At 42.0% G+C, this 109,278-nt stretch overlaps 2 protein-coding genes and 1 non-coding gene across 5 annotated transcripts; 2 read left to right on the forward strand and 1 right to left on the reverse strand.

Moving 5' to 3' along the window:
- Nucleotides 1–5,703: 5,703 nt before the first annotated feature.
- Nucleotides 5,704–41,526, forward strand: MXI1 (MAX interactor 1, dimerization protein). Its single transcript, XM_023753340.1, has 4 exons — nt 5,704–5,759; nt 35,026–35,140; nt 35,768–35,939; nt 39,750–41,526. Exons 1-4 carry the CDS (start codon nt 5,704–5,706, stop codon nt 39,911–39,913), a joined length of 507 nt encoding a protein of 168 aa, XP_023609108.1. The 3' UTR covers nt 39,914–41,526.
- Nucleotides 41,527–46,097: 4,571 nt separating this feature from the next.
- Nucleotides 46,098–58,242, reverse strand: SMNDC1 (survival motor neuron domain containing 1). Of its 3 annotated transcripts, none has more exons than XM_006088116.3 (6): nt 58,065–58,242; nt 56,531–56,650; nt 51,428–51,570; nt 50,658–50,819; nt 49,118–49,271; nt 46,098–48,670 (listed from the first exon to the last, which is right to left on the reverse strand). In XM_006088116.3, the coding sequence occupies exons 2-6, from the start codon at nt 56,648–56,650 to the stop codon at nt 48,533–48,535; spliced, it is 717 nt and encodes a 238-aa protein (XP_006088178.1). In that variant the 5' UTR covers nt 58,065–58,242; the 3' UTR covers nt 46,098–48,532. The 3 variants fall into 3 exon arrangements, with proteins under 3 accessions (XP_006088178.1, XP_014310742.1, XP_023609119.1); XM_014455256.2 differs by lacking the exon at nt 58,065–58,242 and adding an exon at nt 57,024–57,925; XM_023753351.1 differs by lacking the exon at nt 58,065–58,242 and adding an exon at nt 53,455–53,644 and having other exon boundaries at nt 56,531–56,670.
- Nucleotides 58,243–107,564: 49,322 nt separating this feature from the next.
- On the forward strand, nt 107,565–107,720 carry LOC111825880. The gene has a single exon (XR_002829106.1). It is a non-coding gene; the product is annotated as a U1 spliceosomal RNA (small nuclear RNA).
- Nucleotides 107,721–109,278: the final 1,558 nt, after the last annotated feature.

Below are 109,278 nucleotides of genomic sequence, written 5' to 3' on the forward strand. Positions count from 1 at the left end.
TGAATTTATTGGCATTAAAGTTGTTCATACTATTCTCTTATCCTTCTAATGTATATAGGCCCTCTTTCACTCTTATTTGTACATATTAGTAATTTTTTTCTTTTTTCTTCATCAGTCTTAGAAGAAGTTTATCAGTTTTGCTGATTTTTTAAAGTCAGCTTTCAGGTTTATTAATATTTGTTTCCTGTTTTGTTCACTCCTGTTCTTGGTATTATTTCTTTCCTCTACTTCAGAGTTTTTTATTCTCAGCACTATTTTGGGCCAGATAATTCTGTTTTGAGCATCATAGGTTGTTTAAAGCATCCCTGGCCTCTCCGTAGAAAATGCCAGTAGCGTGTCTCTAGTTGGGATGATCAAAAATGTCTCTAGATACAATAGAATGTCTTCTGGTGAACAAAACAGCTCACAATTGAGAACCATTGCTTGACTTCTTTTGGTTCATTTTTTTTCTTTTTCTAGCTTCTAAAGATGGAATCTTAGGTCATTGATTTTGGGCTCCTCCAGCAGCAACATAAGGATTTAAAGCTAAACATATTTCTCTAACTACTGTTTTAGCTGCATCCAACATATTTGTTAGGTTGTGCTTTCATTATTTTTCAGTTCAGGATATTTTCTAATTTCTCTGCAGTTCATTCTTTGATTTGTGACACATCTTCCAAGTAATGATTTTTTTCTACCAGTAGTTATGTTACTATTATTGATTTCTAATTTAATTCCATTGTGCTTAGAAAACTTACTCTGTATGATTTTCGTACTTATAAATTTATTTTAAAAATTGTGCTTTACAAAGTGCATAACTTAGGAATATTTATGCAGTATGCCAAAGGATTTGTCAAAGACTTAAATTAGGGTGTTTGCTATAATTGAAAATGAATTGATTTTTACAGAATTCAGTTTATATGTAATTTTTCCCCTGTTTATTGAAAATGTACATATAGAAAAATGTACAGATCTTAAGAGTACAGCTTGATGAGTTTTCACAAAGGTGAAGAAATAAAATATTACAGACTCTTCTTAGAAGCCATTCTCTTAACTCTTTCCAGTCATTGTCACCCCTCCCTGATTTTTGATACCACAATTAATTTTGCCAGTTTAGAACTTTATATGAATGGAGTTACACAGTATGTATTTTTGTAGGTTTGCCTTCTTTCATCCAACATTATGTTGAAATTATGAAGATTCTCCCATGTTATTGCATAGTAGTTGTTCATTCTCACCTTTCTATACAGTCTTACATTATGTGAATATCTCACAACTTACTCATTCATTCTACTATTGATGGATATTTGAGTTGTTTCAGTTTGGGGCCAGTGAAAGGAATGAGCATTCTTTTGTGTATCCTTTGGTGAACATATATTCGTTTGGTGTATTCCTATAAGTGGAAATGTTTAGTCATAAGGTGTGTATATATTCAGCTTTGATATACAGTAGGTCCTTGGGTCACATCAGAGATCCGTTCCTACGGCACGACATAACGCGCCTACATAAGCACCTACGTCACTCACATGGAGCACATACACAGCAGTAATGAAGTGAAACAGTAAAAAAAATTTAAAAGAAAGATAACAATTCCTGACCTTTACTTGTGGTGAATAAATAATTAAAAACATAAAGCACATATGTACATACGTCGAAATGACAGAACTTTTTTTTTTTAATAAATAAATGGGAGATGGCGACATAGCCACGAAACGACGTACGTCGAGTCCGATGTAACCCGAGGACTGCCTGTATAAGGTTTAAGCAAAATTTTATTGTTTTTGTTATGCATCCTTTTAGGCACTTGCTTTTTTGTGGTCTTAGTTATTGTGGTGATGTGGTTTTGTCATTGTTAAAGATAGCAGTAAATTTCTTATGGTGCATTTTTTTCTAAAAGTCTGCAATATTAAAAAAATATTCTTGTATTATTGTACTAATGTTTTATAAATACAAGATAAAGTTTAAGAAGAATAAATATAAATAGCAGTTTTACTATTCCACTAATTCGTTTTTACCTCCTTCAGGTATATACTTTGCAGACCCTTTCTCTCAAGTTTTCTGTTTTTCTCGCCCTTTGAGTGTGTGTGTGAGCATGTGTGTGTATGTATGTATGTATGTGTACACACACACACACACACATATGTATATATATATGAAGTATAAGCTTTAGGATACAGTTAGGAGATACTCATTTACTAGTAGCTTCATAGGATATGTTCTTTTCATTGTGTGGGGGGCAACTTCATAGGATATGTTCTTTTCATTGTGTGGGGGGCAACATCCATTAGGCACTTCAGGATTAGAAAGTAAGTGAAAGAGGTCTTTTCTTTTACAAGAAGTGAATATTAATTCTGAGAATGGGGCCTTTTATTTTCCTTCCATGGTGGCACTACTCTTACTATATTGTGCAGTTTCAGTTCTATGCTTCATTTTATTGACTGCCACCAAACTGCCCCCTAAAGAATTACAAGTTTATATATTGGAGCTGTGTAGTAGACAATGAAAAGTCACAGATCTGGTTGAGTTAATGACTCCCAGTTAAATAGGGAATGTATTAACATGTCTGTCTTATAGGGATGTTATTTGTGAAAAAGATTGCCTGTGATTCAGTGGTAAAATGATAGAAATGCCATTCTCTCTGTCCTTGGAAGTTAAGCATTCAGAGTAAGGATGTCTGAAAGAAAGACAGTTAATTAGTGTTTGCGCTCAGAGGGGCATTTTATTTGGAGAAGAAGAGTGGGTTAACCAGATAGATTATTCAGTACATCTCAACCTTATAGGGAATTTATCATAATTGAATATTTCAGTGGCACATTATTGGAAGGGCTTGGTTGGACACACAGGCTCAGAAGAGCAAAGAGATTGTTTCTGAGTGTGGCAGTATGTGATAAGTTCAATTACTCATTTGTTGCTAGCATTATTTAGATTATTATTTTCTCTGTGTACATATAGTTAGGCGTCTTTCTCTCTGTCATACCCTAAATCTTGTACTGTCCTCACAGCTGACTAAATAATGAAAATATCAATCTTTTCTCTCAGTTTCTTTTTTCATCATTATGGTGGTTTGTTTATTTTCAAGCTAATTCCGGGTGTTACTGGGAACCTGTCAGTTTGTCCCATGTAGTATACATAATACTTAATAATACCAGTACTTATTAAAATAATAAGAATATTTGCAGTAGCTAACGTTTCAGTTTTACATATGAGGAAACTGTTCATCAGCGAGGTTAGAATTTGTCCTCACAGAATAAGACAGCTTTGAACATTTAAGATACTCAGTATTTGTTGACTTGAGATTACAGGCAAAGAACAACCATCAAAATAGGAGTAAACACTACTGATGGAGTTTTTTTTTTAATTTGAAGAACATGGCAGTATGATAAAGATTTGTACATATGTGATCATTTTTGCTTCTTAGTATTTGGAAATCTTGTTTAATTTTGCTAGTGGTATAACTAGATATGGCATGTATTTCCTGGTTTGGTGAAAAAGTTCATATTCTTAGCTATCATTTTATATTTTTTAGATAGAGGATAAATGATAAATAAAAATCTGAGAGAGGTGAGAACTTGCTGTTAAAATTTTGTTCACAGCAGGGGGACAAATTATGTTCTTTTGGTGCTCCTTTGATAATAGGCTCAATATAATATTGGAATTCAACAGTTGGTTATCTTTGGGTATATTTTGTTTTTATAGCCATATATGGGATTGCCGAACTGTTTAGAATACATTTATGGTACACAGTCTACTTCTTTCTAAATAGATTGTTACCATTTATTACTTACTCTAGTATTACATTGTTTTCATTTTACTTTTTCTGAGTTTTCTTCTCAGATAATGGTAATTAAACCAAAACTTACTAAGAGGGAGTGGGAAATTTTATTATTGATTACCCATTCAAATTTTGAATAATATTTCTTTGTTTTAAATCTCCTTAAAATGCCTTTTTCCTATTCTAACTTATTGACTTACTTTGACATTTCAATCAAACAAAAAACAACATAAAACTTTTTATAAATACATATATGATAAGAGATATATAGTTGTAAAATAATTTACTTATTGGGTATTGAACTCTTGTGTCTCTGTTAGACTAAAAGTTCAATGTTTTTATAGTTTCTTCCATCTGAATTGTACATATCTTTGCCTTTAATTTGGCTGAACTCTTGAAGAATCCTAAGATTCTTTTTTTTTACCTCCTTTGATGGAGAAGTCCTTGAATTAAGATAATCTCTTAAAAATGAATGTCAGTCTTTTTTATCCTGTGTCACTTGGACCTTATGAAACTGCCAAGGAAGCAAAAGATGGACAGGAGACAGGAACTCAGGGAAGCCTTGTGGCTCTTGAACTAAGACAGTGGGTAAAATTTCCACAAAACTATGAGACTGACAAAAACGCTCCTATTGTTAAAATTTAGAAATTTGATTATTAAACATCCATTTGAAAAATCAGATTAAAGTAATCAGTAATGTAATATTGTGAAGGCATTTAACATTAACCAGAATACACTATATTAAATGGTTAAAAGTTTTAGTTCTAGTGATAGGAGCTTAAATTCTCCTTTATAGAAGTCCTGCTATTGTTAATGTTAAATTATTGTAAAAGTAATACATGTTCATTCAAGAAAACTAGTATAACATAGTTCTGATAGTAGCTAACTTTAGAGTTTATTATATTCTGTCCAGTGTAATCTTGTTTATTCCTCATAACAGTAATATGAGGCAAGTATTATTATTTTTCCTAGTTCGTAGATGAGGAAACAGCACAGAGAAATTAAGGGACGTTAACAAGGCCACACAGTATTTGAACCCAAGCAGTCTGGCCGTAGAATCTGTGCCCTTCAGTGTTCCTTGTCACCAGGTGGTTAAGAACTTGGGGTTTGGAATAAGAAAGACCTGGGCTTAAGTCATGGCTACCACTTATACTCTTGGGGCAAGAGCATCTCTCTTGACCTTTCTGAGCCGTAGTAATCTTGTTTATAAAACAAGGGCTATTTAGGGGATAAAATGAGATAATGTGTGTTAACTGGTTGGCACATTCTTTAGCAGACACTATGCTTCTTCAGTAGATGGTATTATTATAACAAATACTGATAAGCAAAATGAAAAAAGTCACGAAAAGAAAACAACCATTGTTAGCACTTTGAGGTATATCCTCCCAGTCTCTTTAAAATGTGTTCCCTTATGTTAATATTATATCTTCTGCTTATGTTATTTTTCTCTCTTATAACTTTTCCTTGTTTATATTTTACACAAAAGGCAGGAAGACTTGAATTTGTCTGTGTAACTTAGGAGTAAGGCAAGGCTGTTTCAGCTTCTGAGCTGCCAAAACCTTTTCTCCCTATGTTTAGGAGTAAGTGGAGATGGGAGAGGACATAGAAGTACATACACTTTTTTTTCTCGTTTTAAACAAAAATGAGGTTATATGTGAATTAAAGTTTCTGATATAATGTCTGCAAATCAACAAAATGTGGGATAGTAGAAATAGAAAAGAACATGTGCTAGTATTAACTTTATTAAAATAACAATGAAACTCCAGTTTCAGACTGTTTAGAGATATTAACTGAAAATACTATATCTGAGTGAACAGTCTATTTCTTCTTGATGAGTGAGATTATAGAAGTCTGATCATATATTGCATTGTTAAATAAATTCACTGAATGTGGTATAGCAGGTAACTAAACTAATTCCTCCTTTCTAAAGCCTTAGCAACAAAACATGGCTAATGCACTTTTTTTCATTTCCTTTTAGGTCTACACACAATGAGCTGGAAAAGAATCGGTGAGTCATTGATGAGGTGCAATTTTCATTTATGTTTAAAAAGCAAACTCAACATCTTACCTGTGAAAATAATGTGATAATGCGTATGTAATCATATATATATTATATATTTTTAAATCTTTTTATTGATTTTTAGAGAGAGAGGGAGGGAGAGGGAGAGAGAAGCATTGATGTGAGAGCAGAGCATCGATCAGCTGTCTCCTGCACGTCCCCTACCTGGGATTGAGGCTGCAACCCAGGCATGTGCCCTGACCAGGAATCAAACTGGCAACTTTTTGGTGCCCAGGATGACACTTAATCAACTGAGCCACACTGGCCAGAGCTGTAGTTATATATATTTTTAAAAATGTATAGCATATCATGATTCTGCTATATATGTATTTTCTCCAAAAAATGCCTTAAATGGTAAGCTTATACTATCCAAACTGGAAATACATTTTTTAAGTTTGTTTCAGTTTTGAGTTTATGGTATAGCCTTTGTTTCTGTCTGTGAAAACAGGTCTATTGTGATAGGTTCATGGCTTAAATATGGTCTTGCTAAAGTATTAGGTTTCTGTAGTGTAGCTAATACATATTATGAAAAATTGTACAACATTGAATTTCTCTTTCTTTGTAGTTTTGTTCATTTATTCATGCATTCAGCAAATCTTTATCAAGCATGAACTGTATGTCTGTCAGGCAGGCATAATGCTTTACATAGAAAATATAAGAATGCATAAAATAGTTTCTGTCCTTAAGGAACTTACAACCTCCTGGGGAGACAGACAGGTAATTAAAAATCCTATGTAAGTATGGTGAGTATGGTAATGGAGAAGCAGGGATGCTGAAATATTACTTTGGAGGGTCCCCTGATTCTTTTTTGAGGGAGTCTTGGAAGGCTCTACAGAGGATGGTGAGTGAGCATTGTATATTGAAGGAACTTCAAGATTTTCAATATGAGTATGAAAGATTGTTGCCTAAGACAAGCCAGGCCAGAGGTTGACAGCTATGCTGAAGAGTTTCGACTTTTTCTGAGAGCAATAGGGGCAGTTGGATGATTTGAAGATGGGTTGTCATACAATCCACTTTGTGTTTTGGAAAGATCACTTTGGCTGCAGTTTGAAGAATTGGTTGATTAGAAGAAGGGATCTCAGAGACAAGAACACTCTTTTGGAGGCTATTGGAAGCCTCCTTGGTAAGAGATGATAGGGGCCATTGGAGATAGAAGTAGACAGAATAAAGAGATAGGATAGGGTATAAGCAATAGAAATAGGTGATTAGTTTGCTATAGAAGGTTAAGTTTTAGGTGGTATTAGTATTTACTGAGAGAAGGAGTGTAGGAAGAGGACGAGTTTGGCAGAGAAGGTGAAGGTTTTACAAATACTCTCTTTTTGATAGAAATTAGATTAATAACCAACAAACTGGAATTGTCTGCACCAGTCATTTTGTTGTTATTGATAATCCTCACCAAGGATATTTTTCCATTGATTTAAAAAAATTTTTTAAATATATTTTTATTGATTTCAAAGAGGAAGGGAGAGGAAGAGAGAGATAGAAATATCAATGATGAGAATCATTGATTGGCTGCCTCCTGCATGCCCCCTACTGGGGGATCGAGCCCGCAACCCAGACATGTGCCCTGACCGGGAATCAAACTGTGATCTCCTGGTTCATACGTTGATGCTCAACCACTGTACCATGCCATCTGGGCTCCATTGATTTTTAGAGAGAGTGGAAGGGAGGGGGAGAGACACAGAGAGAGAAACAGTGATGTGAAAGAGACACATTGACTAGTTGCCTCTTGCACAAGTCTCGAGGAGGGCCCGGGATAGAAGCTGCAACTGAGGTATGTGCCCTTGACTGGAATAGAGCCCCACCCTTCAGTCCGAGGGCTGATGCTCTAGCCACTGAGCCAAACCAGCTAGGGCTGTACCAGTCATTTTTGACAAAAAAGATTTCTGTGACCTTCAACTTTTTGTCCTGCCTGCCCCCCCCCCTTTTTTTTAATAGAAGGGACCTTACAGATTGACTAGCCTAACTGCCTCATTGCAGATGAATTTAAATGTCAAATTCTCCTGAACAGGCTTAACATAGTCCTCCAGGCAGACTTTGGCTTTTACCACTTTGTTTGTGTTATACTCTGTTCATCTCCTACTGTAAAACTTCATCAGGTAGTATCTGTTCATGTCTCTTTCTGCCATATGACTATGATTGCCTCAAAGGCAGGGATTCTGTTTTGTTCAATTTTTGTTTTGTTTTGTTCAATTTTTTTATCTTCAGCTCCTAGCATTTGATGCATGTATAGTAGCTGATGGCTTCAAAAATATTGAGTGAAGGATAGAAGTGGAGCAAAGTTTAGTGGTTTAGTAAAGATGTTTGCTGGTTTGTAGCAAAGCAGTTTGGCAGGAAACCTTTCATTTTTAAATAATCTCTTTTCTGCCTTATATTATGGCTAATTAAAACATAGCAAGACGACCAATAAATAACAGCTCTGAGGATTCGACAAATAAAGCCTTACATTGAACTTTAAATTAGAGCTCAGAGTATATTTTGGGCCACATGCTTTAAATACTGATAAACATGTGGCTCTTGTAATTATTTCTTCCACCTGAATATGTGGTCCTTGGGTGAGACTCTCATTGGAAACCTGGCAAAAAACCTTTTAACATTGGAGTAAAGAGAATCTTCAGTAAACTGTTCAGAATGGAGCTCTTTAAATCTTTGAGTAAACTTTGTTTCATGCCTTCTGCATACCAGTTCTGATTTACTGATAACTTTATCACCCATAATATTACTTTGCTATACTCTATAAATTGTTTAATCTAGTGTCTTTCTGTGGCACTGGTGTAACGTGTGTGGCTTTTATTGCCTGGACTGTACACAATCTCCAGTGTCTCCAGTGAAGGCTTTTTGTTCTCCTTTTATGTACTTAAGTCTAAGGCTTTCTGGTTGGTTTCCTACCCTACCTCACTTAAGGCATGGTTCCCCCATCCTCTTCTGTCTTATCCTGATAGTCCTAGATAGCCTTTGTTTCTCAAATTATTTCTTCCCCTCTCTCTCTTCTTCCCTTCTTTCCTTTGTCCGTTCATCCCTCCCTCTCTTCCTTGAGGCTTAATTGAAAGGTAATATAGAATTCACCTTTCCAAGATGAATTTGTTTTTAAATGGGGTATTTATCAACATAAATAAATCTTATTTAGTGGAATATGTCAGAGAGTGCCAAAGGAAGAGTCCAGTTCAATAACCTCTACTTCACTTCTGAAAAGTTACAAATTTGGCTTGTGATCCAGCAAAAAAAAAAACCAGACATGTTGGTAGATATGGGATGATTTAAGGGAGCGGGGTGTTTTAGCCAAATTTGCAAGAAGCCAGATATAAAAAATATTTAAAAAATTTAAGCCTGTATTGTTATTACATTTTTAAGCCTTTATCTAGTTCTATTTAATGGTGTTTTTTTCCCCCAAGACACCATTTTTTATTTGACATTTTAAATTTAAAAAAAGTTAATCTAGCTTTGGCATCCTTTAAAATAAATAGAATTTTGGCTTTACCTTTCATTTGCTTTTGAGTGTGAGCCCATATGAGAAAAGTAATTCACTATGAAAAGGGCAATTTGATGTTGGTCTTCATTCTGAAAATACGTTTCTGAAGTAATTCATAGTTTTGAAATGTTGCCACTTTATATACATATTGATGTCAGAAGTTTTTTCTTTTTTTTTCTTTTTTTTAGCTTGGTTCTAAAATCTTGCACATAAAGCTGCTTTGAGTTAGTGTTTTCTACTGGGGCAATGCAGTGAGAATTAGAGTAGACGGCTCTAAACTGTTAGTGAACTTAAAGCCCCAAGATTGTTGAAGCCCTGGATCTGTCCTCGAGGAGACAAAAGCCAACAAATGTTGAGGTTCATATTCCCAGATCTCAGAAAGAAGCCTAATGGTGGAGATTTGGGTCTGGCTGGCCCAGAGAAGTTTGTTCTGGTCCAAAATTACCCCAAAATGCCTACAGCCGATTAGGGAGCTGTAGATAGTCCCAGGACTGATAAAGAAATTCAGATCCTTTTTTAGATAGGTCCTGGTGGGCTTATTTCTGCCTAAAACCCTGACAGCTACACTGAGCCTAGTCTAGATGGTTCAGAGCATTTGTTACTTGCATACTCATCCTGTCTCCCTAGACCCATAATAGGTTTTAACAGACAAGTAGGTAGAGGTAAAAGGTCAGTAGGGTACCTCTAACTGTTCTGCATTCCCCAAGTACCTGTATGAATCATCTCATGGTAAAATGAACGAATCTTTGAGATTTAAGAATTAAGAATTTACATTAACTTACCTTATGTGTTGGGTCCTTTGCCAGAGTAGAAACCGTTACAGATTTTAGATTGCTTCATTGTTTTTTATTTTATTAAATTGAAATTACTGATGATGTTTTTGAAAGAACAACAACTTTAACAGGACTTAAATGGTCAGGAACCTCAGTGCTGATGGCAAGAGATGCCATCCAACCTTAATATCTGTCATTACATTGAAGCAAAAGGCTCACCTTTATTGCAAAGTTGGCAAAGCTAGAAGGCCCAAAGGAGGATAATGGACTAATAATGCCTTCCTAGGCAGAGCAGAAGTGCCTGAGTATTTTTGATTAAAAAAAAAAAAAAGCATGTCCAATAAATGGTGGCAATAGGTATCCTCCATTTAGAGCCTTTGTCGTACTTCTGAGGCAAAGATGAAAATAAGCATTTATAGAGTACTTACTGTGTTCCCCCACTATGCAATACTAAAAACTAGCCATTTTGACCAGCATCACTACATTTTGAAATAAGATGATGGAAACACAAAACAGACCTAATCATGATCCTATCTGATCATAAATATGATAGCTGTGTTTAATAGCAGTCTTTTTCTTCAGTAATGATTAATAAAACCTGTGCTTGGTATCATGGTAGGTCAAATGAGGTATAAGATACTGACCCTATCCTATTCTTAAGGTTAAGGTCATTAAAGTTGGGTAATTACATAGATTGCATCTTTCAATACCAGTATCTAGTTAAATTAGCAGTGAATTCTAGACAGGTGTACAAAAATTGGTTTTCATACTGAACTTTGAAACCCAGTTGTGGTCTGTGTAGTCATTTTAGTGAGTCATTTTGAAAAAAGGAATAGAATAGAAAATATCAAAGTGCATTGCTTGAAGTAAAGTTACATGATGTAAAATACTATGGTCATAGTAAAAAAGCCACTGCTCTGGATAGTCGAGAATATGTGCTGGGCCATGAAGAAGAAATAGAATTTGAATCTAAGGAAAGGGGGCAGTCCCTGGAAGCAGGAAGGTGGCATCATAAGCTGTATTCAAACAGTGAGTAGACCATATGGAAGGGAAGAACAGTCAGTCAAATTAATAGTGGAAAATGAGGCTGGAAAGGTGGTTTAGAATTAAATTGTGGAATGTTATTGAATGTCAAGGAATTTGGAATTTATATTGTTGACAGTAGTGAGTTTTTGAGGCTTTAGAAGCAACAAGATAGGCATGATTAAAGCATTAAAAAAAGATTAGTCTAGTTACAGAAGCAGGGAGACTGTAGTGGAAGGATATAAGAATCAGCAGTCAGGTGATAGAAATGGGAACCGAAAGGGAGAGAGAAGACTAGGAAACCATATAAAGAAAGAATATTGTTTTCCATCAACTCCTCACATTTCATTCTTCACATAGCAGCAACAGGGATCTTCTCAAAGGATATATCATATTTTGTCATTTCTGTTTATAATTTCCCATTGGCTTCCCATTGCAATTAGGTAAAATCTATGGCCTACAAAGTTCTACCATTCTATCTCTCATCTATGGTCCAGGTGGCACTGCCTCCCCCTCACCCCCCACCTCAAACATACCATGTTCATTTTCATCTTGGGCTTTTGCACTTGCTCTTCCTTTTGTTTACAGCGGTTCTCAACCTGTGGGTCGCGACCCCTTTGGCAGTCAAACGACCCTTTCACAGGGGTCGCCTAAGACCATCCTGCATATCAGATATTTACATTACGATTCATAACAGTAGCAACATTACAGTTATGAAGTAGCAATGAAAATAATTTTATGTTTGGGTCACAACATGGGGAACTGTATTTAAAGGGCCAGAAGGTTGCTCTAACTTGCTCTAACTCTTCATCATTATTTAGTTCTCAGTTGTCTGGTCATCTCCTTAGAGAACAGTAATTGCTCGCTCCTCGCGCCCCCCCCCCCAGTCACTCTCTATCCCATTGTCTTTTCTGTTGCCTTAACATTTATCTCTGAATTATTTCGGTTACCTGACTTCTTTCACTAAACCATAAATTTCAGGAAGGCAGGGACTTTATTTAGGCTTAGCATATAGCAGTCATTCAATAAATATCATTGAGTGACAAAATGATTCTGTGTACTATTGAGTGTATCTATAACCAATAATATGTGTTAGTGAATTATAATAACACTAGAGGCCCGGTGCACAAAAATTTGTGCACTCGGGGGGCAGGGGGGATCCCTCAGCCCGGCCTTCGCCCATTTGCAGTCCAGGACCCCTTGGGGGATGTCCACCTGTCGACTTAGGCCCACTCCCCAGGGGATCAGGCCTAAGCTTGCAGTCAGACATCCTTCTGGCAGAGAGGGAGCCCTTGGGGGTGTCCGACTAAAGGCTTAGGCCCCCAAGGGAGCTGTGATGAGGAAGCTGGGGTGACAGAGGAGCCACGCTGTCCCGCCCCGCCGCCCTGGGTCGGGTCGCACACGGGACACCCGGACGGCGGCCAGGCGGGCCAGCGGATCGCTGCTGCCCCGTCCGGCCACCCCGGGTCGGGTCACACATGGGACGCCGGGGCGGGCCGGCCGATCGCTGCTGCCCCGCCCGGCCACCCCGGGTCAGGTCACACACGGGAAGTCTGGACAGCGGCTGGGCGGGCCGGGCGATCGCTACTGCCCCTCCCGGCTGCCCCAGGTCGGGTCGCACACGGGATGCCCGCCGCCCCGGGTCGCAGATAGCAGGCCCGGATGGCGGCGGGGCAGGCGGGATGGCACTGACCCGCCCCGCCTGCAGTATGCAAATTAGCCGCCATCTTTGTTGGTGGTTAATTTGCATATCACTCTGATTAGCCAATGGGAGGCGTAGTGAAGGTACGGTCAATTACCATGTTTGTCTATTAGATAGGATAAGTGAAAAATGATAAATAATATACTCTTGAAAGTGTAACAGGCATTATAATAAAATAATTTCAAAGGAGGTAAATGGAATATTTAATTAATTCTTCAGATGTAAATTATATGGTCAGGCCGGAGTGGCTCAGTTGGTTGAGTATTGTCCTGGGCACCAAAATGTTGCTGGTTTGATTCCCAGTCAGGGCACATACTTGGGTGGGGTTGCAGGTTTGATCCCCAGTTGGGGAGCATATAGAAGGAAGGCAACTGATCAATGTTTCTCTCTCATATCGATGTTTCTCTCTCTCTCTCTCTCTCTCTCTCTCTCTTTCTCTGTCCCTCCCTCCCTCCCTCTCTCCCTCTCTCTCTCCCTCTCTGCATGTCCTCGAGTGAGGATTAGAAAAAAGTACAGTATATGAAAAAGCTTGATGAGTACCAACATCTTAAAGGATTTTTCCTATGCAGGACTTTATCCTGCTAATAAGAAAAGAGTGAGTAACCTTTTTAAAACCGGGTAATTGATTCTTTCAGTTCTTTAGGATAGTATATAGTACACTAAAATAAAGACGGGAGGTTTTGTAAAGGAGAACACTTTACTTGATGGAGTTTATGCTCCTCTTGTGAGGTCTTTATTCTTTTCTCATTCCATGAGTTGAAATGGGAAGCATTTTTATGAGGTAAAGATGCATATATACTTGGAGACTAGATGTCACAAATAATTTCAAGTTTTTTGTGTTAGAATTTTTAATATATTACTCATGTTGATCTTAATGGTTTGGACATGATAATGAATACAGTACTTTTTTCTAGATTATTCACATGTCCCCATTTGACCCATTGACCCATGGAAATTTTGACAGTGTTTTAGTCTACCTTATCTTAGAACAACATATAAAAGGAAATCTTTATGACCATGGGTAAGGCAGTGGTTTCTTAGTACATCACCTGACTATTTAGGATTCCTTGGCAGGAGGAACATAACTGGTTTTAGCTGCATATTTTGGGTGCTTGGATGACATTTGTTTAAAAAGAACATACACTTTTATATACAGTGTGCACATTCAAGAAAAAAACGTACATTTGTTTTGTTAGGAGTGAAAAATAAATTGCAAGGGTAGTTTGGCAGAACTTGCATTAAAAACAAGTTATGGGATTAAGGAAACTAAACCTTTATTGTAGGTTTGATATAACTGGAGCTGGATCAAAAGTCTACAGTTTTGAATTGGGTTTGGTAATTATGGAAAGTTTAATCAAAAGTTCTTATTAGCCTTGGTTTATTACTGAGATATAAATCTCGGTATGAAAATACCTTATAATAACTTCCTTAGCCTGATAAATAACATTTATGAAAAACCCACAGCTAATGTCATATTTAATAGTAAAAGACTGAATGCTTTCCCCTAAGATCAGGAATAAGACAAGGATGTCTGCTCTCATGATTTCTCCTCAGCATTATACTGGAGGGTCTAGTCAGGACAATTAGACAAGAGGAAGAAATAAACGGCATCTAGATTTGAAGGGAAGAAAAAAAGCTCTGTTTGCAGATATCATAGTCTTATGTATAGAAAATCCTAAGAAATCCACAAAAAACTATTAGAGCTTATACACGAACCTAGCAGAGTTGCAGTATTCATGAATGACACACAAAACCCAGCTGTGTTTCTATACATCAATAATGAACAATCTGGAAATAAATTTAAGAAAACAGTTCTATTTACAACCGCATCCAAAAGAATCAAATACATAGGAATAAATTGAACCAAAGAGGTGAAAGATTTGTACATTGAAAATGACTAGCCCTAGCCAGGTAACTCATCTGGTTAGAGCACTGTCCCAATTCACCAAGAATTGTGGGTTTGATCCCCGGTCAGGGCATATACATATACAATGAATACATAAGTAAGTGGGACAACAAGTAGATGTTGTTGTTTTTTCTCTCCTCCTTCCTCTCGCTCTCTAAAAGCAATCAATAAAAGTTTTTAAAAGGAGAAAATTACAAAGCACTGTTTTAAGAAATTAAAGAAGACATCTGTGTTTATGGATTGGAAGAGTTAATTAATATTGTTAAAATGGCAGTACTCCCCATATTGATGTACAGATTCAATGCAAGCCCTATCAAAATCCAAGCTTTCTTTTTAGCAGCAATTAACAACTGATTCTATAGTTTACATGGAAATACAAAATACCCAGAATAGCCAAAATAATCTTGAAAAGAACAAAGTTGGAAGACTAATAATCCCAATTTCAAAACACTACAAAGCTATGTAATCAAGACAATGTGATATTGGCCTAAGAATAGACTTATAAATCAACTAGAGGCCTGGTGCACAAATTCATGCACAGGTGGGGTCCAGCCGGCCCGCCCCGAGGGGCCGTGGGCAGTTGGCTGCCCCCCACCCCCATTGGGGAGGTGGGCGTTTGGGGGTGGGGCCTGTCAGGAGGAGGGGCCACAAGTGGTTGGCCGGTTGGTCCTGCTCCCCTGGTCAAACTCCCAGTCAAGGGGACAATTTGCATATTAGCCTTTTATTATATAGGATAAAATAGAGTCTAAAGCTATTCCCTCATACTTAGGGTCAATTAATTTTCAACAAGGTGTTAAGTCAATGTGTTTTCAACAAATTGTGCTGATACAACTAGAAATCTACATGTAAAATAGTGAAGTTGGATTCCTACCTCACACCATATGCAAAAGTTAACTAAAAAATGAACCACAGATTTGAATTAAAGAGCTAAAACTGTAAAATTCTTAGAAAAAAAACATAAGAGGAGATCTTTATGACTTTGGACCAGGCTATCATTTCTTACATATGACACCAACAGCACAAGCAACAACAACAACAAAATAGATACATTGGATTTTATCAAAATAGAAAACATTTGTATTTTAAAGATCACTATTAGGAAAGTGAAAACAAATTATAGGAGAAAATACTTGCAGAATATATATCTGAGAAGAGACTTATATTCAGAATATATAAAGAACTCTTAAACTAAATGATAAAAAAGACAGCCCAATACAAAAACAGGCAAAGGGCCCTGGCTGGTGTTGCTCAGTTGGTTGAGCAACAAAAGGTTGCTGGTTTGATTCCCAGTCAGAGCAAATGCCCAGGTGGCAGGTTCTGGGTCCTGGTCGAGGTGTGTATGAGAGGCAACCAATCAATGTTTTCTCTCTCTCTTCTCTCCCTCTCTCATCTCTCCATCTCTCCCTCTCTCCCTCTCTCCCTCTCTTCCTCTCTCCCTCTCTCCATCTCTCCCTCTCCCCTTCTCTCTCCCTACCCTCTCTCTCTCCCTCTCCCTCTCCCTCTTTTTCTCCCTTCCTCCTCCTCTTGCTCTCTCTGAAATCAATTTTAAAAAAAAACAACACAGGCAAATGATTTGAATAGGTATTTCTCCAAGGAAAATATACAAAAGGCTAGTAAGCCCATGAAGAGATGCTCAACATCAGTAGTCATTAGGAAAATGCAGGATATCACTTCATACTTACTAAAATGGCGAACTAGTGTTGCTCAGCAACTTTGTGCCCATCCATTCATCATACCAGCTACCATTGATTGGGGGGAAGGTCCTAAAAGTCTACTGACCTTGCATTTTGGCCCTTAAAAGTTGCTGATGTCATTATCATCTGATGGCACTGCACAAATGATTCCACATTTTACAAGTAAGACATGTAATTAACCACACATAAGTTTACAATATATTATATGGTGCTACTACCTAATGTAACTTACTTGGTAATGAGGAAAGATTGAGCCTCTGTGGCATATAAAAAGGGTATATAGTTAAAGGTTTTTGAAAGCCTCTAATTAACAGTAAAATCTTACAAAATTAAGACCATATATTGAACGAATGTGGTAATTGTATCAGTTCCACTTAAGGTATAATAAAATAAAACTTGATTGTATTTATTAGATCTTGAACAACAAAGTTTAACAAGTATAATTGTGTGGGAAGGAGAAACAGCATTGCCCAGAAACCAGGAAATAGCTACTGATCTGCTTTTCTGATTTGGCATATAAAAATGATGGCTGTTTTTCTTTTTTAGTCTAACGATGGGAAACTGACACCCTTATTTTTAATTTATGTAAAAATATTAAGGAAAAGAAATTTATTCTTTGTACTTTTTAAAATACATAGTATGAGTCCAGTTATAGTACTGAGTTTTCAAGGGTAACTATAAAACACTAAAAAGTAGCTAAGCATTGGGAAGTATAGGACACTTATTTAATAGAATTTGACTATTTATGAAGCTATGGAACCAGATAAATATAGAAATTACATTATTAAACAGTATGCAGGGTAATATCATTTGTCAGAGAGACATGCAATTGGTGTATTTATTTTTGTATGCAAGTAAATGAATATTTTAATTGTATTTTTATATGGGTAGGAATGCTGAAAACTGTAGACAAACTAAAAATAGCTGTTAGAGTACAGAGATAGGCACCTGTTACAGTAAAAATTGAATGTTACATGAGATAGAGATGAAGTAATGGGTGGGTTTTGGAGATAAAATTTATGGTTAATAGAAGAAGCATAGCCAGGATGAAATTACACATCTAAAATGCAGCCGGTGCAATGAAGTCATTGCAGTAGTTTCTAGATAGATTCACAGTCTCTATATTGACCTTTGTCAGAAATAGCTCATTAAGGCTAAGCTTTGTACTCCCTGACCCAGACTGCAAGGTGACAGAGGCTGACTCAGACAAGGATTGCATTCTAGAAACCAAGTGTTCTCAGAACTTCAGTTATCCAATTCCTAAAGTTTAAATCAATTCTACAACTGACACATGGAAATAGATGAGATCATTAGTCTTAAAAATAACCCAGAAATATTATAACTTGAAACTTCTAGAAATAAACAAATAATTAAATCAGACTTTAAATAATTTACATGGTGGACATGATAGTGAAGATGTATGTAGTAGCTTTTTTATCCAAGTGATTGCAGAGTCTATATCTCAGTGTAGCTGTAACTTGTTTAAGGAAACACTTCCTGCCGTGACCGGTTTGGCTCACTGGATAGAGTGTTGACCCACGGACTGAAGGGTCCTGGGTTTGATTCTAGTCAAGGGCACGTACCTCAGTTGCAGGCTTAATCCCCGGACCCCCAAGGTGTGTGCAGGAGGCAACCAATCGATGTGTCTCTCTCACATCAATGTTTCTGTCTCTCTGTCTCTCCCCCTCCCTTCACTCTATAAAAACCAATGGAAAAATATCCTCAGGTGAGGATTAACAACAGCAACAACAAAACACACACACACCAAAAGAAACAAAACCCCAACTTCCTCTCAAATTATGAATTGGTAATTTAAAAAAGGAATAGTTTAATTAGATTTTCCTGATATATTTTAGATAATGCAGTATAAAAACTTTATCTTATTTGCAACTTTGAGGACAGTGTTTGATCCATAAAACTGACTATACCTTTTATATTAATGCTCATAATAATTATACAAGAGCAGAATTCTAGATTTTAAGGTAATATGCTAGTTTACTAAATTCCTTTGCTGCATATAGTAATTACTGCAGTGTAAATGTTCTTGATAAACATTGTTTTAATAATAAATGCAATTCAAACACTTTTTCTTAAACTAGCATCTTCATTTTTAATAAATTTCTATTTTGGTGTAAATTTTGGCAATTTAGGCATGCAAAGAGATATATCAGTAAGAAATCTTTTTATTAAATGAGTGACTTCTTTAGTATCTTGCATTTATTTATCTTTTAAAAATGAAGAGATTCAGATTCTTTTGCTATATTTTAGCTTTTGCAGAGAAGAGGGTAGTTATTTTGTACTTGCTTATATTTTTCTGCGTATTCTAGAAAATAATGCCAATTGGAAGTCCCATGGGTGTTACTAGTGAACAACCACAAGTCTCAGGGGTAGGATTCATTAATGAGAATAGAATTTCCTAATATGGCTATTTGCTAACCAGTTCTTGAAGGCAGATTTGCTTGGAAGATAATTAGTTCAGCTCCAGGACAAACACATAACATATTGCTTATATTTATATCTTCTAAATCAAGAAAAGTTTACACTTAACTCATAAGTAAATGACTTTTGTTGTTATTTTGGGAAAAGCAAATGGAAAAAAAAGTAGATTTTAATACTATACATGGTTTAAGAGCTAAATTGTCGAAAAGCTGCCTGGAATGCAACACAGATGACTTCTTTGGGGATAGGTAATACGTTGATGTGAGAATTGTACCAGAAGTCAGAAGATAATAATTTCTCTTTTTATTTCTACTACTGGTAGACTGTGGATGTCATCTAAGTTATCTCACTTCTTGGGGTCTTGCATTCCTTGGCTGTAAAAGGAGGGGACCTAGATGATCTCCGAATTCCATCCCTACATGAAAAGTTTTATAGTTCTATGAACATTTCTTTATGGTACAAAATTGGGGCTCTTTTTTCAGACAGTAGGATAAGACACAGCAAAGTCGGGGGCGGGGGGTGGTGCAGGCTATCCTGTCTCCACAGCAGCGGAGAGTCTCATAAATGTAAAGTCCTGCTTCTGTGAGGCAGACCCTTCCTGGCTCAGGAGAGACATTTTTCAACTTGAGAGCAAAACTAGGCAGCCCGGCGACAGTGTGGAAAGGTGGCTGTGTGTACAGTCTCTGGTCGGTCCTGGAAGTGCTTGGTGAGCGAGCCCAGCAGTCCCACTTCCTCATCCCACCCTTCAGCCCATACTCCTGCAGACTTCCTTCAGCATAGGCACTGAACTTACCCAGCGTGCCCTTGCTGACATGGCCCTTCAGTTCCTCTTTGGATAATTCTATCTTAGGCCTTTTGCTTATTGGTTTCCTATAATGTTTATTACAGTGACTATTCAAACTTTTTAAAAAAATTATCTTCATTGTTGAAAGTACTACAGATGCCTTTTCAAAAATCCCTTCAGCAGAGTGTGAGGCAAAAGCACAAAGCTAGGCATTATCAGTATCACATTCTAGTTTAAGGATAGGGCTTTAGTTTCTCTAAAATTAGGTGGTAGAATGGAATGATCATTCAGATTTCTTCTAGTCTGAAAAAATTCCGAGACTTTTAGTACTCAGTCCCACTTTTTACTCTCAGATCTAGTTTTTGAACCTATATCTCCTGGCTCCTGGTCTAAAGATATGTCTCTGTATATTATTGACTCCTATTTTCTCTTGTGCTGAAAATATAGACTCCTGGTTCAAACTTCATCTTCCCCTATATTTTCTATCTTTATACTTTTGGTTCAGATTCCTTGACCCCTCTCCCCCTACTCCCCTTTTGAACAAGAATAACAAAAATGTTTATAATAACCAAAAATTAGAAGTAATCTGAATTCCTATCAATAGGGGAATGGCTAAATAAATGATATTACATCCATAAATTTGGAGCAGATAAAAAGAATGATATAGACCTCTATGTGTATATGTGGAGAGGTTTCCAAGACATATTAAGTGAAAAAAGCTAATTGCAAAATATTTCCAGTATGATCTCATTTATTTAAAAAAATACATTCATATATGTAAATATATTGGAAAAGTTCTGGAAAGATACATGTCAAACTGATAAACTTTCTATGGGAAAGGAAGCAAGAGTCAAGGAGAAACTATCATGTTGATTTTATTGCTAGAGTTTTTTGTAGTAAGAATGTGTTACTTAAAAAAGATTTTTAAAAGGCAATAATGTATGGGTAATCCTACCCATATATTTTCATAGACAATAAAGCTAGAAAGGATCTTAGAAAGTCACCTAGTCTAGTATCCTTATTTTATGAATAAGAAAGCCTAAGTCCCTCCAAGTTGTCTGTTTCACCGAGTTGATTAATGACAAAGTTAGCATGAGAATATTCTAATCCCAAAACCAGAACTTTTTCACACTGTCTTCAAGGTACAGCTAATACATACATTTTTTATGAAGTCTCTTCTGATTTTGCAAAGTGTGGTATCTCCTCTAAATCCCTATCTGTTCACTGTTTGTGTCACTTAGGAATTTTAATCCACACTACCTTATTCTGTAATGTCCTCCCTTTCTAGATTATATAAATATACTAGAGGCCCAGTGCACAGGAGGCGGGGGGTGGAGGGGGAGTGTCCCTCAGCCCAGCCTGCACCCTCTCGCAATCTGGGACCCCTCAGGGGATGTCCAGCAGTGGGACATCCCTCTCCCAATCTGGGACCGCTGGCTCCTAACCGCTCACCTGCCTGCCTGATCGCCCCTAACCACTCACCTGCCTGTCTGATCACTCCTAACCCCTCTGCCTGCCTGCCTGATCACCCCTAACTACCTGCCTGCCTGATGCCCCTAACTGCTCGCCTGCCTGCCTGATAGCCCCTAACCACCTCTGCCTCGGCCCCCACCCCCCTGCAGCTTCATCTGGAATGACCTCCAGAAAGTTGTTCAGCTATCCAGTCTAATTAGCATATTATGCTTTTATTATTATAGATTCTGTGAGGGGAGGGACTGTAATTTGTCTTTGTATCTGATACAGTGTCTTGTACATAACAGGTTCTTAGTGAATTAATAATTAACATTTTTGTTTGTTTGATATTTGTAGTAGGCTATGCACCTTGTGTTAGATTAAGAGAAAAAAGTCAAATCCATGTCAAATGAATAACTGTTTTTTGTTTTAGTGTGTGTGTGCATGTGTGTGTGTGTGCATATGTGTGTGTGTGACCTGACGCTTCAAGATAGAAAATATGTTAGGAAAGCACATAGTGAGATATTTGCTACCCTGCAGATATCTTCCCTTTCCAAGGAAAATAGTTTTGTTCTCCACTCCTGCTTCAGAACAGTTTGTCCCCATAGGATATTCTAGGTAATATGACCCACTTAGGAAATATGTGGTGATTGTGCTTCATAATGGGACCTCAACTAAAGTTGTACCACAGGAAAATGCCTCTTGAATGTGCTGGTTATACAAATGAAAGTACATTTCTTTCTGTATTTGAATTTACACAGCAGACCAAGAAACTCAATTATGACTTAAAATTTTACTGTAAATACAGTGCCATAAAAGCTGTGACATCCTTTTTAATTGTGAAAGTATCTCCTCAGACTGTTTGGAATTTATACAGGTTTAGCCCTTTATGTGTTGTCACCCTGTTTTGTCTGCATAGCTCTGTTACTTGATATTAGCATCTTATTAAATTTCAGCTTGCTTTTTGAAATAGAGACTCTTCCCTATGATTTTTATCTGCAGTTATGTTCATCCTGTTTTGCTTCTGATTTTTTGGTAACTTGGCTTATTTTGATAGCTGTTTAATTTGACATCATTAAAAGCCTGTATAATTATTTAAACAGCTTATTTCATGGAAGTTTCCATAATCAGCTGAAGATTGTTCTTGGGTGGAGCCTTAGGAAGATTTATTCTTTTTTGGAAAGCTAACATCTCTCTTAGTTTAGAATTAATAGCTTTAGGAAAACATCATAGAATGCTGGGAATTTCCATGAATGCTTCTAGCCAAAGAGATTGTATTGAAATGGCCAATTGGTGCTCACAGGTATTCATTTAGAGCCATTTTTATTATGCCAGAATTTAAAAATATGTATGTGTATATGTGTGTATGAATATATATATATGTCTTTGTTAAAAAAGAAGTTATGAATTTAGCTCTTTTGAAAGCTGTGAAGTAATTAAAATAGAGATAACAATTTATTAAATAGGAAATTATCTGTGACTCCTTTAGTGTATTTCAAATATGGTATATTAAAACATATTCTTGCTCCATTGAGCATTTTATTAGAAATTTTTTAAAATTATGGGACTGAGAAAAAAAATCTCATAGACACTGACAGTGTGATGATTGCCAGGGAGAAAGGGGGTTCGGGAAGGTGGAGGAGGGTATAGGGGGAATAAATGGTGATGAATAGAGACTTGATGGGGTGGTGAACATACAGTACAGTGTACAGATGATGTGTTGTAGAATTGTGCAACCTGAAACCTGTATAATTTTGTTAACTACTGTTACCCCCAATAAATTCAATAAAAAGGGGAAAATATGTTTAACACATTTTGATCTGCTGTGCTTAGAAGAAAATATATTTGTGATTAGATTTTCATTATTCTTGAGATCATGGATTTTATTTTCATGAAGATAGATATGTAGATTAATTTACTTGTGATAAAGATAATAGGCATTTGCCAGTCATTTTCTAAATGTTTAAGAATTTGTTACAGTAAAATTTTTTATTTTAAAACTGTAGTCAGTAATGCTTAGTTTAGTACTATTTATTTGAATGAAATAGAAAAAATTGATTTTTAAACATTAGCGTTAGGGCATTTTCTGGTTTAGTGTTTTAATTTAAAAATATTTTTTTTCAGTTGGTAGTCCTCAATGAAGAAACTTTCTGGAAACAATATGAAGAATTATATTCTACATCTATCTAGGATTTCTTAGTTTAGACATAGCAAAGTGGAGCTCAAATACATGTTTGAACTTGGCAGCTTCAGTTTGCAAAATGGCCTTATTTTTCTTGTCAAGTGAAGCTTAATTAGAGATTTCTCTATTTTAAAAAATATGTATTTTTATTTCAGAGAGGAAGGGAGAGGGAGAGAGAGATAGAAACATCAATGATGAGAGAGAATCATTGATCAGCTGCCTCCTGCACACCCCACAATAGGGATCAAGCTCGAAACCCTGGCATATTCCCTGACCAGGATTCGAACTATGACTGACTTCCTAGTTCACAGGTTGACACTCAACCACTGAGCACACTGGCCGGGCTTCTCAATATTTTTTATAGAGCTTTGAGTATTTTAGTACAGAGGGGTTAGATGCTAATACAGGTGCAATAGACAGTGGTTAGGAATAAACAATAGTTAAGAATTATTCATCTTTTAGCAACAGTCTTACTATTTCCATTAAAGTGCAATTTGACCCCCTCTCAAAGTCTGTCCTCTTCCCCACCCTTTGCACTTTTACTTGTGATCAAATATTACAAAATATGTTAGGGGTATGTTTTTGTAATATATATGTATTGTCATGGAGGACAACCATCATAGTTTCCCAGAGCCATCTGTTTGAATCATTGGTATGACCAGTTATGACATTTTTTCTCTAAGATTGTAACGTCTGTATGTTTTTTCTATCTTGATTCACTTTATTCCAGCCTGATTCACAAATTATAGAACAGCTTGTATTTGGCATAACTATAAAAAAAATCCGGTCTCTTCTACATAAGGTTCTTTTTCAATTGGAAATTTCATCTTTGCAGTTAAAACATTTGTAAACATAACACAAATTAGATAGAGCCTAACAACTTTGCAAGACTGCTATTTTTGTAATGGAGGAGGCTTTCCTAAAGAGAAATTTGGTGGTCCTGGGCTCTGAGAACTCCCTTAAGCAGTCGGAATTTACTGCTGCATGGGTTGGGTCAGGTGACAAGGAAATAGGAACTGTATTTGCTGTCTTGAATGTTCAGGATATTGGTGTGCTTAAAACAAATACTGAATAGATTTGGGGTCTTATTTTTCATCTTTTAAAGGATCCTTCATATTATCTTTTGTTCCCTGAGATTAGAGGTGTTGGTAATCCTGGAAGATGTTTTAGGACTTTCAGCCTATAATATCTCTAATATCTGAAAGGAAATGTAGCCAAGTTGGGCAAATTTATTCTCCCAACTCAACCACCTTCTTTTTGGTTGGAGCGCCCGTTTTTGTGTTCTTGTTGTTGAGATGTACTTAGGCAAGAGAGCCACACAACCTGCCCAGATGAGCAGCCAGGATTTTGATTGGCTGTGATAACAAAGTGGAACATGTTCCCTCATCCTGGCTTTTCCTTCTTCTCAAAGCCACACAGCAATATAGATTTTTCAGGGCTGTTCTCCTGGAATCAAAGTGTAATAGCACTTGTATAACAGTCCTTCTTGGACAGAAAACTATCCTATATAATAAAAGCCCAATATGCAAATTGACCAAACGGCGGAACGACCCGTGGAACGACCAGTCACTATGATGTGCACTGACCACCAGGGGGCAGATGATCAACACAGGAGCTTCCCCCAGCCCGCAGGCCCCAGGCCAGCCAAAGCAGGTGCCAGCGGGGGGGGTCCCCCCCGATCACCCTGCTGGTCGCCCCACAGATCGGCCCTGATCGCTGGCCAGGCCTAGGGACCCTACCCATGCACGAAGTTCATGCATCGAGCCTCTAGTAATGGTATAGAGTTGAGGCTGGAATCACACAAAATATATATTAGATCTCTGATTCTTCTCTCATTTAATTTTTTTCCTGGGCTGATCCAGAGGAAAATCAAACTAAAATTTAGACAATATAAATAGAAACAAGTAAAAAAAAGTAGTGGTGCAACCTAGTTATAATTTGAACCCAGTTTTTTACTGGAAAGAGTTTGCTTTTTATGAGACTATTGTAGTTGTTGTTACTCCATTGAATACCTTTTCCTTTTCAGAAGGGTTTTAAAAAGTAAAGTAGTTCTTAAGGCATGTTCACTTTCTACCTACCTAAAAATGCTCATCTGTCAGTGTCTAAATACAATACTGAAAATTTTTTTTGCTTTATCAGAGGAGAGCATGCTCAGAATTGATGCCAGGTGTTGTGTGAGGCTGCCTCCAAAAGTTACTCTCAAAAACTACTCTTCAGTTGGGCCCTTTGTGGTCAGAAAAAAAGTGTGACATAGTATTATGAAAGAGAAAGATCAGAAGAGTTTAAGTAACTCTGAAATAAAAAGATATACCAAAACATTAATTATCTGTCATTGTCAGAACTATGATGTTTAAAATTCTATGAATCTTATTTTTCCAGAGGTTCCAAATGCCCAATGGGTTAATTACAGATGGGCCAGCAATTTCTCTTTGTTACCTTTTCCTGCCCCAAAATTTACCCTCCCCCCAAAAAGCAAAATAAAAAATAAAACTCCCTGCATTTTAATTCTGGGGAAATTGTGCTAAAATAGGACTTTCAAAATAATCCCTGGCTGGCTTGACTGAATTGGCAGATATCCAGCAATGCCAAACCATTTGCCGTCTGCCAGTGGTAAGCATGGTCACCACTTTTAATCATTTAGTTCCTTATTTCAGGTTGCTCATACTCCGTATAAATTGTGAATATTCATTTTCCAGGGATGCAGTCATTCTTCGGCCAGGGTGTTCCTGTCCCACTTAATAAAATGTGTCTTTCCTTTTATGTAGACACACCCCCTTAAAGTGAACTATTATGCTAATCATCTTATTAGCAGGGCCATTTTTTTAAAGGCATTGTGCTATTTTCATTTTACGCTTCTACATGAACATTCACATTACAGTGGGACATTCTTTGAGTGTGCTGTTTGTGCTATGTAGGCTCACCATTTTATTAGGGATCAGTAGCAATCTGTCTTCATTTCTCTCTGTCATTCTGGACTGTGATTTGATCTAATAAAATAACTTCACTGGGCGGTGGGGTAGAATGGGCTGTGAGCGTTAGATTTTTAGAGAAGAGTAGACCAATGCTTGTTACGTGCATTTTGCATATGAAACTAGGGCAGTGTCTTACAGAACATTATCACTGTGTCTCCGAGCTGACTTGCCGGCACGTAGGAAGTCTGTTTTGATTTCAAAATGTACTTTTACCCCATGGTGGCGGGTAGGGTACAATACTATTGACATCACTGGGTTTCAAATAGAAAATTAACAAGTAGCTACTGTTGTGATTGCTGATTGCCTTCCCAGTCCCTGTGAGAATGCTTTTTCTTTTAGAGAGCAACACTTCTCAGCCCCTTGGAACCATTAAAGCAGCCAATGGGGGCTGCCAGAATAGGGATGGACACCAACAAAAGGCTGAAGATTAGAAAAACAGTTAATAATGCAAAAAAAAAAAAGCCCTTAATCAGTTTCCAAGTTGACGTGAAAGGTAACTAATTTTTTAAAATGTCTCTTGCACTCACAGCTAAGTTTTGACAGGAGGCCAGGTTCAGAGCCTGATCTCTCCTGATCTCTTCAGAGAAGAGTATCCTTTCCCTCCACCGCCACCGCTGGAGGGTTGCCAAAGGAAAATAAGCTATTTTGTATTTAGAACAAATTGCCACTGTGTTCCCCAGTGATGTAGCCCTATTCCCCAGACTTTGGAACTTAGGATACAGAAAGTTCTTGTGTGACCAAAGAAGAAATATGGTGAATGAGTACATTTTTGTTGTTTTTTGTTGTTGTTGTTTTTTAAAAACCACACACACACACACAAATCCTCATCAACATAGAGGGTAGAGGGGATGAGATGTATGCATGGAATGTAAATTTAGCTCAGAATGGACATCAAGTGAGCAATTTTTGTTAAGTTACTTTGGAGATTGGGTTCCTTGTGGGAGTTTCAGTGAAGAAGATAGGCCTTTGGAACCAGATTTAATTTTTTTTTTTCAAATGAGGCTGTCAAAAGCCAAGTCTTCCTTAGAGATGAAAGCGTGACAGTGAAAAAACCATTTGTTTTTGTGTTCTGCATTATGTAGCCTTCATCTGATCAGCAGTCCTGGGATCCTGTAAAACTGTGCAAACACTAATTTCTCATGTTACCAGATGGGATAAAAACTATTCATTTAACTCCCACTCCCTCTGCCCCTGTGCATTGTGGAGTACTTCTTTTTAGACTTTCCCCTCACATACCTGAGTTTTCTTAGCTGTTTCTTTTCTATTTTCTTCTTAGTAATTGCCTTAGTATTATTACACTTGTTTTTATCACTGTTTATTTGTTGAACAACAGATGGAACAGAGGCCACACTTATATCAGTTATATTTTCTATTTGCTAGAAAGCCTGCTGTTAATAAACTCTAAAAGTCAAAATTGGTGCCATAAAATTTAATTTAAAAATTTTATTTTTGAATTTCCTTTGACATTGTTGTCCTAGTCCCCATCACTACAAATCCTTTGATAAGTCACTCTGTTGTAGAGTCTGCAAATCTTAACCCTATGCTTCACTATTAAAAGAGATGTCGAGACTCATAGTTAGAGAACAGGCACACGGCTTCGGGGGGAGGGGTGTGGGGTGGAGAAACTGAGCAAAAAAAAGGACTCAGGACATGGACAACAGTGTGGTGATTGTCGGGGTGGAGGGGGATGGGAGGAAGTGGTAAAGGGTATAGAGAGGATAAAAGGTGCTGGACAAAATAAAATAAAATTTAAAAATAAAATACGAGATGTCGACTCTAATCAAGAGTTAAGTTGGAGATTGTTGGTTACTCTACATGTGGTCATCTTTGGTGGTGACCTCAGCTGCACACAAAACAACCCAGTGTAGAGTCCTGGCATCCATAAGCAGATCTCTAATGAATGTTGGCCTGATTATAGTCTTTAGAGGCCTCAGTATTGTTACCTCAACTTTGGTGAGCTTAGAGAGTCCTAGATAAATCCACTGGAAATCGTTACATACCTCCTCCCCACGGTGGGCCAGTCTTTCTCTTGGTATTTGAAGACCTGAAATGACTAAAAGAATGGATTCAGTCTTACCTAGAAGATAATTAAAATATGATGTGATTGGTATGAAAATCAATTATTAATTATCTGAGAAAGGGGTATGGCAAGGAAGGCCTCATGGGAGAAACAGTAGTTTGACTGTGGGCTGACAAATGCGTTTGATCCCCGCTAGTTGGACAGTGGAGAGAAAGGCATTCCAGGTAAAGAAATCAGTAAATATGAAAGCACATTTGGTTTGTGGAAGAGGTTTTCAAGAAGTGATGGGAAGTGGGGCTGGGAAGGTGGTAGACAGAAGGGTAAATTATAGCATCTTCAAACAAATAAAGATTACTACTGGCATCTTTTAAAAATCTTTACATCTAGTTCAGTGACATAATAGGGTGGAGTTCATTGTTTACTGTTGATCATTGTTATTGCCTGAGTGGCCACTTCATCTTCCTCATATCTCTGAGATGGAAAGACTAAATAAATGTCAGCCTACACGGAATCTGTGTAGTTTGAGAAAGAATATGTCACTATTTTGTCATTAATTTGAGTACTCACAATTTCTCCTCTCTCCTCCCCTCTCTTCTCCTCTGTCTTCTCTCCTCTTCCTCTCTCCTCTCTCCTCCCCACCTCCCCTCTCTTCTCCACTCTTCCTTCCTGTCTAAACCTTTGAAAGACATGATCCCAGCCGTGACTCAGAAATGAGGTTCTGAGATCCAGAGCTGTCATAGTGATCTACAGTAATGTGCTCTAGTAGTTTGAACATAGATTCCTGGAGGTCCTCGGATGCAGTGTGAAATAATGAAATTTGAAGTCTTATTTTCATCATAAAAGTATACTTTGCATCGTCTTTGATTTTATATAAAATAGTGCTTTCCTTCAAAATCTTTGAGGAAAACTATGACTTCTGGAAGGCACATTATATTTAATTTTCTGGCTTTAAATACTCTCTGGCTCCCTACCCTAAGAACTACTAAGATTTTATTAGGAGAAGGTGATTTTTAAAAATCTTCCAAGAATGAGTAACATGTATCTCAGCTTTTCTGATTTTACTTATCTGTATATAAATGAGTCCTTTTAGTGCTTAGGTGGACAGTGTGTGTGTGTGTGTGTGTGTGTGTGTGTGTGTGTGTGTGTGTGTGTATTAGGTAGTATATATAATGTATATAATTTGAAACTTCCCTATAACACTTGTTGATATTCCTCTCTGGTTATTTTACAAGATGCCAGTTGAATTAAGAGGAATATTAATGAAAGCATCTGTTTTTGAAAACTAAGAAGAGGGTCCCAGATAGTCTCCTGAGTTTTTATTTTGTTGTCATCAAGCCCCATGATACCACAATCAGGTATAACTCTAGGAAAATGCCACTTAACCAAGTTAATACCTGGGAGTTAATAGTCCGTGTATGTTTTGCAAAGGAGAAGATATATACGTTGTAAGTGAAACATAATTACCATATGCCATTTTATGGGAACCGCTTGTCTACACTTTCGTAGTTCACAAACAAAATAAGCTGAATCGTAGAATATGATCATATTTATTTTTTTTAAAATAAAATTCATGAGCAGCATGAGTGTGCTTGCTATCTGGATCCATTTTTAATGTCATTTTTCATAAGAAAAGGAGGCAGGCAGTTGTTTTGAAGTTTAGGAGATATTCATAAGATTCCCAACACATTAAACTTTAGAGAAATGTTGGAATATAAAATGTGTAGGATAAGCATTTAGCTGATGTCATGTGCAAAAGTGTGTAGCAAGTTGGGAAACCTGGCCACAAGCCACTACAGCTTTGAAGAATGTGGCTCAAGGGAGAACTCAAAGCCCATTGCTTAACGTTCAGCAGAGAGGAAAATGCAAGTACTGTCCCTATCACTTGACTTGTTTTCCATTTTTATTTAGTTACTTGGCAAAGTCTTGGCATCCCGTCGTGGAGGAATGAAAGAGAAGTTCCAATGAAGGACCGTGCCCTTAAGGGCATCAGCCAGTGGATGGGTTGGGAGGCTGGGCAGGCTCGTTAAATTTCTTATTGTTGGGCAGAGGGATTAGAGTTTCCAGAGACGACTTGAAAAACATCGTCGTATGATACTTGCAATTTTTTCCTGAAAGGGAATTCTTTCTTCTCCTTCAACACTGTTTGCTTCTTGTGGTTGATACATACCTATGCTTTAAAATATCACAGCTACTAGGAGGGGCCATTTAATAGCAAAATCATTTCCCCTCACATTCTGTGATATTTCAGTTTTGCAGTAGAGTTTACAAGGTTTGAAATCAAGGCAGCATTGGTTCCTTCAGAGAAAACTGATCCCAATCTACCAAAATAAGAGCCAAACAGACTGTAATTGTTCCTTTTCCCACAAGGGGCTTGCCCTTTTTGAAGGTGTGGGTAATTTTGATAGGACCTTCTGTCTAACAGGGTTAGGCACTGAGAATTGCCTCTTCCCCTGGGTAAAACCCACTTTTAAATGTCATTTTAAAATAGACCTCAAAGTATCTTTGAAAATAAAAGTACTTTTGTATCTCTCCATTGTCTTACCCCCTCCCGCTCAGCAAGGAAACTTCAGTTTTCTCATAGGGCACTTCCTGCTGCAGTGTCTAATCCTAACTTTGCTCCCTGGTTAGCATTTACTTAACTTTTCACAACACATGGAGAGCATAATAAAAACGATGAAACTAAAATCTTTCCTAATTTAGTTTTTGTTTTGCCATCCATGTGTTGTGAAAAGTTAAGTAAATGCTAACCAGGAGCTAAATTTTTTTCCCTCAGTTTTGATCAAGTCTAGTTTCATAGATTTTACAGTGTCAGGATTTTTTCTATTGGTTGCTAGTCTAGTGTTCATCAGAATAGTCAGCACAAAAGCCTTAACTTTCCCCAGCCTTCTTACCCTACTTTGATTAAAGGTGCAGGATTGTACCTGTTCGCAATCCTTGTTGTCTGTCAGCTCTTCCACTCCTTGGGGACGTGAAAAACAGCATCTTTATGATACTTGCAATTTTTTTCTCAGTGCATAAGGATTTTCAAATCAAACCAAGCTTTTTTCTCCTGTCTCTTGTCCTCTTTTCTTCCTCCAGTATTGTACAGCCCATGATTTGTCAGGCACACACAGGAGGCTCCTGAGCCACCAGTCACATGAGAATGAAGGCAAGAAAAGAGAGGAGCAGATGGCATCAAAAGATACGCCTTTCTAGGTCGTTGGTGGTTAAGCTTGCAATCTGGTTACCAGCAGGGAGACTATGGGAGAAAGGGTGGAGAGGAGCACAGCACCATTGTAAGGGAAGAAGAATTGTGCCATACAGTTTACAGTCACAAGGTGCCCACTGCTCTTAGAGGTGTGCTCCTAAAAGTGGCATGTAAGCACATGTGCAGTATTTGGATGGCAACTTGGAAAGTGTGGCTCCCACCCTTGGTTGGCTACTATCCTGTAGCTGCCCTTAACCCTTTGTCATTCTACTCTCCAAATGCCTGATTCAGTTACAAATACAAAAACTGTAAGAAATGATGTTTGGCTCCCACAGATACACTTCTTCCCACAGGAGAGAGAGGACATGATTCACCTCTCATCCTTTACACTATTACCTATTTTGGAGAACTGTATTTACGAAACAGAAAATGACACCATTGGCCTTTGCGCGACGTGATATCGCATGTAAGCCGTATCTTGGAGTGCACTTGTAATTGTGGTACTTGACTGAAGGAATGTTCAGTAGTGGCTAATAACAAACAAATATTAGAGAGGACAGTGTGCCTTCCCTGTTCAGTGAGGCATTACTTACTCCTTGACTCCCTTGGCTTGTGCATCTCCTGATGTGACTGCACTATTGCAGATCACCAGACTGCTGAACTTGGCTTATAACTTTTTAAAATAGAATTCCACTTCAGTTGTTTTCCCTTGAATGAAAAAAACTAAGGTATTTTTAATTTTAGGATTCAACTTGATCTCAATATATGAACTTGTTTCCTTTACTCTTTTAATTCCCTTGAAAAATCCTTGCTTTTTCATAGACAAATTCAATATCCCTGAAGTCCAAAGTCAAGTTTCAACCTTTTATAAGTCTACCTCCTCCAATTACAATCTCTCCTTTTATTCAGTTTCTGTTGCCCTTGCTATCTGTATGACTCATTTCGTTATGAACCACATGAAACAAAACAATATATTTTGTTCTGTAGTCTAGATTTTACACTGTTAGAAGTGTACATTTCTTTTTTTACGCCTCCCACTCAAGCAAGTGTTTGGATCATTGCTGATTATACAAAAGTCATGTAATAAATATTCAACTGGATGATTAAAAAAGAGATAGAAAAAAAACATTTTAATATTATATTAGTGGGTTTCTGCCCAGATTTTAATATGACTTCTACTTGTCTCAAAAATAGAATATTGACCCACCCATTTTTCCCCTTGATGTAAAGAATCATTCTGAAGTTATTTTTCCAATATGTACACTGAATTTCTAAGAGATATTTCCTATACATACACTGAATTTCTTGTTTAAAGGAATTTAAACAAAATTGGCAAGTTATTCTTATGGCAACATAATTGTTAACTTTACTGGTTAGTTGCTTTGCAAACTTGTTTACATGACTTAATTCAGCGCTCCCTATTGGAAGCCTCTAGTTAATAGTAAAAGAGCCACCGGTCTCGCCAACGTCATATCATGAGTGCAGTTGTTAGGCCTATGCTATAATGAGCCTAATGAAGAGTTTAAAGGCTTTTTTTTTTTTTCCTGTGGATTTTGTTTTTTTAGTCTGCTCAGCATGAGCACTCTGTGATCATGTGAAAGACTTCACCTATGAGGTTTTCCAGTTAAAAATGAAAATTTTATTAAAGGCTCTGTGATTTGGGGGGGAGAGTGACTTTGTATTAAATCACTTTAAGGGGAATCCATTGATTTAGGGTAGGGGTCCTCAAAATACGGCCCACGGGCCACATGCAAATACAAATATTGTATTTGTTCCCGTTTTGTTTTTTTACTTCAAAATAAGATATGTGCAGTGTGCGTAGGAATTTGTTCATAGTTTTTTTTTAAACTATAGTCCGGCCCTCCAACGGTCTGAGGGACAGTGAACTGGCCCCCTGTTTAAAAAGTTTGAGGACCCCTGATTTAGGGAAAATAAAAAAAAATATTTTATCCACATCAGGTATGCCAGATTTCAGCCTGGAACTAATTTATTAGATTTGAGTTATTGAACTCAGGAGAGAGATTTGGAATGGAAATATTAACAGACCTTCCTAGCTTGGCTAGTGGGTATTGGAAGAATCTTAACAATTCATCAGCCAAGTCTCTGACTTTACTACCTTTAATCATCCTTGCTTGCCTACCCCTCTTTCAGATTTGCTAGCATTTGGAATTTCACTTGACATTATTTCATGTATATTAAGACAGATAAAGCATAGTTTGGTGAGTATGCTAATAAAACCATTTTGGCCTTCTTTGAGGAGAAATGGAAGATGTGTTTTATTCCTGGTACAGTTGAGACAGTTGCTGCTAAATGCTCAATTATAGCTCTTTAAGGAATAGGGGTAAACCATGGACACATTTGTGAATTTTCTTTCCAGATATATGATTAACTGCTGAATTACATTATGCCTTATGAAACACAGGACCAAAGATTCAGACTAGTATTATTTTAGAGTGGAAATTTGTACCCAGAACTCTCATCATGGTGATCATAGTTCCTTTAGGGTATAGGGAAGGTAAATCTATAAGGTTGTCTGCTAGCATTTCCAGGAGAAATTTCCTAACTTGCCCATAGGATAGGTGGATTAAAGAATGCAAATGACTTTTGGTAAAGAATTTTTCACCTGGCTTTTTCCCCATATGTAGAAAATTGCAGGTGGGTAGTAAGAGAAGAGGGAGAGAGACAGAAATAAAATGAAAAATTAATGAGTGCCCAGCCAGTGTGGCTCAGCAGTTAAGTGTCGGTCCAGGAACCAAGAGGTCGCCAGTTTGATTCCCAGTCACGGCACATGCCTGGGTTGTGGGCTTGATCCCCAGTAGGGAGCGTGCAGGAGGCAGGCGATTGAAGATGTTCTTCTCTCATCGATGTTTCTATCTCTCTATTCCTCTCCATTCCTCTCTCTCTAAAAATCAATAAAAACATACTTTAAAAAAGATTATCTTTAAAAAAACAACTAATGAGCTGGTACGCAAGGAACTGTTTTATAGGTTGTGGTTTCAGTAGTTAGAATTGACCACAGAGCCATATATTTTGCCTAATCCTATCCTAGCTGGTCACAGAATTTCGCTGTTCCTATTGTGTTGGATCATATGAAGTTGTTTTTATAAGTGAGAAATGGTTGAATATCAGCATGACACATAATAACATATAACCCTGTAGGACAGCTGTGTGTGTGTGTGTGTGTGTGTGTGGAAGGTGGAAGGGAGGATATGGAAATCTATGAGCATTTTATACTTCCTTGGGTTACCCCGCTGAAAACCCCTATTTTAGCCTTCAGTTTTAGCTATTCAGAATCAAATACAGTTGCCCTAGTCTGCTTTCCGACTTCCACATTACATTAATACAGTTGAGATAGTTTATGGGGCAGGCTAAAATGAAATAATCTCTGACAGATTACCATTGGGGATAATAATCTGACGTGGCTGTGGAGTACAGCAGAAATGGCAGGCTGAAAATCAGTAGGCATGCCTGCACTTGCAGATATGGAAGTAGGGGTGTAACATGGTTATAGACTGAATAATGTGCAAATTATTATTTGTCTTAAAATAGGTTTTAGGATATTTCTAGTGGAATATTCAGACTGTGCTTATTTGACTTTTTTGTCTTTCTTAGACGAGCTCATCTGCGCCTATGTTTAGAACGCTTAAAAGTTCTGATTCCACTAGGACCAGACTGCACCAGGCACACAACACTTGGTTTGCTCAACAAAGCCAAAGCACACATCAAGGTGAGAACCTTTACTTTCATATTTGCACAGGATTCTCTTGGTCCTGGTTTTATTAGAAGCAGTGATTCCTGTTCATTTACACCAACTAGCTCACCGTGCCCTCCTTAATAACCGAATCAAGAGAAATCTAAAAATTTATCAGCTAATCTGATGGGAAGGAGCAACATAACCTGATGAAAGTAATTGTTTTGACAGCATGGCCGTTTGAAGAGCTGGGAATACTTAGGAAAATAACAATTACTCTGGTGATACCCAGAAGGAAGGCAGTTCTGCCCTCTGGTGGAGATGACTTCATTTGGCTGTGTCCCTCAGTATTTTTCCATCAAACTACACTCCAGAGCCAGTTTCTCTTTCGTGGAGATAACTTTACAGACTTTGAGAATTGCATACTGTTCTAGTAAATGTGGCATGCATTATACACACACCCATACACACACCCCCAAAAAAGTAAAGAAATAACTATTTTTGATGTACTTATGTGTTTTAATACACACACACACACACACACACACACACGTATTTGTAGTATATTCATTCATGTCTAACAAAGAAATCTTTTGAGATGTTAGGTAAAAATAAGTTTTACTGTTTGTACTGGGTTATACACAAACTTAAATATCATTTTAGAAACTTGAAGAAGCTGAAAGGAAGAGCCAGCACCAGCTAGAACACTTGGAAAGAGAACAGAGATTTTTAAAGCGGCGACTGGAACAGCTGCAGGGTCCTCAGGAGATGGAACGAATACGAATGGACAGCATCGGATCAACTATTTCTTCAGATCGCTCTGATTCAGAGCGAGGTAAGCAGTGTGCTACTTCCCTAATGAAATACTAAGAATCCCTGTATCTGTATTTAGGGAACATAGGTTGGGAGGCACTGTATTTGCTTTTTACTCTTTGGCCAACATTGTAATATTCTAGATTTTAGGCAATCACAACATCGTCTAGTAATGCCCATGTGAACTATAGAACTTTTTTTTGATTATATATGTATTTTTAATTTTCTACTTTGAAACAATTTTAGACTTAGAGAAAATTTTTCTGTAGAAAATTACAGAGTTCTCATATATCCTTTACCTAGGTTTCCCTAATGTTAACATCTTTATATAACCATAATGCAGTATCAACACCAGGAAATTAACATTCATGCAATACTGTTAATCTATAGGCCTTATTCAAATTTTACTAGTTTTCCTACTAATGTTCTTGGCCTGATACAGGATCCAGTGCAGGATTCTACATTGCATTACATAGTTCTTCAGTATTTCTTTCATGACCATGACACTTCTGAAAAATATTGGCTCGTTATTTTATATAGTGTTGCTCAATTTGAGTTTTCTGATATTTTTCTATTAATAGATTGAAGTTATATATTTGGGGGAAGAAATATCAGAAAGTGATAGTATGCCTTTCTCAATTTATTGTATCAAGAAGATACATGATGTTGATATGTCTTATTACTGGTGATATTAATTTTTATACCTGTGTTTTAAAATGCCATATCCGTCATTTCTCTTTCCATCTATCCCAGAACATTTGTCTCTGGCAGAATTTAAGAAGAAAAATCAACCAAAAAGAAATTATTTGAATTTTACTGATCTACTCATCTGTAGCTCTTACTACATCAGAACTCACACCACAGTAAAGGATCCCAGAGGTAAACTCTGGTGATTTTAAACTTTACATTTGGGAAAATTGAGCTCATGAGATTCTTGAGGTTTCTAAAAAAATTTTTGCAAGATTTCTTGTTTTGACTTTTTATTATGGAAAATTTCAAACATATACAAAAGTAGAATAATGAACTCTCATGTACCTAACATCCAGTTTGAACAGCTGTCAACATTCTGTCATTCTTGTTTCATCTGTTCTCCCACCGTCACCCGCACTCTCACCCTCACCATTTTCTCTTGAATGTTTGAAATCAATCCCAGAGAACATTATCATGTTTTCTATAAATACTTCAGTATGTACCTTAAAAAAATAGGACTTTAAAAAATAGAATTATATTATTATAATATCCCATAAAATTAATAAAATCAGATGCTCTTATTCAATGCCATAATAGATATTTCTCAAAAATGGCATTTTACCTTTGGTATGTATGAATTAGAATCCAAAGTCCACATAGCATTTGTTTGTGCCTTTTAAGATACTTTTTATCTATAAAATTTTCCCTTCCCCACTTTTTTTCCCCGAGTACCATTTATTTATTATAGAAACTAGGTGGGCCATTTTTCTTATAGAATTTCCCACATTTTAGATTTGGATGATTCAGTCTTCATGGTGTCACTTCATGGTGTCTTATTTCCTGTAAACTAGTTGGTAGATCTAGTTGGGTTGATTAAATTCAGGTTCCTTTTTTTTTTTTTGAGGCAAGAATACTTCATAGGTGGTGCTGTGCACTTCTTGGTGCATCAATATTGTGTCCAGTTGTCTCACTCTAGTGAAAACATTGGTTAGTGGGTTCAGGTATTGTCATCTTGATAATTTTATGAGAATGTTTCAACCTTTCACTTACTAGTTTTAGCAATCATTATTGCCCTGATAATTATTTCAATGGATGTTACAAAATAGTGATTTTCTAATTTTATCATTCTTCTTATGTTTAACTTTTTCTTCTATAAGGAAGAACATTTCCTTTAGAGTTTATGGTTACTCTGAAATAAAGTCCACATGGGGAAAATGGGATGTTTGTTTTTGTTTTATCAATTTTCTGAATAAGTTGGTGCCTTGGTAATAGGGCATTTTGTTTTGCTATTTCTTTTTTATTATCTTATGAACTCATGTTTTCATGTATTGAATGTGTTCAAGTCCATTGTAGTCATTCTTTTTCTTTTTAATACTCAAATTTTCTATATTCCGTAGGAGCCTTTTAAACTGTTTTTTTTTATCCCTTTTAACACACACTAGGAGTCCTTAGGTCTGTTGTTTTTCTTATGTAAAAGTTTGTTTTTATGTGGCACTCAATTTTGAAGAACAAAAATTTACTAGGGGCAACAGCAAGAACCTCTAGGACATGCTACATTTATGAGTGACCGTGAGGTATAGCAGAAATACTCTTGAATTAGGAGGCAGACCTTGATCCTAGTCTTTTTTTCTAATGCTTACGCACTGTGACCTGTCAGGTCTTCACGCTTTAACTGCTCTTCCTGATGTTATCTCCTCCTCGTACCTACCCACCTCCAAATTTTAGAGGTTGTATATTCATCATTATAGTTCTCATTTTTTTAGTATCCCCAGTATATTAGTTACCTTATCTAGTATTATTCTTGTTCTTATCTGACAGCCCTCTTTCCCAGTAACTTTTAGTAACAATCTCTATTCCATTTGGCTAGAGCATGTCTCATTTTACTTTGTTTTGATTTGAGTTCAGCATGCTTTGTTAGATAGGGTGTCTTCATTTTATTTTGCAATTGGAGGTTGAATGCATATTCTGTGATACTAGGAAACACTAAATAGCCTGTGAAGCATTGTGGTTATGAAACAAATAGTTATGAATTCATAGGATTATTTGTACAGCTTGTTTGGACAGCTGCCTGCATTTTAAAAACAGATCTCTAAAACTTTTGAAGCAACAAGCCCTTTTGAAAATTATACTCTTTGAACTAACTTACTCTGTCTTCTTGGGCTCAGCAAGAATCCACTTTTCCTAAAGCAATTGTGATCAGTGTGAACCCTTAAAGTCAGTGCCAAATGTGAAACATTAGGCTTTGAGTTTGTTTTAAGAGAATTGAAGAACCTTGAGTTCATTCTAGCTATTATGGGAGAAAACAGCTTTTCAACTGCCTTTTATTTTTTAAAATGTGTATTGCTTTTTATATATTATTGGTGATTGTATATGTAGTACTTAACAGTTGAGATATCTACCGATAGCTGGGTAATATGTATTTAGACTTTTTTCCATCAAATTTGATTTTTGAAGTTAAATACTACCACTGACATGCCTTTACTATAGAACTCACTATAATCCAGAGACTTTAAGCATTAGACCTTCATTTCAAGCTATATTTGATGCAAGAAAATTAAATTGAAGACAAATCCCATAGTCTACTTTATAATGACAGGCTTATTTTGGTTACTGAATAGTCAAATATCTTTATGATGAATCTTAGAAGTCTGAAGCACTGTTGGTAGAATGATACTACCAAAGGCCTGGGCGGATAAATTTTTTAGTTTGTCTATATTAAGTTTATGCTTTCCTCCCCTCCACCCCCCTTAAAGCAACTCTGATTAATAAACAGACTGAGAATTAGTTTCTAGTTTAATGCAAAACAGATGTTGTTAAACCATTTGGGGTTGGGATCTTTTAATATTAAGCACTAATTCCCAAATAGGCCAAGTGCTTTTGGTGGGAGGTCCAGACAGACTGGCGTCAAAGGCTTTAGTAAACTTGCTGCCTAAATTGAGACCACCACTGTACACCAGACATTCCCTTTTGTAAAATATATCCATGTCTCTTCACCTATGGTTCCTTCTGTTCTCCAGACATCACTCATAATAAACTTGTTTAACAATTATTTTATACTATAAAAAGTAATCACTTTTCCTCGTTAGTTTTTTAAAGTGCCCATAAACTAGATTACTAATGTTCTCTTTTTCCCCTTTGGCAGAGGAGATTGAAGTGGATGTTGAAAGCACAGAGTTCTCCCATGGAGAAGTGGACAATATCAGTACCACCAGCATCAGTGACATTGATGACCACAGCAGCCTGCAGAGTATTGGGAGTGACGAGGGTTACTCCAGTGCCAGTGTCAAACTTTCGTTCACTTCCTAGAACCCAGCATGACATAACAGTGCAGGGCAAAATACTCACTGGGCCAATTCAATCCAAACAATCTCTTAAATTGGGTTCATGATGCAGTCTCCTTTAAAACTAACCTAAACAAAATCATACTTGAACAAAAGGGTCAGAAGACCTCTATTTAAGCAAATACTTAGCAAAATGTGGGGCAGAGCCTCCCCAGCAGAACAAATATTCATTAATATTCATTTTTGAAAATCACAATTTCTAATGGCAGCAGAAAACTTGTGTGAAATTTTCTTGACTTGATTTAGTTGATTTGAAAGGACATTGGAAATTCCATCCTCTTTTTTTCTTTCCTAGATTGCTCATAGTGTAGACACATTTAAGGATGGTATTCTGAACCCTTCCTGAGCTTTATGATCCTAAAAACAAAATCAGATCTATAATAATGGCAAGACAAGATAATCAGGCATTAATCTTGGATAGCTACACAGCTATTAAAACTTAGCCTGGGCTAGCTTATCATGAAGCCTGTGGATGATCAATTCTTTAATTAAAAAAACAAACAAAAACGCACACATTCATTTCATGCTCTGCGAAAGGAGAGACTCCCATGAAGCCTTTTGAAAGGGATCATCGTGCAGCTCAGCCATCTGTTGGATTCCATGCTAAGCAAGCCAACCTTACCCTGCATTGTTAGCACTAGGGCACCCAGCCGCCAGCTCGTTAGCCACCCTGGGGCAGTTCATGCGTGACAGCCTCTCCCACATAGGGCCTGAGTTCGGATTGAGGGGCCAGAAGGAAAAAGCTCCACGTGCCTCTGTGTCTGCATGGGCCAGAAGAGTTGTGCACGCAGATTAGCAGGCCAAGGTCTGAGCCACGGCAGCATTTTTATTTCAGATTTTGATAACTGTTTGTATGTGTTAAAAACCAAAATGACATCTTTTTAAAGCTTGTCCATAAAAACAGATGTCTTTTATAGTGGAAAAACATGTGGGGGGAAAAATCATCTATTTTGATGCAGCATTTGATAATGATAAAACGCCTCACTCTTTATAGTGCACAAAGTGAATGAGGTCTGAGCTAGGTAGGAAAAGGTCAATGCTGTTTTTGTCTTCTTTTAGAATCATTACCAGCTTTTATCCATCTGATATCTATAGTAGACACACTATCATAGTTAACATAGTTAAGTTCTGGACTTGTCTCATTTTAATGTAAAGATTTGCTTCCGTTTTCCTACAGGCAGACTCTCTCCTTCCTCACAGTCCCACTGTGCAGGTGCTATTGTTGCTCTTATCAATATTTTCAGAAATGTTATTTTAAGTGAAATTCCTAGCCTGCACTTTGATGTCGTGTGTTCCCTTTGTCCTTCAAATTCCCAAGTTTTCTCCCTGGCCTCGCCTCTCCCTTACCCCAGGAAACCTTCTTGGAGACCTCCTTACCCCTTTGACTTTAAAGGCTCTTTGAACTTTGTATACTTTAAATAATTTAACTACCCATAATTACTTTTTAAAAAGCTTTATGATTTTCATAACTTATTGCTGATTTTAATGGGTTGTTAATTTCAGTCCTGTAGTTTTATTTTGTTTAGATAGGGCTGGGCAAGGAAAAAGAAAATAAAGACAACCATATTTAGCAGTGCAGTTGAGTTGTGTGTGTAATAATTAGACTATCCTTTGTAAGTAGCACTTTAACAGCTTTCACTGCTTCTATGTATGAAGTGTACCATCTTGGTCATACACAAGGCCTCAGCATATACTTACTTGTTCTTGTGCTCTTCCTGTGCCTCAAAAATATTTTATCCTTGATTGTGCTGTTTGAGTGGAAGAAATTCTTTCAAGTACATGTGTGAAAAACTGCATGCCTTTAGAAGCCCATTATTAGAACTTGCTACTTCAGGTGCTGGGGACTCAAGGAAAAATATAAATTCATTTCTGTGGCCCAGGTAAATTATTTCTGGTTTCATTTTAAATTCCTCTTGGCTAGGTCAAAATGTTGCTCTTATGTTGCTTACTTTTGACTTTCCCGAAGACTCTGCTAACTACCATGGAAAGTAAATGGAAGCCAATGACTAAGCTGCCCTTTTTACTCCCATGGCATTCACTTGCATCACTTGCATCACTTGCCTAGGGCTGGAATTTGGGACGATTCATTCAGGTGAACTTGAGGTGCTGCCATTTGGATGGTGGGCTGAGAAGACTTTGTCACGAACCTAGAGTACCTATTTCAACTGCCCCCTAAATTACTCCTTCCCTGGGTTTGTTTTACTGGGGGAGGGGGGTGGGTTGTATGATGAGTAAGAAGTATTACTTTTTTAAAAGACAAATCGACTTTGAAGATACAAAAGTTAATTGCAAGAAATAAAAATTGTGAATGAATAATACCGAGTGCTTTTTGTACCACCCTTCTCTGTGAAGGAAAAATATATAAATGAGCATCTACACCTTGAGGCAACTGTCACCTAAATGTTTGTTGATACTACTTCAGTAGTCCAGAATTAATGGCAATTTCAATCACTGCCATTTCCTATAATTTAACAGGTGCCTTCTTGACTGATAATTCCACATAACCTAATTGCAGATAGTTTATTGTATGTGATACTTAACTGCTTCAGGTAGGACACAAAGCCATGTCATGCATAGCTGTTCTCCAAATAACTTTTTAAGGAATCTCTTTGGCTACACTTATAATTCACATTGAAACCTAGTCTGGAAGCTCACCTGAGAAGGTACCCTGTATGGAAAAGCCTGAGTGATGGTGCAGGTAAATTTTATTTTAGTGCATATTACCAAAGAAGATTGTGATGATGCCACTGTTTCTCTAGTTTCTGATTAGAATAGGTATAACTCCTCTGGTGACAATGACAGCTTTTAGTATTATAAAGGAATTTTAAGTGAGGATTACTGAGGCAAAACTCCTAACCTAAGGCCACACTGCTTCCTGGGTCATTTCTCATGAGAAAATTGTTTAGTCCTTGGGAAAAGTTTTTTGGTGAGTTTCTCTTCTGCTTAAAGCAACAAGCTGCCTTTTCCCCTTTTTTTAACTTCCACCTAAAAAATTCCATACTCCCTGTCAAAAACAGCATCATGTGGTAAGAAAAAGGGTTTTGGTCACTTTAAATCCCAGTTCTAGCATTTGCTAAGGACCCTGGGCAAGTTGCTTAATTTCTTCATAGGGACTATTTCCTCCTAAAAAGTTGTGATAAATACCCGTCTCAAAAGGTTGTAAGGATTAATACTGACATATGTAAATTATACCACCCCCTCAACCTAGGAGTTTGTAGCACCAAAAGGAAACTAAGGTATGTAACTTCTCTACTTTCTCTGATGAATGCAATCTTCTAATCTCTTCATCCTTAATCCTGAATATTAGTTATTCTGACTAGGTCTTTCTATTAAATGAAATAGCTCATTTTCACAAAATTACATAGCAGGTTATACTTTGTAAGACGTCAATTTTTATGTCCTAATAATTTTTAAAAATAAAGCCTTTACAAGATTGATGGATCATCAGTTTTAGTAATTATCTGGATCTAAAAAAAGGGGGGGGCGGGCATGACTACCCTGAGCTTGAGAATACTATGTATACATTGATAGTCGCTACTGCATAATTGAACGTCCTAGTTAACATTTAGTGTTGGCTTTGCCAAGGGGGGGAAAAAATTCTTCCTGGCCCATTTACCAGATCTAACAGAAAACTAGTTTTCTTGTGGAATACATCTGATCCTTTTAATTAATCAGTATAGTTCAAAATATATGTACTGGCTGGCCATTTCTTGGTTGTTTTAACTTCTATAGAATCATAAATTAGGAGACATGGCTTAAATGAAGCTCTTTTCAAGTACTGCCAGCTAACTTTCTGAAATTTTGGAATTTTTCCCATTTCCTCAAGCTCTTTGCTATGGAGGAATGCTTAATAGGGCAGTACTTGGGACATTTAGCTTAGATTTTCAAACCAAGCACAGAATAGCATTGTAAAAACATAAAAGCCATAAAAAATACAAATTTAAGGAGTCAGTTTCTTCTCAATTAGCTTCATCAACACTCTGAAAGCTAGAATCAACTAAGTCTAACAATACTTTTGGAGGGAAAAACTGGGCAAAGGAACCAAAGGGATACTTACTCCTTCCTGCATACTTCTGAGCAATGAACACCTGGACAATTACCATCTATTAAAGACTAGCCTAGCTGCAGACCTCAGGATTCAAAATCTTAGTTTTCCAAGGACTTAAAAGTCAAGCGTTTCCTCCAAGCCTGAATTATTTCTCTGGTCAGAAATTCACTGCATCTTGCTAAAGTGAGTACAGGGCTTGAAAGGGGGGAAAACAAAACAAAAGCACATCAGTTTCACCAAGAAAGGGAAATCATGAGCCAGCAAAATCACAACCATGACTTTTGGCCTCAAGTTGAAAAGGTAGCTCTTCAAATAGAAAGCAAACCTTTTCTCATAATGAGTATAACCATGGCTTCTTTAGCTGTGCTCTTAAAAAAGACTGAGGATACAAATTATAATTTTAATTCCAGTAACCTAAGTCTGTACTGGTTTCATAAAAATGAACTGGTGAGGTGCTTGGTGGAAGTAAACTACCAGTTTTTATTTCTGGGAACAAAGATAATTTAAGTATCCATAATTTGATATTTTTAGCTAGTTCAGCTGTCAACTACCACAAGCCATGTTAGTCTCAGATCTGCTTTACCTCAAGGCCATAATAGAACCACCTCTATGTACATAAGCTGAAAGGCAAGAGGAGGCGATCAAAGAACTTCACAGAAATCTAAAATCTTCCATCTGATGTTTTCTTTTGCTATTTATTTTTAGCCAGGCCAAAACAAATTCTTAGAATGTCAATATTGGTTTCTGAACCTCTTAAGAGCATATCTATACAGATATGCTTGTTAAATATCATAATGTAAGGGGATTCAATTACTTGGGTTTTTGTTTGTTTAAACTACGGTATTACCTGTTATTTTGCCTGCTATGCTCTTCCTTTCCACTGCAGTAAAAATTCAGTGTTTAGCTTGCAACTCAAAAATCCTAGATACAAAGAATGTTCATATTTACTTGTAAATTACCATTTATAGTAATTGGTTGCTTCATAGTATAATACAAATACTTAATACAATTCAACAGGTATTTATCGAACTCTAAAGATTTTAAAATATAAACCTTGTTGGGTTTTAATAATTTTATATTTCAGTTAATATCAAAGTTAAGGCAAAGTCAAATCAAAGCTTTAAAAATATTTTTTGCCTGAATTTGCAAGTGGTTTTGTCTCTTTTAAGAATTACAATCTACAGACACACAATTTACAAAACTATGGTTTTTCCTTTGTTATTTGGTTTTCCTTTGCTACATTAAAGGCAGGCTCACTCAGCATTAGAACTGCATTGTAGTGGAAACATACACATGGCACCCTTTTGTGAAAAACAAGCATTTTTTAAAAATGAGTTATTACAATAGATGGATGCATTTCATTTTAGTTTGATGCCTAGTCTTCATAATTGGGCTAAGAAAACTGCCACTTATTAATGTAATTTTTCCTTCATTTCAAAAACTGCTTTTATACAGGGTGGACAAATTCGTATGGTAAAAGACATGCAAGTTATGATTGTTACAATAGCTTTAACTCAAAAGAATGTCACAATGGCATAGTAAACCTCCTTTTGTGCACCCCTGTATTTACCCAAAAACATGTTTCTCAGCCAGAGATGTGCATCAGAATCACCTGTGGAGTGACAGCTATATCTTGGCTTAGATGATTCTGAGGTAGGATCCAGGAATTCCTCTTTAATTTTAAACAAGCATTAGGGATGATTTTATTATAACCTGTATCCCCTTCCCATCAAGAAACATGCCTAAGACATTCTAATATAAAAATCTTAACCTTTACTAGGGTGTACTTATAAAGTTTGATAACATTTCAGTAGCATGTTTATAATTAGGGGCCAAATTGTAAGCAATGGGCATTATTATACATTTTGATATGAATTATTGTTCAAATTAAGGAAAAAAGATCAGGGGCTGGGGGTGGTCAGGGAGAGGTCAATGGGGGGAAAGGGAGATATATGTAACACTTTAAACAATAAAGAATTTAAGAAAAAAAAGGAAGAAAGATCAGATATTCACCATTACCACTCTGCACAGTAATAGCTAAACACTTCTATAGTGCTTACCACATGCCAGATACTCCACTAAGCACTTTACACATATTAACTCATTCATCCTTACAATTTATTGAAACAAATTATTCTACAGCTGAAAACTGAATCAAAGAGGAGTCATACACACAGGTAATAAATAAGGAAGCCAGGATTCAAACAGCAGTCTGATTCAAGTCCTTGCTCTTCTAATATGGTCTTTCTACATATTAATTTAAAAAGCATGTTATCTGTGATTAATACTACAATTTTAAAGTTTACATATTTTGGGAACGTTAGGACTGGTCTTGAAGAATTCTTCAACTGTTCAATAACAACAAAGTCAAATGTCAAGTTCTGAAAAGATGTATGCAACCATAGCTATTTGGGAGCCCTAAATGACTGACAGCACGATCTGTTAGTTACTGAGCTTGTCAAGCCTTTCTTGATGGGAAATTACATTAAGCTTCATAAGACCAAGTGTTACATGACACAAGACAGATACTCTCTCCAGGCGTCTTAACTTTTCGTTTAATCCAAAGACACTATCATCATCCTGGTATCTCAGACTTTTCAGAGCCACATCTAGGTCTTTTGACACAAGATCTCATGCTACATATGCCTATTTTAAAAAATATATTTTATAGAATATGGTCACCTTTACTCTTTTCTCCTCCTACTGCAAAGCCCTCCAGAAAAATTAATGTACAGAAAGGAAGGCCCATAGGGTCAAACAAAGCACAAGTCTCAACACAAGTCTTGCCTACACAAACACCAGGTGAGTGATAAACATACCAAGGTAATCTCACCAAAAACCATTTGGTGTGGCCACTCAATTATACCAAATGTCTGTCCTGTGGTTTTTCATTAAAAGGGTACAATTGCAATCCTTCAAGGATACTGTTGATTAGTATGTTACAATTAATAACGAGAGCATTAGTATATTTTATTTATATGTTTTTCAAGCTATGTGGCCCTTTTTCTACTGTAATATGTACCTTGTATGTAAAAAACGTTTCACCTTTTTTTCTATCATGTGCGCTACTCAGTGGCCAAAAATGAAAGGAAAAAGTAATCTCCTGGGTTGGGAGGTGGAAAGGCAAGATGAAAAATTCTACCTCACCACTATCCTCCTGAAAGTTTCAATTTACCAAAAGAATTAAAATACATGAAATAAAAAATTTTATTTTCCCGGTAGCAAAAATTTATAAACTCCAAACAGAGCATAAGCCCTTAAAATTGGTTTGCCCTTTAGAATCTAATTCTTTATGTCTAATGGAAGGGGAGTAGGTAAGGATTTATCGAAACCTTTAACATACTCATTTTCTTTTGCAGAAATGATGTATGCAAGTACAGTGAGGCTTAATCATTATCAATGCTGGGAGCTACTAGTAAGATTTTACCTTTGTCATAACACACCCTGGAGATTTTAAAAACACTTTATTTAATAAAAGTTAAACATACAAAAACTGAAATTAACACATCCTGAAAATCACTGACTTCCATTAACAGGAAGACACTTTTCTATGCATATATTTGGCTTAAACTCAACTCAGGATAAATGTGATGTTCACTTATACCAGCAAATGCTGACAACTTGATCTAGTAAACAAAAATTACAAACTCAGCTACATGAACATAATATACAGGGGATTATGGTCAGATTAATGCACAAGAAATACAGTCAATTTTTAATGATGAAACATTCAGTACTCTTGTTCATTAATTTAGCTGTTTTTTTTTCTTTTTTTTTACAAAAATAGTATCTACACTGTATACAGGGCTATACATCAGCTTTTTGTTTTCTCATATAAACATTTCACATCCAAAAAAATGGTACCACTACCCTATGTGAAAAACCAACACAGGAGGGGGGGAAAATTAGAAAAGGTAGCTGGTGCTAAAACATGGTTTTTTACATAAAACTAAAACTCAATGAAAAGAATAAAAGAGCTGGATACATTTTAGAGATGGTCTAACAGGCTTAGAAAACAAGTTATTAAAGGAAAAACCTGAAAACAGAATTGGACTTTTACAAGTTAACTTATTTTTTAGGTTTAATTGGCCAATAGCCAAGTTTAAGTTGAAGGTAAGAAAAAAAAAAATCTCTGTAAAGTTTGGTGTTTTGCCTTGATATTCCAGTGAATTGCTTTCAGAATATGTGGCAAGCTTTAAGGTACTGAAAGTTCCAGGTTAGGACTTTACAAAATGTATGGGGCCTGATATCAGGAAGATCAACAATTCATCTAAGTGCTTTATTTAAGCAGCATCTATCTAGAAAAGTTGCGTTACCCAACAAACTTTGAGGAAACTGTGGTAGTAGTAATGAACCAAGTTAAATGAATAGCGGTTATCAAATGCAATTTCTTCAAGTTTCATTCTATTGACGTCAAACAATGACAACAATGGTATCTTCCTTACTCATCTAACAAATAATTTACCTTTAGAAAAATATAAGGATAAAAAGGTAAATGTAAAGCCCTGCAGAGATGAAATCCAACAGTTTTTCTGATTATTGAGGCATCAAATGCCTGACATTGTATTTAGAGGTATCTTGATACTGTGTCATAGGTTTATCAGCAATTCCACAAGTTCCTACTCCAACTTTGCCAGTTACACTCTCAGGTGAAGCAAAAATACTCCTCTTTACCTAGGGGAAATGAAACAGAAACCATTCTTGATTAGTTTTGGAAACAATAAAAATTACAAAATATACTTAGGAGAAAAAGAACCTGAATGCTCTTTTAAATAAAATCTACCAATGATGTCCAGCATAAAGGCATGTTAACAAAGCAAATGTGGTACAACACACCCTCTTGTACGTGGTAAAACAGCAAATAATTTTTCAAATTTTAGTTTACAGAAAGGAAAAAAACTAGATCTTTTGTAATTCCTGATATAAATTCTCATTTATAGTATTTCTATTGTAGAGACAGTGGCTAATGTAGATTCTTTCAGTAAGCCAAACTGAAGATTGAAGAGAATTCTGAATTTAAGATCCAGTCATGTATTTTTAAAAATCTGTGTACCTCCTTTTTCATTTTAATGACAGCCGCGCTTTTCAAATTTACAAAATATGATGACAGGATTTACTAACCTGGCCTTTTTTGTTTTTAGAATAGGCCCTGTTGTTGAACTGTTGCCATTTCACTTTCTGGTCCTCTCTCTCCTGCTCAAGTTCTTTTATTCTCTGTGCTTTTTTCAAAGCTTTCTTCTTTTTATATTCACGCTGCTGAGCAATCATTTCTTTTCTGTGTGGATATAACAACTAAATGTCAACTCTTTAAGATTGAACAGTTATGCTCAATTAAAACACGACTTCCTGGGGATATTTAATAATACAAAAAAAAAAAAAAAGAAGAAAAAAGAACGAAAATGAATAAACTTACATACTCTTCTCATGAATAAAAGCACTAACATCAACGCCAATGACCCAGTGCTACTAATAAATGTTATTTGAAATATATCGTGCATACTTGGAAACTTTCAAATATAACAATAACAGTAATCTATTGCCCATTTAAATAAAATATTTCAACTATGACTTTTTAGCTGATGTTTACATAGCTTTTGCCAGTTGTGTTTTAGGAATAAGATGAGTGTCAACAGATGTCTAAACCTTCTATTAATTTCTAAGTGGACAGTTAGCAAGTGTAAAATGCTGCATTTGGAAATAGTGTATGAAGAGATTAGAGGAACATAAATCCCTATTTCATTTAGATTGGAAGAGCACAGGAGCACAAAGGGAAATCAGAGCTAACAATTCTTAACACAAAAGCAACTGGGGTTTTCCAAAAACAGTAAATAAGATTAGAGCCTAAAGCTCCCATAGTAAGTTCTGCTTAGTTAACACTGAGGTCTCACCAAAAAAAGGATGAAGGAAGAGGTCTTTAAAAAGAGGTAATAAGATCTAGATTCCTTTGTATCATATAATCACCACTATGAAGCCAAGTGTGGCTTTTCATACGTCAAAAATTAAAAATAAGAGATGCTCTATAATCTGATTTTCTTATTGGGTTGCTTAAATCAAATGTAATTTTAATAGATGACAATTTTCTTAAATTCAAATATATTTATGTAGCAACTTAAGTTTTGAAAACTCTTTGACAAATCCAAAAATGTAGATACTATTTCCCTGTTTTCCAGATGAGGAAACAGAAGATAGGCAACTTGCTCAAAGTCATACCTTCTAGTATGACTAACTCCTTTTCTTTTCAGATCTCTAAAGTTTAGATGTCATTTTCTCAAAGTAATTTCCCCGAATGCCTAAGTGCAGTTTAGGTACCTGTTCTTTGTGCCCTTAAAGTACCCATTATGTTTCATTTATAAACTCAGTCAGGACAAGGTCCAAGTTGGTTTTCTTCACTGTTGTAGAACTCCAGCATCTGGGTTAGTGATAATATATATAGTATCCACTTAAAAAATACTTACTAAATGCCTAAGTGGAAACCCAAATGTCCTCACCTTACCCAGGCATACAAATACAGAGAATGAATAACCTTATATTGCTAATCTTCAAAATAATGGTAAGCAGTATTATAACCTTCTTATCCTAAACTAGCCTGCACAGATTCTGCAGACCACCTCAAATACCCAAATGGGGACGATTACACTTAAAATGCTAAAAACACACTTACTTGGACATGGGTTTGCTGCCACTGTCCTCCTTTGCCTTCCTTCCTTCTTCTACAGGCTTCAGGTTCAACAGTGGAGTCACTTCAGCATTGCCATAGCCAGCAAAGGTGATTGCAGCAGTGCCGTTTTCTTCATCTATCTCCTCAATCTCCGCTTCATAACACCTGTAAAGATATCATGGCTGTAAGCAGGTGAGTAAAGGTTTAGTACTCAGCCTACAAGACTTACACTGTAGTGATTCAACTATTACATGTGCTTAAAATAAAAGTTCTGTAATCAAATGACCCTTTGGCAAAGATAATGCAAGAGTGGTTGGAGTTAGCCATCTGGTATCCTAAAAGGAAGTCCTAATCAATATTTGCCAGGAAAGTCTCTTACATGTCTACTAACAGTGCTTTAGTCAATCTCTTTGAGAAAAGATATTTCTTATAGGAATAATTTCAGTGTGTGTACTTCATGGACATCTAAGACAGCCAACCATTCACTCAATTTTCAATTTGAAGAAAAAAGAATTTAGATTATTTTTTAAAATATCCATTTTCCTCTGCTTTCAGTTTTCTTTCCTTTGGGATCTTAGCCATTCTTCTGCCCCAAAATTTAATCCAAAACTAAAACTAAACTGTATTAATAGTAACCACCCAAGAATCAAATTGGCTCTATTAACCACATTGGCTATATAGAAAGATTAAAACAGGGTAGTCGAACTGAATAAAAACATCTTACCATTGTATATTAATATTTCATGTTATAGTTAGTTTTTTTCTACACTTACTGTCCATCTTCACTCCAGATTGCCATACATTTGTCCCCTACTTTCCATGAATGAGTGGGCTGAGCAGAAGCAAAACAGTCTGAACTTGCAAGAGTTTCTGAAGGTTGAGTTGACAGAAGGTCTTTGGTTAGTTCTATAACTTCCTAGAAAGGAAAACCAAAAACCATAACATTATTTTTATAATTCACATTGTCACCTATTTTCAACAAGCAAGTTCTTTCATTTTTTTATGACAACAGCTCTCACCATATAGCACTTACATACTCTACAGTTATTTGTAGTTCATAACAAAAGTATAGTGTATGTACTGTGATTATCCCCATGCATAAACTGAGATACAGTATTTTATACAGTGTGGAGCTGAGATTTAAACCCAGAGAGTTGCCTTTCAACTTAATCTCAAAAACTAGTAGAAATAATTGGGTAGACTTGAGCTTATACCATGCATTATTTCTAAGTGTCAATTTTAGCTGACCAGATCTCTGCAAAGATGAGAAAGTCAATTATGAAGGCCTGAGCTAGATTCAAAGTCACTTATATCATGTCATATATGTATTTCATGACTATTGTTTTACAGGGTATTACAGTACTATTAAATGCCTAGCCAACATGCCCCATACCCCCAAGCCCCAAAACACTTGAAACAGCCTTGTATCTGTAGTAATAAAAATGTTTCTGCTCATACATATTTCTACTAAAATACTGTAGGTATATATAAAAAGCCATTAGTCTTCCTATTCATTTATTATAAAGCTTACCTCATCCAGGTAAGCAAGTTACCAGGTTAGATTGAAAATATCCCAATACCTAAATGTTACACATATTAGCACATCTTCATTTAAAAGGAAAAATAATAAATGTTAACACACACAGGCAAGCAATATCTTTCTGTGTGGCAAATATTTTTGTAATTCAGGCTTATACTTATTGGCTTCATTTGAAGGTATTTGGGAGGGCTGGTTAAAAAACTCAAGGAATAGTACAAATTGATAGATCAGCTACATTTTTGAAATAGTACAAATTGATAGATCTGTTACCTATCTGCTATAATTTTACTCTAAATTAAACAACCCATATTATGTATCATCTTATCTGACTTAAAAACTTGCATAACTGTTCCCCTACTACTGCATACAAAATACCTTAAAATATCATGTGTTTTTTGGGATAAACATTACCAAGTTAAACTCTGCACTGAGTTTCTTCTGGCTCCCATTGAGGTTTTATAAATAGTACTTCTGGTTCAGTAGCCAAGAAAGTTAAATATTACCTCTCACCTAAGATTCTATATCTTCCTGACTATTTCTGAAAAACGAGTATTTGAGCCTAAAAATGGGGGGAATGTTAAGCTCTTAGAGGAAGATCAGTTTTGTGAATTAAATTTTGTGAATAAAAAACTAGAAAACTCAGATTTAAATTCAGTAGAGTAGTATCTTTAATGAACTTTTATCAGGTGCCAAGTAGCCATTCAGATACCATTTAATTAGATGAACTTTTGCATATAAAGCAAATAAAGCAAAGACATTCCAAATAAATATATCATGTACTATACAAAGGAGAGTAAATTATCAGTCCTGTTTTTAATAAACCACTTTAAGGGCTAGGAATGTAATCTAATCTAAGCCTGACTCAAGAGCCCATACAACCTCTATCATTAAATAATTCCATCTAACTAGGGATGATCATTTACCTACTAATGCACAAACATGAATTCTGCATTTGTAGGTTGAAGATTTAGAACTCTACTATTCTTAGGATAGATGCCTATCCTATTTTCATAAGAAAATACATTTTCACCAAAGAAAGGGGTCCTAAAAACTTATAATTTTCAGAGCCCTGCACTGAAATGACGTTTTAAAAAATCCACAGCATTTATCCCTAGTTGTCCTTTTACTGTGCCATATTTTACATACCTCACCCAACAAACTATGAAGACCCTTCTAAATTTTTTCCTTCACATGTGCATACTGACCAAATTATTAGAGAGAAACTATTTTATGTATGAGGGGGTTCTTAAAGGTACATACCATTAATTACTTTTCCTCCCCCAAGTCTGAGTTCTGAAACTGCTCCTTCATTGACAGATGGGCAGCAGTTACAGTAATCGGCAATTCCAGGAAGCATCAGATGTTGTGATCTACATATCAGCAGGTCAAAGGGGATGCACTCAAGCACTCTGCTTACTGAAGGAAGGCGTTTCGGGGATGCAGAGAGCCACTGTAATATATGAGACAAGTGACTTGACCCCTGCCTCCTTTAGAACCAGTTTTATTCAGCAAAACAGCTTAATAAATTGACTATTTCTGTGATTATCATAGACTGCCTGGGGAGCTAGTCAGCTAGCTAGCCTGGATTTTACTATACCCACTTTTTTAAGTGAAAAAAGAAAGGCAACTAGAACTTCAGTAGATAAATTTGCTGCGTGCTGAGTAACTTTATTCTATAGGAAAGACAGTATATAAAGAGATAAAAATGGAAGCCTTACTGGCAAAATGGAAGTCATTGATAAAATGCAGAAAGAGTATTTGTCATAAGTGAAAGGGCAAATTCATAACCAGAATAAGACATTCCATAAGAGAAACACAAGAAAACAAAGAAGGCCACAAACTCAATCAGTTTGACCAGACTTTTCAGCAAACATAAAAGGCAGTATTAAACATGTTAAGCGCCCAGCCTGTTTTGTCTTCCGGATGGTAGGTATAGAGTCAGTCACCGGTGACTGACTGGGCGCTTAACGTGTTAAGTATCAATGACCTGAGGTATATCCCAGAAAGCAGAGGAAAAAAAAAAAAAGAATTTTAAACCCATGCTAAATAGAAGCTGTAACTAGTCAATAGAGACAACAATTATAGGTAGAAGCAGATATCCAAACACTTACCAGAATTTTATCTAATCTTAAATGATGCCTTCCACCTTTTAGCAGTTTTTAGTTTACACAGACCTAAATCTAGTGACCAAAATGATTTTTTTCCCTCATGATAGACTAAGAGGAAAAGAAACTGTGATAAGGTTTAATTAGGAAGAACATTCTGTATGGCTACCTGAACTGTTAGAACTTAAGCTTCTAAATCTGTGCCAACCAATAAGGTAGTCATACAGGCTATTTCATTACCTAAAATTAAAGATTCAGATTTTTAGCCATATTTTAAACATTCAATAGCCACATGCGCCTAGTGACTCCAGTATTGCACAGCAGATACAAAACATTTTCATCATTTCAGAAAGTTCTATTGTACAGTGCTGTTCTGATGGTTATAGAAGTGATTTTACAGATAAATGAGCCCCCCAGGGCATTTGTGTTCTTACTACAAGGCCTATCAGAACTTCCACTACAGATCATGTCACTATAAGGCAATTCTGTCCAAGCTCTGGCAATTTATTCTAGAAATATTAAAAAGACCTCATAATCATGCTGTTTCAACCTTCACCCCCAACTTCCCCTTGATCAGTTCCACACAGACCCTTTCTCCCACTGCCCAGGAGGCAATATATACAACCTTGCACACAATGTTTCTTTTTTAATTCTTAAAAAAAAAAAAAAAGGACTGCTTTTAAATTGGTGAAAGATGGGATGTGCCAGGATCTTCCCTTGAGGCAAGAAGTTGGTCTGGGAGTGGGAAAGATTGCTCTCCAAACATTTCTTCCTTATTGACTAGCACCCTAAAATCTATTGGCCTGACTTCTACAAATTAAAAAAGGGTCCCGTTTTCTGTGTTTTTAAAAAATAACATACCAGGCAAGTTTTGTTCAGTGATTAGAGTCAACCTGGGGGCTGCAGTGTCTCAGGTTCTGTTCCCGGTCAAGGGCATGTACCCAGGTTGCAGGTTCCCCAGCTCCGGTAGGAGCTTGTGCAGGAGGCAACCAATCAATTCATCTCTCTCACATGATGCTTCTCTTTCCTCCCTTCCTTCCACTTTCTCTAGAAATCAATGGAAAAAGATATCCTCAGGTGAAGATTAAAAACAAACAAACAAACAAATACCATCGCAGCAACTTCATTAGAGTTTATCCTAAATCTAGAATTTGAACCTGAAAATATTCAACATCTTAATTATACCCACATAAGCTCTTTCAGAATCCTGAATCTGGACTTCATGTAAAATAATTTTCATTTGTTTGCAGTTCTAATATTCCTAAAATATTAATAACTTTAAAAGGCAAAAAATGATAGAGGGAAAGAATTACTTAGATAAGACAAAGATGATTCAAGTTTTGTACTGAATCAGTAAAGAAAGAGCATCTAATAAAAACACCTTTTAAAAGTTTCCAAAACATGAGGTTCAAAACTTTAAGTCTCAAATTTGTTAAGATGGAAGTCATATATATTTACAAATCTTTTATGTGGAGTTTTCATTAATCAACCTAGTGTTCTGAGAAATAATAGATATTTACTATTATGACTTCATTTGTCTTGAGACAACCCCTGCCCAGGACAGGATTTTAAAAGCAGGTTTCATACATACTGAACTCTCCCATGACAAACAAAACAAGTTAGTATCCCTTTCACATAGATTCAATTTAACTTCAACAAGTGTCAACAACTACACTGAAAAACCTACCCTTTAAGTTCAAACATGAAGTAACATTTATGCAGAAAACAAGTATCTTTTATATTTTTATAATGTGCTTTCAATACAAAGTGTTACCTGCTAGCTTTGATACACACACACACTCTCTCATTTTCAAAGACTTGTGGCATTAAAAAGTATTTTAATCAGGTTTTATCTTTCTCCTTTAATTTTAGTTACTTTTTGAACTAAACTTCCTTTGCCAGGTCTTTAAATGTAAAAGTACTTTCCACTGTAAAGTTATATATCTCTTCTCTAGTAAATCTGAGACTTCTAAAATCAACTTATTATTAAATGAACACACAAGATTTACATAACAAAGGACAATGCTTCACTCATTTTGATGTATGCAAACTGAGGAAACAACCCTACTTTTACAGCCAAGGATGCCTATGTGAATACACACAAAGGGAAAGGGTAAACACCACCTCCAAGGAGTGCCTTGGACACCTGTAGTCCTAAGCAAGAAATCATTTGAAAAAGACAGAACTACTCTTTTTGTATAATGTAGCGGTAAGTGTCCCCTCATACTTACTTGTAAATCTTTTTTTAATTTTAGCAAATCTTCATTTTCTCCATTTCCAGACAGGGCAGCTTCAACTTGCTGGAGTTGAGCTTTGTAGCTTGCCAGCTGTTTTGCTAGATCCTCTGACATCTGGAGGGGAAAAGGGCAAGGCCATGAAAACTGAACAACAAAAACACACAAACATTGCCCTAGCCAGTTCTGCTCAGTGGGTAGAGCCTCCGTCCCCACACTGACGGGTTCCGGGTTCGATGGCAGTCAAGGCTGCAGGCCCTGACCCCCAGCACCTGGGGGAGGCAACCAATGGATGTTTCTCTCTCTCTGTCTCCCCTTTCCTTCCACTCTTATCTCTGAAAAAAAAAAAAATCAATAGAAAAATATTCACGGGTAAAGATTAACCAAGAAAAAAAAAAAGACAGAAAAATATCCTCAGGTGAGGATTAACAACAAAAAAGCCCACAAACATTTTTAAAAAAAATTCCTTGTCTGCCTGAATTAACCTTACCAATGTCGCTCCCAACTCATTGCAATTCATTGCAGCTTAGTTTATCACCATCACCTCTACTCTTAGTTTCAGAGAAAAGCTGATGTGGGAACTAGAGAAATTCTAATTTTCTTTAAATTCCTGTAATAAGGAAAGCACTGTGGTCGGTTCATTTAAAAGGATTATTAGATCGTCACCGGCCTCCCCCCTCAAAAGACATTAATCTGTTGGAGTGAAGACTTCTAAAAATATATTTACTACAAGCACTAAAGAATACTTCCAAAGCCAAATAGGAATGGCTTTTGGATTAACTACACAAATAACTGTCTCTACATGAGCTTCTCTATTAATGAGTGTGTTTAGAAGCTCTTCTCCGAGCTAAAGTCTTCCGCCCAGTCACTTCAATAATGCCGGCTTGTTTCCTTCCGGGCAAGGACCAGCACAAACACTCTCATCTGGGCATTCCGGGACGAGCCTTCCCGCAAGTCCTCCTCCTCCTCCTGGAAGTAAGGTGCGAGCGCATCCGCTCCCGGTGTACGAGCGCACGCCCGGGGCTTCGGGGCCCTCGGTCTCAGCTCCCGTCAACGACAGGCTGGGATCTGGAAGGGCTCCAAGGGGTGCGGGCAGGCCGGGCTGCTCGCCTCCCATCCACCCGCCCCCCAAAGCCCGCCACAACGTGGCCGATCATCTCAGACCTCCAAGTAATTCAAACATCAGCTTCCAGGGACGCCGAGCGGACGCCCGCGGGGCCGGGACCCCCACACCCCCAACAGGCTCCGCCGGAAACGGCCCCGGTCGCCCTTCAGAAGCCTCCCGCGTCCCAGCCCCACCCGACGGGTTCCCCGGCTTAGCCACATTCGCCGCCGCGGCCCGGAGGCCCCGACCCCACCGGCGCCGCTCAGGGCCCAACGCTGAGTGGGTGAGGAGGCCCGGGCTCCCGACACTGTGGCCGGCGGCCAGGCCTCTCCGGCGCGGCCGGCTCCTGGGCCTCGGGCCTCCCCTCCACTCGGGAGAGGCCGCGGCCCGGAGAGGCCTCACTCCTTCCCTCACCGGGTTTGTTACCTTGTGTGGGGTTAGGGTCGGGGCGGCGGGAAGGGGTCGGGGCCAATGAGCCCAGGGGTGGTTGCGGCAACAGTAGCCGCAAGAAAAATCTCCCCGGCGACACCAAGGCGGCGACTCTGAAAAGAACTCGGTCGGCGGTAAGGGGGAGGGGAGGGAAGCCCGGCACTGGGAGGAGGAAAGACAGAGGCGATGAAATTTCGCGAGAGTTAAAAGCCATCGCGAGACGCCGCTCGAGTCACGTGACTCGTAACGCCCAATAGGCCGCCAGCCCTTACTTGCGTTAGGGACGCAGAGTGGGCGTGGTTTAATGGGACGGAAATTGCGTCGCTGGACGGCGCCTGGCGCCGAGTGCAGGTTCGTCCTTCCAGTTCCGGCTGGGCGTTGGGGCGTCGTGGGCTTCTTTTGGGACTGGGTGTCGGCGTCCTGCTTGAGGTTCCCTGGGTAGTCATGGCGCGTACCGCCTTCGGCGAGCAGCGCTGGGGGGTGGGAGTAACGGGGTTTAATGCAGCAATTGCACTAGGAGTTGCTTCTCCAAGTGTGGTCGTCCGCTCAAGTTTGAGAACCACCGCTTTTTATAATCATGAAAACCTAAGTCGTAACAACAAAAAACTAAATTGTGGCCGAACCTATTGGAGGTGTATTTATTTTAAGCCTATTTTATTAGAACAGATGTGTTTTAAATTCACTATATGGGTTCTATCTCGCTTGGTAGAGAACAGTCTCCAAGTTCTAGTCTTGAGTGGTAAACGGTGGTGTGACCGCTTTCATTTATGTTTAAAAAGGAATGTGGCCTGTCCCGCCGGCGTGGCTCCTTAGTTGAGTGTCGACCTGTGAACAGGAGGAGGGTCAGGGCACCTGCCAGGTTGTGGGCTTGATCCCTAGTGTGGGGAGTGCAGGAGGCAGCTAATCAATGATTCTCTCTCATTGATATTTCTCTCCCTCCCTCTCCCTTCCTCTCTGAAATCAATAAAAATGTTGTTGTGTGTGTGTTTTTAAAAAAGAATGTGGCCCTAGTCAGTTTGGCTCAATGGATAGAGCATCAGTCTGCGGACTGAAGGGTGGCGGGTTCCATACCCATCAAAGGCGCGTGTGCCCTGGTTTCAGGCTGGGTCCCTAGCCTGTCGGGGCGAGGGGGAGGCAACAAATCAATTATCTCTCTCTCACATCGATGTTGCTCTCTGTGTCTCTCCCCTCCCTTCCACTCTCCAAAAATTAATAGCAAAAGATTCTCGAGTGAGGGTTAACAATGGAAAATATCCTCAGGTGAGGGTTAACAACAAAAAAGGGAACGTGTTTGAAGCGGTTGTGTTTCTAATAGTATATATCATGTTACTTCTGAATGGTTACAGGAGATTGGAGTGAAAGCCAGATGTTTTCACTGATTACCCCTTTTACTATTTACCCTTTTTTCTATACATATGCAACCTTTTTCCAGTTAAACTAGTTATTAAAAAAAAAAAAAGATAAAGACCCATGACACAAAAAGACCAGGAAAGAACTTTCTCTGGGAGGTTGGGGTCTGTTGCTAGAACCTAAAGGCCCTCTTCCCAGGTGGGCTAACTCTTTTGGTCTGTGGCATCTTTGCCTTAGTGTCTTCTTGGGGGTTTGTTTGTTTGTTTGTTTTGAAGGGATCTTCCCTTTTCTTCTCTACTTACACACACATATCCCTCATATTGAGTCGTAATCTACAGAGATGGCAATTTGTGGTGACTGGAGTGACAATTTGCAGGAACTGGACATGCTGCAGGGGGCAGCAGCATGCAGCTAGCTTTAAGGAGGAAGACACACCAGAAAGGATGAACTTTTCCTTAATATATAGTAGACGTTTGTTTAAAATACAGTGTAGTTTTTGACAACTGCTCTTATTCTAATTGTGTATTATTAAAATTAATGCCAGAAGACTCTTCCTTGAATATAAAAAAAACTTTGCAGTTGTGTAAAAATCTCTCAAGTAACAACTCTTCACAAATCTTCTAGATGAGAAGATAGGAAAATATTTATTATAAGCTCCAGTATAGATTTCTTTATCATCTGGATAGTTTTTGTTTTCAGGATTGCTTTTAGTCTCTCCCTCTGTGCAACATAGGTTATATTGGGGGGGGGGGTATCTTAAATTTTAGTTCCTCACAAAGAAATGGTAATAGTTGTATACATGGTGCCATTTTTACATGTATTCATTTAATTTTCACAATGATTCTATGTGCTATTAAAGACATGATTCTATGTGCTATTAAAGACAAAACTGGAGCAAATATAAACTGATTTAAGAGTATTACTTCAAATAGGTGTTCTGTCTTCCCACTTCCTTTGAAGTATCAAAATCTGCTTTCAGTGTCGGATTTTTAAAACATTCTCTTTCAACCTGGCCAGCGTGGCTCAGTAGTTGAGTGTCGACTTATGAACCAGGAGGTCAGGGTTTAATTCCGGTCAGGGTACAGGATCGAAGCAGGTTGAGGGCTCAATCCCCAGTGTGAGGTGTGCAGGAGACAGCCAATCAGTGATTCTTTTTCATAATTTATGTTTATATTTCTGTCTCCCTCTCCCTCTCTGAAATCAATACAAATATACTTTTAAAAATTCTCATTCAAATTTAGTCATGTGTATTCTTCAAAAAGAGCAATCTAAAATCTCTAGTTCTTTAAACCTAGTATTTATTTTGGTGAAAGTCAGTAGTAAATAAAATGTAAAGACTCCAAAATTGTCATTAGAATATATTATTTCACTTTTACCTATCTTTCAAAGAAAACACTTAAACTGCTAAAATTAAACTATAGCAGTTGCCTTTGGAAATGTGCCAGTCCACTGCAGGGCACAATAAACTAATATAGTCCACGTCAGCGGTCGCCAACTGGTGGTCCACGGATCACTGGTGGTCCGTGAGGTCCGAAAGGTTGGCGACCACTGGTTTAAGGAAACCTTTGGAGCAGTGGTCGCCAACCGGTGGTCTGTGGACCACTAGTCCGTGAGGTCCGAAAGGTTGGCGACTGCTGGTCCATGTTGTATTCCTTCTGACTAAGCGTAGCCCCAGGTTTGCCCACATTTTTTTGTTCCCTCAACAAATGCCTGAGGAGATGAATTAGAGATGTGTACACAGTCATAATTGCTTATGCTCTTTGCCCTCCTTAGTCATAATAGGTATTTTGAATGTTTGGATGGGGGTTTGCTGCACAGCAAGCTACTGTCTTTTTGTGCTTACTGAGTATTTGGGGGTCCAGTGCCTTGAAAACATACCCTTGGATGACTTACAGGGCATCATTCACTTGAGGTTGATGGAAAAACAACCTTAAATGGGTGCTGACCAATGCAGGTGCTCATCAGTCAAAGCATCCCTGCTTTGTTCACACAAGTCTGCATTGCCTTGCCAGTCTCAGGATGTGCATCCCCAGCTATTCTGTTTTAACGAACAGAAAACTGCCACTGAAAACAGGCAGCAAGGATTCTTCCAGCTCGGAGAAGACTATGATCAGAGGCTTTACAAGGATCAGAAATGGCAGGGTCATTCACGGTTCTTTAGACCCTATATGAAAGTGGTGTTTAACAGTAAAAAAAAAAATACATTCTTTGTGGGGTATATTCTGAGGGCAAAAAGAACAAAAACAAACTCACGTCACAGATGTATTGCCAATAGTACTATTGATAATGTAATTTTGAAACTTTCATGTCTAGTATAGATAAAGTATATAATATATGTATGCTAGTTAAAACTCTTAAGAGGAAAGAAAAATAGAAAATAAAGAGTTTTTTGGGGGAAGCCCTCTAGTGACATATATGATGTTATGTTACCCAGTGGAGAGTGCCCAATATCTTGATGTCTAGATACCATTGCCCACAAAAGAAACAGCATTTCTCCAAGAAGCGGTTGATTTCAGGTCTCAGGCCCAGAAAGTACAAAAGTGAGCCTGGAACATCTTGCCAGAAAGCAAGGAAGGGCCCCAAAACTAATAGGATCAAGTCAAAAGTTCACCGACCAGCTTGAGGGGACTCTATTAGCCAGATGTGAATCAATGAGTTTTAAAAGCATAACGAATGCCACATATTATCAAAGCATTGAATATATTTTTAGAATCCATAAGTTCAAAGTGATAATCAAAATCGAAGGTGGGGGGAGGGCTTTTTTTTCTTTCTAGAGGAGTGCCAGGCAATAAATGTAAATGGAACGATAGAATTGGAAAAATCACCATGTGCAGTCCCCAGTGATTTAGGCATAGGTTAGCCATAGAAGCTAAAACCCATCTTGTAAAAGGAGATAGGGAAAAGGAAGATGTTTACAAAGTGTCAGTATCACCCCCACAGAGTACTTAGTAATTACAAAGGGGAATATACACCATATAATGAAGAAATTCAAGTCACCAGCTTAACCTAGTGATCATACTTACCACCACTAATGGTGGAACAACCTGACTTTAAATGCCTCTTGATTTGATGCAATGTTACGTAACAACTTCACTTATGAAGAAGCCTTGCCCAAAATACTTAACCTGAATACCATCAAGCCTTTTGACCCAACTTCCCGTTTACAGGGGTAGAGGAACAAGTAAAATAACCCTGAGGGAAAACTCGGGCAGGTCCAGAATGTGGGACATTCCATAAGAAAACTGACCTAAATTCTTCAAGTCAATATTATTAGTAATAGTGGAAGACTGTTCTAGATTGAGACAAAAGACATATCAATGAAGTGCAATGGGTAAAGCTTGGTGAGTCTCATCTTGGAAAAACAAAGCTATAAAAGAAACTTTGAGGACACTTTAGGAAATTTGAATATGAACTAGATATTAGATGATATTGAATTACTGTTAATTTTATTAGCTGTGAAATTTACATAGGTTACTTACAATGTCCTATTTAGGTATTTAGGGATGAAGTACTATAACACCTGTAACATACCTTCAGATGGTTCAGCCAAAAAATTATATGAAGTACAAAATTCACGTGTGTATGAATATATATTTGTATGGAGAGAGAAAATAAAATGTGGCAAAATGTTAACAATCATCGTGGAAGCATGTATGTGTTCATTGTACTAGTCTTTCCACTTTTCTGTATGTTTCAAATTTTTTCAAAAGACAAAGGTGGAGAAAAGTGTTCATAGACTAGCTAGAATAGTTTTGAGAGACGTTGTATGTTTGGAGAATGATGGGGTAAAGCAGCAGATAGTTAAGGGGAACTAGGAGCTCGCTGTAGCTTAACAACTCAGAAGTAATATGGAAGATTATAAAAGCCTATGTGTGGTTGTCAGAAACAAAAGGCTGTAGAAAGCCAGATGGGTCACGGCTTAGCAGGAAGATGTGGGCAGTGGAGGCCGAAGCAGTCACAGGATCTCTTTGAAGGCCAGGAAGGAAAGCATGAGAAAGAATTACTTCGACTTCCCCACATACAGGAGAGACTCCAGTGGGCCTTGCCCTCTGATGTGGTAACCAGAGCTTTTTTCATTTTTTTTTGGCCCTGTTTGGCTTTCTCATATAATAGCCTCCAGCCGTAGTCTTAAGATAATCTTTTATTTTTAAAAAATATTTTTATTGATTTCAGAGAGGAAGGGAGAGAGAGATAGAAATATCAGTGATGAAAGAGAGTCATTGATCTGCTGCCTCCTACACACCCCACACTGGGGATCGAGCCTGCAACCCTGGGCATGTGCCCTAACTGGGAATTGAACCGTGACCTTCTGGTTCATAGGTCAATGCTCAACCACTGAGCCACACCAGTCGGGCTTAAGATGGTCTTTTAAACCTGGAGTTAATTGGATTCATCCACATCACAGCCCCTGAAAGTACCTTCTGTCTCTGGATGTTTCCAGATGTTTATGTCACCAGTTTATTTATCCTAGAAAGTTTATTGCAGAAAAAGCCTAGAACATTTCACATCACCCTTATTGTACAGTAAATAATAGAACACTCTTTTTTTTTTTTTAAGGATACTTACATCAAACAACAGGTGGTAGGGGATATATGTTCCCAAATGTAAAGAGAAACCAAAATGAGACCCAGAGTTTTGCCCCATTAAGACTATTGTCCCACAGTTTGATATAGTCACATTTAGCTATTTTATTGCTTACAGTGTCAGCAGTTGAAAACAAAAAAACAATTACAGAATGGAGACCTTAATGCCCAAAGAACCCATTAGGTGGCAGTGGGGACACAGGCATCTTTTGATGGAGCTTTAGTGGAGAAACATTGCCATGCAGCTTCGTGGGGCAGTAGACAGGGGAAAACAAACAGCCAAAAAACAATGGTTTATAGTATCCAAGAAATGAAGAACTGATAGTCTCCTATTCTTGCTTTTAACATACTCAGTTTTTTGTTGTTGTTTTTTGTCCTTGCTATGATTCTTTTAGATCACTTGTGTGAAGTGTGGCTCATGGTGTTCAAGGCCCCACTACCTTTAATATTGGTTTTTATAGCAACAGCCTCATTCTCTCTAAGTAGTGCTCATGAGAGACTGTTTGTGGGCCTGCTACATGTCATAGGTTGGGGTTCCAAGGAAAAGTACTCTGAGATTTCTGTGTACGAGGTTTGATGGGTAATGCCCTTGGGAACATTAACAGTGAGAGGTGACAGAACAGCACTGGACAGAGGGAGAAGCTGCTTAGATGCATATGCAGAAGAGGCCTCAGGCAATCCTCTAGGAGCTGTGGAGCTGGGTGGCCCTTCTGACATGCTCCCCTCCCCCACCCCCTTAAGTTAAGGGAGCCCAGCCCCAAATGATCAGCCAATAGATGCAGGCTGCCCTTGTGAAGGGGCTAAGAGCAATTTAATTGAACACTGCTAGCCACCAACACTCCCTATGTCTAGGAGAATGAGAACCTCCGTCCGCAGGGGGGAATCTGGGCAGGGTACCACAGCATCCCCTATTTTTGGCATCTCTGATGCTGCCTGTCTTGCAGAAGCTACCCATATTAGAAACTCTGAAACAATGTCACCTTCTCAATCTTGTTTTCCTCGCATTAAAAGCTAATGGAAAAATACCTCTGCACTTCCTGCAGATGATATCATGTTTGTTTCAAATTGATTTCTGATATATATATATTTTATGGTGTAGAGCTCACTGAGGCATGAGCATCTCAGGTACAAAGACTAAGCATTTCCTCTGTTGAAGAATGCTCCAAAAATTTTGGGCACAATTTGGTGATTATTTATTCCAACACATCAAAAGCCATTAGAGTGCATTTTATGTATTTTTAAAGAGAAATAAATCATATTTTCTGAAAATAGCCTAATTGCAGGAAGAAAATGCATAATCAACTATTAGAAGTTTTAAAATTTATATTTTTGCCTGACTTTGTTGCCTTTTGTATTCTGTGACTCTGAGGCACTTTCTTCCCGTTTCAGCTTCAGGAATCACTTTCCCCCTTAGACTGTAGCCATTTGACTAACTCTACCACCTCAGAGTCTTCTGGATGCATGTATTCCCTCTTCCCCCTGCTGCAAACAGGCTGTCATCAATTCTCACCTGCTTGATGCAATAGACTAAGAATGGGATTCCTTCTCTGAGATGCATCTTCTACATGTGGCTGCCAAATTGATCTTCTGGAAACACGAAATATGCCTGCTACACCTACCTGTTAAAAATCTCAACTTGTTAACTCACCATATAAGGCCATTAATGGTATGGCCACAGTCTGCTTTTCGGCCTGAGCGCTGACCACATACATACTCCCTGTACAAACCTGCCCTACTCTTTCTCGCCTTACTGGTTGGCCTCTCATTCTTTTCCCCACTTCCCTGTCTGAAATAATATCTTTAACGGCGGCCCAGTTCCAATTAAACATTGATACTGCTCACCAGCATTCACAGGCGAAACACCTTGCTTCTCTCTCCTTCAGTATTTTTACATCTAGTAAGAGCACCCTGGACTATTGGGGGTTTAGAACAGAGTTCCTCTAGGCATTATATCCAAAGGGCTGGGATGACATCTTGTTCTTTGTTGCATCTTCAACACTTGGCAAGGTGTGCCTGGCACTAGTAGAATTGAAAACATGGGAGAAGCCAACTTTTGATAGCAGCAAACATTGTATTTGACTTTGGAGAATATTCTAAATATTTCTTGTAATTATATTTCTCTGACACATGGGCACATGATATCAGTTTCTTCGTAGGTTCTTACTGTAGTGAGATGCAAGGCGTTAATGTTTTGAAGCATTTTCTTGGTGGGGAGAACTTTTGATTGATCCTAATTAACAGTGCCTCTCTTTCCAGGCAGTTGACATGTGTGTTTGCTGGTAAGGATATATATACAGAAAAAACAGGATTGTAATAGCTTGATTATGAGCAATTGAATCAGTGTATCTCTGGTTTTTTGGTTTGTTTGTTTGTTAGTTTGTTTCTGATTAGCTACCTAATTTGATGCTTTCTCCACAGGCAGAGTGAAGTAGAACCAGTCAACCCAACAGTCAATGGAAGAATAAAACTCAAGCAACTGAGACAAGAAAGTGGCTACAATTTATAGATCTGTGTGGCCATTTGTCTTGTGGTTTATGAAGAGTCTTGAACACAAAGCCCATGTTCATTTGCTCTCTTTGCTATGACTTGTAAAGTGGCTAGGGTAGTCATGTTACTTTTTCTGTCTCATCTGGAAAAAAAAAAGAGGATATTTCCCTGTCTCATAAGACAAACAAATTAATGTGACTATAATACCTGCTTCTAACAGTTTGTGAGCCTAGATTAAATAGTCATGGGCTTTTTTAGTTGTAATTGACATTCTGTCTTGTCTTACTGTTTTTATTCTGCATTGCTCTCAGATCTCTGTCTTATGATCAAAGGAAGACATGTCAACATGCTTGACTACCTGTGGAACAGCACGCTGGACCTGGGATCCGTAGTTCTAGTGAGGATTCTGCCTCTCGCTAGCTGTGAGACTGGCCCATATTAGTCCTCTAATGGTAAGCTCTAATAAGGGATTTCTGTGTATGAAATTCCATCTCATCCCGTCTCTGCCCATCCCACGCAGGCCAACTCCCGGATCTAGGTGTTCGCTGTAGACTCAACACATGTTCGCTAAAGGAGGAAGCTGTCTCTTGAGAGCTGACTTCTCCTTTTACTTTGCAGGGAAAGAAAGGTCACTTGGCAACAACTTCCTTTGATAATTCCCCCCTCCAGCACACGCACCTAAAAATGGTTTGTGTTGATTCATCCTTGGAAAGATTTTTAAAATGACTGTTAAAATTTAAATCATGTATACAACCAAAGCATCATTAAAAAGGTAAAGACATGCCACAGACCATGAGAAGATATTTGCAATAAAGAACTAGTAACCAGAATACTTTTTTAAAATCCTATATATCATTAAGAAAACAGGTAAATAACCCAATGGAAAAGTTAACACACACAAGTCAGAGGAGGAGAAGATATGAAGAAACAGTTTACGTAAGAAAGAACCCCAAATGGCCAATAAATATCTAAAAATACTCAAGTCCTAGCCGTTTTTTGCTCAGTGGATAGAGCATCGGCCTGTGGACCAAAGGATCCTGGTTTCAATTCTGGCCAAGGGCTCAGACCTCGGTTATAGGCTCCTCCTCAGCCCTGGCCCTGGTCAGGGCTCCTGCAGGAGGCAACCAATCCATGTGCTTCTCCCAGCTAGATGTTTCTTTCTCTCTTTCCCTCTCTCTTCCACTCTCTCTCTAAAAATCAATGGGAAAATATCCTCAGGTGAGGATTTTTAAAAATGGGTTCAAAAATACTCAAAGTTATAAATAATCAGGGCTGTATCAACAAAAACTATAACTCATCAAATGGAAGAAAATGTAAAAGTCTGAAAAAGAACCCCCAGAAAACGGTAACACTCATACACGACTGATGGGAGTCCATATTGTTATGTCCACAGTGGAGAACAAGTTGGCATTCTATTAAGTTGAAGGTGGGCTCCCCTCACAAACCAGCAGCTCTACTCTGAGAGAGGCTCTTGCTTGTGTAATAAGGGAGACACATTAAATTTATTATAGCTTTGATTTTAAAAAACAAAAACTTAAAAATCACAACCTGAATGTCCACCAACCGAAAAATAGAGGGGAAAAAATGCAGTGCATTTAAGTCCATAAATGAATGAATATTCACGAAATTAATAAAAGTGAATGAACTCAAGGTACATGTATCAACATGGATAAAACTCAAAAATAATAATTCAGTCCAATAAAAGCAAATTGCCTGAAAACCTCCTAAATTTTCACCCTGCTCTCTCAGCTGCCAGAATCATTCTTTTATCATGCCACTTTCCAGTTTTTAATCTTCCAGTGGTTTTCCATTCCATTGGAAGTAGTTTCTGTAGCTTAGCATGACCTAGAAGGTCCTTCAAGATCTGGGTCCTGCGAAACCTCGAGCCTTAGTCATACCAAATCACTCGCAGGTTTCTAAATGAGCCATGGGATCACACCTCGGTGGCTTTGCCAATCTTTTTTTTTTTTTTTTTAAGTAATAAACAATGTTTTAGATCAAAGACAATTGAATCCTACACTAGAAGGTGGAAGCTGAAAATCACATCACTGAATCTCCTGAGGGCTCTTTTTTTTTTCTTTTAAAAAATATTTTTATTAAATTTATTGGGATAACATTGGTTAATAAAATTACGTAGGTTTCAAGTGTACAATTCTATATTACATTGCATATTGTGTTTTTACCACCCCAAGTCAAGTCTCCTTCCATCACCATTTATCCCCCATACTCTCTTTTATCTTCCCTCATCCTCCTTTCCCTCTGGTAATCACCACACTGTTGTCTGTATCTGCAAGTTGTGTTTATTAGTGGGTTTGGTGTTTTTTGTTTGTTTCTTTGTTTTGTTTTTTGCTTAATCCCTTCACCTTTTTCACCCAGCACCACATCCCGCTCCTCTCTGACAGCTGTCAGTCTTCTCTATCTATGACAGTGGTTCTCAACCTTCCTAATGCCGCGACCCTTTATTACAGTTCCTCATGTTGTGGTGACCCCCAATTTCATTGTTACAAATTGAACATAATTAAAGCATAGTGATTAATCACAAAAACAATATGTAATTATATATGTGTTTTCCGATGGTCTTAGGCGACCCCTGAGAAAGGGTCATTCGACCCCCAAAGGGGTCGCGACCCACAGGTTGAGAACCGCTGATCTATGAGTTTCTATTTTGTTTGTTAGTTAATTTTGTTCATTAGATTCTACATATGAGTGAAATCATATGGTACTTGTCTTTCTTTGATTGGCTTATTTCACTTAGCATAGTACTCTCTAGGTCCATCCATTCTGTCGCAAAGGGTAAGCTTTCCTTATTTTTTACAGCTGAGTAGTATTCTATTGTGTAAATGTACCAGTTGTTTTATCCACTCATCTACTGATGGGCACTTGGGCTACTTCCAAATCTTGGCTATTGTAAATAACGCTGCAGTGAATATAGGGGTGCATATCTTTTTTCGAATTAGTGTTTTGGGTTTCTTTGGATATATTCTCCAAAGAGGAATTCCATGTTTAATTTTTTGAGGTAACTCCATATTGCTTTCCACAATGGCTGCACCAATCTGCATTCCCATCAACAGTGCATCCAAGTTCCCTTTACTCCACATCCTCGCCAACACTTGTTTGTTGATTTATTGACGATAGCCATGCTGACAGGTGTGAGGTGATACCTTGTGGTTTTAATTTGCATTTCTCTGATGATTAGTGACATCTTTTCATATGTCTGTTGGCCATCTGTCTTTTTAGGTCCTTGGCCCATTTTTAATTGGATTGTTTGTTTTCTTGATATTGAGTTGTTTGAGTTCTTTATAAATTTGGATATTAACCCCTTATCAGCTGTATCATTGGCAAATGTGTTCTTCCTTTCAGTGGGTTGTCTTCATTTCGTTGATGGTTTCCTTTGCTGTGCAAACACTTGTTAGTTTGATATAGGCCTTGTCAATCTTGGTTTTTTTGTGGAAGTTTCTTCTCTCATTTCCCTGGCTAACCTGTACTCATCCTTCAATCCTCAGCTCAAGGATCATCTTTTCTTGGAAGAGTTTCCTGACCCCTTTCTCCAGGTGGAATTGGATGTCCCCATGCTTCTCCTTTTGATGTCATGGCATCCTGTGCTAACTTACCTCTGTTGTATCTAGTGTTCCACTGTGCTCTCATCATTGATGTACATTTAGAGTCAAGTCTTACTTACCTGTAGGTCTCCAGAATATGGCATACAGTAGGTGCTTGATGTTTGTTGAATGAATGAATTGATGAATGCCTGAATGAAATAGAGTATGAATTGAATACCTACTAGTATATGGATCTTATCCAAATCTTATTCATTAAGATCTTGATACACTTGCCCTAAACTTTACCAAGATAAAAATATCCATGTGAGAAAAGCAGACAAGAACCTGTGGCAAAGGCCCGAGAGGAATTTTGTACGCATGCCTAGGCAAGGAGACCTGAGGGGAGTGAAGCATACCGGGCTTATTTTCCCACCGAGAGGGCTAAATGATTCACCTCCATAAGTGATCACCTCCTATGATCATGAGCACATGGGTAGACCAGCTGGCTTAAACTGGGGGAGCCATCTTTTGCAGTGAAACTTGTTTTTGGTATTTTTCCCAGCCATAGGTGATAGACTACCTTCATTTGCTTTTTATTCTACTTCTTATGGAATAGTTCTCATGCCCATCATTCATATTCTTTTTTTAAAAAATATATATTTTATTGATTTTTCACAGAGAGGAAGGGAAAGGGATAGAGAGATAGAAACATTGATGAGAGAGAAACATCGACCAGCTGCCTCCTGCACACCCTCTACTGGCGATGTGCCCACAACCAAGGTACATGCCCTTGACCGGAATCGAACCTAGGACCTTTCAGTCCGCAGGCCGACGCTCTATCCACTGAGCCAAACCGGTTAGGGCTCATCATTCATATTCTTGGGGTCTTTGCTTCTAACCTATATTTAGTAGGCCCCCTTGTAAGTCTATCTGGAATGGGTTTGAGCAACTCACTTGCCAAAACAAGGCCCAATTTTTTCAAAATATTATCTATTGTTCTCATTATGTTCAACTTGTCAGTTTGTGAGATCCACCATGAAGAGAGACTACAGAGTTGACACTAGGGAAATGATTCTCTCTGAACCTAGAGACCAGCTCAGACCAGGAAAGATGGACCACAGAGAGGTTTGATCTCCCAGCTGAACAGGTAGAGTCATCTTTAACTTTGTAGGGAGGCCTCTGCCATGGCATCACCCAACCCTCCACCCCCATCAGCTTCCCTCTTGCACATGCCTGCTCTTGCTTCTACTCCATCTTCTGTCTTCCAAAGCTAGTTGGGTACAGGGCCTGGAACCAGCCAGCTCTTACCTCTGCCCTCACCAGCCTATGCCAGTCCTCTTCTTTGTGGCCTGATGTTTTCTTTATAGGATTCCCAGACAATAACCAGCCTCTTAGAAAGTTTATAGATGACCCTCTACTTTAAAAGTGTGCACTTTTTTTTTTAATTGCTGGATCTGATTACCACATTTGTACTTTCTGTAGATATCTCTTGACCTCCCCAGAGTTCTCACCCTGAACCCACTTAATACATAAACTTGGGCAGGGCTCTTGAAACCTGGGAGAGGCAATATTCCAGCAGAGTGTCCAGTGGAGTCTGTTGCCGATTCCCTTTCTACCTTCTGAGACACTCCTTTAACATGTGTGAGACCCCTTGAGAGTTCAGTTTAGATGCAGCAGAAGTAGTAACAACAAAGGTATACCAAAGAAGGAAAACAAGTTGTCAAGAACAATGAGTAATGGTGGAGTTCTTAAAAAATCAATATCTGTCTGCATATTTCTATGCATGGGGTGAGTCCATCAAAGTGAGTGGGTGACATTTGTCCCTGCCTGGCTGAGCCAGTGCTGCATGACTCACTTTCTGTGCTATCAGCGAAACACCAGCCTCTTCCCTGAGAGTTAATACTCATGAAAGGAAACTCTATTCTGCATCTATCACTAATTGAATTTTTAAATGTAATCCAATTTACGAACTTCCTCCATATTCTCTTGGTTGTTTCTCAGCTTCCTCCTAATCACTTTGCAGCCTGGCTAGATCTAATCAGGCTTATTTAAGTTTGCTTTGAGGAGGAGTTAAATGCCTCCTTTTCTAAGATCATTGTGTTACCCGTCCCCCCTCCCAGTCCTCTCACCCCCTCCACCCCTGGCACAGGTCAGGTAGAGCAGAGAGGTGATCTCATAGGGTTTTTCCACCCAAGGAGTCTAGTTTTTAAAACATAAATATGTGAAAGCCCCAATCGTTGTCTCTTAAAATCCCCTTTGTGCTCAAAGAGGAAGCTTGGCAAATACTTCCAGCAAAGTATCGGGAATATCAGATAACGCTGATTCCCCGAGTCCTAGAAACAGATCTCAATTTCCCCAATCCACATTCAAGATGAGAAAACTTCCCTTTCTCGTGCACTGATATGACAACAAACCAGAGAGCAGTCTGTCCTCTGACAAATATGGCCGATGAATTTGACAAGTGTTCCATCTTATTCCACCGGCTTATGCTGGGCCCTTCTGGATACATTGCTCCCCCCGGGTTCTCTGTTCAAGTCTTATTCATCCCCAACTCACTGGCTTAGAGGGAGCCCTCCCCCCTCTCCCTCCCCAACTCCTCTGGCACAGAGTTCAATCTCTTAATTGACATTTAGTGTAGGCTTCCCAGGGCAGAGACTGAGCTGAAATCTTATTGGCATACCTGGTGGTACTTAGCTTATTGCCCTGGTGTGCAGTGCGGGCTGGGCATCAGAGTCAGCCCTGTGCAGGCCCCACAACAGACCTTCCGAATCAGAATCACTACTTGGATGATTCTGACTTATCCCAGGATGAGAACTACCACTTTGCTGTTACTGTAAGGGTTACATGAGCTAATATAGAGACAGACACTTTTTTAAACTATAGACTTTAATTAGAAATGCTCACTGTGTCTTGTAATGAATGTGAATTCTACCCCTAACCCCACCCCTAGCTCCCTAGTTCCTACTCCCTGTCTTTCTAAAACTTGCATGTGTTCAGCAGGCTGCCCTTCCTCAACACAGTCCCCTTGCTTCAGGGGAAGCTCTTCCACCCCCAGGGTGAGGTTGGGTGAGAGACTGGGTGGTCTGAGCTTAAATCCATGATTCAGGAATGGGTGTGTGACCCAATTCTGGCCTCTGAGAGGTTAAGAGGAGTGGGGGAGACTTCTGGGAAGGGTCTTCCTCTTGTAGGAAGGTTTACTGTTTTTCTTGCTGTTACCCTGGTTGTCACTGGCAGCCACCTATGATCTGTCTCCCTCCCCTCTCTCCCTTCCTCAGAGGGAACAAGTCTTAAGAGGAAGCTGTGAAAAAAATCCTAGATCTTTAATGGTGGATCAAGCAAGCCTGAATTGATCTAAATTTAGACTTCCATTTATGTGTACTAATAAGGGCCTAATTGTTTAAGACAGTTCTATTACTTGTGACTGAAATATCCTCCCAGATACACTTGTTCTTATTTCTTCAATCCCAAGTACCACCTGGCAAAATGCCCTCTTTAGTAAATAAGCATTTGTTGAATGAATGAATGAATTCGTAGTCATTGAGTGCCTACATATGCCAAGTACTAGAGACAAAGTAGTAACTAAACAAAGTCCCTGTCCTCTTGACTTTATATTGTGGTGGGAATATCACTGCACTTGCTGGTCAGATTAGCAGCTTCTCTAGGGAAATAAGCTTTATGTTTCTCCTTGTACAGAAAGGAGATGGTTCACCCAACATAAGTAGTTAGAATGGGAGCACCTGTGCCAAAGGATCAGTGCTTAGGAATTCACCTGAGCACCAGAGTGACTTCTGCAGTTAAAGGAAAAGGAAATGACAAGTGAGATCATGAAGAATACTTTATCTCCAAGTTTATGACTCAAAGGGAAAACTGCAGTGCTGTTATCACCATATCTCAGCCCCAGAGCCTGAGACAGGTAATTGCAGAGGACCAAATGGGGAGTAGCAATCTGAAAGGGTTAGGAGCACTTGATTTACTGAGTGTCAGTCTGACTATGTGAAAGGTAATCACAGGAGGTAGTGATCAGACCATCTCCAGGTCTTCCCTCTGCATGAAAGCACCCCCTTAAAGATTGCCCAGTGCCAACTTAACCTGGAAAATGGCCTTCCTTAGAGAGATTTTAGTAAAGGATAGACTCATTTAAGACTGCCTTACATGAATTCTTTGTGCACGTGATGGGATGGTCTCATTATTTTTCTAAGGAAGTGAACGCTAGTGAGAGTGAGTAGACCCATCACTGAAGATGAAGGAAGGAATTACCTGGTGAGAGAAATGACTGAGGTGAAGACAGATTTTAGGTAGTGATAGGCCTAGTGATTCAGAAAACAAATTCTTGGTGGTCAGAAAGCAAATTCAACAGATGAGGTAGGAAGGAGCAGTCCAGCAAAATGAAGTGAGGGGCAAAATCAGGAAGATTAAGCCTGGCTGGCCTGGCTCAGTGGTTGAGCATTGACCTATGAACCAGGAGGTTATGGTTTGATTCCTGGTCAGGGCATATGCCTGGGTTGCAGGCTCAATCCCCAACGTGGGGTGTGCAGGAGGCAACCAAACAGGGATTCTCTCTCATTGATGTTTCTATCTCTCTCTCCCTCTCCTTCTCTGAAATTTTATATATATATATATATTTTTCAGGAAGATTAACTATCATGCAAAACCAAGGTAAACCCTCTAGACCTAGAGTGATGGGGCTTCATGGAGCAGAGCTTAGGAACTTTGAAGCTTGACATCAAAGAAACTAGAGTCAGTTACATTGACTGTAAGGTCTTGAGGTTGGGCCTTAGTAATAAAACTCAACACCAGCTGAGAGACAGGAGACTAACAAAGCACTACTCCTTCTAGGGTAGGAGTTTTCCCATAGGCCTTGTGAGATAAGGTACATAGTCAGTACTGTGTTAAATGTTGAGTGGCCGAATTAGTTCATCAGGCTGCCCTGTAAGATGTCAGCAATCAGATAGTTCTTCATTCTTAAGCTCTAAAATTACAGGTTCTTCTGGAACTGGCAAAATCTTCAGTTCCCTGAAACTAAAAGACAATCATGATAGGACATCTTCCCCCCTCAAACCTCCCCCCTCCCGCCACCCCAACTTTCATCTCTCTCCCTGATGATAGCATGGCAGTCTTTTTGTTTTGTTTTGTTTTTGGAAGACCACTCCTCTGCTCCAAAACCATGTGACTCAGGTGATGCCACTCCCAGTCACGCTCCTCCATCTGGAATGGGTGACTTGACTTGACTAATTAGCATATTCCATCCCTCCGGATCCGCCCGTTTGAAATGAATAAAACTAAAAAAAAAAAAAAGACCGTACCCTTTTATGTAATGATGTTTACTTTGAATTTATATTAGTTCACACAAACACTCCATCCATGCTTTTGTTCCGGCCCTCCGGTCCAGTTTAAGAACCCATTGTGGCCCTCGAGTCAAAAAGTTTGCCCACCCCTGCTCTAGACACAGTCCAGGTTGGTCCAATGAAAGTCAATTCTGAGATTTTTGCTGGAACAACCAGGAAGAGACAGCTTTCTTCCTGCTGGGGTTGCTGAACTGTACAATGTAGACTGTGAGCACAGAGCTGACAGGAGCCACTGCATGGAAAGGGCTTGCCAGCAAATGCAACCAATCCAGAGGAAAGCAGAACTAAGAGAGAGCAAAAAGGAGAAATTGAAAGACAATCGTCTGGTGGTATAATTTGAATATCTAATGCCAGCTGTGCTTGAAGACAGGCCTACTCCTGGCTTTCTGGCGTTACCATTGTTTAACAAAACCTGGATTTGGTTTCTGTTACTTGCAACTTGGCATCCTGAAACAATAAATAATGGAGACCACCTTATGATAATAACTTTGCTTTCCCATCTTCTCAGATGAGTTGATGAGGTCCAGCCAGTCAACTAATGTTTATGTAGTGTCCTCTATTGCCAATGGCAGTTCTAAGCACTGGGGATGCAGCCATGAATAAAAGAGTCCTTGCTCTCAAAGAACTTACATTCTAGAAGGATGAGACAGCCACTCAACCAGTCAACCATACCTAAGTTTAGCTATAGATACAAGATATCAAGAAGATTAAATAGGATCATGAGCTGGAGAGGCTGTTTTTAGTGAGGGTAGCCAGGGAATGGTCTATCAGAGGAGGAGGTGATATTTAAGTTGAGATCATAATGAAGAGGTCATAATGGTAAGAAGAGGCAGCTGTTCAAAGATTGGGGAAGAATGCTCTCAGCAGAAAGAAGAGCAAGTGTAAAGGTTGGGAGCCAGGAAAAAGACTGGCCTGTTCAGGAGACAGAAATAAGGTGAGTATGGCTGGCGTATCCTGAGTTAGGGAACAGTGGAGGGAGGTGAAAGGACAGGTAAGCTGGGGCAGACCCCTGGACCTTGGGAGAGTTTGGGTTTTATTCTGAATGCAACTGGCACTCACTGCAGTGTTAGCAGGTCCTGACTTAAATTTCAAAAACAGCATTCCCATTGTTGGGTGAAGGTTGGACTAAAGGAAGACTAGAGGGAAGTAAGAAAGACCCATTAGGAAATAATTAAATAGTCCAAACAAGAGATGATGGAGGGGCTCTGGACCACAGTTGACGCAGCAGAGGTGGAAATAGAAGGAAGTGGTGGGATTGAGGAGTCAGAGCCAATAGGATGCACTGATAGGTTAGAAGTGAGGTGTGAGGAAAAGAGATAGTGCAGGCCCAATGACTAAGTTTTAACTTGAGCAGGTAGATGGATGATGGTGCCATTTACAAAAATGAGGAAGCCGAGTTGGGGAGCAAACAGGGTAGGAAAGAATGTCTATTTCTGTCTCAGCTATGTGAGACATCCACGCAGAGATGTCACGTGGGCAGACGGTTAGCTACACCTGGAGCTCAGGGAGATGTGTAGGTTGGAGAGACTTATTTGCACGTCATAGACATACAGATGGACTGGATGAGGTCACCCAGCTGGAGAAGAGAAAAAAAATGGTCAAAAACAAAGGCCTGGGCTCTGCACCATTCAGAGAAGGGGAGAAGGAGCAAAGGAGAATGAGGAAGGGCCAATGAGGTAAGAGCACCAGACAAACATGACGTCACGGAAACCTAGACTAGTGCTTCAAGAACAAGAGCATCATCATCTAGGTCGCATGCTACCCAGAGGGTGAATGAGATGAGGACAGAGAACCAGCCATTGACTTTGGCACGATAGCCCTGATAGGGACCTTTCAGTGGGGGGGTAAGGACAAAAGCCGTGTGGCAGTGCAATGAGAAGGGAGTCAGAGGAAGACACCCAGGTGGCAATGTAGGGATATGCTCTTTTTTTAGTTGAATATTTTTACAGTTTATTTTTAGTTTAATTTACATACAATGAAATGCACATATCTTAAGTGATGAGTTTTTTTTTATTGAGGTAAAATTCACATAACATACAATTAACCATTTTAAAGTGAACAATTCAGTAGCATTTAGTACATCCCAATGTCATCCAATCCTGGCCTCTATCTAGTTCCCAAACATTTTCCTCACTCCCAGGGGGGACCCCATACTCTTTAATGGGTGTGGAGTTTACTTCTGGGATATACTTTCTTTTTAAAATAAAATATTTTTATATTGATTTCAGAGAGGAAGGGAGAGGGAGAGAGAGGCATCAATGATAAGAGAAAATCATTGAGCGGCTGCCTCCTGCACACCCCCTACTGGGGATCGAGCCCACACCAGGGCCTGTGCTCTTGACCAGAGTCAAACCAGGGATCCTTCAGTCTGCAGGCCGACACTTTATCCACTGAGCCAAACCGGCTAGGGCTGGGATATACTTTCTTAATGCACTAATACACTCCAAAAAAATGGAAGATTTATTTTTTAGGTCCAAATAGCTAAACTTCACATAAAACAGCTCTTTATTGAAAGAACATGAGCTAAGCCAAAGTAGTCTATTGTTAGAAGCCAGGGTCATGGTTACCTGTGAACAGAGAAAAGAGGAGACTGTGTAGTGAATGGAAGGAGAGCACTGGGGGCCTTCTGGGATGTTAGAAATGGTCTATTTCTTGACCTGGGTGGTAGTTACATAAGTGTGTTCACTTAATTATTCAAGCCGTACAGTTAGATACATTTTTCTGTATTATTCAATTTAAAATGAGGAGGCCCGGGCTTCTATTCCAGCACTGGAGGCCACCAGCTGTGTGATTGTAGGCAAGCCACTAAACCTCTCTGGGCCTCAAGTTCCCTCATCTGTAAATGGAGGCGATTGAGCCACGTGCCCTCCAAGCTCCCTTCCACCCAACATGGTTCCACGCGCGGTTTCCTCCGTTTGAAGTCGGGCACCTGTGCTGCTGAAATAGCCCGAAGCCCTCGCTGACCTTGGCAGAGGGGGAGTCCGGCCTTTTTCACGTCCTTCCTTTCAGAAACTTAACGGTTGCAGCTGACGTCTCTGTGGTGCCACTTGTCACCGGCGAGGCAGCTGTGAAGTTAATGGTAGTGCAAATAAAAAGCTGCCGGTAATTAGCGGCTGGATGTTCAGGCATTCCTGTTATTTTAAAAAATCAATTAGCTGAATAAGAAAATGCCATTGAGACAGACATCTATTTTTTCCCCCTAGCTTGGTTCCCGCTGGGTAAGAGGATACTGTGGTCAATTCTTTCCAGGAGGGGAAAATGTGTTTCTGAAATAGTGGAACTTAATATATATTTTTACACCTGCATAGGGGAAGGTTGGAGGCTTTCATCTTTTTATCTTATTTTGAAGTTTCTGTGATGGAGAAAGAAGCTTCACATCATTGCCTGTGACTCAGAGCCGCTGCTGCCTTGTTAGCAAGCCCCTCGCTCAGGCAATGACCCGCCACTTCTTCCCTGTAGAGGCCTCGGGGAACAAAACGTGCTTCTAGGACACCCGGGTCCTGGACCCACCCGTGCTCCTGTCTCTAGGATAAGACCTGGGAGGCTATGACACAAGTCAGTGAAGCAACAGAAACGTGTTCCTATATTCCTCTTGTTCATTGTGCAAATAACTGTACTTAGCTAAGCACTACAATATGGCTGTTGGTTTAGAGCAGTGATGGCGAACCTTTTGAGCTCAGCGTGTCAGCATTTTGAAAAACCCTAATTTAACTCTGGTGCCGTGTCACATATAGAAATTTTTTGATATTTGCAACCATAGTAAAACAAAGACTTACATTTTTGATATTTATTTTATTTATTTAAATGCCATTTAACAAAGAAAAATCAACCAAAAAAATGAGTTCTCGTGTCATAGGTTCGCCATCACTGGTTTAGAGCTTCCCCCTGAAGGCTGCCTGGTCTGGGGCCTGCACTAGCCAGGGAATTCTTGGCCAGTTACTGAAATGTCCTGAGCCTTAGTTTCCTTATCTGTAAAAGAAGGTATTACTAGTACCCACCCCAGGGTGTGCGCCTATGTCTTTGAGTACATATGTGCGCGCACACACACACATGAATTTGTTTACATAATCCATGGAAAATGCTTTGCTCGGTGCCTGACATGTAACAGGCCCTCGGTAAGTATTTGCTGTTTTTACTCTGGGGAGAAGAGGTAGGTCCTCGGCCTGCGGGGAGGGCAATGGCAGGCAGCAGACAGTGGGTGATTGTTTTCCTCGTTGTGGCCTTGGGGACTCCTGCATGCAGTGGCTCTCGGCCGGCTGCTGTGGTGTCCACAAGACCCCCGGCAGGGCCTGGAGACGTCTCTGTGCTTATCAGTTCTGAGGCCCTGCTTGTTGGGCTTTCAGAACTGCAAATAGCCCTGGAGAGGGAGTCCGAAGTTCTGACTCTTCCCCGTAATGGATGGTGACCACACCCCCTGCCGCCACCACTGGTGACACAGGCTTTCAGCATAATGGAAGGCTTTCGGGGATCTATTTTTCTCTCACTGCATTACTCACCTCACTCCTCTGTGTCACAAGGAAGGAGAGGGGGAGAAGCACAATAAACTGCCAAGGATGAGTCAAGTTTCAATAGCGCATCCCTGCTCAGGAGGCACCGCTGTTTCTTATGCATTCCCGAGATTCAAATCACAAAGCAAGTCCTGAACTCACGCTCCTTTCTTCCTCCTTTTCGGGGAAGGGCGGCGGCTGGAACTGTGTTTTGATTGTATTCTTTCTAGGCTAGAGAATGAGGGAAAGTGATACTCCCAGAGCTGGCTTCTTCGGGGCCTTTGGGAGCCTTGATCATGAACACAGGCTGGTTCTTGCAGCCTCAGCTCTCGCCTTCTGAGACATCAACCCCCATCTGAGCCTTTCTGCCTTCCCTCTCAGGAGTGGCCACGGCCACTATGGTTACTCAGTGACTCTAGCTTAAGGATGAGTGTGGAGAACTCCTTAACCACCAGCACCCTGCTCTGGCCTTCTCCGCAGGGGTAGCACCGACTGATGCTCCATTCATTTCAGTGAGGAGGCTGGTCAGTTCCCACATGAGTGTAAGTGCCTCCACCTATAATGTCTGAACAGAGTTCTCTTTTCAGGGTGGCATGGGGTCCTTCCCCGGGAGGTGTCAAGAGAGGGGAATGCTAAAGAGAAGGAAGAGATGCCATCATTTTTATGACGGTCTGTTGTGTAAGCTAAAGGATTTGTTTAATAACACCTTGTACTTGCATATATTTTCTTATTTCCATGGTACACAGCAAGGGAAAGATCAGAAGGAAGGTAAAGCGTAGGGTCAAGTTCAGCGTTTGGGCAGAACGTAGGACATTGTTGAATTAACCGGCTTCTGTCTGGCATGAGTCATGTTTTGAGCATCTCCAGAGGCTATAGGAAACAACATTGCAGAAAACATTGATTTTAACGGAATGGGCGTGCTTGAGGCCTGCAGTTCCCAGTTTGGGCCGAGCATTCGAGTCACAGGGAGCTCTTTGGTGTGATGCAAGTTCTGGGCTCTGTGCCAGGGAATTCTGAGTCCCTGGTCTTGGGTAGGACTCTTCATGGTAGAAGTTCCCCCAGGTGGTTCTGATGACTGGTCAAGTTTGGGAACTGAAGAGCTGGGCCACATTCTGAGGGGAAGTGATCACATGTCATCTACCATCGATAAGGCAGCTCAGGCTCACTTCCCCACCTTTGGTTGTGAAACGTAACATACAGAAAAGCACACAAAGCAGAAATGCAGCTCAGAGCAACATCCAGTGTCCACCTCCCGGCTGAGAAAGGGAACATTGCCAACAGGTGCGTTTTTTGGCAACTAAACAGAATCTTGAACATTTCCCTATTGACAAGCCATGGGAACTATTCTGTTGCTCTAGCGCAGGGGTGGGCAAACTTTTTGACTCGAGAGCCACAATGGGTTCTTAAACTGGACCGGAGGGCCGGAACAAAAGCATGGATGGAGTGTTTGCGTGAACTAATAGCTGTTGTTTGCCCACAGCTGCTCTAGCGTCTGAATGGCAAGCCTTGGGCTTTAGTTTTATTCATTTCAAACGGGCCGGATCCGGCCCGCGGGCTGTTGTTTGCCCACGGCTCTGAATGGCAAGCCTTGGGCTTTGGGTGTATCTCTCACACTCTCGGGCTTCTTTCTGACTTGAGCTAACTTTTCACCCTTCATACCCTGCCCTTGGATCCTGTAATTAACCAAGAGTCAGAATTTCGCTTCAAACCCCAACTCCTCCACTTTCCTGTGGTGTGAACTTGGGCGAGTTACTTTTTACCTCTGGCCTTTAGAGTTCTCATCTATACAATGAAAAGAATAACAATATCTACCTCACAGGATTTTGTGAGCATTAAATTTGTTGAGAAAATTCAATAGGACCTGGCAATCTGCAATTTTCCTGTCAAATCCTGTTTTCACTTTACTCCTCTCCAAAACGTGTCTTCCAAGAAATTATCCCGTCTCTCCCCTGCATCTGGGCCCCGGGCCAGCGGCCTGTGTCATTTCCATCCACAGGCTCTTATCTCTCACCTTAAAAGGAAACAAGCAAACAAACAGAATCCCGCCGTGACCCCACATCTCTCTCCTGCCGTCACCTCATTTTTCTGCTTATCTTCCCGGAAAAGTTTCTGTAATTATTGTCTCTGCTTATTCACTCCGCGTTGTTTCCTCTCCGCTCTGCGGTTGGGCTTCTGTGTGCCTGAGCCACTGAGACCACACCTGTCCAGCCGACCAATAATGTCTGCATTGCCCCAGTCCAGTGCTGACTGCTCTATCCTGAACTTAGTTGGCCTTTCAGCAGCATTTGACAGAGCTGACCGTGCTGAGAGTTGGAGGGAGAGCCTTCCAGGCAGAGGGAACTGCAAGCACAAAGGCCCTGAGATAGAAACAGAAGAAAAGGCTGGTGTGGTTAGAGCACAGAGGGTGGGGGGTAAGAGCCAAGAAGGCTGAGGTCAGCAGGGGCCTCATCACATGGCACCTGGTCCACTGGAGTGAAGCTTCAGCACGGGGCCTGGCACAGAGCAGGTGCCGGTGTTAGCTATTGTCATTGTTAATAGTGCCCAGTGTGGGGGAGGTGGGAAGCGGGCTGAGAAAATCCCAGGCCTTGAAGAGCTTTCCTTCTAGTCGAGCGTCTTACATCCATTACGTGGGTTGCTGGGCAAGAGCCTGGGAACCGATGTCTCAGTAGTCAATTTGCTGTCATTGCCCTCCCCCAACCTCTACCCCCCATGCATATTCTTGGTGAAATGTGCCTGATCCAGTGATTCTCTCTGGATATTTAAGGGTTAGTTTCTTACTTGAAAGGCAACAAAAGTGGGCTGTGAGTCCAGTGAAGAAAGAGATGACTAAGATCCCAACCATGAGATCACAGTGTGGGCTGGGGACAGAAACCAGCCCTGGTGTCCTCTCTGATTTTCCAGATTACTCAAAGTAATCCCTTCCAAGTAAATAATAGCTGGCCTCTGCGGTTTCATCTGTGCCGAGCTGCCCAGCACACAAAAGAAAGCAGACTCTGGGAGCAGCCCTTTGAGTTCCTGATGCAACGCCTGTGACCTAACCATGGGCACACCTGTAGGCATACATACACTCAACACATACTAGTATACATACTTAACATATATACTCAACATACATACACACTCAACACTGAGACATTTAATACACAGACATTCAACACACTCAACATATACAATCTACAAACACCCTCAACACACCTAACCGATAGTCAACTGACACACATTCAATCCCCACACATACTCAACACATACTACCCAACAGATACCCATGGACAAGACACCCACGCTCACATACTCAGCACACACACATTGAGCTCCCATATTCAACACATCAACATTCACGCACAATCTGAACATTCATGACGCTAGTGGACTCCGAGATACTTCCCATTTCTTTGCCTTTCAAACTGACAGTGAGACCATGTGGAAAACTGAAGTGAGTGAGGAAAGATTCACCACTTTCAATTTTAATTTTATGCCACTTATCCGCCAGATCAGAATTGGGAGGAAAGGAGATCAGGAAAAATGAGCACGTAATTCTTGTGCGTGCAAGCACAACTGGCATAGTGCATTCTCTTTTCCTGTCTCTGCCCCTCTGTCTGTCTCTGTCTCTATCTCTAATTATGGAAAAGTTGGCCCAGAAGAGTGACCCATTTAGAACTGAGCTCAACAAAAAGTTAATGTGCACTATGGCTTTTCAAGGAGACCTACTTAAAACAGGCCACACTGAATTTACTCCCCCAAAGCTTGAAAGTTTAGAGAATATTCCAGTTACCACACAGGCAAATTAATTGACATTGGATGATTTGAAACCAAAACTTTAATGAAGAATGCCATGAATAGATGATGTTGCTACATCTAAAATTAATTGACTTTCATTTCCCAACTCTGATGCTAGCAGACTTCTTCCTCAAAACGATAAACCCATAGAGCATTCTGAGTGATGGCATGTAAATGAGTAAGAACACTGTGTTCCCTGTTGTTGATTCTGGTAGACCATTCATATGGCAAGAAATATGCTAGGAACGGATGTATTCCATTCTTAATCTGGTTGTTTTCAGACTTTTCTGCTTGAGAACATTTTGTCATTATACTAGTCTTCGTGTTCCTCTTTTTCATGTCTGGTAGCTCGAACTTTTCTTCTGTCACGCTCTGTTCTCAGCATTCCAGGCCAGCCGGATATCTTTATCCTCCACTTGAGACTCTACAGCATCTGTCGCGTGTCTAAATGTGTCTGGCTCAATACAGGTGCTTCACTTGAAGAAAACCTAATAGAGAATTAAAAGTCATTCATAGAGATTCCCTTGACAATTTGTCTTAGTACCTTTTTGGTCTTTCAAATTTTTAATGTATATTCATAATCTTATTTTAGAACATATTGGTGGGACACTGATGGAAAAGGGGGGGCAGGGTTCATCACCCACAGATAATTTGAGAAGCAATGATGTAGCCAACATTAGAATCAAGAAATTCTATTCATGGAAAGGCATACAAGGATGAAAAGCCACAGAATGGGGGGAAAATGTTTGCAGCACATTAATTATTAAGGAAGTTATAAGAACCAATTCAAATAAAAATGGGCAAAAAACATGAACAGACATTTTACATGAGGAATACTAATGACCGGTGAACATGTGAGGAGTGTTCAGCCTCACTATCACCAGGGAAAAGACTGTTAAAACCACAAGGAAAGCCAGACAGCCACCAGATCTCCAGAAACAAGGAAGTCTCATAATTCCCAGCGTTGGTGAGGACTCGGAGCAGCAGGAGCTCTCTGGTGGGCGAGCAAGCCCGTGAGCGCCTTTGGAACACTCTGGAAGCATTTGCTGGAGCCGAACATAAAGCCGGGCCATGAGCAGTAATTTCCCTCAGAGACCTAGTCCTAGGAACCAAGGAGAATGTGTGCACGAACCCAGTGATGAAAGCAGCATGATCTGTGGTGAAAACAAGCCAGTGACCACCACCAGGGGACTAGGTAAGTAGATGTGCGCTGCTCACACTATGGAACAGTAAGCAGTTGTGAACCCTGTCAGCACACAGTTTCAGACCAAGACATCAATGAAGCTCATGGCCTGCACCCTCTGTCCATCTGGTTCCCCCATGGGACCTGCAGGACATTTCAGGGTCAGACTGTCCTATACACTCAGTGATGTCCTAATGCTGGAGTTGTTCTGTCTGCGGAACCTGCCCCTACTTGGTGCCCAAACATCGTGGGGTGAGAGGGTCTTGAATGAGAGGGCCCTGAGCTCTCCTGGTCATCACTGTGGTTGTCATCACTGCTGTTAAGAGCATTTGACCCTCAACAAGCTGGTTCTTGAACCACAGGTACCTGTTCAGGTTGTTGTTCGGCCCTCCTGCTCCTCATAGGCTGGGTGCCTGCCCTTGTCAAAGGGGATTCTCAGCTCCTGCTGCTGTTCCCTGCTGTGGACCCTGCCTTTCTGATCTACCTCCTCAGGGGCCTGGGGATGGCATGGGGTCCATGAGATTCTTAGTTCTTACATCCTTTGTTCCTCTATTCACTCCCCTTGAGGATGAGGCAGTCGTGGCCCTGGCTTCTGCAGACGTAGCCCAGATAGATAACTGGGTGGAAGACACACAATGAAAATGTTAAGACATTGAATGAATGCACCGAGGACCCAGGACCTTCCTTTTCCTTCAGGAAATAACCTGCTGCCTCTCTTCCTTCCCAGCTGTAGGGCCCTGCAGCCCCTTAATCACTGCTTTCAGCACCGCTTCCCCTCCACTCCCGCCCCCATCAAAGATTTCATTTTAAATTTTGCCTAGTTGTTCCAATCACCCTTCTGACTTTTTCTTTCTAGGAGCCCTCAAAATTGACTCCCAATCTGCCCCACCCCCACCCCCATCAGCATCGAAGTAGAACAAAGCCCAGCCTTGGAAGGAGCCAAGTCACAGGTCAGCTCAGAGCCCTGTGTGGTGGCTCCACGCTGAAATGGGTATATTTTTGTAGTTGTTCTTGTATTTTTTTTTTCAATTACTCAGTCTCATTTAAAAATACAGCACAGGTTAAAAAAATGTATGTTGTACAAAATTCAAAAGGGAAAAGCTGGGGTACATGGTGGGAAAAAAGAGTCTCTCTCTCATCCCCATCTCCAGCCTCCCAGGCCCCTTCTCCACTATCACCGGTTTCTGCCAGAGACAGTGATTACAGATGGCGTGTGGATATAGCCTTGCCCTATTTTAAACCCTCAGACAATAGCACACCGCACACAGTATTTGCCTTTTCACTTGAAATTCCTTGGCCAGTTAGCTCTTAAAGGCTTCATACCACTCCACTATGTAGAGGCTCCAAAGGCTGCACTGGGATTTTCTTTCCTACTTTTTGCCCATTACAAGTGAGGCTGCTGTGAATAAGAACCACTGTGTTTCGATGTCCTTCTCTAGACTGTTTCCTGAGTAGTTAGGAGACTGTTTCGTGTTTCATTTCCAGAAAAGAGGATGTGGGAAGGGAGGGGTCTCCTGGGGCCTGCTGGGAAATCAGGGCTCTGCTGTGTACCACCACCTCACCTTGGAGAGCCAGTTGTCACGTGGAGGTGACGTGGGAAAACTCCCATGAGAACCGTCTGGATGACATGCAATAACATGTTGGTCAAGGTGCTTTAAGAAGTTGAAAACATACAGATATGAGAAGATGTAACTAATGGGGTAGATACTGCTGGAATCGTATCCTAGAACCAGCCACATTGCTCTATGTTCGGATAGATGGTATCCAGAAGGTTGAGAATGCCCAATCCAGATGGACTCAGGGAAAAACTGGGAATCTATTGTTGGCTGTAGGAGTTCAGGGGGGAGGGCTGCCTTTAGGCATGGCTAGATTCAAATGCTCAAATGATGTCACCAGGATTCAGTTTCTCTATCTTAGCTCCATCTTGTAATGTACAGTGGTAGCCCCTTGTCTATGGGCGATATGTTCCATGACCCCCCAGTGGGTGCCTGAAACTGCAGATAGTACCAAACGCTATATATACTATGATAAAGTTTAGTTTATAAATTAGGCACACTAAGAGATGACCAATAATAACTAGTAATAGAATATAACAATTACAACAATATACTGCAATGAAAGTTATGTGAATGTAGTCCCTCTCCCTCTCCCTCTTTTTCTCCCTCTTCCTACTCCCCCGCGCCCCTCTCTCTGATAAACAGTCTGATAACTGAGATAGCTACTAAGTGACTGAGGAGCAGGTAGGGTATACAGCCAGGATACGCTGGACAAAGGGATGATTCACATCTCGAGTAGGATGGGGTGGGAAGGCCTGAGATTTCATCAGACTACTCAGAATGGCATGTAATTTAAAACTTATGAACTGCTTATTTCTGGAATTTTGCATTTAATGTTTTCAGACCACAGTTGACCATGAAAAACTGAAACTGTGGAAAGGAAAAGGGATAAGGGAGGACTGCTGTGTTGGCTCCATTCTCATCTGTCTCCCCTTGTGGGGACAAAATGGCCATGACGGCCCAAGCCTCGTGGCCCCCCAGGCTTTTGTACAACAGAAAAGGGAGAGAACCTTCTTCCCTAGTAGTTGAACCAAAGGCCCAAACCGACTATGATTGGCCAGTCTTTGGTCAGGTGACCATCCCTGAACCAACCAGAGACTGTGATTCTCTGGTTGTCCCAACCTTTTCTGGGACTCAAGGCAAAGTCAGCCTCACTGGAGTCCTGTAGACTGAGAAGAAAAGAGTAAATACATGAACATAAGCCACGTGCTGGTCTGGCATTAAGTGAAATGGACACGGGACCATTGAGAGGGCACACGTTTTCACCGCGTTTGGGGACTTACTGTTCATGAACCTGTCAATTAAAAATTCTGGCTCCGACAGCTGAGTTCCCATCAAGGAATATCTCCGCTTTCTGTTTTGGGGGTGGTAAAAAACTAATTCCATGCACGTGTGTGGCAAGAAAAATGTTTACGTACTGAAATGGCCTTTAAAAATGTTTCTTTATGAGACAGAAGAAAACTCTTCCTCCTGCCGAGTAAAGAGGTTTGCCCTACAAAGAGCTGGCAAGATGATTTTCGTTTTCCTTCAGAGCTGAGGGAAAGCTAACACACGAAGGCTGAGCACCCTCCCTGGCACAGCCCAGCAGAGGGCAGGTGCAGGAAACCCCTCCGGACGCGTGAGGATGTTCAAATCGGAGCAAAGAGGGGAAAAAGCAATAATGGTTTTTTGATCCACCTTATTATAAAAGCAACATGCTTATTATAAAAGCAACATGTGGTTGCTCAGCCATGTATTTTGTCAAAAGGGAAAATGGAGGAGGTCCCCAAATATGCTCCCTCACCTTCAGGTTTTGAATCAGGTTTTGAAAGAGCCGATTATGGGATGCAGATGACCCAGAATTATGCTAGGAAATGATCGGTGAAATAAATTCTGTGATATTTTCTCAGTTTATGCATCTGTTTCAGCGTCTTGCTGTGCCTTTTTTCTGATTATTTTCCCAACTCCACCCTCAGATCTTCATGTCACGGGAGCCTGTCAGTCTCGCTGAGCTCAGGGGAACCCAGCAGTGCTGGCAGTCAGTGGACAGGCCTTCCTGAGGTACGCACCGCTGCTCGGAGCCCTGTCCCATCTCACCATTCAGGTAAGTCAGCAGTTACCATCCTGCCCTTGACTCTGCTTTTGGAGAGAGGGGGTGACCGTAGGGACAGGTGAGCCCCAGTATGCAAGCTGGAGGGGGCCACAAGGGGCATAGTGGAGAGCAGACTGTCTGACAGCCCCAGGGAGGAAACAGGACCCACGGGCCCCTTCGCTCTTTTTCTGATTCTATGGTCAAGCAGTTCCCAGCTCCCTCCTTCAAATATTTGGTTTCCAGGCAACTTGTTCCCTGACAATCAAGTACCCCAAACTGTGTTGGCCCTCAGATTTTTCTTTGTTTGATCAGTAACAAGTTTTAACATATCTTAAATTTAAATACCTTTGGGTACAGTATATATACTCTTTAGTTTTCCACAGTCCCCACCACTCCCTATTGCCTCCACATGCCTGCTCCATTATACCTTATCTGACTCTGACCTTCAGCTGGGGGTTCATGTTTATCACCTTGATTCTCTCCCTCCTTGCCCTTTCTCTGAAGTAAATAGCCTCAAGGAATGACTCTAGTCTTGTCAGTATACCCCCTCTCACGCCTCCACTGCTTCCCTGGGCCCCACTGGGTCCCACTCTTCACATCTGCCTTTCATGTCCTCAAAGAAGCCATCCCCCCTCAGAGTCTGCACCCATTCTGGCCGCTCTTCCGCCATGCCCTCCGCCCCCTCCTCATTAATTCAGCCTCAGCCTCCAGAGCTCCACCCAAATGTCACTTCCTGAAGAAAGCCTTCCTGGCTGCCCAGACCAGGCTGGATCCCGTCACGTGCTCCGAACACCCTGCACTTCGGCTTCACAGCAGCGATCTGATTGTCTTGCAATAGTTACCTATGGAGTGAACTAGTAACTGATGTCTGCCTTCCTCTCGACCTCCACCTCCTCCCAGACATGAGCTCAGGGAGGGCAGGAACTCTGTCTTGCTCATAGTCGGATCTCCAGCTCCTGGCACAATCTGAATGCTCATTACATATTGATGAGTGAGGAAGTGAATGAAAGGATGGTTAGGATGTCGTCAGACTGAGATGGCAGGGAGGAGAATTTCAGGAGAAAGACAGCCCAAAGGGCCCAAAATATTAGAGCATGGAGCTTATGACAGTACCAGGCGAAGTCGAGTTCATTCATAAATTCCAGCCTTCGTGAATGAGCTGGACGTCCGGAAGGTGCCTCATTCTTTCCCTCACCACTGTGTCCCAAGTGCCCACCATGAATGAGTAGGCAGAAGAGGTTTCCCAGCTTCTGTGGGTCCTTTTACTTGTCCCCAGAAAGTCCCCTTTGCACTCCCTCCGTAGCTTTTCTCACCTTCCCCACTCTGTTTAAACTCCGCACTCCACTTCCTCCTGAAATAAAGGTCATTCGCTAAGATCTTCCTTGGTTTCTCTTTCTTCCATCTCAACTCTGGCCCTCAGCAGCACTTCTTCTTAGTGGGGCAGGGAGAGCAGTCTTCCCAGGACAAGTTTCTCTAAATGTTTGTGATTTTGCCTGAATTGTTTTTATTTGAGGCTTAAATGGACCCATTGATTTTTCTGATCCACTCAGCAACTTTGCTATTTTTTATTATTTTTGTTGTTGTTAATCCTCACCTGAGGATATTTTCCCATTGATATTTCAGGGAGATTAGAAGTGAGAGGGAAAGACAGAGAGAGAGACATCAGTGTGAGAGAAACACATTGAGTGGTTGCCTCCTGCACGAGCCCTGACCAGGGCCCGGGCTGGAAAGGAGCCTGCAACCATGGTATGTGCCCTTGATCGGAATCGAACCCTTGGTCCACAGGCAGATGCTGTATCCACTGAGCTAAACCGGCAAAGGCTCAACTTTACTATTTTTATTTTTATATATTTTTATTGATTTCAGAGAGGAAAGGAGAGGGAGAGAGAGATTGGAACATCAATGATGAGAGAGAATCATTGATCGGCTGCCTCCTGCACGCCCCCTACTGGGGATCAAGCCCGCAACCTGGGCATATGCTTTGATTGGAATCAAACCCAGGACCCTTCAGTCCGCAGGCCGACACTCTATCCACTGAGCCCAAACAGCCGGGGCAACTTTGCTATTTTTAAATAAAAAAGGGATGTGCCAAGAAATAGCAAGCCGAAACTCCCTCCATTGGTGAAAATCATCTTCAGGGACAGACCACCTTTTGGAGGCCTGGCGACGTAACGGAGGGGAGCGAGTCTGGGTGCAGGAGCTTGGGTGCTGAGCCAGCTCTGACTCAGCCCCTGCGGGGTGGCCCTGCCCAGCACTGCCCTTTCTGCACTGTGAGGGAGCTGGTCAGGGGCTGGATCTCAAGTCCCCCTCTAACTCTGACGACTCCCCTGGGTCCCTGAGCTCAGGGTCAGCGGATGTCACGCTTTCCCCCTGCACTGAAACCCAGGAAAGCCCTAGAGCAGTGATGGCGAACCTATGACACACGTGAACTATGACACACTATGACCTATGAACTCATTTTTTTGGTTGATTTTTCTTTGTTAAATGGCATTTAAATATATAAAATAAATATCAAAAATATAAGTCTTTGTTTTACTATGGTTGCAAATATCAAAAAATTTCTATATGTGACACGGCACCAGAGTTAAGTTAGGGTTTTTCAAAATGCTGTCATGCTTTCCCCCTGCACTGAAACCCAGGAAAGCCCTAGAGCATGGGTGACCTTGTGGCAGCATCTGTGGGCTCACCTCTCTCCCTGGACAATCACGGTGCCAGTCTGGGCAAGAGGTGCATTGTGAGGTCCAATTTCCAGGAATGGAAGGAGATTAGAGAAGTGGCTCTTTCTGTGACCTATTGTCAACAAGTCTGTGGTGATGTGCTGCCTCAGCCCCAAGAAATTAATACAGGTTTCTCACCAGATATCCCTTTGAAAATGTCAGTGTTGTCATGCAATCCAGACCCACTGCACTCCAACTGCAACTCCCCCTCAAGTTGACAAGCATTCTGTAGATTCTGTCCCAGGAAACACTGTCCTCTCTTTCCTGGGCCTGTGTTCCCTGAGATCTCCACCTGGTCAAGAAGATCGGTCACACACTGACACACAGCAAGATGTCTGCTATCATATCTGTACTGAACACCACCACTGGGATTGAGTGCAGTCAGCACGTGCTGAATGCCCAGCACTGCCCTGGACACAGAGGCAGCACACGGACCCCCCTGTTGTGTAGTGCGTTGGTCTGTCTGATCTTCACACTCCCCTGTAGGCTAAGTAAGGTGAAGCATTTTATACCGGTTTTGCAGATGAGTAAACCGAGGTTCTGGAGGTATGAAGTGCTTGCTCAAAGTCGTGTGGTAGGGCTGAGCTTACACCCAGGATTCCTGCCCGTTCTTTCCACAACACTAAGCCCCCTCCAAAACCAGTCTTTTGGGAGTCCGGGGAGAGGAAAGGGAACTCTCACAGCAGGTTTCCTAGAAGAGGTAGGGTTTGAGCAGTCTTATAAAATGGTAGAATCCCAGTGGGTCAGGGCTTGGCAAATTGTGGCCCAACTCCAGCCAGCCTCCTGTTTCGGTAAATAGTGTTTTCTTTGAGCACAGCCTTGCTCACTCGTTTGCACATTGTCTATGGCTGTTTCCATGCTGCAGCAGCCGGGCTGAGTGGTTGTGACAGGAACTGTGTAATGTGTGAAGTCTAAAATATCTACTATCTGGCCCTTTACAGAAAAAGCTTGCCGACTACTGCAATAGATGGGTCCGTGTGTGTGGAAGGGGTTTGGGGGGTGGGGGGGTAAATGCCTACAATCTAAGGAAATCCACAGCTCTGGTTAAAAGTAGCATTCAATTCCTTGGAATAAGTATCTTTCTAGTCTTAATAATAGCAAAATCTCCTATGTACCTACTATGTGCCAGGCAGTATTTTAACTGCTTTACACATAACAGCTGTTTATTATTATCATCATCCCCCTTGTATAGATGAGGAAACGGGAACAGAGAGATCAAGTCGCATGCCCAAGCTTGCACAGGTAGCGAGTGGCAGACCCAGTGTTCCGAGCTGGGCAGCACACGCCAGAGGCTGTGTGCGGAGCTGCCTCCATATTGCTTCCCACACCCTTAGGAATCCCCAGCATTCATCCATCCATTCATTCGACAAGAATGTGGAGAGCCCTGCTGTGATGCAGGCCCTGTACTAGATGCTATACGAAGAACCAATTGTTTCCGCTCAGGCATTTTCCTGACGTTCCTCACACCCTGCCACTTGCCTGGGAGCAGAACCACTGTTTGCAGAATGGTGACTGTCTTTTGATGCACTGGCCTTGGGAGGTTCGGGAAGCTATGACAGAGACAAAGCGCTAAAGCCATGAGGCAGTGATCACAGGCAGAGTCACCCGCTGAGTAAGGCAGGGAGGGAGGCCGCGGGCCCTGTCGTGACGCCCAGAGACTAGTCACTCCGGCCTTGAGGACCTCTTACATCCACTGAGGCTGCAGACTCTGCTGAGAGCCACCTCATGATTAACTGGAGAGGATGAGAATGATGGGCAAGCCAGCCGGCTCCAGCATTGCACCCGCCCCATCAGCGCCAGTCAGCTTTGTTCAGCTGCCCAGACATCCCAGGGCGGCTTATTTCTCGTCCCCGGCCAAGGTGATTGGTGCAAGCATCTTATCGGGGAGACGCAAACTCTCATACTGATTATTTCATCTGAGGTTGGGGGCGGGGGGGTGAGGAGGCCGCTCCGCTGCAGTATGTTTCAGAGGAAACAAGGGCTCCCACCTACAGAGGTGAATTTACCTGGCCCTGGCCTCTTGCCACTCCACCCCCAGCTGCTGGGGAGCTGGAACGGGGAAGAGAAACTGTCTATCAGCTCTCTCCACCCACAACCCCTGCTCCTCAGACAGCAAGTCCAGGAGGAGAAAAACAGGTTGTACTTCAGTGCTGCTCAGCCACGTAAATCCTCCCCCTCCCACCCCATCAGCCCAATGCTGAGAAGAAGCGGAAGGAAGATTTGATGGGGCTCCCTGGCCCTTGGGAGGATGGCACACAGCATCAGTCATGGGGTAGTGGGTGTCAAGTTGGGGGGGAAAAGAATACGCTCCACCCCAAACGAAATGGAAGGAAAGAAAAAATACCTGGGTATGAATAACAGGCTGCCCTCTCAAGATAGCTGCATTATCTGGAGGCAGGCAGCCCAGGGCAGGACAGGGAACAGTTCCCAGTTCTGCCGCCCTCAGGGGACATCCACCTGCAATACCTGCCTCTGCTGGTGACCTCGGGCTGACGGCCCCTGGCACAGCTGCTGGTGAGCTGGCCGGCTGGGGGTTTGGGGGACCCTCACAGCTCAAAGAGGCAGGCTCCAGAGAAAAGGGCGGAGCACCAGAACCCACTTCAAGGACACCCAGAGCCTGGCTGGTACCTTAGCACCTCTGCGCCTCCTTGGCTGGTGCCCCTGCTCTGAGGGGTGGACACCTTTCACCACCGGCCCCCTGCCCACATTCCCTTTGTGCCTAAAGCTAAAGGCTTAAGCGAGCTCCCCGCTGCAGGCAGGCCTGGCCAGGATTTCAGGAATGAGCTGGCCAGCAGGCGTTGGTTCCAGGTGCCCCGTCCAATCAGCAGATGCCACCGTTTATTTAAATCACCATGGAGAGTCTCCGTGTGCCACTTGGGCCCAGGCCCTGCTCACACAGCGCTGAATGTCTAGCTGAGGGACATGGATCCGAAACAGATAAATACAGAACCATCAATGGCACCGTGTGCTCTGGAAGAGAAGAGCCAGGCGGGTACCAGGAGCCCTAAGTTAGCTGGGGGCTCAAAGGAACTGAGGAGGCAGCTATGGAGCCTTGTGGTGGGTGGGCTGTGGACGTTGTGGGAGGGGGGAGCTGTGCAGCCAGAAGAAACCGCCCCTGTGAGCATGTGGTATAGGCCCCCAACAGGCTGCCAATGACCCAAGTTGGGTACAAGGGGGAGAGTGACATGGGAAGAGGACAGGGGCTCAGTCATGGCCCAGTGTGATGTGACTGTTACTGGGTCCCCCCAGGCTCAAGTATCAAACAGTGCAGCCCTAAGCTCTTTATCAGGATGCTTGCTATTGTTTGCTTTCTTTCTCTCTCTCTCTCTCAACTTTACATTTGGCGTGCATTTAAACCCAGACCCTGCAGCCTTTCACTTCCTGTCTGTGTGCTTCAGTGCCATCATTTGCCCTCTCTGAGCTATCCGGGCAGAAATACATGTCTAGGAAAGAAACCAGAAGACAGGAGTCTTAAGAAAGACTCTCTGGGGGCCCTGACTTAGGGGCTCCTCCCTGGAGACCCCACTCTCTGTCCAATGCTGAAGGCAACACTGTTACAGTGCAGGAGGGGAGGGAGCCAGGGTCTGGGTTTGAGTCCTGATTCTGCTCCCAGTGGACTGTGTGACCTTGAGCACGTCACTCACCCTTCCAGGAGTTTGTTACCTCATCTGTGAAAATTATTGATCCCACTAGACCAGGGGATCCATATGCAGACTTTAAAAGGGTCCCCAAACCCCCAGAATTGTACATAAAACTTAGTGGACGTGAGTACAATGCATTTTTCTGGGGAGGGTCCACAGCTCTCACTCAGTTGTCAAAGGGGACCAGGACCCCAAAAAGGATTAGGAGCACCTGCCCTGGGGGATGTCTGTGAGCCCACAGCTTTCACAGTGGTCAGACCGCTGGCTCTGAAGTCTCGCCGTGGGTGCGCTTACTGAAAACGGAAGAGACATGGCTTTTCCCAGAGGGACCTGTGGGGGCAGGGAGATTCGGGGGTGCTGTGGGCATTTCCGGTAAACTGCCCAGAGCAGTGGTTCTCAACCTGCCTAATGCCGCGACCCTTTAATACAGTTCCTCATGTTGTGGTGACCCCCAATTTCATTGCTACAAATTGAACATAATTAAGGCATAGTGATTAATCACAAAAACAATATGTAATTATATATGTGTTTTCCGATGGTCTTAGGCGACCCCTGTGAAAGGGTCGTTCGACCCCCAAAGGGGTCGAGACCCACAGGTTGAGAACCGCTGGCCTAGAGGGAGTTCTGAAGACACACTCCTGAGTCTGCGGGGCCTGAGCAGCGTGCTGTGATCCCCTCAGTCTAAGCAGCCACTGGGCACTTAACCTCGCTCTCATAATTCTGTACTCTTTTTATTAAGGCGAGACCCCAACTTACAAGTCTTTGGACAACATACAACCTGGGTTTGTTCTTGGACCCAGAATGGGGAGTGGGGGTCCCACACTCAGGTGCTGCTCCCCCTGGTCAGCTCTCTTCTCACTTGACAACGCAGCCATCCCGAACCTCCCTGCCCTGCCCTCTTTCCTTTCTCCTTTGCTGTGGGTTCCAGGGAGTGGGTCGGAAATGATCTGCATGAGGGGCCAGCTCCCTGGGACAATGGCCCGGTATTTTCAACGTGGGAGAGGCATGTGCTGTGACTCAACCCCGCCCCAGCCCGGGGTCCACACCTCCTCGGAGCCGGCTGTGTGTATTCAGAGGCGGCCCAGCTGTGCTCTGTGTGGCCCAGTCCGACACCTCTCACTTCCTCTGCGAACGGAACTCGGTGTTTGGATGACGTGCAGGCAAGTCGGTTGCGCAAAAGAGCACATCTCCACCTTTGGTCGCCTGCCCAACCCCCAAGGCCTAAAAAAAGCAAAGAAACAGAAAGAAAAGTAACACCTGAAAGGAACTGGGCTTCCAACAAGTACAGACTTTGATCAGAGTCACTGCAGAGGGGTCCAGGGCGCAACTGAGACCCGGTCAGATGGCAGGTCAGCGCCTCCTGGCTGTGTGGCCAGTGCCCAGCGGGCACCTCCTGGAGGGGCAAGGAGTGGCTGCGTGTACGGGGCACCACAGGCCCTGCTGGAGCACCTCTGGGCAGCACCGACTCCCACCCCAAACCAGGGTGAGGCCAATGGTCCAAGCTTCCAGCCATTTCCCGGGTGGCCACCCCCTCCAAGCCCAACGGAGTCACAGAGCCCCACTCCCCACCTTTACGAGACACACACCGGACAGATGTTTTGGCCTCTGGACCTGCCCATTTCCTTCCTGCCCGTGGGCTGGGCAGCTAGACCGTGACACGTGGATGAACAAATCCTCCAGGAATGATGCTCCTTGGAGTTTCTTGGCTGAGTTAAAAATAAGCAAATAAATGAAAATTTCTACCAGTCACGTGAGGCAGCGTTGGTCCGCAGCACCTGCCTATGCAGCCGGGTGCCTGCGGGGCTGTCCTCCTGCAGTCTGGTTTGTCTGAAGAGAGGAGAGATGAACCCAGAGCGAAAGTCACGGTTGGTGAATTGGGCAAGTCCCTGACCCCGTCTGGGTCTCACTTTCCTGTTTTCGGAGCCTTGAACGCCCACAGCAGAGAGGAGTCTGGAGGATGAAAGGAGCACTGCCAGCGCAGTGCCGGGCACACAGTGGGCATCGGTCATTGTCCCCTCCTCTGTCCCTTCTCTCTGAGCTGCTTCCCTCCCTCTGGCCGCACTGGCTGCAGGCGAAGGCTCACCCTCGGGCCTGCAGGCATTGGAGGCCTCGAGCTCCCTCCCCACCCGGTTCAGCAGCCACAGAGGCCTTTGCATCTCGCTTCCTGGTTTCTTCCCCAACCCACTGCAATGCCAGTTCTCTCATCTCTGTTCCGACTCCAGCAGCCACTCCCTCTGGGCCTTAGGGTGGCTCTGTGCCTCTAAGCATGAGGCTCTCCTGCCAATTCATGGACTTTGTCTGCTTTGTTTACATGCCTGCCCTCCCCTTGCACTGGGAGCTCCCCTGGGGTCCCTCCCAGCTCCGAACAGTAAACCTAGCATGGGGTCAGGTCCACACACAGGGACCATTAAAGCCCCCAAGAAGGAAGGATCCAGCCTCGGACAGCCTGCCCATGGCAGCAGGGAGCTCTCAGTTCTCCTTCTCCCAGGGGAGATCGAGTCTCAAAGGTCAGCTGGGCCCTCGCCCCCACCCCACCCAGGTAACTTCCTCCTAAGGAGGAGGAGGAGGAGCAGGAAGAGGAAGGCACAGCTTCTGGAGGCCTATTCTTGGGATGCTCTGGTGGAAAGAGCCAGTCTTCAGGGGCTTTGGGTAGGACGTGGGGTGGGGTCACCATGGGCCTCCATCCTCAGCCCCACCCTCTCCCCCACACCCTCTCTGCCTTGAGGTGGCCAGGAGCACAGTCGTGCGTCTGGTGGCTCTCCATGTCACCAGCAGGTGAGTCTGCGTCAGAGCCTCGGGTTTGACATCTGGTTCTGAATCTGCCTGAGTGATGTCTTCCTCTGGTTTTGAAGTTCCTGCCAAGGAGGAATGCCGCTGGAATGCGGCCTCTGCTGACATCTGGGCTGCTGGGCCTCGGCCACGAGGCTGACCCAGCTGGCTCACGCATCGAACGATGTGGCTTCCAGGTGTGGGCCAGGGAACCTCCCGTCAACCAGCCACACTCTCCCAGTGAGCATGTCTGCAAGACAGGCAGCCCAGATCCGGACACAGTCTGTGGCTAGGGATGAGTACACCCACCACAAAAATGAATGCTGGTCCTATATACCAGTCTCCGAGCCAAGCGCAGCCTGTGCAGGATCTAATGTAATCACACAGACAGCCCTAGCAGAGATTAGTATCCCCACTTTACAGAAGAGAAAACTGAGGCTCTCAAATTGAGCAACTGGCCCAGGCCACACAATGGTGGCACCTGTGTACCAGGCAGGCCAAAGCCCGTTCTAACCACTGTACTCCACTGCCTCAGGGAAAGGGAATGAAGCTGACTGAGCCCACACAGAGGTTTAATCAGCGTGAATGACGAGTGTGTTTGAGCAAGGCTGCCAGCAACCAGCGGAGGGATTTCCCTCCACCAGGGCTCCAGGTGGAAAAACAAACAGGAGGGAAGGGGCCACTCCTTGCCTGGCCCTCCCAGTCCCCCCACTCCAGCCCACCTCCCTCTCCCACATGTTTTCCCACCGGAAAGGAGGAGAGAGATTTGAGCACCTACGTTAGTTTCCCTTTGTCATCCATGTGATTCTCATCCCAGCCCCGGGAGGCTGGGTGTCATCCACGGATTTGTAGGTGGAGAAACCGAAGCTCTGAGCAGGCAAGTGACTTGCTCAAGATCATTTCATGGGAAGAGCTGAGACAACGCTAACCCTGACCTAGAGCCTGTCCGTGGGCTGCCCCACCACAAAAGGAGAGCACCCCTTGCAAGAGGCTGATAAAACGTCCGTAGCTTGGAGAGCAGGGCTGTGCCTGATGGGAAGGAAGGAAGGGGTGGTCAGGAGGAGAGAGGTGCCCTCCTCTGGTGAGCTCAGCCCCTGACCTCCCTGCTCAGGCCAGCTGACCAGCTCCTGCCAAAGAGAAGGAGGACGCTGGGCCTCCAGCAGACAACCATCTGCAGAGTGAGCCGCCCGGCGCTGGCCGCCCGTGTAGTACACTCGGCACAAAGCGTCGAGAAGCACCCGACCAAGAGACCCAAGAGACGTGACTTCCTCCTGAGACCTCCGACTGCACACTCCTTGTCCACCAGTCTCCCCAGCAGCTCACCCACCACAGGCCAGAGGCTCCCACGGCCAAGGAGCCGGCTTGTGCTCTGTGACTTCCCTTTAGGGAGACGCCTTGCCTGGGGCCACTCAGACCACAGGCTCTGATGCACCTGCCTGCTGACTCTCAGATCATCTGGAAAAATGACTAAATACCAAAATATTCTTACTAGTTAGCTCTTATCCACCAACACTTCTGCTGGTAACAGGGGCTGTGTCATCGTCTGTGTGGTTGGATTGATTGTTTTTTTAACCTTTCTGAATATTCTAGATTCTCTCAAATGAGAATGGATGATTTTTATATTCAAGAAAAAATCATTTTCAAAGTCAGCATCAATAGCAAAAAGAGTTCCTTTGAGGCTGAAGGTAAGAAAGCAAAAATGTGCACAGCACTAAGAAAGGTGGCCGTAGAGAAGGAGGCAGGCGTCCAACTGGGGGTCTCAACCTCTGCACCGTTGACTTTCTGGGCTGGGTCATTCTCTGTCCTGTGCTTGTAGCAGCCTGGCCTCTACTCACCAAATGCCCCCCACCCTCCTGCCCCAGTCTTAACACCCAAAACTGTCTCCAGACATTTGGCCAATGTCCCCTGGAGGGCAAAAGAGCCCGTAGGTGAGAACCGCCGCTCTAGCTCTGCAATCTTTGACGTGAAGGGAAAGTCATCCCTCCAGCCACAAAGCGTGGGATTCCTTCACCAGGACCTTGCTCTCCTGAAACTCTTCCTTCTTCCATCTAATCCCACCCAACCCGGGAGGCAGAAAGCCTGCCCTGAGGGTTCAAGTCTTCACATCACTTAGCTGTAGGGACTTGGTGGGTTGAATGGCCACTCTATACCTCAGTCTCCTTACCTGTACCATGAAGGGACATCTGGATGAGCTCTAAGATCCCGTCGCCTGTGTCAATGCCAACCCCCTTAGTTGTAGGTGAAGAAAGTGGCCTTCGGAAATGTTGTCTTTCCCAAGGTCACACACCTAACCATTGGCAGAGCCAGTACTAGGACCCAAGTCTCCTGATCTCTACCTCCAGCCCCTCCACACCATGCTCTCCTCCCGGGTCCTCCGTGGATTAGAAGCAGCTCTTTCTTGTGCCAAAGATCAGAAGGGAGATGGAGGGTAACTGGGTCAGGCCACTTATATGTGCCATTGAGTGAGCAGGGCACAGAGAAACATCTCTGTAACAAGAGTGACGTGACTTTCCGAGGGCACCCAGGCAACACACACAGTCACAGGGCCCGTCAGCTCTTTCAAGACGGGGGAGAGTCTGGGAGTGAAGACTGCGCGCTGCTCGATGGCAGTGGCTGTGACAGAGGCTGCAAATGCCACTCCGGGGATGTGCTAATGAAGGCTCCACATGCACCAACGGGAGGCGTCCTCTGCTCTCCCTGGCACCGGCTCCTCCTGGCAGGGGAGCTGCCGGCGGGGCTGGAAGGAGCTCAGCAGAAAGTTCACCGGGAGCCAGATGGAGAAGGAACAGAACTCGCTGTCTGGGCCAGCCATCGCCAAACAGACGGGGTGCTTGTCCATCTGCCTTGGGGGACGTGAGGAGGAGCTGGCGCGGGGGGAGGAAGAGACTTAGCCAGCGGATGGAAAGGGGTCGGGCAGTTTCCAGCCTGTGTGGAAGCCTCCATCTCATAACCCTCGGCCTCTGGGGCCACCTTCTTCCCTGGCCTGGAGATGCCAGCCGGACGGGGGGCCAGGGGCCATCCCAAGACAAAACACGGACAGGACGTGAGTCAGGAGCAGAGGGAGATCAGTTTGCAGATGGGTTGCTTGGCATTCACTTCCCCCGAAGACCCAACTTTTGTCTCCCAGGTTCCCACAGGGGAAAGGTGTCCAGCGCAGAGACGCTTCGAGATACTGGGAAGGAGAGCTTGTCCAGGTAAACGCGGTCCCTGCCTCATGCAGGCGCAGTCAGGTTAAAACTAGCATCCAGGGCAGCTGTGAAGACGAGCTGAGTCACAAGGGCTAACGGTAAATGGGTCCCACACGTTTCCAGGGGTGATACTAGCAGGGCCGACAGGTTCTAGGAGCCCTGGGTCTTAGCAGCAACCTCCCTCCCGCCCACCTGCTGCATTTCCAGACCTGGAGGGGTCAGGCCGCGTGGCTTACCATGTGTCACTGGCACCAGCCACAGGCCTCCCTCCCGTGTCCTAACTGTGTCAGAAAACGGCTGTATCCCCCACTGAACACCTCCGCCCGGGAGATCGCCGCCGCTGACTCAATGAAGCATCATCCTGTGTTAGTGGCCTGGTCGGAAGAGCAGTGCTGAGACCTCCCCAGAGAACACATAACAAAGAGGCAAAAGAAGACAGCACTGGGCCTCCGCAGGAGACAAGGATGGACTCCATTAGATCTTTCCCGGAGCCTGCGAAGTTGGGCAAGTCAGCCAGAAGCTCTGTGCCTCTGTTCCCCTCTTGGTATAGTGGCTATACTGGTTCTTTTGTCCTCTCGCTCTTAGAGCTTTTTTTTTTTAGATAAAATGAGGTAATAGCTTTCTATGGGTTTGGACCCATATTCACCCTACACAAAACTGCAAGGGACGTGGTTCATCACTTCTGTTGGTGTCAGCACCCCGATTCTGCCAACGGCTCCCCAGCCTATGGACATGGGGATGCTGTGTGTAAGGACCAGCTACATGTGACGGGGCTACAGATGGGGGGCTGGCACCGACAGAAATTGCCCACACTCTGCTCTGCTTACACGTCCTGACCCCTGTCAATGGCTGAGGTCACACTCCATCTGCAAAGTTGAAGAGAAACCACAGAGGGAGGCACCTCATGGGCAGTGGTAGGTGGTTAAGAGCACAGGCTCTGAGGGTGAAATGTCCTGGAGTCAGACCTCAACTCTCCCCCCCATGAGCGGTGTGAGCTCGGCAAGGCCCTCACCATGCCTAGCTGAGCCTCGGCCTCTCCTCCCGAAAATGGGACTTCCGGCTGGCCTGCTTGGGGGTAAAAGGGTGCGGGGCGGGGCCGGGGCGCCTTCGCCCAGGGTCTGCAAAGAAAGCACTTAGCACAGAGCCCGACTCGATGGGGAGGAAAACCGTAATGCTTACTGCTTCCATTCTTCTGTCTGCAATCCCACACTCACTCTGCGCATTCTTTATTCCTCTGTGGAGAGAGAAGAGAAAACTCCTGAAAGGCTTTCAAGAAAAGAGATTGGTTTCCTGGCATTTCGGGGAGCTCACTGACCTGCAGGGAGCAGGGCGGTTCCCCTTTCTCCTTTGAAGAAAGGCTGCCCTCCGTCTTTCTTTTCTTGCTCCCAGGGTGCAGGGAAGTGGCGTGAAGCAGGTTCCCCGGGAGAATCCGGGGGCTGTGTCATCACGGGGCCTGCGGGGCTGAGCGTCTTCCCGACCTGGGCTGACTCATGTCCCCAGGGCAGGAGATGTGCCCGGGAGACAACTGCCGGCTCAGTGTGGTAGAAAATCCCTCCTGGCCTGGGGAAAGGGGAAATAGAAACCCGCTTGACCTTTATCTAGAAACTCCCTGTATGTAATGACTCTCCCTTCTCTAGGCTCTTGAGGGGCACCTTGTTCACCCCTGTGCCCTTGGTGGCCAGGGCAATGGGTGGATATGCATTGAAAAAAATAAATGGATGAATAGACAGATGGATGAATGAGGAATTAGGATGCCACCCTTGCCCTGAGCAGCTCACAGGCCAGTGGAGAAGTCAAGAGACACCTAAAAGAACTTGCGAGTGCAGAAGATGGTCTTTGCTTAAGCATCAAACTGGGGGTGTGATTTGGAGAACCCAGTGCTTTGAGAAGCCCAATGAGAACGAGCCTCGCAGACCCGCAGCGACGGGAATGGAATTTAACTGCATGCTCCCGCTGCTGTTTTTCTGAACTCATTCACAGCTGAGGCCACACTTCTCTCCGACTGCTCCCAGTCAGTGACAGGGTCACAGAGGAACGGGGTCAACCAGTTCCGGAAGACAGCAGAGGACCCGACAGCCTTGCCGGGCCTTCCTGAAATGGCAGGACAGTCTAGTTGCTTTCACCCAACCTCCCTCTGCCCTTCCCTCGCAGTAAGACTTGCATCGACGTTGGATGGCCCTCCCAACCTTTCTGACTCCCTCTCCTCTTTTTCTCTCATTGGTATGTCCCCAGGTAAAACCTTGGTGTGTCCAATCCTATGTTGGTATTTGTGCCTCCGAGGGTCTGGACTAACACAGCTTTAGAAGCTTCAAGTACTCACTCTGGCCAGGGATGTCAGAACAGACTGGATGAGGGGGTGCACTTCCTGGGCGTTCCTTGCAGGTGCAGGCAGCCGAGAGGGCAGGTCCTGGCTCGGGCGGTGGAGGCATAGGTTGAACTGCCCGGGCAAGATAGGAAGAGGCTGCATTGTTCACTACGAATCCTGCACCTAATGCAGAGCCAAGCTTGCAGGGGTCCCGCCCTAAATTCTGGTTGGATAAGTGCATCAGCAGGCCCTTTCTCCCTCCTCTCCGGTACCTGAGTGCCTTTTGCTTGCCTGAGTTCTAGAAGCCATCACACTTGACTGTTACAGAAATAGCTCCTCATTTATCTCTAGACTGTTTGCTTCTTGAAGGCGAGGAGGTCTTATTCTGGAGACGCAAGGACCTGGTTTATAGTTGGTGTCCAAAGAAGGAAGAAGCTGGTCATGAGGATATGGCTCAAGGAGTCAGCACATCTGAGAGGTGGCTCCTGTATAAGGGTGGGGACAGAATTTCTGGGTGCAGGTCAGGGCAGCCCAGGTCTCGAAGTGCTCAGAGGAACAGCTGCATCCTGGCACCATGGTCAGTTCCTTCTTTCCAGTTAACCACCTCTGGTCTCATGAATATCTATTTTGAGGGCATCTCATATTTTTTAAAGTTCTGCCACACACATGATTTTGTGGGGGCCGCACAACTCCATGGAGTGGAAAGGTTAGCTGTTATTCCCAATGTTATAGCCTGCAGTTCCAGGCTGCCCTCATCCACCAACACTTCTGCTGGTAACAGCACCCCAACGTTGCTTTGAGGAACACTCTTCTCCCATTTGTGGGACTGTCCACCGAAGTGCCTCACTCTTTCCTGGCCACGGAGTGTTCACATGACTTGAGTAAGGCCACTCGGACACTCTTCCTAGAATTTGAATCTTGCATGGAGAGACACAGTAGTTGGGGGTTACTATCTGATTCAGCAATTCTACTTCCTCCTTGTGCCTGATCCCTGGAAAGTGTCCAGTGCCTTCATTCTGCGGAGTCTAGTTTCTGAAGAGGCTCTGAGCTGATGCGTAGCTAGGGGTTGGGTAGCAGGGAGGAGATCCCCCAGCCCCGCTGGAGGGAAAGTCAGGAGTCTAGAGTTCTCAGCTGGAGACTCCACCATTGCTGTGTCACTGGGCTCTCTGTACCCTGGTGGCCTGGTCATTCCACATTTACTAAGCATTTACCAGGAACACCAAGATGAACAGTGCCCTTAGGGGCATAGGACGGCTTCTGGTGCCCATCCTGCAGGGCCTGGGCCATTCTGCTCCCCCCACAGCTGCAGCGCACACTGCCCCACCAGCCTGCCCCTGCCTCTAGTTCCTGCCCCAAGGCTCTCTCTCCCACACTGCGGGTGCCAGCAGGGTCCACAGGAGAGCCTAGGCCAGCAGCAGCAGCACTTCATTCCCACCAGTGGGGACGGAGCCAGTGGGTAGAAATTCTGGCTAGCCTGCTGAAGACTTCTCAGGTGCTTCCAGGGGAGCTGAGCCCCGCTTCCCACAGAGGCCAGTTTGATAACACACCCGTCTACGGACTTTTCCTCCTTTCCCATCTCGCTTTCCCCATCCCTCCCAGGATCACCTTCCACATAAATTACCTGCACCCAAGTCCTCATTCAGGCTCTATTTGGGGGAATCTAAGATTGGGGTTAACCCAGGAAGAGACAACAACAGTGAGAGAGCAAGTGAGGAATCTTCCAATATTTCCACCCACTGGAGTCCAGTGTGCCAGTGAGGGCGGGCGGGCCAGGACGGGGCCACACACGGAGTGGTGGTGAGATTGCAGGTGGTGATGGACAAGAAACACCCACGCCTCTTCCTTCACCCCTCCCCCCAGCCAGATGGGCCCCGTTGGCTGCCCTCCCCCACCTGCCAGCTGCCAACTCACCACCACAGAAAACTCCTTGAGAGGCGCCCCTTCCCTTAAAAAGAACAGAATCCAGTTCTCCGTTCCCTCAGAGGACACCTGACCGGATGCTTAACCCCATTTCATGATGTTTGTATGGTTTTTAAGATGCACAGAAGGGGCAGGTCGCTTACTGGATTGCCTTTCTGTTTTCTTGTAAAAGAAACTGCTTTATGGAGCAGAAAGCATCTTCGGGGGTCTGCTCTCTGAAGAGGTCGCCTGGCTTGACCTTTCATGACCTTTCATGGTTGAGATGCGGGATCTGCCCAGGAAGTCGGGAGAATGGAGGGTGGGAGGCTGCAGGGCTCTTCTTCCGTCCTTGCCAGCCCAGAGCTGGAACACAAATCCCACCTCGAGGAGTAGCCTCCTGCAGCTTCGTCTCCAGGCTCAGTGAGAGCTGATGTTATCGCCACTCCACGTCCCGCAGGGGAGAGTCTGCCCGCTGCCTGCGGCCCCACTGCCCAGCCTGGCAGATCCACGCATGGGGAACCTCACCTTGGAGCACAGGTAGGACCAATCGCCCCAGCCCCGCCCACCACCACCACCACAGTAACCTTCATCTGGTGTTTGCTCTGGGCCAAGGCCCTATGCTAAATACTTTACGCGTGCTAATCACTCCATCCTTATGATACTATAAGACACCCTTACCATCCTCGTTTTGCACATAAGAAAACTGAGGCACAGAGAGGTTAAGTAGGCAGCCCAAGATAACACAACTAAAGTGGTGGAAAAGGGCCCTGAGGCCCTGTGAACCCGTGGCAGCGGGTTCCCATAATTGGTTGTTCTATAGCCTGTGGGGAGTGAGTGGAGTGTGGGCGAGGGAAGAGGAGAGCCTGGATGTAAGAAAGGCAGTCATAACCATAACACCAGGGGCATTTACCAACCACTTAGTGTGTCCTGGGCCTGGTGTTTCACATGTACCTTCTCCCACACCATGATGAGGTAGATGCTACTGGTGTCATCATTAGGAGAGGTCCTTTCTCCTCAACTCCCGTCCCTCCTCCCTCCCTTCCTCCCTCCCTCCCTCCCTTCCCTTCTCTCTCCCTTCCCTTCCTCCCTCCCTTCCTTCCTTTCTTCCTTCCATCACTTCTTATGTTCTCACGGGACAGTTGTCCCAAACTATGGACCAGATGGCCAGTGAGAGCGGCCCTGCTCTGTCCTGAGTCCCCTATAAAGAGATCTTCTGCCATGCCATGCTCAGGGGACGTGGCCTTAGTTGCCCAGGCCCCGGGCACACATGCTGGGCATCTCCTCCATCTGTCCTCTCTCTGACCAGCTGCCCTCCCAGCCCTGAGGCTCCTCTCAAGCCTGTGCATGGCTCATGCAGCACCCTATCAGCTGCTACCCACTGCCCAGCCTGCTCACCAGTGGGGCCAGCACACAGCCCTCTCTCCACCCAGCTGGCTGCTGAGTGGCGTTGAGGGCAAATGGGAAGTCACTGGGGCCATGCCTCTGGCCCAGCCCCCCCTCCCGCTCCTGACGCAGCGCACATGCTCTGTCCAGGCTTTGTCCAAGGTTCTGGCAATGGCCTGGAGAGACCCCACTGCCCCACAACACCACAGCCCCCCACCCCTGCCCTCCTCCCCCAGGGCTTGGCGTCTGGGTGTCCATCCAGGAAGTTTATCCTTCCTCCTCGGGCAACCTGGCCTTGGCCAGGGAGCATCCCCAAGTGTGATTTCCGTCCAGCTCTGTCCCATGACTCCTGTGCCATGGAAACGCCACGCTCTGCTCCCCTCCCACCCCTGGCGCCACCTCAAGGCCACTTCCCACGCGACCTTCCGGCTCCTGAGATCAGAGTTATTCCCACAGGGCTGGGCCCCGGCCACCCCCTTTTCTCCCATCCTCCCCCTCCCCCCTGTCCCTCCCACTCTCCCTGAAAAGAAGGCTGTCACCAGGCCCTCCCCCCATTGATTAACAGCCCAGCTTTCACTGATAATTCCACCCAAGGGCTGCAGCCCAAAGCTTTGAGTAAACATAGTGATTTTCCTTAAATAAACATCCTCCCCACAAAGTAACGTGGGTGACCTGGCCAGCTGACCCCGCAACTGTTTTCACCTCTGTGTTCTGCTTCTCCCTGCTCCCCCCCCCCATCACGTGTGTGTGGGAACAGCTTGGAGATCCAGCCTCACCCTCCCGACCCCCTCTTCCTCGGAGGAAGCTCCGGCCCCACCTGCCCCCTGCAAGCCCTCGCTGTCCTGTCCCCTGTCCGTCCAGAGGCTGACAGCTCCTGCTACTGCTGACCCTTCCAATGTCTCCTGCCACCCACCCCGACAAAGGGCCAAGGTAACAGGCCAGCCTCCTGCGGGGACCCCTGCCAGTTTCACCTGCTCTGCTTGGCTGTCCTCTTGGCGCTCTTGGACCTGGGAAGCCAAAAGTTCCTACTCAGAGGGACCCTCGAGTGGGCCCTTCACCCTGTGGCCTTACTGAGCCCGTCAATCAGACACTGTGACCCCTTATAACGCTGGATCCTCTGGAATATTAAGTTTTTCTTTTTTCTCTTTATGGCATCTCCTTTTTCTTCCTCCCATTCAAGCAGGAGTAGTCTGATAGTCTTGCTGGGTCTTTGCTCAAAAATTGAGGACATACTTACCTGATCATGAAGGTGGTTTTCCCAGGGCGAGTCTTATTCTTTGCACTCGGATGTGCTGACCCCTGCGATTTCCCCGAATGTGGGAAACTCTACTGCATAATTGTGGCAGGGGGGACTATGTTCATGCTCACCCCTGGAGAAAATTTGAGGACCATTTTGGGAGTTTACAGAAGAGCTAAAGGAAGTGGTTTACTGGGGTGAACAAATGTCCATCCCCTACATCAGCTGCTCTGAGACCAGAAAGTGATTCTTCCAGTAGGAGATGGGAGGCCTCTGCAGCAGGAGCCCCGCCCTGCTTCTGGGAAGGGTGTGTAGAGACAAGACCCTGGGAGGCGTGGCTCCCACAGTGCATCAGGCATGGGAACCATCCGCACTGGGTTCCTGGCCTAGCGCAGAGGCAGGGAGAGGATGGGGACAAAGGCATCTCCGTGCTAAGCCATGAAGACTGGTGGCTGACCTCGCGTTTTGACCAAGTATAGGACCCGGGAGCATCTTACAGAGCTTTTGTGCAGCCTGGAGGAATGGGGCTCACAGTGAGAAATGAATAATAAAACATGACTCTGAGTTTAGGCACCAAGATTTATTCCCATAGCGACCAGAGGACTGGTGGTGACCAGAGTACACCACACTATTTCCTGTCTTTGAGAGCAGCCTCTGCCCATGCTGTTCCCTCAGCTTAGAAAGCCCTTCCTTCCCACAGTCTGATGAACCCCGCTGTCCTTTAAATCCAGGCTCGGAAGGTGCCTTCTCTCTGGGAGGCCGCCCCACAGAGACATACCTGTCCGCACCCTGCTTCCCCTTCGGGGTGACACTCACTTCTATACTGTGATATATTTCTCTTTATTTGTTTTTATTGAGACATTATTCACATAACACAACATTCACACTTTTGTAGTGTATAATTCAGCATTTTTAGCATATTCACAAAATTGTACATCATTATCTAATTCCAGAACATTTTCATCACCCCCAAAATAAACCCCACACCCATTAGCATTCACTTTCCTTTCTCCTCTCTTCCTAGTCCCTGGCAACCACTAATCTATTCTCCCTCTATATCGATTTGCCTATTCTGGACAATTCATATAAATGGAAACATAACATATTTGTCCTTTTGTGTCTGGCTTCTTTCACTTAGCATAATGTTTTCAAGGTTCATCCACGTTGTGACGTGTGTACATACTTCTATTTTTTCTTTTTTAAGATAACAATATACTTTATTGTTTGACCAAGCTATTTTTCAAGATAAGGTAGTTATTATGCAACAGAAAAACAATAGTTTCCAATTCAAAATGAATTACTCTAGATTTATTTAGCAAGTCTTATTTTTATAAACAAATTAGTATCAATTTTTAATGAACTTTATCTGTATTTCACACTTTATCATTGTTTTCTACTCAAGTGATGATTCAATTTCCATATAGTTTTTCCCCCCACTGCATGTAAAGATTGGTAACATTGCAAATAGGCATTAAAATGTGAATTCACAAAATATGTTTATATTCTGAAGAGACCAGAGTCTGTTTTGAACACATGCTTTTGGTTTTGTAAATATTAGTTCATCTTGTACATTTTTCCGTGTGTTTCTGTACTCACCTTTGTTTGGAATCTAGGGGCAGGAAATGATAGCAGAAGGCAGGAAAAGGAAAGTTCAAAGACTTTTTTTAAGGGCTCCATTTCCTAATAAAATGGAT

This window comes from Myotis lucifugus, unplaced genomic scaffold (genome assembly GCF_000147115.1).
Source record: "Myotis lucifugus unplaced genomic scaffold, Myoluc2.0 scaffold_44, whole genome shotgun sequence".
NCBI lineage: Eukaryota > Metazoa > Chordata > Mammalia > Chiroptera > Vespertilionidae > Myotis > Myotis lucifugus.

Excerpts from the sequence above, each read along its gene's own strand:
- SMNDC1 (XM_014455256.2), bottom strand. The coding sequence starts at position 57,053 with ATGAATTGCAATGAGTTGGGAGCGACATTG. Across the intron at positions 50,820-51,427 it reads ATCTGGAGTGAAGATGGACA|GTGTTATGAAGCGGAGATTG; the intron begins GTAAGTGTAGAA and ends ATATCTTTACAG. Across the intron at positions 49,272-50,657 it reads GGCAGCAAACCCATGTCCAA|AAAAGAAATGATTGCTCAGC; the intron begins GTAAGTGTGTTT and ends ATATCCACACAG.
- MXI1 (XM_023753340.1), top strand. The coding sequence starts at position 5,704 with ATGCACTTTTTTTCATTTCCTTTTAGGTCTACACACAATGAGCTGGAA. Across the intron at positions 35,141-35,767 it reads AAGCCAAAGCACACATCAAG|AAACTTGAAGAAGCTGAAAG; the intron begins GTGAGAACCTTT and ends ATATCATTTTAG. Across the intron at positions 35,940-39,749 it reads TCGCTCTGATTCAGAGCGAG|AGGAGATTGAAGTGGATGTT; the intron begins GTAAGCAGTGTG and ends CCCCTTTGGCAG.